Source organism: Pinus tabuliformis, chromosome 8, assembly GCF_031772625.1.
Source record: "Pinus tabuliformis cultivar Carrire ecotype Pingquan chromosome 8, CPIR1, whole genome shotgun sequence".
Lineage (NCBI taxonomy): Eukaryota > Viridiplantae > Streptophyta > Pinopsida > Pinales > Pinaceae > Pinus > Pinus tabuliformis.
This window is the reverse complement of record NC_142294.1, coordinates 1,903,839,256-1,903,983,434: the sequence shown is the minus strand read 5'-3', so window position 1 is coordinate 1,903,983,434 and position 144,179 is coordinate 1,903,839,256. Positions and strand designations below refer to the sequence as shown.

The following is a 144,179-nucleotide window of genomic DNA, read 5'->3' as shown; positions in this document are numbered from 1 at the left end:
GGGGGATTATTTGTGCTGGGACATTGGGAAAGATGAGTCAAATGAACCCCCTCACATTGTCACTCACAAAGATGGAAAATTTACCCAATGACTTCAACAATATGTCAAAATTGAGAAGATTGATATTATTAGAATGATATCACTTGGTTAAAATAGATTATAATTTTATGACTTTTAGTATTTGAACTATCTTAAGTTTGTTGGTTGTCATTTAGTTTGGTGGTTGTCATTTTTTGTTGTTATTTTTTTGGAAGAACTTTCACATTTAAATAAATTTTGTCATTTTTTTGGAAGAACTTTCACATTTAAATAAATTCAAGGGTTTGAGGTAATTAGAAATCATTGACTACCCTAGAGTTAGTAAGTTTCTAACAGAATTTGGTCACAAAGGAGCATTTCCTCTCCTAGAAACTTTTTTTCTTGCTTGGCTACCTATATTAGAGGAGTTGCCTATAATAGAGGAAGGTGCGATGGGTTCACTTAAGATATTTACTATAATGCCATGTATAACATTAAATATATTACCAGACAGTTATATGGATTTTACTACACTTCAAAAAGTAAGAGTTTATGGTTGTCCAATAACAAATATAGGAACTAGAGAGAATAACAATGTAGAAGTGGTGGCAATGTCTATGGTAGACATGGAAGAAATTACAAAGAGATATTCCCAACTATAAGATAAAAATGAAAGTTGGCTCTATGGTGAATTTTGGTGTAATGAGCTCTTTCTTTTCTATGATTTATGTTTTGGTCTTTACCATTATTTATTATTCAAATTTTGACTCAAAAAATTTGACATTTATGATATTGATAAATAACCCTTAATTCTTAAGATGATTACAATTTCAATTTACAAAAAAACTTTTAATAAAAAGAAAATTGATTATTTGAATTTATTTTTATAAAGTGTGTGAATAGTAAATTGTTATAATTATCTTGATTGTACATTCAAGACCCAGGATGATATATATTAAGTGCTCTTAAACAAATAAACAATTACATAAATTTAATTGTTTGAATCACATAATTTAATAAATATTACTATAAATTTTGGTGAAAAAAAGTTTATTTTTATTTTTTTAATTTACATATAATTTAATGTTTTATCATTAACATTATATACTATAAAATTTATAATAACCATTATTTATATTTCATAAGAAATACTAAAATTTTATTAATTAAGTTATAGTTTTTAAGATTTTATAGTAATTTTTCTTTTTGGAAAAATCGTAATTTTATTCACAAGACAAAATTACATGTTGTAGATACTAATATAGAATATGCAAAATGAGTTGATTTCGTTAACACAGAATGCATAAAAAATTAGAAATTATAGCAACCTATTCTTTTCTACTTTTCTTCTTTTCCACTTTTCTTCAACCTCCAGTGTTGGAAGTGGAAGTTACAATGGACATTTGATTTTCATTTGTGTGTATAGGATATTCTTTGTCAGAATCAGAGCCCTCTGCTCCATGAGTTTGTTCTCTGTTGTGTACTTCCATTCCTGTAATTGGGGTTCCTGATGCGACTTGTTGGACCTCAAAATACAGGCAGTGGTATTGTCTGTCTCCTCCTTTTGTGTGTTGTTCTAGTCCTTCTGTAAATCATTTTCTGCATTATTTTCTCTTGCTTCTACTTGTCCTGCTTCTTCTCCCAAAATGTCTGTGCATTGCCAGCCCTTTGGTTTTTTGGGTTGCTTTTTGTTCCTTTCAGGATCTTTTTTAGCTTGTGGGTAGGCACTGTGAAGGTGGCCTGTCTGCAAACATCCATGGCACTGAAAAGCTGTATTTTCGTAATCCAGAGGTTGTGTCCAGTGTGTGTCATTGAAGATCAATGTAATACTATCGGGTAGTCCTTGACTGAGGTCTACTTCGACCCATATCTTGGAAAAAGTAAATATGCCCCTTGTGAATCTGTCTTTATCAATGTTTAGGAACTTTACCAGGGAGTTCCCTATACCTTCTAACACTTATGGTGCCAAAAATGTAATGGGAGGTTGTGTAATCTAATCCACACTGGCATTGTTGATACCACCATTGTGTTGGCGTCAAATTCTTGGAACCAAGGGGTCATGAAGAGCCCTCGGTTGCCCCAAAACCATGGTCCTTTATTAAATATATATACATTTTCTTGAATTGTGGTGAATCTTACTATAAAAAACCCTTCGGAACATAAAAGGATTTCACAGGTTGGTGACCAAGCAAAAAAAATCCATTGGTGTAAAAGATGGCCAGAACCCATTAAATCTGCATATGACGGCTTTGATAAGAAAAACAGAGTACAATCCATTTACCTCAGGTATTACGACTGTGTAGACAGAATTTTGAGATTTTTACTTCACTATCTAGGGCCTTGATAAATCAAGGGATACCGCTGGATTGGTTTGGGCTTTTTCTTTTCCTGTGACTGCGTTTTTAAATGTGCCTGTGCCCTTGAACTGGTACGGAAGCATCCTGCTGGCATCCGCAGATTGACTATGATATTTGAGTCTGCGTCAATACCATAATCCTGTAATATGTGGTTATCTTGTAGGTTGTGTCCTGAGTAAATCAGGTTTTGTATGTTTGCTGGTATGCCTAAATGTGTATGAATTTCGCGTCTTAAATCTTGGATCCATGAGTTTTCTTACAGATACTCTTTCCTTTTGGTGATTTTATGAAGATCAGATCTAAGTCGGGATTGACTAGATCTTCCTGATGTAGGGCTCGATGTAGGGCTCAATCTAGGGCTCGATTTAGCATTTTCTCTGTAGGCCCATGAGCACCACAGAGCTTCATAATCTCCAAGGATTTGGCGTTATTGACGGGATCTGCATCAACATCGATCCTCGACTTCCACTCATTGGCGATGACCCTCACCTGCTCCTTAGTTCTCGGAGACACGACGGGCAGCTTGGCTCCCATTGTAGAGTCTGCCAGGAGGGGAAGAATCAATTTCAGCGACAAAGAACAGGTTCGTCTCTGGTGCCCGAGACCCGAGTCCTTCTCCGTTTTCCCGATACCCTGGTCAGCCAAACCCTCGAGAGCTTGTGATACCAGCCGCGCGGGATCAATGGTATTCTGGAACGCTGACAGCAGCTCGACCCTGAGTGTTGAAGCGGCTTTTCTGCGCTCCTCGATGATTCTCCAGAGACCCTCAGCGTCTATTGTCTCACAGAGGAGCATGTCGGCTGGATCAAAACCTTTGGGAGAAGTGGCGCATTTGCTAGTTAGGGCATCCCCGCAAGCGTCGATTTTGCCTGCCGTTTCTGCCTCTGGCGCTAGATAATATTCGTTGGCATTCTCCGGGATTTCTCCCACGGGCAGGGGCTCTCCATTGGCATACTCCGGAACTCTCCATTGGCATCCGGCCTGCAAATCTGCAGCCGTATGGATAGCGCTCACTCAGACAGTGAGTTTCAATACAGTGAAAAGACGTCTAGGAGTCATCGATTGCCGATTCCTCAAAGTTTTTCGAATTTCAACAGCACGTCTTTCCGTCAACGCAAACGGAGCCATAAACGGAAATAGAGGGACCCGCAGACCACGTCAACCAGTCTAAGTAATCTGCAATCGAGATGAGCTCGGCCCTCCCAACAATCAATGCTTTTAAACGTGTCGTCCAAATTTTAACGAAAATTTAGAGATTGCCAACCTCAGTTTATATTGAATTTTAGCAATAGCCAGGCTCTTCCGAACAATCAATCGGCCACAAGGGCTGCGACCCTATTCCTCTCTTTACCGTGGCAGTTTAAACTGAAAAACTGATGGCTCGACTCCTGGTTACGGCTGATGTTGTTGTGCTTCTTTCTACGATCCCTTTTCCAGGGAGGCTAGTGGTCATTCACGCACGCGATGGCGGAAACAACTTTGGAATCTTATTAGTCACACTGTGGTTCTGGATGTTCCAGTTGCAGATTTTCACTTTCTCTTAAATCTTAAATCTTGTTCTGATACTAATTGGTTGGTTGGAAATGGGAAGAAAAATATAATAATTAACTCCCTCAAACCATACGAACTGGAAAATGGTGGCAATTTTGATCAAATTTCGCAGAAATTTTAAGAAATCTGAATTACAGCAGTTAAGCTTTAAGATTTTGAATTTCTCAAGATTTTTGATAGTACTAAATCTTTTAAATGCGTTAAATTTTTTTATATTTTTTCAATTTCCACCTAAAAATAATTCAGACTCTTTAATTGTGAATCATTAACCCAGTAAATAAATAAATAAATAATACTAAAAATAATAACACATACGTGGTATTTACTCAAGTGGAATATATAATTGGAGGAGCTAACCTGAAGCGGTTTACACACCCGAAACGGTTTACGCATTGGCAGCACGGGACAGTCTTGGTTGGCAACGTGTCTGGCCAATTACCTAAGTACATCGTGCATTACAAGTTTATAGCCCCGATACTGCTCGCAGATATCATTGTAACCAATCATTTGAAAAAATAAAATAAGTAGTTGTGGTACAGGTATTGTACTTTTTCTTAATGGCGGTGTAGATGAATGATCCAACGCTCCCCGTGTGTTTCGTGGCATGTGCTTAAATCTAGTGATGTGTCCGTTTACTAACACCTGCAGGTTTTGGTGTAATGGTAATCGTGACTCCAACAAGTGGTATCAGAGCCAAAGGTAACACACGTAGCTCACGTTGGGGGAAAAAATTGTTGTGCTCCCTACTTACTGGATCCTCTGATTTTCTACATTCAATTTCATAATCAGAGTGAACTTCATCATGAATGTCCACAAGGCATTTTTGATGGAGCCTTTCAAGGGAGTGCACAATATTGCTGCCATATAATCCGTTCAAGACTCTAATCGTTAATTCTGGCTCTTCTCCCACTGAGAAGCAACGTTGAGAGCATCATAGCTAACCAATAACATTCGTATTAATTCTTTATCCAATGCTGTAGAGAAACTTCTCAGCTGCCACTTCCACTAATATTTTTCAAACATGCCAATAAAGTGTTCTCCCAAAACTTCTAATGCCAAAGGGAACCCCTTACAAATTTCCAATAACTCATCCACTAAATATTCGAATTCTTTGTATGGTTTAGATTCACGAAAAGCATATTGGCAGAGGAGATCTCGGGCATGTTATCTATTTAATGGATTTACATCATAAAAGATAATTTTTGGTGAAGAGCATCTCAGCAAACCTTTATCATGAGTTGTGATCAATATGAGACTCCCATGCCCCACCGAATCAATGTCAATAAAACCATCTCTTTGATCTATATGATCAACATCATCCACAAAAAGGGAGAATGTGACAATGTCGTAAAATATGCGTTCTTCATTGATACTATCAATATGCTGCAAATTCTAATTATAAACAAGCAGATCACAAAGTAGTTTTTCTTGCAACTTAGCCAAATCTTTCATTTTGACATTGCAAAGAAAACATGACTTTCCATTAAAACTTGGTGTGTCAGTGATCTGAATTGAATCCATAAAGAATGATAAACAGAGCCATGGTTGTACCAGGTCGGGACAGACTTCAAAGAATTTACAACAATGATCAAAAACACCTCTAAACAAGTGGCAATGGTAGCTAGCGTGGAACAACGAGGACCTCGGTCAAAGCGCGTTGACCGAGGCCCATGGAGACTGCGCGGGAGGCGAATTTAGCCCTTAGGTGGCCCAGATTGCGAAACAGAGGAGGTTTTTGATGCGCAGCTAATCGCGTATCGCTAGGCGAAAACCCTCAAAATGGGTAAGCCCCGAGCACTCGGTCGTGTGGGAGCCAGGAAAACTGTGGGATAAAAGACTAAGCACTAAAGGCGGGTTTTGCTCCAAAACCGGCAATATTAATTAGGGGCATCCATGGGCGGTAAGCAGTTTTGATGGAAAATGAGCGATTCCACTCAGCGCCCGACGCATGGCAAGCGGAGGAGAGAGAAAGTCGTCACTCATCGCGCACTAATGGTCGAGCTAGTCAATCGCGTGGGACAAACGAATGACGTCAGATCTGGAGGCTCCAGATCTAATGGCAGAGATCACGCCTGATGGAGAAGGCGGAATTGATGGGGGATTAAGCTGTGATATGAAAGAATTTGAAGTCCGGATTGACCGCCACGGTGGCAAAAGACTCATTCCACAATGTAACCGAAGAAATGAACCGACGACGCAAGCTGGCGCAGTTCGTAGGAGGACAAGTGGCCACTCCCTGTGAGCCTGATGATGACACCGAGAACAGGGAACTCCAAGGGCCGCTGCAAGCAGGCAATCCGACGAAGGTGGAAGAGGAACCGAATCGCCATGAGCCCGAATGGCTTTAAAGCCATGAACAGAGAACATAAAAGACAGAGGACGAAGAGTTGGGAACCCAGAGAGGAATACCAAAGACAAAAGATAGAGAAGAGAAAGAATCAGTAAAACAAAAAGCAGAAAGAAGACAGAGGGTTGAGCTGACCAAAGGTAGCGTCAAGCAGCAGAGAGCTTGATGGCTTCAAGCCATCCCTGAGAGGATCTATCAGACCAAAGAGGTCAAAGAGCTGGTAAGGAAGAGAGTCTGTGTACTCCAGTGGCTTGGGGAATCCAAGAACCACCCTGCCGAGCTAATCTATTTCAAGAAACTCATATTGAGCTCCTTCATTGTCATTCTCTGCTTCAAGACACAATAAAAAGAAGGCCACCACTGAGAGCTGGACCGGAGATGTAGCCTTGGAGGATAAGGTGAACTCCTTATTAATTTCTTATGTTCTTGTCTTTTCTTACTGTATTTCTCTGTTGTTTTCCATATCAAGTGTCTGTGTATTTGCAATCTGATCGATCCGTTGCTTAAATAACATAGACACACACACCAACATATGAGTCTGTAATACCTTCATTTTAATAATTCTTAACTGAGGTCACTCATAAGGTGATTATCAGATCAAGTGGTATCAGAGCACTAGGCTGTAAGGTTAGACAAGCTTATGTTGGTTTAGCTGTTGAATGCTCACTAGATCAAAGCTCAAATTAGGAGAAGGAGAGTTGGTCGAAACTAATCCTGAAATTGGGAGAGTCTATCCTCGGAAGACAATGTCAGAGGAAGTTTCTGTAGGGCCAGACCCTCAATTCATAGAGAGTTTCCTAGCTATAAAGTCTATGGTAAAAGAAATGTATAGGGACTTTAGAAAGCATAAGGATGAAGATTCATCGGGTTCTAAACAAGATAAAGAAGAAAATGAGTCTCATTCCCATAACCACTCAAAAGGAAAAGGGAAAGGGGAAAACTTTCTAACACCTCCTAATAGCCCTGTGCATAATAAGAAAGCATCTTTGATTAAGCTAGATGTTAAATTTGACTTGCCTATATATGATGGAGAGCTAAATGTTGAAAAGTTAGACAATTGGATTAGACAAATTGATGTTTATTGTAGAGTGCAGAACATCAACTCAGACAAGAGAAAAATTCAGCTGGCAAGCCTACGCCTAGGAGGCACTGCCTTGGTTTGGTGGGAAGGCAGAACCCAAGCTGACATGAAAAGACATGGTAAGACCATCTCTGTCTGGAGTGACTTTGTTTCTGCAATTAAGAAGCAGTTCTATCCATTGGCCTACATGCAACAAGCCATGATGAGTTGGCAAACTCTTCGGTAGTTGAAAGGGCAAAGTGTGCAAGGGTACACTCAAGAATTTAGAAAGAGAGCATTGATTCTAGGGATCTCATTAGACTCACCAAAGACTCTTTTGAAGTACATTGGTGGTCTACATAGCTACATGAGGCATACCATCCTCATGTTTAATCCCACTAGTATAGATGAGGTGTCTGCACAAGCTACTCATCTAGAGTTTAGAGGAAAGAATGGAAATCCAGAATTTGGGGGACCATCCCAACCCACTGCAAGCAAGAGCAAGGAGAAAAGAAAGCAGAAGTGGAAAACAAGCAAGGCTAACACTGCATAAATATGCAAAGCTTCATGCACTCACTGTAAAAAGGATGGGCATGATGATGATCACTGTTGGATTCTTCATCCAGAGCTAAGACCTAAGAAGTCTGAGAGCAAGAAGAAGAAGACTACTGCAGCCATTCAGAAAGATTTGGGGTCAAACTCAGGAGATGAAACAATCATTGTAGCCACAGGTATAAAAGGTAAGAATTCTAAAGCATCTACTAGTAATTCTGCTCAATCTGTTATTGATGAAGAACATGAGAGAAAAAGACGTGAGCTTTTCCATATTCGAGTTATTTCCAAACACTAAAAGATTGATACTTTGTTTGATAGTGGCTCACAAGTAAATTTGATTTCTGAAGCAATTGTAAAGAAATTGGGATTAGCAACTACAACTCACAAGAAACCATACCCATTAGGATGGTTGAATGATAAAGCACAACTACAAGTGACTAGACAGTGCAAACTCAAGTTTTCTTTTGGGTCAGCATTTGTAGATGAGGTTGAGTTAGACATAATTCCTTTGGATATATGTGGAATTGTTTTAGGAAGTCCTTACTTGTATGATAGAACAGCTATTTTCTACAGAGTTGAAAACAAGTATCTACTTGTTAAAGATGGAATCAAATACTTTGTAAGAGCTCATAAGCTCAAGAATAATTATACTCTCATAAATTCAACACAGATGAAAAGAATGATAAATTCATGCAAACAATTCCTACTAATGGTTGTAAAGGAAAGGAAACCTAATAAAACCAATGTATTTGATGGCTTTAATGCTAAGCAGCAAGCTGATATAGAAAAGATTGTTTTAGAGTATGATGTTCTGTTTCAAGAACCTAAAGGTCTGCCACCCAAAAAGGAAATAGTACATGATATTATTTTGCAGCAAGATGTTCCATTGCCTAACATTGGAATGTACAGGTTGTCTGCTTTAGAGAATGCTGAAATCAAGAAGTAGGTGCGGGAGTTGCTCGAGAAGGGGTTCATTAGGCCTAGCATATCACCATGTGGGTCACCAATCGTTTTGGTGAGAAAGAAAGATGGCTCGTGGAGAATGTGCATTGACTACTGAGCACTGAATAAGATAACAATAAAAAATCGTTATCCCCTTCCTTACATAGATGATCTTTTACATCAATTAAAGGAAGTTGTTTATTTCACCAAGCTGGTTTTGCACAGTGGATACCATCAGGTTAGAGTTGCAGAGCAAGATGCATGGAAGAATTCTTTCAAAACAAAGCAGGGATTGTATGAGTGGCTGGTTATGCCTTTTGGCTTGACCAATGCCCCTACTACTTTCATGAAACTAATGAATGATGTACTCAAACCTTTTCTTGATGATTTCATTATTGTGTATCTGGATGACATTTTGATTATTAGTAAAACGTGGTAAGAACACTTAAAGCATGTTAAGCAGACATTAGATGTTTTGAAAAGAGAAAAACTTTATGTTAAACTCTCAAAATGTGAATTTCGCAAAACATCTCTAAATTATTTGGGTCATATAGTAGGGGGTGGTGAATTGAAAATAGATCCCTCTAAAGTCGCAGTTATTGTAAACTGGCCTAAACCCAATTCTGCTACAGAAGTGAGAAGCTTCTTAGGAGCAGCACAATATTGGAGGAAGTTCATCTCTAACTTTTCCTCAATTGCAGCTCCCTTACATGCTTTGACAGGATTGAACAAGGTGTTTCAGTGGGGAGGCAAATATCAGAAAGCCTTCGACACCTTGAAAGAAAAGATTAGTACAACACCTGTACTAGCACTGTCTGATTTACAAAGACCATTTGAGATCCAAACAGATGCCAGTGACTATGCCATGGGAGCAGTGTTGACACAACACGTAAACCCATATGTTATCATTCTGAGACTTTAATCCTACAGTAGTTAAGTATCCTACATATGATAAAAAATTGTATGCATTAGTTCAGAGTGTGAAAAAGTGGAAACATTATTTAATAGGAAAAGAGACAGCAATACATACTGATCATCAACCACTTCAATATCTACACTCCCAAACTAAGTTGCAGCAATCAAGACATTACAGGTGGATGGGTTTTCTGCAACAGTTTCATTTAGTCATTAGATATAAAAAGGGCATACACAACAAAGTTGCAGACATGTTATCTAGAACTATTATATATGCATCTACTATACTTAAGCATAATTTTGTACTACATGAAAGCTACGTTGAACAATATGCTCAAGATATAGACTTTAAAGATGTATATGCAACTTTGAGTCAAGAAAAAAAGGTAGAAGAATTGGATTATCATGTGAAGGACCGACTCTTGTATCATTGTGGGAAACTTTGCATTCCACAAACAGAGAGAGTAAAGATAATTAGAGAGGCGCACACTTCTCTAATATCAGGTCACTTTGGGGTAAGTAAAACAGTTGCATAGCTGCAAAGATTTTGTTATTGGCCGAAAATGAATGAGACAGTTTCTAGATATGTAAGAGGGTGTACTATGAGTGCTAAAATCAAGCCCAGCAATAGAAAACTACGCTTGTACACTCCATTACCAATTCCTTCTCACCCTTGGGAAAGTGTTTCCATGGATTTTGTTGGAGGACTGCCTAAATCTAGGAAAAGTCATGATTATCTGTATGTGGTTGTGGATAGGTTCAACAAAATATGTATTTTGATACCTTGTAACAAACATATTACAGTTGAACAAATTGCAAAACTATTCTTTGAACATGTATGGGTTCATTTTGGATTACCCACTTCTATTGTATCTAATCGAGACACCCGATTTGTGGGGAAGTTTTGGTCAAGTCTGTGGGAAGGCCGTGAACTGAATTGGATCCATAAAGAATGATAAATAGAGCCATAACTGTACCAGGTCGGGACAGAGTTCAAAGAATTTACAACAACAATAAAAAACACCTCTAAACAAGTGGCAATGGCAGCCAGCATGGAATGGCGAGGACCTCGGTCAAAGCGTGCTAACTGAGGCCCATGGACACTGTGCGGGAGGTGAATTTAGCACCTAGGAGGCCCGCATCGGGAATAGCGCTAATCGCGCATCGCTGGGAGAAAACCCTCAAAATGGGGAAGCCCCAAGCACTTGGTCGCGTGGGATCTGGGAAAATCGTGGGATAAAAGACTAAGCGCTAAAGGCGGGACCTGATCCAAAACCGGCGGTATTGATCAGGGGCATCCATGGGCGGTAAGAAGTTTTGATGGAAAAGGAGTGATTCAACTCAGCGCCCAACGCATGGCAAGCAGAGGAGAGAGAAAACCGCCACTCATCGCGCGCTAACGGTCGAGGTAGTCAACCGCGCGGGACGAGCGAACAATGTCGGATCTGGGGGCTCCAGATCTAACGACAGAGCTCACGCCCGATGGAGAAGATGGAATTGATGGGGGATTAAGATGTGATATGAAAGAATTTGAAGTCTGGATTGACCGCCACGATGGCAAAAGACTCATTCCACGATGTAACCAAAGAAATGAACCGATGATGCAGGCTAGCACAGTTCGCAGGAGGACAAGTGGCCACTCCCTGTGAGCCTGATGATGACGCCGAGAACAGGGAACTCCAAGCGTAGCTGCAAGCAGGCGATCCGACGAAGGTGGAAGAGGAACTGAATCGCCATGAGCCCGAATGGCTTTAAAGCCATGAACAGAGAACAGAAAAGATAGAGGACGAAGAGTCGGGAACCCAGAGAGGAATACCAAAGACAGAAGACAGAGAAGAGAAAGAATCAGTGAAGCAAAAAGCAGAAAGAAGACAGAGGGCCGAGCTGACCAAAGGCAGCATCGAGCACCAGAGAGCTTGAGGGATTCAAGCCATCCTTGAGAGGATTAGTCAGACCATAGAGGTCAAAGAGCTAGTAAGGAATAGAGTTTGTGTACTGCAGTGGCTTGGGGAATCCAAGAACCACCCTGCCAAGCTAATCTATTTCAGGAGACTCATATTGAGCTCCTTCATTATAATTCTCTGCTTCAAGACACAGTAAAAAGAAGGCCACCACTGAGCGCTGGACCGGAGATGTAGCCCTGGAGGATACGGTGAACTACTTATTAATTTCTTGTGTTCTTGTCTTTGCTTACTGTATTTCTCTACTGTTTTCCATATCAAATGTCTGTGTATTTGCAATTTGATCGATCCGTTGCTTAAATAACATAGACACACACACCAACATATGAGTCTGTAATACCTTCATTTTAATAATTCTTAACTGAGGTCACTCATAGGGTGATTATCAGATCAATCGGGTTGTATATATATTTACCAAGAGTTGTTTTTCTTATTTCCGTGCTCATTCCCGCAATCCCCACGATCATTGTGACATTGATATCACTTTGCCTGAGAATTTCATTGATCAAGGATCCTCTGCACTGTGTCTTTGGTAACATATAATGATCCCCATTTAAACACCTTTTTTAACACACTTTCTCCAATGTCCTCTAAAATTTCCATATAGTCTAAAATTGAATTAACAAAAGGCCATGAAGTGATCCCCATAAGTATTTTTATCATTAAGGCCTTTATTTTCTTCAATTTCCTCTTCACATGCAACCTATTACCTTTCACCTTCATTGTCTCCTAATTTCCGTTATTTCATAAATAAAACACTAATTAATGTCACCTTTTCTTTTCCAGTTTCCATAACCATTTATTAATCACGAGCGATATCATCGCTATGTTTGTTCCCAACATTCAACTTGGAATATGTGTCCAATGACCTTGCTCTTATTTTTACCTTTAATAACTTTATTAGATATATTTTTAACTGATGTTGTTACGAGTGCCTTGGCTTCAATGGTGCATAATCATATTCAACAAAAAAAATTGAAAGTGAGGATGGCTTCCAAATCCTTGATCATAATATCTAAGTAGATTTTTCTGAATTCAAGCTTCTATGATCCATATTTGATAATTGAGAAAAAATAAATCAGCAATAATCACATAAGAGAAGTTTTATAAACAAGTTTCGAACCATCCAGTGTGGTTCATCGTTAGGACAAGATAAAAAATCAGATCATGGCACTAGATTAAATAGAGAGAGAAATGTAGAGACCTTTATTATTCTTAACAATTATAATAAACAACTAGTTTTGAAAAATAATATTTTAATATATAACATCAATTATCTAAATCAAATTATATTAAAATTAAATCAAATATTAAGTTATGGTTAAAGTCAAACATGGAGTTAAGACCATAAAATTAATCAAAATTAATATAATCATTTTTTCCTCAAAGTCAAACTCAAAACATAGAGTTAAGACCCAACAAGTTTTCTTCAAGGAAATAATTAAAGAGAATTAAAATTAATCAAAATTAATAAAATTCCTTGAATGATCAATATAAAAATATAATTAAAACAAATTAAGAATAATCACAAATAATGTGTTTCCTCCTAAGAGATCACAGGTTCAAAACCAAAGGGGGTAGAGTATGTCTGCCTTCGTAGGCTTATGAGTCAAATAACTGCGCGTAGGTGGGTCCCTTGTCCCACAAACACAGGGTCTCATACATCTATGTGGCTACGACCTTAAAATTGGATAATAATAATAATAATAACAGAAAATAAAGTAGTTTAAAAATAAATAAATAAACTACTTAAATAAAATTGAATAAATAACATAATAGAATAAAGATCTCAAATAAAACTAGATTCAATATAACATACATATAAAAAAACCTAAAATTAAAAATAAAATAAAATGAAGTGAAAAATAAATTCAATTAAGTTAAATTAAAAATTATAAAAATAAATTAAATTAGAAAGACAGGGCAGGGACCCAACATCTGCTAATTTTCCAACCATCATCTTTATTTAAATTATTAGGCCTTCTTTCATTTCTTAAGGCTTCCTTGAATTTTCGATGATGGAAATTATTAATTCTAGCAATGAACTAAACCTTTTTAATGCAGATGTGATGTTTGGGCTTTTTTGCATGTTCTGCCAAAGCTAAGGAATGAGTCCTACCATGCTTGATGTCAGCTGCGTGTTCATGAATCATTTCATTAATTGAGTGACCAGTCTCACCTCTGTAGGGAGTCCCACAAGAACATTGGATGACATAAACATCTTTCATATTCTTAGGGTCCATCGGGTCCTTTACATATCTTAGGGAGCTCTGAATGGTATTAAGAGGCATAAACCTTGAGGAAACCTTATCCCTTCTTAGTATCCTCACAATCTTGTCAGTGGTCGCTTGGATAAATGAGATATTCACCCTAAAATCGATCCTTGGGTTCTTTTTAATCTTAGGACCTTTGTCAACTTTAAGGAAAGCCTTTAGGTATTGGTGCCTATTACACCCATTATTATTGAAAACATTAAGAAGATGATTTTTCTCATCATTAAGATGGTTTTCATCAGAAAATATTAAGCCTAAATGCATGGCTCTGGTTAGTTTTGATATTGTTAGGATTAGGAAAGCTCTTGATTTTATTTATCGTAATTTGTTCTCGTTGCATTTGGAAATTTTGCGTGAGATATATGCAACCATTTGGTCAAGGATCAACACTTGCTCAACATTAAAATCGCTTTGCATGGAAGAGATTTGGAAAGTGCTGATGGTGCTAGACCTACCAACATGTAAGGGGGTCTCCCTGGTAAGAAGTCCCAATTAGACTTTAGACTGTTTGCTATAGGAGTCCCAACATTGGGTCGTATGGTAACGCCTTGACCGCGATTTCGCACAGAGGCAGGTAAGATGACTCTGTTGGTAGCAAGGGTGTGACAGTTGTAGTGCATCAAGCAAGGTGCATGAGAGATGGTGTGACAGTTGTAGTGCATCAAGCAAGGTGCATGAGAGATTCTAACACATGGGGAGATGAGTGCGCCCCTTGGCAATGCAATGCGTAATAGTACTCGGATTGAAAGGGAACACACGAGCGAAGATACATCACAATTTGGAAAGCCAATTAGCTAACAATCCAAAGTGATGGTTAAACTAGTCAACATATTTCAGTCAGATTCATACATACTTATATAGAATAGTCCATGAATGCATGCATAAGCAAATAGATACATATACCATTTAGAGTAAACAAGATAGCTGTAATTGAATATGATATATGCATGGAACGTGTTGGCTCTTATTATATAAATAAGTGTAAGTTCCAGTCATACAATACATCCATGTCCAACCACTAGTCCCAATAGTGGAACGTTACAGCCAGATCGGCCTGCTCCTCCAAAGAGATGTACTAGCTCCGTGCCGTGGAGAAGCCAAGGCGCATTACAATACTGTCTAAGCTCTCTCCAAGATAGTCTTATCGGAAGCTTGGCTAACCAAAAGCCTTTAAAATGATTTATGAGGTTCTATTTATAGCAAAGGGTGGGGTGGCCCTTGACATTTCCCTTTGTGACAGTTCATCTACCCTCATGCCTCTTCATCTACTCTATGATGGTTACATCCAACTATCGACACTTGACTTACACTTGACATGATGTTACATTACAATTCACATGTACTCATGTGAGACAACATGTTTTGAGCAACAAATCTTTGACATGCTTGCGATGGAGAAGGTGGTGAGCTGATGCCAATATTGGTCGTCCATGATGGTGTGCCACCCCATGGTGACATCTTGTTGAAGCAAACTCTTGCCTCTGTTGCATCTAGTGCATTGGTATGGCTCCTTCATCAAACTCGTTTGCTAACATGCACATGGTCTTCTTGGGTGCGCTGAACCGACAACACACTGATGCATAGTGTCCGTGATGATCTTCAAGTGTGTGCTAGTGGTCATGCACATCAACTTACCGGAGTACATGTTCAACACCAGTTGGACTTGCTTCTTATCTTTGCTAAGGTGAGTGTTCTGAATGGGTTGAATCGCATGTGTGCACACAATGACATGCATGTTGTTGAATCCCTTGCATGCGATCAAAAACATTGCTCACCAAGTCTGCTCCATGTCAGCTGCTAGGATAGATCTATAACTTGTATGGGCACAATTTCATTCGTGAGTGCATGTTGTGCCCACTCCTGTTCCTGTTCTTGTTGCAGCTCATTCATCTGTATGTGCAACTTCATGTTCTTCCTTGAGTTGCTGCTTCAGCACATGAAAATCCTTCTTTGTTCCATTCCTTGTCTTCATGCAAGTCAGTTTTTCTCAGTCCTGGAGGGAATCGGTCAACTCAGCTACACATGTAAGAGATTGCTCCACTGCAGGGAGAAAATGCACATTTCTAGTTGGGAGTTGGGTCAGCTGCCCAAGAGATTTGCGCAATTTCTAGGCATAGAAGCTGACTATTGCCCAGATTTGCGCAAATTCTGGGCTGAGTAGCCCTGTTGGGGAAAATTGTGCAATTGTCACTATGAGTGTTGCTTCTAGAATTGCGCAATTCTAGAGCCCAGCAGGATGCTAGTCAAGATTGTGAAATTTCTAGAGGGAAGGTTGGTTGCCCTCAAGAATTGCACGATTTCTTAGGGAGCTGCTCAGTCTACTGTTGGACCAAGTTCGGGTGATCAACCTGTGAGGGGAATGCATTGAGCTGTGATCGGCATACTGCCTTTGTGCAAGAAAAACATTGAAGCTTGTGTACTTGACGAAGCAAGACATGTTGCTGTGAAGTTTGGAAGGGAGGCTCCAAAATGAAGCTAAGGAAAAATTTTGGAGGGTGGTTGTAGCCGCTACAACACTTGGCGACACACTGGTAGAACTCTATCTCTCTGAATGGACCTTGTTCGTGAAAATCAAGTCAAACACCTCCGGAAGTTTTGTTCAGTTCTGAGCTCCTCTCGGTTTCCACACTAGCTTGATTGTAAGATGTAGCATCTGCTAAGCTCTTGGTCGATTGACACACATTCCAAGCCAAGGAAACACAATTTTTTCGATTGGGGTTGAGGGGTATATTGGTGCACAATCAGTATAGTTGTCAGAGTCTTAGTTTCATCTCTCGTATTTCTTCGCTGCTAGCAAGCCTGGACAATACCCCATCATAGTCACATAAGAACACAAGCATGGTTGTGCTACTAGCGAGCTTGGTTAGTACCCCGATAGAGTTACTTGCATCACCTCTCTGCATAGGAAGCCTTTCTCTTCTTTTGCCTTATTCATTTTCATTTTCATTTTTCATCTTCGCAACTGTGCATAACACTTATTCATTTCAAAGGCGAGAGAGGGATCTTGACTTATTGAGAGAAGAAGAGGTTGTTCCAGTAATTTATTATACCTCTGACGTGCTTGTTAAGGTTTTCCCCCTCACCTTACTGTACTTGACTCAGCTGACAAGGGTTAACCCAAAAGTAACCGACTAGAGTAGGTGATACTAGTTAGCATGCAAGCATTGTGTTTTCATGAAGGTTCACTTCAAATAATACGTATTTTTCCTTCAACGTATCATGGACTAAAAGTAAAAATTTCTTCATATAGAGGCAAGATGACAGATAACCAAGTAGTGATAGTTGTACAAGGCCTCTTGTAATTTACCCAACCTGTTTCAAGAGTCATACATGGTTTTGTGCAATACTAACCTATGAACAATACAAGCAAACAAAGAATAAAGCAAAGCAAAAGCAAAAGAAAAGTGAGTAAGCGAGCAAGCAAGCAGACAAACAAACCAAAAAAACATGTAAGAAAACAAGCATGCAAGCAAACAGACTGAAAGTAAACACTACTCCTACTCCTAAGCTAACGATGCATGGGCCATCTCACGTGAAGTGATACTACCAATGCATCCACCAGCACATTGGTTGACCCATGTTGGTGAAGGCATGGTTCGCGAATAAAACAGTTGTGCGAACCAACAAACAAAAATTATGTAATAGTGAAGACAAACACACTCCGAGCTTACAAGAAACCATAGAATAAAGATGAGTGAAAGCGCATGACGTGAATTTTTTGGAGCTGCCATGGTACTGTGCTACACTGCATGTAGATGTTGAGTGCATGAATTCTCTTGACTGTGACATGCAAGCAAACGTGAAAGGGGTAGACCACTTGTGTTGTGCATGTGTTCTTGTTGTGTAAGATTCCTCCAATGCATGAATGATGGATCGTGTATTTCGGGTGGAGGAAGTGAAATCTAGGTGTTTGGTTGATATTCAATGCAAACCAGAGAGTGATGAGGAGCCTTGAGTGTTTCAAAAATTTCATGTCCAGAAGTGAAACCAACCCCATGATAGTGAGCGCCTGACATAACCATCATCTCTCGCTAAAGTGCCTCGAGAGTCTGGGGGTTTCGACTTCATTGATAGATAGATCATCGTAGACCAGTGTCTTAGACAGATTAAAAATGATTGAATCAACATCCTGATCATATGTGGAAGTGAATAGATCACGACAAACAAGATCAAAAAATTTGGGATGTTGGTCGACAACCTCATGATTTGATGAGTCAGATAGAGGGGTAGATGGGAAGCAAAGATGTCAACCCTCTATGTTTTGAGGAAAGATAGATGACAAATTGGACATATTTTTTGAGGAATATGTGTCCTCTCCACACTGTAATGACAGACTGAAATTCGACATATCCTGTGAATGATTGGAAGTAAAAACATCCGGAAATGGGTTTCACGAGGGAAATCAGCAATGGAAAAATCACACGGGATCTCAGGATAAATCAGATGAGGCGCGGCTAGAAGGGAGTAATCCTTCACCACGGGTTCTTCTTTAGATTCCCGCACACACTCATCATGAATGATGGCACAAGTTGGCTGCATAACACCAACTCCGTCGACAACTTGATCCTCGTTCACAACGGGTGAGGAGTCTGGAATGGAAGAACAAAAGACAGTACAATCTAGAGGATCAACAGAACGCTAGGATGGAGATTGAGGAATCGAATCCATGCGACAACCAATAGTCTTGCAAGCCAAATCTACGCAAATCTTAAGAGCAGGTGGGGTGGGAGGATGTGACAGTTCAACATAGGTGTGTACATGATCTCCCATCTCACTCCGCGGTGGTGGAGCTGCTTAATGAGGTGAAGGAGGAAAATCACTTGTGATAGCAACTGTGCCTACCTGTGATTGTGTAGTTCCATCACTAGAGTATGAGCGGGATTCAAGTGATTTCAAGAATTTTGGATTTTCAAATATGTGAAGAAGATACTCAAATCTCCCATCGAGAAATTCCTAATCAATATCATCTTCAACGAATTGGTATGCACGATTACAAAAGTGTGTGTACAACCGTTCAACAGATTCATCAGGTGAATTTCGTAATTCCAGAATTTCTTTTTTGAGTGCTTTATAGTTAAAGTGATTGAAAGCACGATCTATCTTTGTGACTAGATGAGCAAGAGAATGAATAAATTTTTCGGGAAATGTGGCACACCAGTGCATTGGGTGCCCTTGAAGTGTGTAGACGAACAACATGCAACTCATGTATTCTTCAAAGAATCCATGTCTTTCGCATCAAACTACAATTATGAAAGCATGCCTAACCAAGGCTACGTAGCCTCCACCATCAAATGTTTTATGAGACAAGTTATCTGAGAGATTTTTCAAGATGATGAAATCGTTTCCATAAGACATACATTCCAAAAGAGAAACTCTCTAGTTAGTCATGATAGACATGTAGAGATTCAAAACAGATGTGAGGACATAGGTTGTCATCTAGCCCTCCTTCTAGTGACAAACTGTTGACAGTGCTGGACCCACCAACATGTAAGGGGATCTCCCTGATAAGTAGTCCCAATTAGACCTCAGACTGTTTGGTGTAGGAGTCCCAACAGTGGGTCATATGGTAATGCCTTGACCGTGATTTCGCACAGCGGCAAGTAAGATGACTCTGCTAGTAGCAAGGATTTGACAGCTGTAGTGAGTCAAGGAAGGTGCATGAGAGGTTCTAACACATGGGGGTTAAGATGAGTGCATCCCTTGGCAACCTGTAATAGTACTCGGATGGGAAGGGAACACATGAGCAAAGATACATCACAAGCTAGAAAACCAGTTAGTAAGATTCATACATACTTATACAGAATAGTCCATACATGCATGCGTAAGCAAACATATACATATACCATTTAGAGTAAACAAGATAGCTAGAATACGATATGACATATCCATGAAACATGTTGGCTCTTATTATATAAAGAACTGTAAGTTCCAGTCATACAATGCATCAATGTCCAACCACTAATCCCAATAGTGGAACATTACAACCACATCTGCCTGCTCCTCCAAAGAGATGTACTAGCTCCGTGCAGTGGAGAAGCCAAGGTGCATTACAATATTGTCCAAGCTCTCTCCAAGGTAGTCTTATCGAAAGATTGGATGACCAAAGCCTTTACAATGAGTTATGAGGTTCTATTTATAACAAAGGGTGGGGTGACCTTTGACATTCCCCTTTGTGACAGTTCATCTATCCTCATGACTCTTCATCTACTCTATGACTGTTACATCCAACTATCGACACTTGACTTACACTTGACATGACATTACATTACAATGCACATGTACTCATGTGAGACAACATGACTTGAGCAAGCCATGCAAGACATCACCGACACTCAGTCTGTTGTGATGAGACCAACTCTTCGACATGCTTGTGATGGTGAAGGTGGTGAGATGATGCCAAGCTTGGTCATCCGTGATGGTTTGCATGCACCCCATGGTGACATCTTGTTGAAGCAAACTCTTGCCTCTGTTGCATCTGGTACATTGGTATGGCTCCTTCATCCAACTCATCTACTAACATGCACATGTTCTTCTTGGCTGCTGCTGAACCCACAACACACTTATGCATAGTGTCCACTCTGATCTTCAAGTGTGTGCTGGTGGTCATGCGCATCAACTTGCCGAAGTACATGTTCAACTCCAGTTTAACTTGCTTCTTGTCTTCGCCTTGATGAGTGTGCTGAATGGGTTGGATCGCATGCATGCGCATAATGACATGCATGCTGTTGAATCCCTTGCATGCGATCAACAACACTGCTTACCATGTCTACTCCATGTCAGCTATTGGGATAGATATATAACTTGTAGGTGTGTAGTTTCATCTGTGAGTGCATGTTGCACCCACTCCTGTTCCTGTTGCAGCTCATTCGTCTATCTGTGCAGCTTCATGTTCTTCCTTGAGTTGTTGCTTCAGCACATGCAACTCCTTCTTTGCTCCCTTCTTTGTCTTCGCGCGATCTTCATGTCACTCCGTCACCTCATAGCCTGAGTCTCAAAAGTTTCTTTCATCATCAGTGGATTTGCTTGAGCTTGCAACTTTGTTCTGCCTCTATCTTGTCAACAATCTTCCTCTTGCATTTGTTGTATTTGTTGCATTCAATATGCTACCTTGAGCTGTTACTCGTGATGTTTCTCGATGTGATGCTGCTACTGTCATATCTTGATGTCCTTGTCTACGAACAACTTGATATCTTCGTGAGTAGGCGAGCTCGTAGACATTTTATTGATTGCATCTCCAGGTGTGCTCTGAACGATGTCTTCGACTCTGCTCTCTTGGAAACCATTGTACCTGCACTATTGAGAGGCAGATGAACACCTGCAATACCTGGAGACATGGCAACACTCATGGCAAGAAATTTGTTAGTCGAAAACCAAAATGAACTTGAGAACTGACTTGCAACATACTTGTGCAACTCATGAAGGTTGCGCAATTTCGACCGGGAGGTCAGGAGACTGACTACCAAGACTGAACAAGGCACATTCTAGGCTGCTGGGAGATTGACTGACTGCTGGAACTGTGCAATGCATAATCCAATCTCACTCCTGGAATTGCGCAATATGCAATCTCAACTGGAAATGGTTGCAGGCTCAATGACTGCATTGCGTAATTTTTTGGGCCAACAATCACTGTCCCTCATATATGCGCAAAACAAACCTGGAGGATAGTTCCTGGGCATAAATGTGCATTCCTGGAGAGGAAGATAAATCCTTCCTGCCTTGGATTGTGCACTGTTGTCTCAGTGAAGGCAGAGCCTAGGGCAAGGTTGCCAAAACTCGCCAATGGGAAACTGAACGCGAATGTGAATGCTAATGCATGGTGATACTGAGTGTAAGCATAATTGAATGATCATGCATGCAAATGGTGAATGAAAAATTTAGAAAATGGAACAACACAAATGTGGGTGAGGCGAGTTGCCGAATCGGCGACCGTTCATGAAAAACAGTTTCATGCATGTGACAATAGTGATATGTTGAAGAAAAATGAAATGGTGCTAGAAAAAGCTAGAATGTATCAATGTGATAGCAAGCACTCATTAAAATCAAGCAGACAACATTCATACGAAGCGAAATACAAGAAGCGTAAAAAAATGCAACACACGTCATGGAAAGACGGCTTACCCCAAAACAGCTGAGCTGAGTGTGCCAACAACTCCTAGATGTGGTATGGGATGTTAGAGCCGTAAGGTTGATGTGAGGAATGAGATCTGTGGTGTCCGGTTTATGAGTTTCAATAACATCAAGTTTGTGACTTTCATGCCAAAAATCTAAGGAAAGCGACACTTGCTGGGAGGTTTCTGAAATGATCCTTGCATGTAACCTCCAACTGCTAAAAATAGATCCCTAAAACAAGGGATTCCTTTGCATGCTGCCTTGGGAGAAGCAACCCATGCATGCAAGTCAGTTTTCCTCGGTGCTGGAGGGTACCGGTCAACTCAGCTGCACATGCAAGAGACTTCTCGACTACTGGGAGGAAATGCACATTTCTGGCTGGGAGCTGTGTTGGCTTCCCATGATATTTGTGAAATTTCTAGGCAGAGCAGCTGACTGCTAGCCAGATTCGCGCAAATTTTGGGTTGAGTAGCCCTGTTGAGGAAAATTTTGCAATTTTCACTGTGAGTGTTGACTGCTAGAATTGCACAATTTTGGAGCCCAACAGGCTGTCAGTTAGGATTGCACAATTTCTGGAGGGAAGGCTGGCTACACTCCAGAATTGCACAATCTCTTGGGGGAGCTGCTCAGCCTGCAGCTGGACCAAATCTGGGTGATCAGCCAGTGAGGGGAATGCATTGGGATGTGATCGACAGGCTGCCTTTGTGCAAGAAAAACACTGAATCTTGTGTATTTGATGAAGCAAGACATGCTGCTATAAAGTTTAGAAGGGAGGCTCCAAAACGAAGCTAAGGAAAAATTTTGGAGGGTGCATGTAGCCACTACAACAGAAAGAGAAACATTCTAAGAAGTTCCTCAAGCTATCGGAAAAATCCCTTTTCCATGACAATTTTTCTGATTTATTTGGTGGTTCTTCTAATAGAAAAATTAAAAATAGTCAAGTCTCTGCTCTTCAGTCTTAGGTTGACAATGTTTCTCAACCAAATATTTTCTGATGAAAACCATCTTAATTATGAGAAAACTCATCTCCTTAATGTTTACAATAATAATGGGTACAGTAGGCACCAATGTCTGAAGGCTTTCCTTAAAGATGACAAAGGCCCTAAGATTAAAATTGAACCCAAGGATTAGTTTTTAGGGGTGCATCTCCCATTTATCCAAGGGACCACGGACAAGATTGTGAGGATCCTAAAGAAACATAAGGTTTCCTCAACCTTTAGGTCTCTTAATACCATTCAGATCTCCCTAATATCTTTAAAGGACTTCATAGACCCTAAGAATATGAAAGGTTTTTATGTCATACCATGTTCTAATGGGACTCGCTACATAGGTGAGAGTAGTCGCTTAATTAATCAAGGATTCATGAACATGCAGTTGGCATCAAGCATGGTAGGACTCATTCCTCGGGTTTGGCAAAACATGCAAAAAAGAGCAAACACCACATTTGCATTGAGGAGGTCGAGGTCATTGCTAGAAATAGTCATTTCCATCATCAAAAATTCAAGGAAGCCTTATAAATTGAAACAAGGCCTAGTAATTTGAATAGAAATGATGGTTGGAAACTTAGCAGATGTTGGTTCCCTCCCCTGTCTTCCTAATTTAATTTAATTTTTTAATTTTTAATTTAACTTAATTGAGTTTATTTTTCATTTTATTTTCATTTTAGATTTTTATATGCATGTTATATTGAATCTTCTTTTATTTAAGATCTTTATTATATTATTTATTTATTTAATTTTATTTATTTAATTAATTAATATATTTACTCATTTATTTTTAAACTACATTATTATTATTTTTTATTGATTACTCATAGATTTTTATTATTTATGATTATTATTAATTCATTTTAAATATATTATTATTATTTTTATATTTATTATTCAAGGAATTTTATTAATTTTGATTAATTTTAATTCTTTTTAATTATTTCCTTGATTATTCAAGAAAACATTTGGGGTCTTAACTCAATGTTTTGAGTTTGACTTTGAAGAAAAAATAATTATTTATTAATTTTGGTTAATTTTACTTAACTCCATGTTTGACTTTAACCATAACTTAATATTTGATTTAATTTAATATAATTTGATTTAAATAATTGATGTTATATATTAAAATAATATTATTCAAAAGTAGTTGTTTATTATAACCGTTAAGAATAATAAAGGTCTCTACATTGCTCTCTATTTAATCTGGTGCCATGATATAATTCTCCATCTTGTCATGGCGATGAACCACACCGGATGGTTTGAAACGCGTCGACAAAACTTCTCTTACGTGTTTATTGTCGAAACTTTTTTCTCAATTATCAAAGTATATGTAAACCATGTTTGTGCATTTCAACGTTACAAATATGTGGATGCAATCAATCAACATCACCTATGGGGTATAAAGTGGGTAATGCCATGTTTAGCAACCCTTCAGTATTATATTCATTAATGGGAGATGTACTAATATCTGGCCAATCCAATGGTTCATCGGGTGTAGAATCTGCATTTTCAATGAATCTTCTTATTTGATCCACTTCCATCCATTCATTAGAAAAGTGAGAAAGAAATATAATGGATGAGAGTGCAAAGAATTAGGCCCCTACCTTTCAATCTCATCATCAACTCTCCCTATTTCATCGAGATCACTATTGACATATTGTAGCCTACTAGACACATTGGTAGGTCTTTCTGGGAGAGTGATAATTGAATCCATATCAATTTCAACATATTTGTAATATTTATCCATCCAGATTTTGTAATTCAATGCATCCATCACATGATGTCTCTTCACATAACATTCATAATATTTGGAGTGAACACCACGTCTTCTCATAATCACAAAATCAAGTTGTTCAACATGTCATGGAATCTTCTTTGCAATTAAAGATATATCTTGTGGAAAAGTTTTTGTGTTCCCTCTATATTTATATTGACCACCACAAGCATGTGTTACTTGCAATATTAGATTTACATGTGCTATTAACATCTCTTCGACTTGTGTTAAAACTCTTAGAACATCGTGTTGCTCACCTTGATCCATGTTATTAAAACAAGAAAAATGGTGAGAGTCTCTCTCACTCATACATATTTACAAATGGACCCTTGATGGCATCTTACAACTTATATACTGGGATAACATTAATTGCACTCTTTGCACATTTCCACAACAGACAAATTATCAATCCTTGACCGATTTTTTTTACGAAATTCAATAATTTCTCTGCTAAAATGATGGTGAGCACTTTCAATTTCTCTACCAAATGCAAATCTAGGTTGAGGATGATGTGAAATAACTTATCCATTTGGAGAATTGATTGGATCATTTGTTTCCATAAAATGATGGTAACCCATTCTTCTAAAATGGTTGCAACTGAGTATGTTCTGTTTGCAAAAAATATAAATCATAGTATGAAAATCAATGATATAAAAAACGACAAGTTAAATTTTTGAAGCGAACAGTAAATTAAAGAGACAAAACATATACATTTTCTTGGTTTTTGCATCGTCCAAGTAGATGTTGAAGAAGAAATATAGGTTTCCTTGGTTGTGAATTTATTTTTCAACCATTATTCACTTAAATAGTGTTCTTCCAAAAAACATAAAATAACAGATGCACAAAACAAAAAAATATATGTTCTAATGTACAAACCCTTTGAAAATAAATTCACATCAAGAACATGTTTTGTGCCAACAAAACAAGTAAGCAAACATTCTCTAGCACCAATTATATTGTCTAGAGAGTTACGTCGAGAAACGCTAGTTCCCACATTCGCAACGGATTGTCACAAATTGTCAACCATCTTAGCAAGCATAATACTATCGAAAAAACGTTATATGCAACTACTTGTTGAATGATATCATTGTACCTATCTTCCATTATTGCATCTCTTCTATCATTTCCAGAGCATTCATGATTTTCACTTCTATGAAGCCTCTCTATGTAAATATAATGTTTTCAAAAAGGATTAATGTTAGGAATGTTTAAAAAAGTGGAGAAATTTGGAAATATACAACATCTATGGGAAAAAACATTTGAACGAAATGTTCTTCCCATGAAACACCCAATTTTTCATACTTACAGTTAAGGAGATCATCATTCTATATATTTCCTAAACCTTAGTAGTTAAATGGTTGAGGTTGAACTTGGGAACGAATAAAGGATGTATTGGTTATGAATCTATTTATCAGCGAATATTTGTAACTACATTTATGTAAAAACAATACAAAAATAAATATTTTTTATCAGGAAGTAAAAATCTTATGAAATAAAAATACTTGAAGTACCTATGTTGTTCCAATAGAGAGAGTATTCACAAAATTAGCATGGCTAACAATATTGCATATATAGTTGCTACGAGGAATGCCCCACCCGATAGTGCCAACAGAGTGTTTGAAATTGTCAACCATGCTAAGAACCATATCACTATCAACAAATAAACTATATGCCACAAATTATTCATTAATATCATTATGCACATCTTCCAATATCACATTTCTTCCCTTGTTTGAAGATGACTCACGGTTCTTTCTTGAATGAGCGCTCTCTTTCCAAACACGATGTTCCCAAAGAAGACTATTGCTAGAAAATTTTGTAAAAGTAGAAATATTTCGACACCTTCAACATCCAGGGAAACAAACATTTAAAGAAAATGTTGTTCCCATGATACTCCTCATGTTTTCATACTTACGATTAACGACTTCATCATCTTGATGATTTATTGAAGCTCTTTTCTTTTGTTAGTATGTCGCTCTTCTACATACTTTTATTGCATCCTTATTCTACTGATACGATTTTCGTTGATATTCATCTTCTCTCTCATGTGAACGAAGAGAGAGAAGTCTTTTCATACCACGCTTGCGTCTTCCTTCACTTAACATTTCTACAGAAAATTTAAATTGTATTGAAATTTCGATTTTCAATTCCCAAATAGGTTAAAATCTAATCTTACATCTTGAAAAACTTAAAATCTTAATCTTCTCTAACTTTATACATCAACTAAATTTCGATACTAAATAAGTTTAAATGCTAACAAGCAACCTTTCATATATATATAAGCAATGTTTGAAATATTTCATTACAAAAATAATTATCAATTGCATTATTTCATATATCAAATAACAAAAGAGTGTAAGCAATCCATAGAAACACAACTAAAATTGACATGACTATCGTTTTTAGTGCAGACTTAAAATTCATATGACAACTATCCTCAATACACAATCAAAGATATGGTACAAAGAAATCGTATATGAAAATATATAAAATGAAATATTTTGAAGCCTGTAAGTTCAAACTATGACATCCACAAACAATTGCGGTATGTTTTTAACAAACTCTTTCTTTGGAATAACAGGGAAACCATTTCCATGTGTTTGCGGTATGTTTTTAACAAACTCTTTCTTTGGAATAACAGGGAAACCATTTCCATTTTGACACATCACAATAGAATAAGAAATATGAAGTTCATTGTTGAATCTTCCAAATAGCAAAAGAACGCAACGAATCTCTAAAAAACATATCGAAAATTGACATAGCTATGTTTTCAGTATAACGTCCAAATTGGAATTACAATGATCTTCAAATGGTGTTTGAAAAGATTAAGAAAACATAAGTTTGTAACAATGTGCAACAACAAGCATGTTCAAGAAGCCTCAAAGGCTAAATTATGATTCGACAGGTAGTGGTGGAATATTAACATTAGAATCTGTATTTGGAGAAAGTGAGAAAACATTTCCATTTTCAATCAAATCACTGAAATATTCACTCGATTTCACATGGAACCAAGATCTTTGGATGATGGAGATACTATTAGCATTTTTTGTTGTGCATAATCCAATCAACAAATCATATATCTTTAATTGCACTCATGTGTAACCCATTTAATGTACTTTTCTTTCAGTTGTATGAAAAGGAAGGTACCCTACGCATTTACTATTAATATCCATAGAGATAGTATCAACAAAACTCCATATGAACCCTCGATCATCTTCAAAATATTCTAAGATTTGTTCATTGCAAGCTTGACCAAATTCAAAGTTGTTTATTTCTTCAAGTGACCAAATAGAGGTAGAACCATTATTTATAAGACAAATAAGTTGGTTCTTGTATAATCATAATGACATACATCATATGTCAGTAATAGGAACAAATGAAAAAACCCAGTGGCTCCTTTTAAGATCCAACCAATAGATAGTGTAACCATATGTAGCGTAATGATCATAATCATGGTCAAAATATATCAAGAAAATTTATCCTTTATAGAAGATAGCCTTCTTTAGGGGCATTACACCACCATAAGGAATTTTTGTCCTCTTCCAAACCATATCAACACTGCTGCAAATAAAAAAATGTGAATCCATGTTTTTGTACACATGTTTCACCAAAACCCATTCATATTTTCATGGACTAAATTTCTCCAACAAAGAGAATAATCCCCACTCCCGAAGAGTAGAAAATCCAATATTTGTAAAGGGTTCACTTCAAAATAATTCTTTGAAACCAAATAACTTCTAGGCGCACTGAACATAATCATTGATCCAACTGTACATTGATTTTTTAATCTAGAATAAAGAAAAAGAAAAGCATGGGAGATATGTTTCCTTTATCATTAAGGTAGCATCCAACAAAGCAACCATGGTCCATCTAAATTGGAAAAGCAATAAATCCAATTTTTTTGTCGGCACATCGATTGCAAATAGCGAGAAAAATTGGGTTTTTGCAATAAAACACTCCATTGTTTAAAAACCAACCTAAATCTCATCAACACCGATAAAGGAAGCCAATGAAATATAAGCTCAATAATCTCAAATAGTAAAAACTTCCAAATAGTCAGATCCATGGAAAAAGCAACAACTTTCTTGAAAACAAAGTACATATTGTATATTATATTGCAAAAAAATGTTGCATTTATTACCAAATATTTATTAATATTCTCACAAAAATTATATATATAGTAAGTCAATTATTGTTTCTCCAAGGTAAATATTGTCAAAAATATAACATTATGCAACAATTGAATAATTGGACAAGAAGGAAATAATGTTCAATAAAAAAAAGTGAAAACAAAACAACGCTATCATTAACTCGTTGTAAGGAAATCAATATTTACCTTTTAAAAACACTACACTACTAAACATATCTAAGCAATAAATATTTCCATTTCAATTTAAGCACAAAATTTATGAGACTATATGTTTTTTTAGTTAACTTAAATGGTATATAAAAAAAATTCAACATCCATTATCAAACCTTTGATCTAATATCCTTTAGCAAAGTTATAAGGAATATAAAAAAATAGAATGAAAATCACACTCCAATATAATACCAATGAAAAATAACATTATAATTTCATAATGTAATATTATATAAATTCATTGTAGAAGGTCAATGTAATAAAAAACTACATTGCAATAAAAGAATAGAATAAAAATCACATTTCAGTAGTTCTAGTGGTTTTTCTTTGTTTATAAATTCATTGTAGAACGTCAATGTAATAAAAAAATACATTGCAATAAAAATCACATTTCAATAGTTCTAGTGGTTTTTCTTTATTTATGATTTGGTTTGTCTATAATAATTATAGAAAACATTTAACCAAATTAATTAAAATAAAATAAATAACATATCACAACAATATCAAATAAATTTATATATTAAATTATAACACTACAAACTCATAATACTTGTGCTTAAAAAACAACCATATTCAAACAAGCTCGCAATAATTTTTAAATTTATTTAAAATTATGAAATGTTCAACAAACATAAAACTAAACATAACCATAAATGTGTTCTATGATGGCATAACCATAAATATGGATCTCAAGGCATATGTCATGAGGGCTTAAATTGAGTCATGAAAGTAAACTCTATGAGTATCTCAAACAAATGCTAGTCGACAACCATCCAAATGATTATAATAATACCTATTTAGATGTAAAGTTAAAATACATAGAGAAATATATATATATATATATATATATATATATAAATATATATATAAATATAAATATAAATATAAATATAAAAGGTTAAATATAATGTGGGATTTAAAAAATAGTTAGTAATGGTTTATTTCAAATCACTATTTCAAGAGAATGTTATTCAATTTTTATTACTTTAATAACAACGATAATTATTTTAATTTCAATAAAAATTACAATAATAATAATAACAATAACTTTATTTAATAACAATAAAATTATAATAATAATAATTTCAAAAAAGTAATAAAAATTTTGGTAAAAATCATATCATTAGGGTTTCGTCAACACTTTTGAACTATTTAGTGTAATTCATTCTCATAACAAAATAAAAAAATAGATCTTGGTATCAAATTAAATAGTTAGAAATTATTTTTTTATTAAAATTGAATACCAGTAATATTTTATAATAAAGACCATTAAAATTAATAATAATAATAAAAACAACAAAGTAGAATTTTTCTTGTTCGGTAGAGTGGTGCAACAAAGGGTTCTTCCTACAATGCAACAAAGGGTGCACGGGACAAGAGAGACTACCCGCACCAGTTCCTCTCTGTCACATCACCTCTCCTCTGCTATGGAGGGTTTCCCCTTACAGCTCCGCCACCCAAGGATTTCGAGGCTTATTCTCTATTTCGTTCTCAAAGCTTCGGATCCAAGTCTTCCAAGTGACAGGTTGTTATTGCCTCCTTTTTTTCTTACCCTACATGTCTCTCGTCGAAAACCAATACCTGGAACCATGGTTGGTCCAGGGTTTTGTTTTTGTGTCTGTTATTAAGTTCAGCATTCAAGGGTGCAGTCATTCCTTATTTTTCTGCATAGTTTAAGGCTCCGCTAGGGTTATCGCTCTTCCGCTTATAGATGTAATATTTTCTTAGGCATAAACAAATGAGAAATTTTGTTTTTTATTTTACAGATCACTTTATATTACAAATCTGGCTAGGCCACTGTGCGTGGTTGTTGGGTTTCTTGGCCGAACACCTATGGCCCTAACCGTAGCAGGTCTACACCTTCTCAATTTATTGAAGAATTATCTATTTATCAATCTATGGGTAACTAATTAATTCATTAATCAATCAATTAAATTTTTTATATTTTCAATTAAAAACTACCAATTATTATTTTTATTTAAAAGAAAAAATAACTATAAAAATAACAATAATTACACATATAATTATTAACTAAAACAAACCAACAAAAAATCCTTTATTTTATTTAATTATTAAATTAATAATATTTGTGGATTTTTTTTTAATTATTATTGTAATAAAATTATTATTTAACATTTTTTTTAAATAATAATTTTATATAATTTAAATTTTTTTTTTTTTTTTTGTAAGTTTGGCAGAATCTTTCCATTACTTTTAAAAAATATGCAAGTGGTGGTACAAGATTAGCATCCAGCACCACATGGTCTCAACCTGCCCATAAAGAAACCAAGTTTGTTGACCATCTCGTTGCATTATAAGCCATCCAAAATAGGCCATCCAAAATCTAAATAGTTTGAGACAAAACAAGAAAAATTTGACAGTCTTTATGACCCCTAAAACAAAAAATTACACCATATATACCAAGAGTCCTTTCTAATCATCTATTCAAAACTAGTCTCAAACAAACAAAAACCATTCTCATCTAAAGAACAAGCTAATCGTCTGAAGATTCAACTAGTTTTGGGTCTTTTGCACTAGAGCCCGACAACTCAGTCTGAGGAAACCAAGGCATATGCTTCTCTATGCAAGCAAGGAAAGCATTTTGTTGTTGTATTTGGTGTTGGATTAGTTGGAATTCCTCAAGAATAGCCTGAATTTCCACTACATGACCTGAAATGCTCGTAGTCCTTATCATCAAAGCCTTCACTAGAAGGGTCTTCACCACCCAATATGTGAATAGAGACTGCACATACTGAGATCAACAACCACGGGTGTGGCCTCGGTCTAGAACCATGTACCCCAACTCCTCTAAGATTTCCCGGTCAATGATATTGACCTGATTAACAATCTATGCCTCCCATTCATCAACTGTCTCGCGAGCCCATGGGTGGGTGTTATTTCTATATGCTCTGGTAATAGCTAGGGAAGATTGAGTTTTGGTATCAGGTACTTGTCCTCTAGAAGCATGGGTTTGCCCACATTAGAGGAATTTTGAGGTCTAAAATGGGCCTCCTAAGGATTTTATAAAATAACACTGGAATTAATAAAATAATATTAGATTACATCATCAAATTTTAGAGGGAAAAAAGGAAAAACAAATTTTTCAACTCGTATTTTCAACCTATCTTTGTAGGGTTTTGCTTAAATTTCGAGTCGAAGAACTTTTTGAATGCATAATTTAATTCCTCACCCAAGGAGTACTCATGTTGCACAATTTTGATGGACACTGCTACATGAAAAATGAGAAGTACATGAAAACATGTGATTGCAATCACATTTTTTCATGTATTTCTCATTTTTCGTGTAATATGATCCATCAAAACTAAGCAATAAGGGTACTCCTTGGATGAGGAATTAAATTATGCATCCAATGAGTTCTCTTATTCGAATTTTGAGTAAAATCGCAGAGACATAACATGAAAATATGAGTTGAAAAAATAGTTTTTTTTTATTTTTTTATTTTTAATCTTTTTACTTTTTTAATCCAAAAATGGTGAAGCATCCTCCATGGTTTACATCATCATCTTGGATCCTATTGGTTCCTATAAAATTTATTTTGGTTGTACATTTTTGTTTTGAGGCCCATTTTAGACCTCAAAATTTCTCTAATGCTCCCACGATCACAACATCGACCTCGACCCCAACTTGCAATAGGTGTGCGACCTCGACGCGTAGCTAGGCAAGCCATGAGCTTAGATTTTCTATTGTTGTATACAAAATTAAGATGCACCAAGAGAGAAGGTGTTCAGTTTACAAGTCTCATATTGCCAATAGCAGAAAAATGATCGTGAAGATGCCCAGGATGGGTGAGCTCGCAAGTCGGTATAATTAAGGAACCTGCAAGGGCTACATCTACATAAAAATGACTCAGAAAACCATCAAACTACATTATAAGAAAAATATCCTCATTATCATATTGGATTTGAATTAAAAACCCATCCCAATTCTCCTGAAGGTTATTTTCAATCTGATACTTGAATTCCTTATGAGAATAAGACACAACATCCAATAATGAGCCACGTGGTGTCTCTCTTAGAAATTGCATGGAATTAGAATTAAAAACATGAGGCGCAATCCTTCAATCTATAAAAAATCAGAAAATATCCATGTCACAAGGTTTCCAAACTTCTGGGTGGTCAGGATTACTAAAATTTGCTAGGGGTTTCCTATTGATAAGTCTCTTGACCTTCGATATGTAGGTAAGAGGGTGGACCTCATCTCAACCAGTCACCGGAGAGCTACACTCAGAATTATTCCATAATGTCGTGTATGGGCCTACCGTCCCCAACCATATATAGAATATATATATCACAAAAAGCATTGGACTCATAGGGTTACCAATTTGAACATACCAGGAGTGACCGAGAGGGAGAGGAGGTGACGTGCCTTCAACATCCTGAGCCTGAGCGCAACATCTGCTTCCGAAACTTCCAAAGAGAGATGCATATGCCACCGAGATCTTGCAGAGTAAACAAGTTTTCCAGCTACAACAAGTCTGATCAAATTCAAATCTAAATTCACCGTTTACCCTCGCTCATGGTGAGTTAATTGCCTGTACATCTCACACATGCTAAGGCTTGTGTTGATGCGGCCACACCACAACCCTTGTTGTATTGTCATTAACTTCTTAGAAGTGTTTCAGATCCTACTGTGCTACTCCTCTTGGATCTCATCCCAATCGGCGTATTTATTTTAATAACAATATTTTTTTTTTAAATAATTGTTGTTTTTATTTTACTATTTTAATAACAATCAATTTTTTTTATTGATATATGTCTGAACCAAGGATTGCATTTTATTTCATATTTACTTAGTAATACTTATTTTTTGTTTAATTAATAATTAATTATTATTAATCAATTATTAACTTATTAATTGTTTGCAATTAATTATTTTAATAAATGACACCATGGCAAGGTCTCTGAACTCTTGCAAACAAGTCTCCTTTCATGCCACCTAATGGTTTTGCACGATCTGGAACCTACCATGACTCTAACAAATTTTAATCGTTTATTGACAGATTAAATACGACCTCATCCAGTCGTACACTTGCGCAAGGCCCAATTTGGTAGTCGATACAACATAGGGTTACGTTGTAAAATCATTTACGAGGGAGAAGGGTCTAAAACAATTTCATTCCTCATCATTCGCATAATGGGAGGAGGTTTGTCCCTACTACAATGGTGAGCCTTCTTACATTGTTAAGGGAGTAACTCAGCAAAATACAAACCTCTTTGTTCCTCGACCACGGATTCTCATTCCTAGGCCATCCTCATTACCCCTTCACTATTGTTGCAGGTCGTCTAAATTTTAGAGTAACCTTTTTTTTGTCTTATTGCTTACTCCCTTATGTTCGGAAAAGGATAGTTTTTGTTCTTCGACAAAGTGGTCTATATCTTAGGTTCTTTCTACAGGGAAAAAAAGGGTGCACAAGACAGGAGAGACTCCTGTTGGAAATAATAATCCCAACCACCACAATAAACAGCCCGACAACAACCATACATGTCAGACACTTTTGCAGGTTGTGTCTGTGCTTGAAGACATTTTTGCAGGTTGTGTCTCAGCGTGAAGATAGAAGGTCTGAAGTCAAATGTGAACCATTCAGAAACCTAGCAAAGGCATTTAAAGAATTTATGTACTTAGGTAAACAGATATGGGCAAGCATTAATTCAACAACCTTGCCCACACTCCAGAAACACCTACGCGACTCTAATCACACTCAACAACAACATCAAAATTAATTTCGCTCTATCATGAATTAAATGTAAAATTGTATGTTGAGTTATATATGAATGTAAAAGTCATTTTGAAAAGTCGAGACTGTGTAGAGAGGTTAGAGAGTAAGAAGTAAGAAAAGAGCGCAAGTCTCTGTGGAGAAAATGGTGGAGCAATTTTTGGTGGGTGTGTGAAAACAACAGTTACTCTGTTTTACTGTGTGTTATTCCGCGTAAGTTTAAATCACTGTAAAACTCTTATTTTACTTTGTAAATGAGCCGCAGTCTCATGTAGATGTATTTTCATGTTTAACAAATGAATATTAAGCTTTAGTGTGCGGCTCCAAACCTATCTTGTTATTTTTGCTATGAGTATTCATTAAGTCTCTCGAATAGTTCTGAGGTGCGCGAAATCCAAGTCTAGGAAATTAGCCTCGTGGTGTGTGAAGGTAGCTCTGCGAAATCTGCTTCGCGGTGTGCAAACCTAGTTTCACGAAAGTAGCTTCGCGAAAGTCATAACTCTCTGCCTCTCCCCTCCGCGAAAATGAAAATTAAATTCGCCAAATATTTCTAACATGGTATCGGAGCGGGTTAAACTCTGTTAGTGTAAAAACAAGTGTTTTTACTAACAGTGAAAATTGTTTTGAGTGCAGATTGTGTTTAGCATATTTACCAGCAGGTAGAAAGTTTGTTTTTACGCTTAGAAATGGCAACATCAAGCACAAGTTTGACTAATCCTAAAATACCTCAGTTTAATGGCAAAAATTATGATTATTGGGCTATTACAATGAAGGCCCTATTTTCTTCTCAAGATATTTGGGATTTGGTGGAGAATGGTTTTCAAGAACCAACAGATGCAACAGCATACAATGCCTTATCTCAACAAGAAAGAGATGTGCTAAGGGACAATAGGAAGAAGGATTTAAAAGCCCTGTTTTATATCTTTCAAGAAGTTCATGAAAGTATTTTCCCAAGGGTTGCAGCAACAACGAAGTCCAAGCAAGCATGGGACATCTTTTAGATAGCCTACCAAGGCATGGCAAAAGTCAAGACAGCCAAGCTAAAAATGTTGAGGAGAGATGTTGAAACACTTTGTATGAAAGAGTTTGATAATATAAACTCATTTTTTACACATGTAAGTGGGTTGGTTACTCAGATCAGGTCCCAAGGTGAGACACTTGAGGAAATAAGAATAGTTGAGAAAGTTTTGAGAAATCTGCCAGCAAGGTTTGAGGCCATTGTTGTGGCCATAAAAGAAACAAAAGATCTTTCACAATTCACATTGGATGAGCTTAATGCATCACTAATTTCTCATGAACATAGACTGAATAGAGCAGCAAGCTCCTCATTGGAGCATGCCTTCAAGACACAAGTATCATTTGGTCAAGGTCGAGGCAGAGGAAGATCATATGCTAGAGGAAGAGGAAGAAGCCCACACATAGGTGGAAGAAGCAACCCTTCAAGCTCAAGTGGAAGAGGCAACAATCAAAATCCAAATCAAGGCCCAAGCCAAAATCAAGCACAAGGTCAGAGGTATGATAAATCTCAAGTTCAATGTCATCACTATAAGAAGTATGGTCATTATGCAAATGAATGTAGAAAGAAGCAATATGATATTAGTAACAAACCAAGTGTAAATTTCACAAGAGAAAATCAAAACCATGATAGCATGTTTCTAGCTTGTAATGTAGCACAAGAAAAACAAAGTGATATATGGTATCTAGATTCAGGGTGTAGCAACCACATGTCAGGAAACATAGAAATGTTTTCTGATCTAGATGAAAGTGTGAAATATGAAGTGACATTAGGGACTGATAGCAAAGTCTTTGTCATGGGAAAAGGAAGAGTTAATATCCTAACAAAGAAGGGGGAGAAGAAATACATCTCTGATGTTTACTTTGTCCCCGGTCTGAAACATAATCTCATGAGCATTGGACAGCTCATGCAAAAAGGCTACAATGTCTTCTTCAAAAATGATGTGTGCACAATTTTGGATAGGCCTCCAAGTAGACAGTTGATTGCAAAGGTTCAGATGACAGACAATAGAATGTTTCCCCTAAAAATAATATCAGATTTGCAGAAAGAAGGTGCACAAGCACAACTATCTATGAACTCACAAGAAAATGGAAGAAAAGGGGCAGCTATCACACAAGTAAACTTTCAAGCAGAGGTAAAAGATGAAAATTGGTTATGGCACTTGAGATTTGGACATCTCAACTTTGGAGGTTTGAATTTGCTGCATAGGAAAGGCATGGTGAACATAGAAAAACCAGACAGTATATGTGAAGAATGTATCTTGGGCAAGAAACATAGAGAGACATTTCCAACAGGAAATTCATTGAGGGCAAAGGCACCTTTGAAGATTTTCCACTCAGATTTATGTGGACCAATGCAGACACCATCAATTGGTGGTAGTCACTATGTACTGACCTTCATAGATGACTACACAAGGAAGACATGGGTCTTTCTCCTAAAACAGAAAAGTGAAGTGTTTGAGCACTTTTGCCAATACAAGGCTCTTGTTGAAAAGCAAAGCGGACATTTCATCAAAGTCCTTAGGACAGATAGAGGTGGAGAATACATCTCAAATGACTTCCTTCGATTTTGCAAGGAACATGGAATTCATAAGCAATTTACAACAAGATATACACCGCAGCAAAATGGTGTGGCAGAAAGGAAGAATATGACCATTATGGAGATGGCAAGGAGTATGTTGAAGGCAAAGCATTTGCCAAATGACTATTGGGCTGAAGTTGTCGCTTGTGCAGCATATATCTTGAATAGATGTCCAACCAAAAGCATCCAGAACATTGTTCCTAAAGAGGCATGGAGTGGAAGAAAGCATAGTGTCACTCACATGAGAACTTTTGGATGTGTCGCTTATGCACATGTCCCGGATGAGTTGAGAAAGAAGTTGGACAACAAGGGGGAGAAATGCATATTTGTTGGATACAATGATGAATCCAAGGCATACAAACTCTACAATCCATTAACCAAGAAAGTCATAATCAGCAGAGATGTGCAGTTCATAGAAGAGGAAGCATGGGATGGAAGTTTAGAGAAGACAATCAATGTCAAAGCATGCATACCACATGAGGACAGAGAGGAATTAACAACAACAAGTAATTCCTCAACAATGATTCCCTCTACTCCTATTCAAGCATGGCAAAGCAGGCAGCAAACAATGCCATCAACAAATAATAGGACAGTTTCACGCAGCCAAGCAAGTGCTTCTCCAAGCACATCACGAAGCATGACACCAAGTGACATATCAAGCCCATCTTCAGCAAGCACAAGAAGGCCAAAATTTAGAAATTTAAGTGAAATTTATGAGCAAGATGAAATTGATAGTGGCGCAGGTCTGAATTCCTTATTTGCATATTTTGCCATGTCGATGACCCAATCTACTTTGAAAATGCAGTCAAAGAAGAAAATGGGTTGTGGCAATGGAGGAAGAAATAGAAGCAATAGAAAGGAATGGCACATGGGAGTTAGTGAGCCTTCCGAAAGGAAAACATGTCATTGGAGTGAAGTGGGTCTATAAGACCAAAAGCAACATTGAGGGAAAGATTGAAAGGCACAAAGCAAGGCTAGTTGTCAAAGGATACAAGCAACAACATGGAAGAGATTATGCAGAGACGTTCGCGCCAGTCGCATGGATGGAGACAGTGCGCGCAGTTGTGGTGATTGTCGCGCAGCATAAATGGACAGTGTATCAGATGGATGTAAAGTCAGCGTTCTTGAATGGAGTGTTGAAAGAGGAAGTGTATGTCGTGCAACCACCTAGTTATGAGATTGAAGGCCAAGAAGACAAAGTATATCAGTTAAAGAAAGCTCTTTATGGGTTGAAGCAAGCACCGCGCGCATGGTACAGCAGGATAGATGCTTACTTGTTGGACAATGGTTTCGACAAATGTGACAGTGAGCCTACTCTCTACATCAAAGAGAGCGAATGTAAGATTCTCATTGTTGTCTTATATGTAGATGATTTGATCTTTACAGGTAATGATGATTTCCTCATCAATGATTTTAAACAAGTAATGAAGAGTGAGTTTGAAATGACTAACTTGGGATTGCTAAGATATTTTTTGGGCATAGAAGTGAAGCAAACAGAAAATGGCATTTTTATCTCTCAAGCAAAGTATGTGGCAAAAATTTTGGAGAGGTTTAAAATGCAGAACAACAAGTTCGCACCAACTCCAACTATCATAGGGTTGAAGTTGAGCAAAGAAGATTGCAACAGCAATGTCAATCCGACATTATACAAAATCATGATAGGCAGCCTAATGTATTTGACTGCCACTAGGCCAGATATAATGTATGCAGTAAGTTTGGTGTCAAGGTTCATGGAGACACCCAAGGAGACACATTGGCAAGTAGCAAAAAGGATTTTGAGGTATGTCAATGGGACAAAATAGTATGGCGTTTTGTACACAGCAATCAGTGATTTCAGGCTAGTTGGTTACACTGACAGTGATTGGGCAGGTAGTGTCGATGACAGAAAGAGCACGTTAGGATATGTTTTTCATTTGGGTTCCAGAGCCATTTCATGGGCCTCCAAGAAGCAGCCAATAGTGTCATTGTCAACAGCAGAAGCTGAATATGTCATAGCAACAGCAGCAACGTGTCAGGCAGTTTGGATGAGAAGGATGTTGAGGGATCTTCGTCATGACCAAGAGGGCGCGACAACTATTTTCTACGACAACACCTTAGCAATTGCATTGTCAAAGAATTTTGTCTTCCACAAAAGGACCAAGCATATTGATGCTAAATATAATTTTATTAGAGAGTTGATTAACAATGATGAAATTGTGTTGCAGCACTACAGGTCACAGGAACAGCTTGCTAATATTTTCACAAAGCCATTGGTAGGAGAAAAATTTGTTTATCTCAGAAACTGTTTGGGAATTGTCAATGGCAGTGGTTGTGATTAAGGGGGGGTGTTGGAAATAATAATCCCCAACCACCGCAATAAACAGCCGACAACAGCCATACATGTCAGACACTTTTGCAGGCTGCGTCTGTGCTTGAAGACATTTTTGCAGGTTGCGTCTTAGTGTGAAGATAGAAGGTCTGAAGTTAGATGCGAACCATTCAGAAACCCAACAAAGGCATTTAAAGAATTTATGTACTTAGGTAAATAGATATGGGCAAGCATTAATTCAACAACCTTGCCCACACTCCAGAAACACCTACGCGACTCTGATCACACTCAACAACAACATCAAAATTAATTTTGCTCTATCATGAATTAAATGTAAAATTGTATGTTGAGTTATATATGAATGTAAAAGTCATTTTGTAAAGGCGAGACTGTGTAGATAGGTTAGAGAGTAAGAAGTAAGAAAAGAGCGCAAGTCTCTGTGGAGAAAATGGTGGAGCAAGTTTTGGTGGGCGCGTGAAAACAACAGTTACTCTGTTTTATTTTGAGTTATTCTGTGTAAGTTTAAATCACTGTAAAACTCTTACTTTACTTTGTGAATGAGCCGCAATCTCATGTAGATGTATTTTCATGTTTAAGAAATGAATACTAAGTTTTAGTGTGTGGCTCCAAACATATCTTGTTATTTTTGCTGTGAGTATTCATAAAGTCTCTGGAATAGTTCCGAGGTGCACGAAATCAAAGTCTGGAAAATTAGCCTCGCGGTGCCCGAAGGTAGCTCCGTGAAATCTGCTTCGTGGTGTGCGAACCTAGTTTCACGAAAGTAGCTTCGTGAAAGCCATAACTCTCTACCTCTCCCCTCCGCGAAAATGAAAATTAAATTCGCCAAATATTTCTAACAACTCCCTGCACCAACACCTTTTTGTCACGTCACCTGTGCTCCGATATGCAAGGATTTTGAAGCATATTTTCTATTTCGTTCCCAAAGCTTCGGATCCAAGTCTTCCAAGTTACAAATTTTTTATTACCTCCTTATTTTTTTTACCCTTGAGGTCTCTCGTTGAACACCAATAGCTGGAGCCATGGCCAGTCCAGGGTTTTGTTTTTCTTTTTGTGATTAAGTTCAATATTCCAGGAGCAACGCGTTCTTTTTTCTCCGTTTTTTATTTTACACATCACTATATATTAAAAAGCTAGCTACAGGATCGTGTGTGGCTGTTGGGTTTCTTATCGATAGACCTATGGCCCTAACCCTATCAAGTCAATGCCATCTTAATAAATTAAAAACTTATCTATTTATCAATATGTAATTAAGTAATTAAAAATCAATCAATTAATTTTTTAATATTTTTAATTAAAAACTATTATTTAGTTCTTTTTATTTAAAATAAAAATTTTAACTATAAAAATAACAATAATTACACAAATAATTATTAACTAAAACAAACAAACAAAAAAATTAATTTTTCTATTATTTAATTATTATTTTAATAACGATGATTTTGTTTATTGCTAGATGTCTTAACCAAGGACTCTAGTTGTTAGACTAAACAAAGCGCAGCTGAAATAAATATAAACATACATAGCACATACAAAAAACCTCACAAAACCATAACACAGAGATTTAACGTGGTTCACCCAACCAATCTGGGCTACATCCACCAGAACAGAGGCATCAGCAATCTTATTATTCAAAGGAGATTACAACAAATCTAATTCTTCACACATACTCTCAGCTCTCCCTATTTTCTCTACTTTCTCTACACACACTCTCACAATCCTCTACGGGATTACATTTCTATATAGCTGGAGCATAAAACTGAATCATAAATTCCCTCACAACAAATATAGGATGCATTAACTCCTCCTCAAAAAATACTGGAGCTAATATAGCAACTAATCCTATTGTTGTCACATACATGAGATTTTTCCCAAATTTAATAAAACAGAAAATCTCAACAATCTCCACCTTGACAACAATTAGCCTGATGCCCTATTCATTTATTATTTTTATCTTTTCTACAAGCCAAGAGAAGCCAGACACCAACGCAGCTTCTCTAACAAAACTGGTTTCATGAACATGTCTGCACAGTTTTCCTTTGTATGCACCTTTTCAAGAGAAACACCCCTTTCAGTGATAACCTGTCTTACAAAATGGTACTTGATAGGTATATGCTTTGATTTACTATGATAGGCTGGATTCTTAGCCAAATGAATTGCACTTTGACTATCACAAAATAGCTTGATGTTGTCATGTAACCTACCAAACTCACCAATCAAACCTTTCAACCAAACCGCTTCTTTGCAAGCATGCGAAGCAGCTATGTATTCTGCTTCAGTAGTGGATAAAGCAACAATATTCTGTAGCTTTTACATCCAGCTAATAGCTCCACCTGCAAGAGCAAAGACATATCCTGAAGTTGACCTTCTCTTATCCAAATCACCTGCAAAATTGGAATCAACATATCCGCAAACAAATTCACTACTTCTGTTATAAGTGATACAATAATCACTTGTGCCTCTCAAATACCGAAGCACCCATTTCACTGCTGACCAGTGTTCTTTTCCTGGATTTTCCATATGCCTACTGCATGTGAAATATCTGGTCGAGTACAAACCATCGCATACATTAAACAACCTACTACATTGGCATATGGAATTCGAGACATATATTCCTTTTCTTCATTTGTACTAGGACATAAACTTGAAGAAATCTTAAAATGGGAAGCTAAAGGGACTGAAACAGGCTTCACATTGTTCATACCAAACCTCAAGAGTATTTTCTCAATATACTTCTGTTGTGATAGCCACAGCTTACCATTGCTCCTGTCTCTGAAAATCTCCATGCCCAAAATTTGTCTTGCTGCTCCTAGATCTTTCATATCAAATGTCCTAGCCATCTGAGCCTTTAACCTGTTGATCTCTGTTATGCTTTTGCTTGCTAAAAGCATATCGTCAACATACAACACTAAGATAATGAACATGCCATTACTTAATTTCTTAAAGTAAACACAATGATCATATTCACTTCTTATATAATTTTGACTCAACATGAAAGAATCAAACTTCTTGTACCATTGTCGAGGCGACTGCTTCAGACCATACAATGATTTCTTGAGCCTGCAGAAAAATTTCTTGTTGCAATTTTGAACAAACCCTTCCGGTTGTTCCATGTAAATTTCCTCATCTAAATCTCCATGTAAAAATGCAGTTTTAACATCTAGTTGTTGTAATTCTAAATCAAGTAAAGCAACTAATGCTAATACAAGTCTAATTGAAACAATTTTTACAACTGGTGAAAATATCTCATGAAAATCAATGCCTGCTTTCTGAGAAAAACCTTTCGCGACCAGCCTTGCTTTGTACCTGTCCTTTGAACCATCAACACCCCTTTTCAATTTGTACACCCATTTACATCCCACAGTTTTTCTGTCTTTAGGAAGTTCTACCAGATCGCATGTGTCATTCTTGTGTAATGCCATCTTCTCGTCCTTCATAGCTTCTTTCCACTTCTCACTTTTAGAACCTTCTACAGCTTCCTGGTAACACAAAGGTTCATCATCGTTAGCGGTTAAAGCAACTGAAGTAACATAATCATCATACCTTCTAGGAGGACGTTTAATTCTCGTGGACCTCTTTAAAGATGTTTCTGGTACTTCCACAATTTGTTGATTATTGTCTGTAGGAACTTCTTCATGATCAGCATCTGAATCATGTTCATGATCTACATCTGAAACTTATTCATGACTTACATCTGAAACTTGTTCATCTTGACCATCATCAATATTTGGATTGGTTTCAAATTGAATGTTGTGAAGCTTAGATACATTATCCTGTTTCACTTTATCATCTACATTGGAACTTTCAAGTGAGGATTCATTAAATTTAACATATCTGTTAATGATGATCTTGTGAGTAGTAGGATCCCACAATCTGTATCCCTTAGTCCCATCACCATATCCAACAAAGATATATCGTTTTGATTTAGGATCTAATTTAGAACGCTGATGTTTTGGAACTAGAGCATATGCATCACAACCAAAAACTTTCAGTTTAGAATAATCACAAGGATGACCTTTCCATACCTCTTGTGGAATTTTTCATCCTATTGCAGTTGATGGTGATCGATTTATCAGATAGCAAGCTGTAGCAACCGCTTCTGTCCACAATTCCTTCTGCAAATTGGCATTACTCAGCATACTTCTTGCTCTCTCTAAAAGAATCATGTTCATGCGTTCAACAACTCCATTTTGTTGTGGAGTATACACAGTGGTTTTATGTCTTTCGATCCCAGCTTCCTTGCAATAATTATCAAATTCCTTTGAAGTAAACTCACCACCATTTTCAGTTCTTAAACAATTAATAGTTCTTCCAGTGATGTTTTCAACTAATTCTCTAAACTGTTTGAAAACTGTAAACACATCAGACTTCTTCTTTAACATGTAGACCCACACTTTCCTAGAGAAATCATCAATAAAAGATACAAAATATGATGAACCTCCATATGAGGTTGTAGGAGACGGACCCCAAACATCAGAATGAATATAATCAAGGATTCCCTTACTAGTATGTTGTCCTGTTTGAAACTTCTGCTTGCTTTGTTTCCCAAACAGACAATGTTTGCAGAAATCTAACTTAACAGACTTTAGACTAGGAAGTAACTTACGATCAGATAAAATCTTTAATCCTCTTTCGCTCATATGGCCCAACCTTTGATGCCATAAACAAATAGAATTACTGTCATTTTCAGACACTAAAAAAACATAATCTGACTCTGTTCTTCCTTCTAACTGGAAAAGATTTCCAACCTTCTTTGCTTTCATTACTAGTAAAATTCCTTTATAAATTTTCATTACTCCACCTTGAATAAAGGTTTTATATTCATTTGTGTCCAGTACTCCTAATGAAATGAGATTTTTCCTTAGTTCAGGTACATGTCTTACATCAGTTAAAATTTTATTTGTCCCATCAAACATTTTAAGCTGAACAGTTCCAATTCCCACAATGTTGCATGTGACATCATTTCCCATGTAAACTACTCCATCATTGATTGGTTTATAAGTTTTAAACCATTTCCTATGAATACACATGTGATTTGATGCACCAGAATCTAACAGCCAATGTTGATCATGACTAGACAAATCAACTGATAACACTTCATCACTCATACCTGTCTTGGATGCAGAACCTGTATTTGTCGTGTTTGCTTCTTGCTTCGCTGTTGACGAGTCTTCTTTGGATGCTTGCTGTCTCTTCCAACAATCCTTCTTCAAATGTCCTGATTTGCCACAAAACCAGCACTTTACCTTACTCTTCTTCCCTTTCGATTTTGATCGTGAGTCGCTGTGCTTACCAGAGTGTCTTTCTCTAGAACGACCTCTAGCCATCATTGCTTCTGATGTAGAGGTTTCAGAATTTGACCTCTTCTTTGTCTCTTCGGACAACAAAGCTCCAACAATATCATCAAATTCAAGGGTTTCTGATATACTTAAACTTATAGAAGTAACAAAATGATCCCATGACTCGGGCAATGAGCACAATAAAGTTATAGCTTTATCTTCTGATTCAAATTTTACTTCTATACTTTCTAATTGCACCATGAGAGTATTAAAGACATTCAAATGATTAGTAATAGATGTACCTTCCTTCATGCGCAGACTATACAATTGTCGCTTCAGAAGAATCCTATTGGTCAAGGATTTAGTCTTGTACAGCTTCTCCAGCTTTGTCCACAAACCAGCAGCAGTTTTCTCTGACACGATGTTAAACAAAACATCATCCGCCAAACACAATCGAATACCGCTCAGAGCTCTTCCATCCAATTCATTCCATTCATTATCTGTCATGGGGTAAGGCTGTTTGGATTTTCCCAACAGCGCCTTCACCACGCCTTGTTGCACAAGCAGATCATGCATCTTCACTTTCCAGATCTCGAAGTTATTTTTGCCATTGAACTTCTCGATCTCAAAACGAGCACTTTGAGTTTTTGCCATGTTGTATCAAACAAACAATCTCCAATTCCAAATTTAAAAAATGCCTCTGTCATACCGTGTAATCACAATTTTAAAAGAAAAAACAAAAAATTGCAGGTTTACCAGAGGGAAAAACTGTCGGGCGCTCCTTGACAGCGGAAAACCCGCGCCTAAAACACAATCCACTGCCTGGCGCTCCTTTGACAGCAGATGCTCCGCGCCAGAGCAAAATCCGTATAAGTGACGAAAAATTGGCGCTCTTAATCCCGTCGATTCCGCGCCAATCGGGATATTGGAGCTCTGGCGCGAGTATCAGACTCGGATCCGCGCCAATTGGCACTTCTGTTCAAAAATAAAACGCGCCAATTCGTTCACTGCCAGAAATTGGCGCGACTGTCTCTGCTAAAACCGCGCCAATTGCCAAAACTCCACCTTCAGCCGATCTATCACACGCACCAGCTCCACAACCAGAGACTTGTAGGTTATGGGCCCTCCACGCTTCGCTGCGCCGCTTTGATACCACTTGTTAGACTAAACAAAGCGCAGCTGAAATAAATATAAACATACACAACACATACAAAAAACCTCACAAAACCATAACACAGAGATTTAACGTGGTTCACCCAACCAATTTGGGCTACATCTACCAGAACAGAGGCATCGGCAATCTTATTATTCAAAGGAGATTACAACAAATCTAATTCTTCACACATACTCTCAGCTCTCCCTATTTTCTCTACTTTCTCTACACACACTCTCACAATCCTCTACGGGATTACATTTCTATATCACTGGAGCATATAACTGAATCATAAATTCCCTCACAACAAATATAGGATGCATTAACTCCTCCTCAAAAAATACTGGAGCTAATATAGCAACTAATCCTATTGTTGTTACATACATGAGATTTTTCCCAAATTTAATAAAACAGAGAATCTCAACACTGGTTGCCAAGTGACAACCTTTACCCGTTGGTAACTGTCGCAGAGCCTCTGGCTTATACAACCACCCCTGTTTTTTTGTTATTTCTTTTTTTCTATTAATTAATATTTTTCATTAATTGTTCTCTCATTTATTAGCATTTTCTTCATTAATTATTTTTCTCATTACTCTATAATATCTATTTTCTTTGTATAAAATTTTAAAATTAAATATTAATATTTTTTATTAAATAATTTTCTAATTAACAATTTATAATTAAATAAATAAATATTTATTTAATTTAGTTTTATTAATTTTTACTTTTAAAATATTTTCACTAAATTAATAATTAATAATTTATTATCTCTTTTAATTATAATTTTTTTAAGTATGTTTTTCAATTATAATATTTTTTTTTAATTTTAATAATTATTATTGTTTTCTTCACTAATTATATTTTCATTATTTTATAATATCCGTTATTTAAAAATAGTTTTTAAATTTTACTATTAATAACTATTTTTTATATATAATAATTTTTTTTATTAACCATTTATAATTAATTAAATTAAATTAATTTATATTTTTTATTAAATAAATTTCTTAAATTTACAATTAATAATTTATTATCTTTTTAATAATTTATTATTAAAATAATAAAAATTAAAGTGATAAAATAAATATCTTTAAATTAATAATTATTTTTATTCCATTGTTTATATTATGCCCACATTACTCAATTATGTTAACCCCATGTGACGGCCGCCAATACTTGGTAAGCGATCTTTAAAGTAATTTTTCCCTTACACCACAATCGTTGATCGACCACTCAGATGAAGCACATCTCACGAATATTCACTGGAGATTCAATCCCACCCGCCAATTAAGAAAAAAGGTCAATAAGCCTATATCCACCTGCGAGTCGACATCTATACACCTATTGGTGAACTCCTCTTAGCCAGACACGTTTTTTACTATAAAATATTCAACAGAAAACTTCTCATTCAACATTTTTTATTTAAAAAATGCTTTTGTTGAAAACATTAATCCAATCATGAATATTTGGAAACAAATATTTTTTTTTGAATTTTGACTTAAAATTAACCTAATTAATTAGTAAATGTGGTATATATACGAGGATAGCCATATATCAACCATATTAATAACTAGTAAGTGTATATTAATAATTATTAAATGTGTAGTAGAGGCTTAATGTTAATATTAATTAATCTATAATTATATCTGAGATCCCCTCTCTGAGCTATTACCTAACCTCATATCTCTATGAATTAATTAATAAAGCATCATTACAAAATCCTTGAAGTTGTAAGGATCTACGACAAAGAACTTGCAAAGTAATTTCTGAATCGTAAGGATATATGACAAAGGCAAGTGATTTGCGGACTAGTTTTTGAGGTATCAAGCTTTGCCGTAGATCTTATTCAGCATATGGCTTATTCATATAAGTTTGAGAAGGCGTCTATACCATCATAATCAATTCAAAGTGATTCAACTCGATGCACATTGAAGTCTGATTGTAGAAGAGGTCTCAGTGCCATACAATGATCATTGTGTTCGATCCTTGATAAAACCGCAGTGTGGATCTCTCCAGTGATTGATTCAGGCAAACTCAGTGGTCTCTACGGTGAGAGTCCTTGCGGCTCGGTTGACTTATGTAATTGATTCGGTGATCTGAATGATACGACACATATCCTGAACTTGAAGCTTCTGCGATTCGGTGCAAATAATCTGTACAGTGCACTCTACATATCTTTGTGGGCTACCTCAATTACTTGGACTCTGACAAGTGCATACGTTCTCTCTCTTCCTCTTTTGTTAATTTTTCTTGCTTACATTATGAGTACCCTCTCAAATATCTAAGCCCTATTCTAGCAAAGGGAGACCAAGTAAAATTAATCTAGACAATCTTTATGAGTACATTGAATGTTTAGACAAATGAAGAGAAGAAAGAGAAAACCAATTTAAAATAGAATTAATGACATTGCTTAAAATCATTCACAAATCGCTAGAAAATAGAATAATCTCACTTGAGAATGAACTCCAAGGAATTAAAGGTAGGATTCAAGAAATAAAACATAGTAAACAATCAATGATTGAAGAAAATGATGCCCTGAAAAGCGAGATTAAAAATCTAAAAGAACAAATACATAATAACTCAGCCCTAAATAATGCAAAGAGTAAATTAGATATTAAACCCATAAAAGAGGAAATTAACAAATTGATTGAACTTGACCATGAGTGCCATAGAAAATCCTTGCACCTCATAATTTCTGGTATAGAAGAACAAAACAATGAGGGCACATTAGAAATAGTAGAAGAACAATTAAAAACAAAATCTCAAATTCAAACAACTTATATCATGGAAGAAATATCGGTAGGAAAGTTACTTGAGAATAAACATAAACTAATCCATATTAAGGTAAGTTGCAATGACCACAAATTAGATATACTCAAGAAATCCCCGAGCCTAAAGGGAACCAGAATATTTATAAATGAAGTTATAACTCCAGAATACCAAGTTGAATGAAGGAAACAAGTTCAAAAGGTCAAGGAGGAAAGAAAAGAAGGGAAGTTGGCTATCATTAGGGATAGGAAATCTATTATTCAAGATAGAGTCCAAAATGCGAGCGATAAATAGGGATTAGGATCACTAAGGATCCTCTTTTTGAACTGTCATGGTTTCCATGGCATAAAGGCCCTACTTTAAGCTAGATCTTGAGTGATATTGACCTTATTTTTCTAGTTGAAACTTGGGAGCATGACGAAACTAGGGTTCCATTCTTTGGTCTACCTATAACAAGAAATCCTCTCAAAGGGGTCTTGGTGGTATAGCCTGTTATATTAAGAACATTGTTTCTTCTCAGATCCAACTTCATACTATCAACCCTTTCAATCAGTACACTTCGATCAAGATCTTTGATTCTTCCTCCAATAGGATTTGTCTTTCAATCTTCTATTTTGCTCCTATCAACTCTACCTCTTATATGAAAAAGAACTGATATAAGAATTTTCCTTTCACTACCTTAGAAAAATACATTCACAACCTGAGGAATGAAGGTAATATCCTTTTTCTTGGGGATTTCAATGCTAGAACTGCTACCAACCAATTTATTATGTTAAGTAACCACTCTAACCCTGACCCCTTGTGGATTGATGAAGATGATGACTTAGCTAATAGATTAAAGAGATCCTCTGAAGATAGAAACGAGAACTTATTTGGCACCAAAGCCCTCAAGCTTTGTAGTTCCCAAGACTCAGTTCTCTGTAATGGTATTAGAATGTTGTCTTTCTCTGGCCAAATGACCTGTTTACATGGTTTGGGCAATAGTGTTGTGGACTATGTGATTTCAAACAACCATGTCCTTAACCGTATTACCAACTTTGAGCTTCTAAAAGATTTCGAGCCTGACTCTGACCATAGGCCTTTGTCTTTAACCCTCAATCTTGTTATGTATACTAGCCACATGTAGGATACTAGTGAATGCCAAAGATACACTCATTTCAATTAGAATAAGATAGACATTTTCTTAAAGGACTTAAAAAGGGATTAGAGTTCCCTAACTTATAATAACAATATTGATCAAATTTATCACAATTTTACTACTACCCTTTCCACTACCATTAACAAGTTCTCTACTGAGGTTTCATATAAGAAGATTAATAAAACTTCCAACCCTTGGTATGAAAATGACTATAAAAGTTCCAGGAAAAATATTTGAGACGCTCCTAATGATACTGTAAAGCTCTAAAATATTAGTATATACAAAGCCCTCATTAAAGAGAAGAAGAAACCATATATTAATAAGAGACAAGAGCATCTTCTTTACATTTCTAAAGTGGCGCCCAATTTTTTTTTGGCGTAATGTGCTTTTCTATAAATCTAAATATAATCATCCGTTCCCCTTACAAAAGTGGGACATCTATCTTAAGAAGTTGTATGACTCCTCGGACACCATGAATAACATCATTAGCACTCTTATTAAGGAAGATATCTTTTCTCATGAGGACGTTGAGTCTAGGATCAATAACCTCGCTAATGGGAACGCTAAAGATATTGAAGGATATCAAGTTGAAATCTTAAAGCTAGGAAGATATATCCTCATTCATCATCTCTACAAGCCTATCAATTTGGTTGTAAAGCATGGCTTCCCTAAGCCTTGGACGCAAAGCCTTATTGTGCCTATCTTTAAAAATGGGGACAAAATTGTTCCCTCTAACTACATGACCATTATGGTTAGCCACATCTTAGCCAAGCTTTATGGACTCATTTTGGAAAAGAAGATTAGCCATTGGCTTGAAATTGATGGTAAAAGAGCTAAAGGGAAAGTTGGTTTTAGGAGATACCACTCAACTATCGACCATCTTGTCACTCCCAAGATCATTTCTGAGGAATGTCGCAATAGTAAAGTTGATCTCTTTTGTTTCTTTGTGGACTTTAGAAAATCCTTTGACACTGTTCCTCAAGATAAGATTTGGAAAAGATTTGATGAGATAATGATTCCTCTTGAGTTGAAGATTGCTGTGATTCGCCTCTACAAGATGGTTGTTGCCAAGCTTAAGACCAATGAAGAGTGGTCTAAAGATATTAAATGCACTATCAAGGTTAAGCAAGGGTTTCCCCTTTCCCCTACCCTTTTTGGTATTTACATCGATAAGATAGAGGAGTGTTTGGAAACCATAGGGTGCAAGGGGACCAAGCTTGCTGGTATTATCATTACTCTTCTCCTCTACGCCGATGATACTATTCTTCTTGCTAGAAGCCATGAGGACCTGGACAAACACCTTAAGACTCTTCATGACTATTGCTCCAAGATGTGTATGACAGTTAATACCGACAAGACCAAAATCATGATAATTAAATCTAAAAAGATAACCGATGGAAATTTCATCTATGATAATAATTTCTTGGAACAGGTATCTTCTTATAAATATTTGGTTATTAACATTCCTTACCAACTCAACTGGAATTACAACATTGAGAAAAGGATTATTAGAGGTTGGAAAGCTTATTATGAGCTTGAAAACAATTGTAAGGATGTCAATCTTCATATTTGGAGTACAAAAATGTTACTCTTTGAGACCCTTGTCACCCCTGTTGTCCTATATGGTTTTGAAGTATGGGGTTGCTGTATATCTAGAGAGTCGTGGAGAAATATTGAGATGATTCAAAAAAATTCATAACGTACAATCTCAAGATCAAGGGAAATACCCCCTATCCTATCCTCCTTATCGAAGCTGGCCTCTCCCCTATTGAAAGCAAAGCTATGTTTAAGTATCTAATGTATAAGAAGAAGTTTTACAACATGGAACCCAAGAGGCTTCGTAAAATTGTTCTAACTTTAGTCAAAGTCCCCATCTTCGCCTCAAGCGTGAGTGGCATAAGGATGCTCAATCTTAGCTCAACCATTGGGGGATAAATGAGGAGATTATCCTAGGAAGCAAGGATAGTGTCAAAGATACTATCACCTCCAAATTTAAGGATAAGATATGGGTTAATAAGGATATGGAGGGTAAAAGTAAGATAAGATATTATAAGGAGGTGATTAACCACACCCTTGAGAACTGGAATTATCTTTCCGTTTTGACCAGCTCGAAGAAAAAGATGAACATCGTTAAGATTAGAACTTATTCTCATGAGCTTCGAAGTGAAACCGGGCGGTGGTCTACTCCCAAGACTCCCTGGGACAATAGAATTTGTCATCTTTGTGATACTAAGAGGGTGGAGGAATACAAACACTTTCTTTTACACTGTCCGACCCTTACTCACATCCACTCTCATTTCCCTAACATCTGTCACACTTCCAATTTTCTTGACTTGTTAATTCAACCCAACTATAGTGTTCTTGGGGCGTTTCTTTCCCTTCTTTAACATAGAAATAAGATTCTAAAGAATTACAATTAGATTATTCTTCTTCTTAAGGTGATAAACCACATTGGTCTTAGTAGACATTAATAATTATTATCATCATCATAATAATCAAGTTTTAATATTATTATATTATAATCATAAAATTATTTGTAATATATTATAAATATGCTTAGTTTAATTTATAGTTTTTAAAAACTTGAGTTTATGTTTTCTAATCCATAGAATTTGAGTGCGTGGTTGTTGAATGTATTTGTGCATTCAAAGATAGATTTAAAAAAAAAAACACATTCTTTCCAATAAAAACTATTTTATCTATAAAATAAACAATGTCTTATAAATATAATAATAATTAATTTCCACATACACAATTGTATTGGTGTATTAATAATTATTAAGTGTATAATATTAATTAATATATAATAATAATTAAATTTTAGTATTATTATATAATATTAATTATAATATATTATAAATATAATAATAATGATTAATATATTTAGTGTGTAACAAGTGTTTTTTGATTTAAAATATAAAATAAATGCTTTTGAAAAACAGCTTTCAGCCAAAAGCATGTGGTTATTAAATTTTACTTTGGACAACATGATTTTTAAAAAATGAATACCACAATGCTTTTGCCAGAAATTTTCATGAAATTTGTGAACAAACTCAGCACTCATTTTCATGGATTTCTCTCTATTTATTATAGAGTTCTTCGATTGAGGAGATTTTCTTACGACGTGTTCGGGGATAATTCGAGCCACTTAATGCCAAAGCAATTTGATTTTAATGATATGTAATTATAAATGAATAAATAACCTATTTAAGATGTGAATTTTGAATTTGAATCTGTCACTGCCTAATAAACCAAATCCTTTAAAATGTAAAACTTTCTGTGAATTGAAAATGCTTGTGCGTTAAACAATAAAATAAAAATGACAAACGTTTTATAACAATAAAACATGGTTGTGAATTTTAAAAAATACATAAATTATAATTTAACAATGCCTTCGTCATAAAGAAACATTATTATTACACTGCATGAAATTACTTTCAGATTACAATCAAACAATGTTTTGAACTAATCTCTAATATTTATGTTTTAATGTATACAAATTTTCTATTAAATTTCATAGGTTTTAATATATTGAAAAATATCTTCAAATTTTTATATATTTTTGAAATTCTGAATCTTAAAAATAAATTCAAATTATATAATATTATTTAATTATTAAATTTTTATAAATAAAATTAATTAAAATATATTAATTATTAATAAATATTTAAATAAATTAAATAAAAAATAATCTGATTCTTTACCAATATTTGTTATTATAACATAAAATTTCAAATATATTGAAAAATAATAAAAGCTACAATTTCCATCTCATAATCGAACCTATGTGTGATCATATAATGGTTTATCTCGACTTATTAACGACCCTTTTATCCGCCCGACCAAGAGCTTTTGGGTGCAAATTTTGCAATGATTTTCTTACAGGCTTCTAAGGCGGCCGATATAGAGTCGAGCGTCAGCAACGATACCCTTTCCACGAGAACTTTGCCCAATTCACTTGCACTTGCATCGCCGTGTAAACTCACCGTTAATTTACAGCGATTTCGCGGACGTCGAGCCAATTTCATATATTCCATAAAGCATTTTGAATATGGAGTCCACATAAATACATGAAGCCTTCTTCCACCGCTCTCGCTGCTCTCGCTACCCTTCGATATCCACAAGGGGGAGTCACTCTTATAGTCAAATGTCACGCGGAATGAATATCCACCGACATCGTTGGTGATAAACCACAATACCCAACACTGCGAATTATAGTCAAAGTCTATCGGATGTGAGAATTGGTAATCACGCGCAAAATTCACAACATTCAAGCTTTGAAAGTGAAAAATAGATTGAAGTTGAAACATATTCCGCCGAATTCGTCCTTCGTCCTGCACAAGCATTTCAGTTGACCCATTCAAAATCCAATTTATCTATGCTTCAAAACATTTTTCTTCTTTTAAAAAAATTGAACACCCACCATCTCATCATCCACTTTTCCAGTCAACATGAAATCTGGTAAAAGGACGCCAGGGGCCGAGTTCTGCACAACAAAATCTATAAATTGTAATATTGTTTGAAGTTAGAATAAGTTAAGGCACTCATCGATGGACCACCACACATTGATTGAACACCACTAGAATACTCAAGGTTTCTTAATTAGCAGAGAATATTACAGAAATTTAAAATAAATAAATCGTATGTATTAATATTTGGTGTAATGAGCAGAGATATTCACCAAAAAACTGCAAACATCTTCCCAGAAAATTTTATTGTCTGTTGAAATCTTCAGAGAATGCAAACATTTTAGGCTATTGATTCCTTTTATTCGCTTCAGCTTCCAACACCTCTCTGCTTCAATCTCTTCCACAGATATCAGACCTCGTACACCAAGCGTTTCCAGCGCGATACAACCATTTATGTTGAGAAATTTAAGGTTCACGAGAGTTGAAAGGTTCAGTGTCTCCAACTGCGAGCAGTCTTGCAGGTTCACTCTTACTAATGTTGATGGCAAGCGGATAATCTGCTTTAACTGAATATTTTCTGAAATATCTATAGTTTGGAGCCATGGGCAAACACCTTCAACCATAAATATCTTGGATATGGATGTTCTCTTCAAAGTGAGATCCCTTAGAACGCCCATGGTCTGCAGATCCTTTTGACAACTAAAGTTTGCTATTGGACAACAATCTATCGTCAAAACTTTGATATTGGGCGCTGCAATTCTTTCTGGCCAGAAGCCCTCTAGACGGCAGCATTGGATCACAATCAACTCTGTCAAACCCCTCAAATTGGCCACAGAACGTGGTAACCTCGTCAACTCCGGGCTCCCTATTCTCAGTTGGTTTAAGTTGCCGAGTTGTTCCACCTCCTCGGGTAAATGTGACAAACAGGTCGATAGTAAATTCAGATATCTCAGATGCCTTTGATATGGGATTCCCTCTGGCAAGGTTACCAATTGAACACATCCTTTGAAGTCAACATACTCTAATGTGGAAATTCGTCCCAAAATATCAGGCGGGATGGACAGTTTCCAGCATCCTCGTAATGACATATACTGCAGATGCAATAACTTGGAGAATGATTTTGGCAATTCTGTCAGATTAGTGCAACCAGATAGATCTAAATGTCTTAACCTTGCAAGTTCCCCAAAATTGACTGGGAGTGATTGTAGAGATGATAGATTTGTTAAAACCATCTTACACAAGTATTCCAATCCAGTCCATTTTAGAAAACTGATTAGATGTGGCATGACACCTTCTTGCTGGACGGCAGACGGGCTATAATTTTCTGAAACTTTCATCGAATGTCCAGCATGGAGCGTCGAGCTGCTGCTGGAGGTACTTGGAACGTTGTCGGCCACTCCGCTAATATTCAACTCATTTAAGCGCGAGCATGGCTGCTTGCAAACGATAACTATTTTAAAAACGGGTAACATAATGAAATCTTGGATCTGTCAAAGTAGAGAGAAATATGAAATTGGAATATTTTTAACTATATCTATGCTTAATAGATCGATCCGGATTTCAGATTATACGATTTTTGAAATTTATATGACTATGGAATCTTGGATCTGTTAATATGGAAAGAAATTTGAACATGGGATTAATGTAAGTGTCACAATACTTGTATATTGGTTTGCGGCACTGCCGTCAACACTGAGGTCGTTAGTTTCATTTTTTCATAATAAAATACTGTGCACTAATTGAATCAGTCAAGACGTGTTACCTTATTTAAATTGCGATCCATGTAAGCTAGATCAAATTTTCGGAAAAACTGATCGATATTGTGTATATGGCCCTCAAGTTCCAAAACTCTCAACTTTGGAAGAAGAATGTAAGAATGAAAAGGTATGGACCCAAACCGGAAATTGCGCAAACGAAGCCAAACCAATTCACCTGATAGCTTCCACGATCCCACCAGTGACGAAAATTCTATGGGAACTTCCAGCACTAATAGGTGGACACATTCGCCTTTGAAACTAGCGAAATCCGGCGGACTCTCATCTCTCGAGGTGCGAATTCCCCGTATTGGTAAATGTGATGCGCCCTGACAATCATATAAAGTTAATTAAAATGGTGCAACTTGGGGGATTAACCTAGTTACCTAAGGTCGGCCAATCTCAACGACCATAAACAATAAATAAATGAATAATGCTAAAATTAATCATGCATACGTGGGATTCCCTCAATTTGATTATATCCTCGGAGCAGCTAACCCGAAGCGGTTTACACGTTGGCAACACGGGAAAATCTCTTCGGGCAATATATCTGGCCAGTTGCCTAAGTTGATCGTGCATGGCCAGTTTATAACCCCGATACTTTAAGGAGGGATCATCGTCGCCAATCATCTGAAGAAACAAATTAAATTAAATAGTTACGGCAAAGGTAAGATGAGAAGGTTTGTAAAGCTAAATGAGACACATATATAATGCTTACTGGATCCTCCGGTTTTCTGCATTCAATTTCATCATCCGACTGAACGTCATAATGGAAGTCCACAAGGCATTTTTGATGGAGCCTTTCAAGGGAGTGCACGATATTGCTGCCGTATAATCCCTCCAACACTCTAATTGCTAATTCTGTCTCTTCTCCCACCAAGAAGCAGCCGATGTCCAGAAATGCTTCCCTGTCCTCATCATTGAGAGCATCGTAACTAACTTTTAGTGTTTGTAGTATATCCTCATGCAGTGTTGTAGAGAACCTTTTCAACTGCCGCTTCCAGTAATCTTTGTCAGACTTGCCAACAAAGTGTGCCCCCAAAACTTTTAATGCCAAAGGAAAACCCTTACAAATTTTCAAGAACTTCTCCACTAAATCTTCGAATTCTTCGGATGCTTTCGATTCACGAAAAGCATGTTTGCAGAAGAGCTCTTGGGCATGCTGTTCATTTAATGGCTTTACATCATACAAGACAGTTTCTGGAGAAGAGCGTCTCAGTAAATCTTTATCACGAGCTGTGATCAATATGAGACTCCCACGCCCCACTGAATCAATGTCTAAAAGATCATTTATTTGATCAATATGATCTACATCATCCAAAACAAGGAGAATGCGATGATGTCGTAAAAGATGCATCCCAATACTGTCAATATCCTGCAAATCCTGAGTATAGCCAAGCAGATCAGAGAGGAGCTTCTGTTGCAACTTAGCCAAATCTTGTGTTCTGACATTAGAAAGAAAACATGACTTGCCATTAAAACTTAGATATCTCAGGTTGTATAGATATTTAGCTAGAGTTGTTTTTCCTATTCCGCTCATTCCCGCAATCCCCACAATCATCGTGCCGCTGACATCGCTTTGTTTCAGAATTGATTTGATCAGGGGATCCTCCGCCACATGGTCGAGGCCGACTGGGTATTTGGCGACATATAATGATCCCCATTTAGATACCTCTTTTAACACTTTTTGCACAATATCCTCCAAAATTTCCCCATAGTCACTGAAAATGGCATACAGAACAGATATATTGACTCATTATGTCTAGAATTGAGCAAAGTAGATCGGAATTATATATATCAGTTAGATTCTGTAAGAAAGGGAAAAAAAAGGATGTATTCACCTTTCGTTCGGTTGGAAGAATATGCCAGAAATATCCGCGGCCTCGCTGAGGGTCTTCTTCCATTTTTCGATCTCATCCGTGGAGACTCTCCTTTTGATTTGGTGTTGATCAAAGGCATTTTTATAACATCCGCTCTCAATGTGACGAAGGTCTGCAGGCTGAACACCAAAGAACACCGGAATAACCTTCCTGTTGTGCTTATGATATGATCTTAAAATCCAGTACAGTTCCTCCATGCACCACCATGATTCAGCATAGCGCTCAGAAAAAATGGTAATGTGAACATAGGCACTCTGAATGGCGTTGTGGATTGCATCTGAGATAGTCTCTCCCGTGCGAATCTCATCCTTATCGAGAAAGACACGCAGCCCGTAACAGTTTGTGAGGCGCTTGTAGATCAGGCTGGCCAGGTTTTTCTTCACATCCGGTCCCCTGTGACTTATGAAAACGTGGTATGCACCTGGCTGTTGCTCCATTAGAAAAATGACGTTCTACAGAAGCAGATATGGTGTTCCTGATCGAAGTTGGGGAACGCTATGCCTGGAAAAGATATCGATGACAGCAATAAGGAAACATGGACAAAAACGAGCATTGCCATTAATGAATAGAATCAAGCGTTTGCCACGATTAATTGTAAAAGAGAGCGAACTTTAACTTTTATTGTAAAAGAGAGCGATTAATTGTTGAATTTCGCGTGATATCCAGGGGCATGATTAATAGAAGCTACTATTGAACAATTCCACATGTACATCCGCTATGTAATCTTTTTTCTTTTGAAACTTACCGCGATAGGCTGAGCAGGTGGATTGAGGAGAGAGAGCTTTTAAAATTTCCAAACGTTTAACTATATTAGATCAAAAATACTCTTTTAATATCAAATCTGGTACATTTTATTAAAAAATCAAAATCCTTCAAACTTAATTTCAATCTAAACCACCTTATAAGATTCAGCGACGTTTTACAATTTTAAAATAACTCTATCAAAAATTTACTTTACATTTATTTATCAAAAAATTACTTTACATTTATTTTACATTTATTTATCAAAAATTTACTTTACATTTATTTAAAATTAATTAGAGAAAAAGAATATAATCATTATTATTAAATTACTTTACATTTATTTAAAATTAATTAGAGAATAAGAATATAATCATTATTATTTTCTTTTAGTTTTGATTCAAATTTATCTTAATTTAGTTTCTTATTTTAATTTGAGTTATCTTCATTTAAATTTACATTAAAATTTATGGTCTAACTCAATAATTTAGAAACCTAAATTTAAAAATATAAAAAATATTTCCATACAATATTTAAACTTTACTTAAAGTATCCAAATTTAAAATTATTAACTAAAATAATTAAATTTTTACTAAATTTATATATATATATATAACACATAAATTAAACATCAAACTTAAAATAAACTTATGCTTAATGTAATAATCTATATAATAAAATTAAATTTAAAAAATTAATTTAAATAAAAACTACTCCATATTAACAATAATTTTAAATATAATTTCGACAAATTATGTAAAACAACTTAATTTAATGAAAAATACTCCAGAAATAAAACCATTAATAATATTGTTTAATTACAATTTTTGTTATATAAAAAATTTATTAACTTTGATACATCTATATATATATATATATAATTTTAAAACAAAAAAAATATAAATAACATAACTAATAAATCAACAAACTAATATGAACACTCAAAATTGAAAATCTATGCATCTAACTTTGTTTATGAAAAGCCATACCTATGCATCTAACTTTGTTTATGAAAAGCTATACATGTAAACATTCAACAAATGAAAGAGATATCTGAAAAGCTATGCATCTAACTTTGTTTATGAAAAACTATACCTGTAAACATAACACATAAAAGAGATATTGTTCTTTTGACAATTTTAAGAGATATCACAGTCAAAATTAAACAACATATTTATTAAAATATAATATCTCTCCTATTTACTGACTTGGGTCACCCAAAGGGCATCAATACCTCTCGGATCAATACCTCTCGGCCTATTCACTGACCTGACCCCAAGAGCTTTCGAGATTTGACCCTGTAACCTCCCATTGACAAAGCACTTGATTTGACCGATTGAGCTAACTCCTAAAGCTTTAAAAAATATATAATTTATTGTAAAAAAAATTAATAACAAAAAGCGAAAACAATACCCATGAATTTGCAATTGAATTTACTCCATGTCTCTGCGTATAGTTTTGACATTATATTTATTATTAATTTGAAAGCTTAATTTACTCAATGTGTATGCGAGAAATAGCCAAAGAAAGGTGGCCATAGCTGCCGGCTATGGATAATAGCAATTGTAGCCATTGTTGCCTTGATCTACCGATAACCTTTCGGCCACTATTGAACCAAAGATGCCGTCATTGAGAAATTTAGAATTAAAATTCGGATATTTAAATTTTAATTAAAGTTTGGCGGTAAATTAAATGAAAGGTTTTATGTTTGGAGTTTAGGATTTAAGGATTATATTTTTTTTATTAATATTTATTTCATTCCTCGACATGTGCATAGTATTTTTCCTCCAGAATATTTTCATATTTAAAATGTGATTGATATTTTCGTAATAATTTCTTAAAAGCTCTGGTATTTACATGTGAAAGTAAAACATAAAAAGTAAATCATTGATTATTAAAAAAATGTGTGATTAAAAAGTAAATCATTGATTATTAAAAAATGTGTGATTATGAGAATATTACAGAGAAATTTTGATATTATAAATTATTTAATGGTTATAAGTTAAGAAGGATTAATCATTTTTAGTCTCTAAAAATGAATATTTTATTGTAGATGCAAGAATGTTAGGAAGTAATGTACAATGACTTTGTAGAGATAGATTAAGAAGTAATGGACAATGACTTTGTAGAGATAGATCAAAGAATTTTCTAGACCATGATTAATTCTTAAACAATCAACTTGCAGAAATGGGACGCCAAATTTTGGATCTAGAGTTTAATAGATGGCTCAATTTTTCTAGAGTTAACATATCAAGATAATGACAAAGTGAGGGCTATTAAGTTTCAAAAGCTTAGGAGAGAGTTTGAAACACTTAAGATGAAGAAAGTAAAAATCATTGACTAGTTCATGAATCGAGTGATTAGAGTTGTAAATCAGCTCAAAACTCATAAATAGACAATTGAAGATTAGCAAAATAGTGGAAAAAGGTTCTTAGAATCCTACATATGAAGTTTGAGATGGATATCACTACCGTAAAAGAGTCGAAAGATATGTCCAAACAAACAGTGGAAGAATTGATGGAGTCTCTTTTATTGCATGAGTCAAGAATCAACATGGAAAATGAGTCTTTAGAACATGCATTTAAGACATAGGCACTCGTTGGTAGAGGCATAGGTAGAGAGAGATAGAGGTCAAAGAGGCAAAGATAATTATCAAGCAAAAAAATAATTAAACCAAAACAATAAGATGATCAGTTAGCCAAGACTCTCATAATCAAAGGGGGGGAGGTAAAAGATGAAAAGACAAGTCCAGGGTACCATGTCAATACCACAAAAAGTATGGGCATTATGAAAGTGAATGAAAAAAGAAATACTTAGATCTAAACAAGGATAGGGCTAATGTCTTCAGCATCGAAAAAAAAAACATCTGGGTCAATGTTCATTTGATGTCAAATCATTGAAGAAGATCAAAACAAAGTTCTTTGATTGTGTGGAGAGTGGCTATAGTAATCCACAATAAATAACAAGACGTTGTTTCTTAGCATTGATAGATCCATCCAATTTGAAATTACTTTAGAAGATGATTCTAGTGTTAAGGCCATAGGCAAAGGTGTTGTGTTCACTCTCACTAAGAAAAATGAAAAGAAAGATATCCTTGATGTCTTTTATGTACCAAATCTTATAAATAGTATGTTAAATATTGGATAGTTAATCAACATGGTTATGATATGATATTAAAGGATTCCACATGCACAATCTTAGATAATTCGCCTAATAAAAGCCCTGTTGCAAAGGTTCAAATGTGCAAAAAAAAAATACTCCCACTAAATATGAGAAGTGTACATCTATCATAGTCATATGTACAAAATGTCTCAACTATAGACGAGACTTTATTTCAACATTTTAGGTATGGTCGCATACATCTTATGACATCTAGTCTCTTGAAAAAAAATCAATGGCTAAGGGACCGTCCATATTAAATGAGCAAACTAACACTTGTGAAAGTTGAATTGTTGGAAAACATCAAAGAGACAGTTTTCCATAAGCCTCCTATTGAGCCAAAGAGCATCTAGACTCATCCACAAAAATATATGTGGACCATTCAAATTCATTCCATTAGTGGAAGCCTTTATGTTCTAACATTTATTGATGATTTCAATGGAAAATTTTGGGTGTATTTTTTCAAAATCAAACTAGAGACATTCAGAAAGTTCAAATAATTTAACTTTGTAGGAGAAAAGAAAAAAGGATAATATGTCAAAATGCTCATATCAAATGGAGGAGAGAATGACTCAAAGGAGCTCACAAAGTTTTGAAGAGATCGGGGAATTAAAATGTAGTTCACTACCCTATTTACCCCACAAGAGGATGAGTGTATAAATGGAAGAATATGACCATTGTGAATATGCCAAGTAATATGTTCAAAGCTAGAAATCTACTGAATGATTTTTGGGTTGAGGGTTTTTCTTGTTCAATCTACATATTGAACATATCTCCAAAACATAGTGTGAAAGGTAAAGTGTCTCCAAAAGCATGGAGTGGCACAAAGTGAAGTGTTTCTCATTAATTTTTTTGGCTATATTTCCTATTAACATGTCCCAAAATAGCTATGGATGAGCTTCACAACAATATTAAAAAAAAAATGCATTTTCATCTAGGGTACAATGAACATTTCAAATCCTACAATTTGTATAATTTAATCACTACAAAGTTTTTGGTGAGAAGAGATGTGAAATTCTTGGAGTGATCAAATGAATAAAGCAATGGATAGTATACATCCATCTATCCCACTAGATGAATAAGTGTAAAGTTCAAGATAGCTATTCCATCCACCAAGATGGCCAAGGTTACAGGGGCAAACAGAAGAAGATAGTTTTTATTTGAGAAAAGAGTAAGCCAATTGAATGAAAAATTAGAGTATTAGTCCTCCTTCCAACAATGAGCCAAAAACTTAAACAAGGAATCAAAAAAATAAGAGCTGAAGGGAAACATATGAACAATGTGATGACATATATCAACAAACTTATTTTTCCTTATTATCCTATCAACCTACTTATTTTCAAGATGAGGTGAATGGAGAGCATTAGGTATAGGCTATGAATGAAGAAACTGAACCCATTGAAAGGAATAAGACATGGGATCCTGTTTATCTCCTAACAAATAAAATGAGCATTGGTGTTAATTAGGTGTACATGACAAAACTAGATAAGAAAGGCAAATTAGAGAAATATAAGTCAAGGCTAGTTTGCTAAATGACTTTCTCAGCAACCGATTATTGACTATGGTGAAACCTTTGCTCCAATAGCAGGGTTGGATACTATTAGATTTGTGTTAACCATTATAGCCAAAAACAAATGGCCAGGTAACCAAATGGACATGAAGTCAATTTTCTTGAATGGAAAACTCTAGAGGACGAGATGTATGTAGATCGACGACTAGGATTTAAAGTAAAAGGACAAGAGTACAAACCATACAAGTGGATTAAAGCCTTGTATGGATTAAAGAAAGATTCAAGAGATTAGTATGATGAAATTAACTCATATTTACTCAACTATGGGTTTAGTGATAACAATAATGATCCCACTCTCTATACCAAATCAGATAAGAAAAAAGGATTATAGTTTGTATTTGTGACACGATATATACTATGAATATGATGTTAGATGATTTCAAAGTTGTTATGAAAAAGAGAATTTGATATGACAAACTTCCACCTCAAGAAGTACTTTTTAGAAATTTAAAGTTAATTAATCTACTTAAGGGATTTTAACATGTTAACAAAATTATGTTATAGATATTTTAAATAGATTCAAGATGAACAACTACAAACTAGAGGAACAAATTTGAGCAAGTAGGAAGATGGACCAACAATTGATTCCACATTGTATAAGAGGTTTGTATGTAATCTTTTGTACCTTTCTGTGAATGGATCTAATGCTATGTGTGCAATTAGCTCCATTTCTTGATTTATGTAGTCTCCCAAGGGATCTTAATGAAATATTGGAAAAATAATTTTGAGGTATATTGCGGGTACACCTAATTATGGATTATTTTACACAAGTTCTAAAGACAACACACTTATGGAATACAGAGGCAATGATTTTTCTAGCAATTTTGATGATAGAAAATGCACTTCCGTATATGATTTTCATTTGGGTACAAATTTGATCTCATGGACTTTTAAGAAATAGCCCATTGTCTCCATATCTTCTATAGAAGCAAAATATGTAGAAGTTACTACAATAGCATGTCATACATAATGACTAGCAAGACTTTTGAAGAATTTTGCACATGTGGGAAAGCAATCAACCTTTATTTCTTGTGACAACAACTCAACAATTGCATTATCAAAGGCCCATGTGTTCTCCAAGAAAACAAAGCACATTAACACTCTCTATCATTTTATTCGCAAGCTTGTCGACAATGGTGACATATCTCTTTAATTTTGTGGGTGTGGCGATTAGCTAGTAAATATATTCATTAAACCATTACAAAGAATATTTTTTAGATTCACAGACAAAACTTAGATAGTGTCCATGCCAATGAATGTAACAGTTGAGATTGAGGAATGTTAAAATATAATCTCTCTTGTTAACTGAATTAGTTGAATAGTTAGTTGTTAGTCTAATGTTTTTATTTTAAGAATGATATCTCTCTACGTTGTTAATCTTCAATAATTCTATAATATTCTTATTAGTCATAGATATCTCTAGAAGTCGTTAGTCCTATATAATTCTAGAAAGTTCGTAGTTTATTGTAAAAACTATTTAATAGTGAAAAGGGTGAGCAATGCTTTATGAGTTTTTAAATGGTTTTCATTCCTATCTCTATTTGTAGACTTTAACAATAGTAACAATTAAAAATATTTTGATTCCATATGACAAACTTCATTTACCATTAACTTACATAAAATACGACATAATCTCTTTTCTACACATTATTTGTGACATAAAAGACCCATAAATACAAGACCTAATAAATACTACTATAAAAATATTTTCAACACACATAAACCTCCAAAATCCATATGCCATGAGAAGCATGCATACTCCCACTCTAAAACATAAAAATATTTTCAAAACACATAAACCTCCAAAATCTACATACCATAAGAAACATGCATACTCCCACTCTAAAATATAATATAAAAAGCTAAAGCAAAAAATAACCATAAACCTCTTTGGATAGATATTTAAATTATTATTTTTAAATTCAAAACTACTTATGAATTATATTAAGATTGGATGATTATGAAATAATTATCCCGATAGGTTTATATTGACTTGAAATCAAACTCATTAATTTTAATTCTGTTATCAAATATTAATATTAATAAAATTCAATAACTAGAAAATATTAATAAAATTCAAAAATATAACTATAAATATGTTAATTTGGAGTATTTTTAATTAAGATATTTTTTTAATAAATAAAATTTAAGGATATATAGGTTCGAGGTTCCTTGGGCTATTAGTAACTTTCCAATCCAATGATAAGCTACAATTTTTTAGGTAAGTTAACGATAAAGAATGCATCACGTAAAGGATCCATAAACTTACGAAGTGTATGGAAACTGTGACTAAGATGTAAACTAAACTTACGATGTGTATGGAAAACTGTGACTAAGATGTAAACTAAACTTACGAAGTGTATGGGAAACTAGAGTGGGGAATAAGAAAATAATCTTACAAAGGGCATGGAAAATTCTGACTGGATGTACATTAGAGTGGGCAATAAGAAAATAGTAATAGTGGGGTGTTTTGTGACACGTAAGAAAGAGAAATTTTAAGAAGAAATCCGACGTGGAATGAGAGTTTTTTTATCATAGTGTGAAAAAAAACTGATATTAATAATAGTTTGAAAAAAATCATATTAAAATAAAACTAGATAATTTAAAATGAATTTACAATTATAACATTTATATGAAAATTATGAAATATTAGAATTTACAGTTATAATATTTAATTATTAAATTTTTTTATTCATCAGATTTATTGATTAATAAAGGTCTTTATTAATAAAATCATTAAAATATTTATCAAAAAGCGAATAAAATATTTGATGAATTTTTATTTTTTTAATATTTTGCAAATTTATATTAGTATAAATTATTCTATTTTATAAGAGAAGACAATCAAGATTGAAGCTTTTAGCATATTTTAATATTCAAGTGTTAGTTCAACATTGTTAGTTAATCCAACATCTTTGGGAAAATCAAACCTGGGTAGGACTCGGTAGGCTAGTTACCCAAACACCCGCCAACTTATTTTGCATTGCCCATTTGTAAGGATATCATCATTGTCATTAAAAATAAACATTTGTCTAGGGTTTCACCAGGCTAGTGGGGACCCAAGCCACTAAGCGGATTAGCACATGAAACCTTGTCTAAGTGGCGGCCATGACAGATGATGCCATGCCATTTCCCATAGAAAAATACAATGTATAAAGTCTATTGCCGAGATAATTTAACACATGAATGTATCATATCAACCTGAGGCCTTCCATAAACATTAATCAACCAAATGTATATGTAAGTGGTGCATAAATCCATAAGGAAAAGGTTTGAATCATGCTAATTCACCACGAAGGCCAAAGGGTGATCTCTTGTAATAATACAAGATGTAATAGGTTCTAAGGATTAATGCATATGGAGATGAATATGGGATTATATATGTGTGGAAGGAATTGAGGGTAAGTGAATCAACATGAAAGAAAAGAACTAAAGAAGTTAAAGGACAAATTGTGGGATCACGATAATGCTCAAGAACTTCACCATGGTCTAGTCTAAACTACAATGCTCAGACCCTGGAGTTTGTGTGTGTGTGTGTGTGTGTGTTTTCTTTGTTACAAAAAAAACACAATTGTACAAGCAAACTAGTAGGAATTCAAGTATCTTATATAGTGAACATAGGTACACAAGTAAGCCAAGCAGGAGTTAGGAAAAGGTTAAATTGGAAATTATAAGAAGACTAACTTTGTTGTCGTGGTTTTTTTTTAGACCAAAAAATAAAATTAAAAAATAATGTGCCAATCTAGGTAAATTACAACTATTTTCACGTTAGAAAGAGGGAGATGTTACAATTATGTTTACAACTTTGAAGTTAATAATGAATTCTAAATTCTGAATTATATATATATATATATATTACCCCCTAAAAAATTGTGTGTGCGTTGTAGCCATCTCAAGAATGCATCCCCCTGTCCCAAAAACCAATGCAACATAGATAAAAAAATATCTTGATAGTTTGAAGGGATCACAATGTCAAAATAAAATGACATATATGTTGAAACATAATATCTCCTAGAGTCAGTGGTTAGTCCAAGATATGTTTTGAAAGATATATCTAGAAGTTGTTAGTCCTAGATAATTCTAGAAAATTCTTGGTATATTATAAAACCTATTTAACAGTGCAAAAGGAAAGCACCACCCCATGAGCTTCCAATTGTTTTTTCATTCTAGTATATTCTTGTGAGTGTTAACATAATATTAAAGTAGGCTTAAGTCTCTTCATTGAGTGGAGAGGAGATCATAAAGGATGAAATCCAAGGGTGTGAGCGTGAGGTGTATGTGAAAGAGCCAAAGAAAGGTCACTATAGCACTATCCAACAAAGTTGTGTCATTGAATAAAGACGAGCGAGAACCCCAATGTCGAGGTTCCAATTGGTCTTCATTCTCGTCTTTGCTTGCGAGTTTTAACATGGTATCAAAGTAGGCTTAAGTCTCTTGATAGAGTGGAGAATAGTTCATGGAGGAGATCCAAGGGTGTGAGCATGAGGTTTGTGTGAAAGATCCAAGGAAAGGTCACGATAGGACTGCCCACAAAGTTGTTGTTCCATTGAATAATGAAAAGGTGATCCAATCTGAAATTCGAGTTGCCACTATTCACTACCTTGAGCTACCATCAACTCATCTGCATTCACATTGCATTTGAGTAGCTTTCGATTTTGGAATAGAACTTGACTAAGGAAAATACTAATGGTAGTCATCATTTCCTTGAGTCACCCACAACCCTGCCACACTCAGCTCCATTGACCCAAAGGGGGAGCCATGGATAAATTCAAAATTAAAGTTTGAGTATTTTATTTTAATTAAAGTTTGGTTGTAAATTAAATTAAAGGTTATAGTATATATGAAGTTAGGGTTTAGTGATTATACTTTATTTAATTCCTTGATGCGAGGATAATATTTTGATATGTAAAAGTGAGTTTGATATCTTGTTGGGAAAAAACAATAGTATATATATAATTGAGTATTAAAAAGGGTGTGATTGCAAGATATTAGAGAGAACAATTTTGGCATAACAAGATTTTAATGGCTTCTACAAGTAATACAAGGAAATAGGTACCAATTCTTGTTCACAATAACTATGAATTCTAGTTTGTGAAAATTAAAAACTTCTTGCAATTACATGAATATTGGGAAGTAATAGAGAATAGATTTGCAAAGCTAGATCAAGAAACACTACATGTCATGGCTCAATTTAGTAAAAGAAAAATACCAAATTGTGGATCTAGATTTTAGTAAATGACTCCTTTTTTCTTAACATAATGGAAACATTTAGCGCAAAGAAATTCTAGGATATGTTATAGTTAGCATATCAAGGTAATGAAAAAGTGAGAACTAACTTCAAGAGAGAGTTTGAAACATTGAAGATGACGGAAACAAAAAACATTGACCAATTCATGGTGAGAGTGATTAAAGTTTTAAATCAACCCAAGACTCATAGATAGATGATTAAATTTTCTTTAAATCCTACTTAAGAAGATTGAGATGGTTGTCATTAAGGAGTCAAAAGATCTATCCAAACTAACAATAGAATAATTTATTAGATCCCTTTTATCACATGAATAAAAAAATCAGCATGGAAGAGGATTCGTTAGAACATGTCTTAAAAGCTCAAGAATCCACTGGTAGAGGTAGAGGAAGCAAATACGAGGTCAAATAGGTAGAGATAATCATAAAGAAAAAGAAAGAACTATAGTAGAATAATTATAACGCTAAAATCTGAAGCCTAGCCACTCTCAAAATCAAAGGGGGAGAGGGAAAAGATGAACAAATAGGTCTAATATACAATGTTACTACTGCAAAAAGTATGGACACCATGAAAGTGAATGCAACAATAAATAGTTAAATATAGATAAGGACAAAGAAAATGTCTCCAACATTGACGAACAAACATCTATGTCAATGTTCATGTCATGGAAAATCATTGAAGAAGATCACAACAAGGATATTTGGTTGCTTAGAAAATAGTTGCATCAATCACAAGTAGGTAACAAGAAGTGGTTTTCTAACATTGATAACTCTACTCGACTTGAAAGTACTTTAAGAGATGATTCTCATGTCAAGGCCTTAGGAAAAGGTATCATGTCTACCCTAACTAAGAAAAATGAAAAGAAAGATATTCATTGTTCATTTTATGTACCAAATCGTAGACATAATTTGCTAAGTATCAGACGATTGAGTCAACATGGTTATCGTGTCATATTTAAAGACTCCACATGCACAAAATTAGATAAGACACATAGTAGAAGACCTATTGAAAATGTTTAAATGACCAAGAATAGATTGTTCTCGTTGAATTTGAGAACTGTAAATATGTTGGAGTCATATGCACAAAATGTCTCAAGCATAGATGAGACTTGGTTGTGGAATTTTAGGTATGGTCGCATACATTTTAGGATTCTTAGTCTCTTCCAAAAGTAATCACTGGTTAAGAGACGATCCATATTGAATAAGGAAACCAACACTTACAATAGTTGCAATATTGGAAAGCATCAGAGAGATAGTTTACCAAAAGCCTCGTACAAAGCCAAGGAGTATCTAGAACTTATCCACATAAATGTATGTGGACCTATGCAAACTTAGTCCATTGGTGGAAAATTTTATTTTCTAACATTTATTGCTAATGTCAGCAAAAAAAAATTGTGCATCTCCTCAAAAACAAACAAGAGACACTCACAAAGTTCAAATAATTTAACACTAAAAGAGAAAAGTAAAGTGACAAATATATCAAAGTGCTCAGATCAAATGGAGGAGTGTATAACTCAAAGGAGTTCACAATTTTTTGTAGACAATAAGGAATTAAATGATAATTCACCACCAAATATGCACCATAATAGAATGGAGTGGCTTAAAAAAAGAATTATGTCATTATGTACATGGAAAGGAGTATGCTTAATGCTAGAAAGCTATCTAATGATTTTTGGATTTAGGTTATTTCTTATTCAATCTACATATCAAACAGGTCTCCAGCAAATGGTATGAAAGGTAAAGTACCTCGAGAAGCATGGAGTGGCACAAAATCAAGTGCTTCTCATTTCAGATTTTTTTTTGTATTTCCTATGCACATGTCACATAAGAGCTAAGGAAACTTGATAAAAGCACTGGAAAATCCATTTTCATTAGGTACAATGAATAATCAAAAGCCTACAAACTATATATCCCAATCACTAAGAATTTTGTGGTGGGAAGAGATGTAAAATTCTTGCAGTGATCAAGAGAATGAAGGAATGTATAGTAGAAATCCATCTCTCTTAATAAATGAATAGGTGGAAATTTAAATATATCAAGTCACTCCACCAAGAGTTTAGAGGTTACAGAAGCAAATACAAGAAGATAGTTCTTCCAACAGAGAGCCAACAAATAAATTAAGAAATCAAAGAATTAGTCCTTCCAATTGTGAAACAAAAACTTAAATTAGTAGGAAATCAACAAAATATGAGCTTAAGGAAAATATATGACCAATGTGATGACATGGATAGACAAGCTCATTTTTCCTTATTATCTTGTCATCGTACATACTTTGAAGAGGTAGTGAATGATGTAGAAAACCTGATGTAGGTTAACTCAATAATGCAATATAAATCAAAGCAGAATACTATAACCTACTTCTATTATCAATTTGTGGAAGCTTAAATATCGAGCTGAACAATATAACCAGAAGAAGAAGAATCAATCGCACAATACACATGAAAATACTTTGGGGAATACCTTAGCTAAAAACCCCACACTATTGTATTATCATGCATGGTGGAAATACATAGGAATTATATAAAGCCTTAGCTCTCACAACTAGCCAGCTCTCAGTACAATCCTCACAAATGCTCACAGGTAATCTTGGCTTCTCTCCAGCATTCCTCTCTGCCCTCCAAGCTCCTATTTCCTTGCGATGTTCCTGGTGGATGATCTCCTGTTACCAAGTGGATGATCTCCTTCAAAACTGCGCAATCCTCAAGGATCAATCCCTTGATTGCATGCATGAGTTTTATCCATGAGAAATCACATGCAACTGATATTACATTGTCCTTGACATTAATCTCAACTTGGTCTTTCTCATAATAGACATGCATGAGTTTCTAATGAGGGAATCTTCAGTTAACTGGAGTAGCACTAGTTGAGTGCATGCATGCATCAACTGATTGTTAACTCACTATTAGTTCCTCAAACAGTTTGGAACTAATTTAACTGGACTTAACTCAGTAAATTAAGTTAACTAATTACAACTCAAATATAACTCAGTCTTATCTCCTTAATTTAAGGGATAACTTTTGCATGACTTCAGAAAGACTTCTAACTTAAATTTCTCCGACTAATTAATTTAAAATAAATTAATTTATTATTTCCAAGTAGCTATTAAGACTAAATTCGATTTTATGTCACAATTTAATTCAAGGAAAAATTAAATTGGAATATTCTTGTTGCCATATTTCAACACTCCCTCTCAACAAGAAAGGGATTATCTGCCACCCCGATCCTGTCTCTATGGAACTCGACTTTACACTTTGACAATGCCTTTTTCAAAATGTCAGCAAGATAGTCAACATCTTTCTCCTCTATCGAAATATATTGCAGCAGCATGATCCTCCTTGCTACACAATCTCTAAGATGATGATACCAGATGTCGATGTGCTTGGACCTATCATGAAATATTGGATTCTCAGAGAGTTTGATACAACTCTGATTATCACAATAGATCACAGTTGGATCCATCCTCTGATCAAACAAACCAACTAGGATTTTCCACATCTAGATGGCCTCACATGCTTCCTGACTTGCAACCATGTATTCTGCCTCTGCCGAGTTGAGTGCAACCAACCTCTGTTTCCTGCTATACCAAGAAACTGCTGCTGACCCAAGGTTGAAAATCCCTACTGATGTGCTCTTATGATCTGATGGACTCCCTGCCCAATCTGCATCAATGAAGCCTTGTAGCTTCACTCCCTCTGTCCATATGTATCATAATCCATACTGAGATATGCCTCTAAGGTATCTAAATACATGCTTTGTCACCTTCCAAAACATCTTGATAGGCTGAACCATCGCTTGACTCAGCTGGTTCACTGCATAGCACAAATCTGGTCGTGCGTTCACTAAGTACATCAGTGAACCCACAAGCTTCCTGTGCACAGTACCTCTACCACTTCACTTGAAGAAGCATCCTCCTTCCTCCAGTTACCTGCTAGAGGAGTCTGCATGGGCTTGCACTTCTCCATGTTGAATTTCTCGAGTATCTTGTTGGCATACTTGCCCTGAGACACAAACAACTCCCCATCCTTCTGCCACACTTCCATGCCAAGGAGGTAATGCATGAAACCCATGTCTTTCATCTCGAATTCTCTTGCAAGGTCCTCCTTGCAAGACACGATCAACTGATCATCACCATTCAATATGGGATCATCAACATAAAGTACGATGATAATCAGCGTACCTTTCACCATGATGTGGTATAGGTTCGCATCTGCTTCACTCTTTGTGAAGCGCAACCCGATAAAGTAGTTATCTATCCTGGTGCACCAAGCACGAGGTGCTTGCTTCAGCCCGTACAACACTCTCTTGAGTTGGCACACATGCGACTCACGATCGAAGGTCTCAAAACCTTCCGGTTGCTCTATGTACACCTCTTCCTCAATCTGGCCATTAAGGAATGCAGTCTTCACATCCATCTGATGGATCTTCCAACCCATATGTGTTGATAGTGCCAACATAGATCTGATAAATGAGTGCCTTGCCACAGGAGCAAAATTCTCATCATAGTCAATCCCCTCGACCTGTGAAAAGCCACTGGCAACAAATCTTGCCTTATGCTTCTCCACACTACCATCAGCAGCTTGCTTTACCTTGTAAATTCAACGGGAACTCACAACTGACTTGTTCTCCGGTCTCGGAACCACATCCCAAACACTGTTACGAACTATGGAGTCATACTCCTCCACCACAGCATCAACCTAAATCGGCTGTTGCACTGCTTCCTCAAAGGAAGATGGCTCGATCTCAACACATTCCCCAGCAAGGGCAATGTATCTAATGTACCTCTCAGGTGACCTCCTCTGTCTGCGCTGAGAAGATGGTGCCTCCACATTCTCTCTTGCATCCTCCAACAATTTTCCAGCGTCTCTTGTGCGCTTCCGTCCATCTCTAGAAGACTCTGCTTGAGTGGATGTCTCCACTCCTGGAACCTCTGCATGCGACTACTCTGCATCAATCTGAGGCTCCTCCTCCTTAGGAACCAACGATTCCTCCACAGCTTGTAGTTGGAGCTCCCTCTTAAGGGAAACACGCATGGCCTTCTGCTCATCAAACTTGAGATCTCTGCGAACCACTATCCTCCGACTAGTAGGCAAGTACACCCGATAGTTGTGAGGTGTATCAGTGTAACCCACAAATATCCCCAACTTTGTTGTCGACTCAAGCTTCTTCCGTGCATCCTTTGTCACATGGAAATATGCCGATGAGCCAAAGATCCTGAAGTGACCCACATTTGGTCCCTTACTGGAGAAAGCTTCCTCTGATGTTTTCATCCCAAGTATGCAATGTGAGCTTCTATTTTGCAAATAGACCGTTGTGTTGCATGCCTCAGCCCACAAGTGAAGTGGTAGGCCTTGGTCATGCAACATTGCCCGTGTTGCCCCTATAATAGTTCTATTCTTCCTCTCAGCCACCCCATTCTGCTGTGGGTTATGAGGTTCCGTCAACACTCGTTTAATTCATTCCCCTACACAAAAGTCCTTAAACTCTTGAGAGACATATTCTCCACCATTGTTGCTTCTCAAGGCCTTGATCTTCTTCCCTAACTTTTTCTCGACCAAAGCTTTGAACTCACAAAACTTTGTGAAAGTTTGGTCCTTCTTCTACATGAAATAAATCCAACATTTACGAGAATAGTCATCAATGAAAATCACATAATACCTTTGCTTCATTGTGGATGTCGTCGAGAATGGTCCACACACATCAGTATGAACTCGCTCTAAGATAGCCTCTGCTCAACTGTCTCGATCATGAAAGGAAGACTTGGTGTACTTTCCCAAGGTACAACCTTTGCATGTGTCAACTTGCTCAAGTTTACCTTTGGGAAGTCCTGTAGATATTTGATGCATTATCTTCAAAGCCCCATGATGCAAATGGCCCAACCGCCTGAGCCACAACTAGCCAATGTCTTGGCTTTGCACCAATTCTACTTTCGTACTCAATGCTGCATAATCATCTACCTCTATTTTATAGAGATTCTTCACCCGAATCCTTATCCTCTTGGTCTGACCCGTGGCTATGTGTCTTAGGAACACCTTTCCTTTACTGAAGGCAACATTGTAGCCTTTGTCCTCCAACATTGCGACCAATACCAAGTTCTTCTTCAGTCCAAGCACATACATCACATTTGTCAAGGTGAGAGGAGCTCCATGCTCCCTCTAAAAAGCAACCGTGCCCACTTCTGAAACACTATACCTTCTGTCGTCACCCATCTCTATGCGCATATTGCTGTCTTTCTCCTCCAAGGCACTGAATAACTTTTTATCACCAGTCATGTGGAATGAGGCTCCACTGTCAAGATACCAGACACGACCCATCATCGATGACACCATGCATGTGATGAGGATAAAGTCCATTTCGAACTGAGAGGCTAATGCCTCACCTTCCGATCCTTCCGAGGATCCCTTCTTGGACTTCTTCGATGGGCAATTAGTCGCACAATGTCCCATCTTGTGACAATTAAAGCATCTTACTTTAGACATGTCACCCTTCTTCCCTTTATGAGAAGAATTCGATTTGAAATGGGAAGCCTTCCCCTTCCCTTTCCTTGCCTTACTTTCTAAGGCCAGATTTTCTTCATCATCATTCTTGGATGAAGAACAATCTTGTGTGCTCCTCCTGATCTCCTCTTGCATAAGATCCGACCACAGTCGTTCCCAATCTGGCAGTTTCTCCCTTCCATTCACAAAGTCCTGGTAGGTATTCCAACTCTTTGGAAGGCCAAGGAGAGCAAGGCTCACCATATCATCATCGGTAGTAGTTATTCCCACACTGCCAAGCTCATCTCTGCAGGTGGTGAGCTTGCTCAGATATGTGGAAATAGTATCGCCCTTCTCCATCTTGATTCCTCGAAGCTTATCCTTGAGCGTCAATTTCCTTTGGTCGCTACTGTTCTGGTAGAGGTCCTTCAATGTCTTCCACATTGAAAATGGAGTATCCTTCCCATGGAGACTCGAGACAATATGGTCTCGAACTCCCTCAAGGATGATCTGTCTCGCCTTCGCCATACACTTCTTCCACTCAGCCAACTCTTGTGCATTAGTTGAAGTTGGCTTTGGGATTTATTGATCAATGAATTCCTTCAAGCCATTGTCTTCTAATATAGCCTCCATTCTATATTTCCAACCTTCTAAGGCATACTTGAGTCTCAAGCCATAGAACGCCATTGGCCAACCTTGAAGTATGATATGAATTCGATTTGCACCTGCAACCCCGAACTTCAAACTTCGAATTCTCTTCTCAATATACTGTTCACAACTCTGATACCATGTAGAAACCCTAATGTAGGTTAACCCAATAACGTAATATAAATCAAAGCAAAATACTATAACCTAATTCTACTATCAATTTGCGGAAGCTTAAAGAGCTGAACAATATAACCAGAAGAAGAAGAACCAATCGCACAATACACATGAAAATACTTTGGGGAAAGCCTCAGCTAAAAACCCCACACTATTGTATTACCATACATGGTGGAAATACATAGGAATTATACAAAGCCTTGGCTCTCACAGCTAGTCAGCGCTCAGTACAATCCTCACAGATGCTCACAAGAAATCTTGGCTTCTCTCCAACATTCCTCTCTACCCTCCAAGCTCATATTTCCTTGCGTTGTTCCTTGTGGATGATCTCCTTCAAAACTGCGCAATCCTCAAAGATCAATCCCTTGACTGCATGCATGAGTTTTATCCATGAGAAAACACATGCAACTGATAGTACATTGTCCTTGACATTAATCTCAACCAAGTCTTTCTCATAATAGACATGCATGAGTTTCTGATGAGGGAATTTTCAGTTAACTGGAGTAGCGCTAGTTGAATGGATGCATGCATCAACTAACTGTTAACTCACTATTAGTTCCTCAAACAGTTTGGAACTAATTTAACTGGACTTAACTTAGTAAACTGAGTTAACTAATTACAACTCAAATATAACTCGATCTTATCTCCTTAATTTAAGGGATAACTCTTGCATGACTTCAGAAAGATTTCTAACTTGAATTTCTCCAACTAATTAATTTAAAATAAATTAATTAATTATTTCCAAGTAGCTTTTAAGACTAAATTCAATTTTAATTCACAATTTAATTCAAGGGCAAATTAAATTGGAATATTCTTTTTGCCATATTTCAACAAATGAAGAGCTTTGGGTTCAAGCCATGAATGAAGGTACTATAGCTATTGAAAGGAATGAGACATGGAATCTTATTGCTCTCCCAATAGATAAAACCAACATTGGTGTTAAATGGGTTTACAAGAAAACACTGGATGATAAAGACAAGGTGGAGAAATATAAGGCAATTCTAGTTTCTAAAGGATTTGCTTAGAAACTAGGTATTGACTATGGTTAAATATTTTCTCTAGTAACTAGGTTTGATACTATTAGAGTTGTGTTAGCCATTGTATCCTAGATCAAACAACCAGTTTGCAATATGGACATGAAGTCAACTTTCTTAAATGGTTAACTAGAAGAGGAGGTTTACATAGATCAACCAACAGGGTTTGAAGTAAGAGGCCAATAGTACAAAGCTTACATGTTGAATAAATCCTTCTATGGTTTGATGCAAGCTCTAAGAGCTTGGTACAATTAGATTGGTTCATATTTACTCAAAGACGTATTCAACAAAAGCAATAATGAGCCCACTCTGTATACCAAATTAGATCAACGTAAAATGGTTGTAATGTATTTATATTGATGGCATTGATATATGCCAAGAATATAATGATAGATCATTTCAAAGTTGTTATGAAAACAAAATTTGAGATTGAAAACCTTGATCTCATGGAGTACTTTTTGGGAATTCAAGTCAAGTAATATGCTTAAGGGATTTTCATATGTCAATGAAATTACGCTACACAAAGCTTAAAGAGATTCACTATGGACAAATGCAAACTAGTAGAGACACCTATTGCAACAAGAACAAAACTGAACAAGTTAGATGATGGACCAATAGTTGATTTAACATTATATACGAGGCTTGTAATCAATCTCATGTACCTTACTACAACTAAACTTGATGTTATGTATGGAATTGGTTAGATATCTATATTTATGGAGTCTCCCAAGGAATCTCCCATGAAAGTTGAAAAAATTATTTTGATATATATTGCAAGTACGATTGATTATGGATTGTGGTACAAAAGTTCTAGAGATAACACACTTAAAATATTCTCAAACAATGATTTTGCTAGTAGTATTGAACCTCAAAATATGCTTTTCATATGGGCACAAATTTGATCCTATCGACTTCGAAGAAACAACCCATTGTCTCGATGTATTATGCGAAAGAAAAATATGTACCAACTACTATAGTAGCATGCCATGCAGTATGGCTAAGAATAATTTTAAATGATATTACACATGTAGAAAAGGAGCCAACTTCCTTTTTTGTGACAACAAATCAACAATTGCATCATCAAATAATCATATGTTTCACAAGAAAAGCAAGTGCATTGACATTTGTTGTCACTTTATTCACGAGCTTGTCAACAATGGTCACATATTTCCTCAAATTCGAAGATATAGAGATCAACTAGAAGATATTTTCACCAAACCTGTGGAAAGAATTGTTTCGGAATTACATAGACAAAACTAAGGAATTGCAAATGCTAATAAAAGTAGTAGTCGAGATTAAGCGAGGGTGTTAAAGTGTAATCTCTCCTGTTAATTAAGTTAGTCAATGTGATAATTGCTAGTTTGAGATATTTTTAGAAAGATATCTTTATTTGTTTTTAGTCTTAGATAATTCTAGAAAGTCCTTGTTAGTCCTACATATATTTAGAAATTGTGAATGCTAGATAATTCTAAAAATTCTTACTTTATTGTAAAATAAAAAGGTAAACAATGCCCATGCGTTTTCAATTAGTTTTTCGTTCCTATATCAAATTATAAATTTTAACAATATCAATAATTAAAAATATTCTAAATATTCCAACTCTATGTGACAAACTTTGCTTACCATTAACCATATGAAATAGGACACAATCTCCTTTCTAAACATTATTCATAAGGCGCAGAACCCAATAAATATCACCATAGAAGGGTTTTCAAGATTTTCAAGCCTCCGAAATCTGTATACCATGAGCACAAGAATATCTTGAAACATATGTACTTCATCGGAATATACATACACCTTAACATATAAGATAAAATGGTAAAGCAAAAAATAATCATAAGACTTCTCCCATGGATATTTGAATTATTATTTTAAAATCGAAACTAATGATGATGGAATAATTAAATAACTAGGATTATATTGATTGTAAATTAAACCCTCCCAGAGTAATATGATATAGATATATGGATGTGAAAATTCAAAAATATGGCCAAGAATATGTTGCTTTGAATTTTATTATAAGAACAAATTTTTTTACGATGAAATTCAAGGATAGACCCCTTTCAGATCTATGATATGCTATCCTAACTTTTTAGGTAAGTTAATAGCTAAGAATAAATCATGTAAATGATGAACAAAAAATGTAAACTAGAGCTGGGAAAATTAAAATCATAATAATATGGTATTTTTTATTGGAAAAAAATGTATTTTTAAAAGAAAAGTTAAGATTTTACTTTTATTAAGAAGAAACATTTAATGTTATCAATTAATTAATTATATATATATATAATAAAATTTACTTCAAAATTATAAATTAGTAATTTGAAAGAAATTTATAATTACAAATTTTTTTTATTAAATTTAAATAATATTAAATAATGTACCTTGATAATTTGAAAAAAAAAATATAATTTTTTCTATTTTTTCTAAAAAATAATATTGGGAGAAAACATAAATAATATGTAACAATTTTGGTGAAAATTTCATGCAATAAAAGTTAATAAATGAAAAATAATAACCACTGTTGATGGGACACTTATTACAAGCTAAATGTTAGGCAAGACATCCTAGTGCGAGAGTTCATTGGTTTATTATGGCTAAGGAAATTGGAAAAAGAAATGGCTAAAGCTTTGGAAGGGCAAAATGACATTTTTGGTACAATTATTTATGAAAATAATGGAAATTAGGAGAAAAGTAAGGTGAAAGGTCATAGGTTGCACGCTAGGAGGAAAATGAAGGAAAATAATGGAAAATGAAGAAAATAGAGGCCTCATTAATAAAGAAGCTTCTAAGGATCAGTGGGTACCCTTTTATCAATGCATATTTGGAGCTCGCTCATTATTCTCTCTCTCTCTCTCACTCTTGGACAACTAGAGTTTTCTTAGAGCATTTTGGCATTGGAATAAGAAAGACAAAGAAGACAAGAGAAAGCAATGATCAAGCAGGGAAAGGCATGATCAAGCAGCTACAACAGGATTCTTTGTAGGTATCAATTTTCATATCTATTATCCTTTCTATGTTTGGTATGCATGGTTTGAATGTGGTTCTTTTGTTGTTATGACATGGGTTTTGCCAAGTGTGATAATGTTTTCAGCCTAGCCTTTCCATTTTTGGATAGCCATGGTGTGATGTGGTTCTCATGTTTAGGTTGAGCTGGATTGTTGGATGGATTCAAAGCTGAGTGAGGTGGATCTATGAAATTATAGAACATATGGCCTAGTAACCCTTGAACCAGATTATGGGTTGCGGTAAAGCCGGATTTTGTGTTGCCTCAGATGGCCTAGGAATCCTTATCGGTGAATGGCAGAATATATGGTAAAGCCTAGAGGTGGTTTTCTCTCAGTTGGGCCTAGTAATCTTAGGTTTGGGATATGCGGTAAAGTTTGGAGAGTGGGTCTTGGTTTAAGGCCTCGTGATCTGAGTTTGGATTGTGGTAAAGCCCAAGAGACTAAGAGATAGGAAAATTCCTCGCGGTGTAGGTGGAGAAATATGGTGGGCATCCATGCTTGTTTGGGCAAGTGATCGAGGATCGATTATGGTAAAGCCTAGTTTCTATTGACCAGGGTGAGGTGGTTTAGCCTTAGTATGCCCTGGTTGGTTCTTTTAGTTTGAGTCTCATTCATGCTTGGAATATGTCACGAGGGTGAATTGCTGAAGAGAGATTTGGCTAAGCCATTCTATGGTCAGGTGGAACATAGAAGTCTCATTTTAAGTTTGGATTTTACGTCATTAATGAAAGGTTATTTCTACTTTTATTTTTATAAGGATTGTACTGGTTTATATGTGAATCATATGGATGTGATTTCATTGGTATTTCTACTGTTATTGTGCTGGTTATATATGTGTTTTATGATAGACACTGTATGGTTCGCATCATGTTTTTACTTGTAATTGGAAGAACAATGTATCTATATCCTAATGGATGATAATGCATCAAATGATATGAAGGAACAATGGTCCTTAGCGATTCTCAGATAAGTATGAGATCCCTATGCTTAATTCTATTGTTTACCCCTGTAGATTAAATATTTGTGATATGTTTGACGAAATTCTCGTCATCGCTAGTAGGGGTCTAGTTAAGGGCTTGTTCAAGTATTTACAATTTCATCATTGTTTCCTTGTTCTATTGTTGATCTAAAGGTGACACTGAATTTTGGACAATGACCTGGGCTCTAGGCCTCAAAAAGTGGCTCAAATCTCAAGGGTGCTGGCACATAACTGGACAAATTGGTCCCTTGATGCTAGCTGACAGGCCTATGAGAGCACCCAGAGGTCCTTGGATGCGAGGATGCCTATAACATGAGAGCGACCAGGAGACAAGTGATCAAAAACTTTAATGGGACCCAGGGGCAAGCCGCCTGATGTGTTGGCATGGTTCTTAGGGTCTTGTAGCTGATGTGGAATGTTTGTGTGTTAGGTTTTTGTAGATTCTATTTCCTTAAGGTCACATAGGAGGTTAAATCCAATCATAGTAGCCTCTTGTTGCATGTTTACCCCAATTGGCCGATTACTTGGGTAGATGTGGGAGGAGAGTGTTACAGAGTGGTATCAGAGCATGGTTCGCCCTTCAAACTAGAGGGGCTATGTGTTGGTAATGCATGCATGTCAGTGACGTATGTGTCTCTTAAACTTGTATTCCATGTGCTTGTTGAATTTCCATAGTGTTGATCATGGTTGTAGTGATGTTGTCATGTAAAACTTGATGTTGTTATTGTGGAATGCATCGTTGTGAATGTATGATTGGTTACATGTTGTTATATGTCGCTTACATGTATCATGTTGCATGTTTGGTTACATTCTCCTATGTTTGGTTACATTCTTTTATGCTTGGTTACAGGTATTATTATTGTAGGTTTACATGTATTGTTTGCTTATGCTCAATTACATGCATCCATACGTGTGTGTGGTTTCTTATGCATTGCTTATGCATGTTGATTTTTTCATTTGGTCATGTGTACAATGGCATAATGGTTGTAGTTTTCATGCATGAGGTCAGGGTATGTGTAATTGATATGGTCATACATTGATGGATGGACTCTAGCTAAAATGATGGTTGCATGATTATATGATTATGTTTCTATATGTTTTATGATTATTTTATATATATATCACGTTGATTTGATGATCTTGCAGACAAGGTATCATCCACGAATTATGCTAAGGTACGTTGGTTTATTATGATTTGGTTTAGGTGACATAGTATGTCTTGCAAGAAAGATATCAAATGACTAGCAAGATGGTAGACTACAAAAACTCTCTCTATGAGTCAAATGAGCAACGTGGTGTTGCGCACTCTTCTGAGTTGGCAGAAACATTGAGAAGCCTAAAAGAAGAAATAAGGAGTTGTAAGGTAGATAATGACAGAATCATACATGCACAAGAGAAACAAGCAGAGGTAAATGTAATACTTATTTAGAGTTTGTCATAATTGCAACGACAAGGGCCACTTTGGATCAGCGATGGACAAGATGACGAAACTAATGGGGCGTATGGAAGTAGGTCTCATGGTGGTCACAGATCGGGTAGAGATGACACAAAGATGCCAGATTGTTGTTTACTGCGGATAGGAGAGGTGATAGATACAAATATTATTATAGTTTTGGTTATGATAGACATCATGATCGTCATCGTTATCATCCTTACAGGAGGAGTGATAGGGGATATTTTCCAGATGATTTTAAGAAAGTGAAGTCACCTACTTTTTACAGAGATCTAAAGAAGACGAAAGATGCAGAAGCTTGGATCCTTGGAATGAAGAAATTATTCGAGTTGCACAATTACACAGATAATATGAAGGCCAGAGTAGATATCTTCAGCCTGGGAGGTAAAGAAGATATCTGGTGGGAAAATGTGAAGTGGGTTAGAGACACCAGGACAGACGATTTGAGTTGGCATGAATTCAAGAGGCTTTTCAGGAAGAAATACTTGTCAGAAAGGTACTACGACAATAAGGCTAAACAATTCTATGAGCTAAAGATAGGATCAATGACAAATGAAGAGTACATGACCAAATTTTTGGAGCTATTGAGGTATGTACCATATCTTAAAGATGAGAAAGCTAAAGTTTAGCAATTTTTCAATGGTTTTCAATTAGAATTTAGAGATCAGATTAAGTATGAGAAGCATCGATCACTTGAGGAAGTTATTGGGAAATTGAAGCATTTCTATGAACAGTCAAAGCGTAAGAACGAATCTCAGCAAGGATGGAAGAGAAAAAACAAAGGTAAAGGTAAATGGTAGCCTAAAAGAACAAGGCCTCTGAATGAAGATGAGAAAGAAAATGTGGCAACACAAAAGAGGTTAAACGCAACTAGATAGGGACATGGGTCACAACAACAACACAAAGGCAATGGTACTAGTCGATTAGAGTGTTGGACATGCAACAAGGAGCATATTAAGATAGATTGTCCACAGAATCAGGGTTGTAGACCTCAAATATATAGTGCACAGGAGGCACATACTGTTAGGTATGTTGGTCAGAGCGTTCCTCGTATTTATGCAGCATTGGATAGGAAATAGGCAGACCATCATGCATCTATCATTGAGATGGATAGTCAACCTTGTGTTAAAGTTATTCTATTTTGATTGACCCTGGATCTAATTATAGCTATGTTAGTCCTGACTTGGTGGATAAGTGTGGTTTGAATGAGGAATTGCATGCAAAATCTTGGTTAGTGCAGTTGGCTACAGGTACAAAGAAACGAGTTCATCATTGGGTAAGAGCTTGTGCATTTCATTTGAATGGTATGCCTATTGCATCATATTTGAATGTATTACTGTTGGGATTGTACAGTAAGTTGTTGGTATGGATTGGTTATATCTTCATAGAACCAAGGTGGATTGTTATGATAAATATATTGAGTGTGTTGATGAAAATGGGGAACCAAGAGTCTTGCAGGGTAAGAAGAAAGCCAAATCAGTTTGGATGGTGAAATCTATGCAAGCAAAATATAGTTGCAGGAAAGGGTGTAAGTTATTTATAATGCACATTTCTAGTGATAAGGGTAAGGAAGTTGAGCATGCAGATGTTTTGAGAAGGTACCTAATTCTACCACAGTTCAAGGATGTATTTCCTGAGGACATTTTAGAGTTGCCACCTCACAGGGAGGTAAACTTTTCTATTGAGTAAGTGTCAAGGGAAGCTCCAGCGTCAAAAGAACCTTACAATATTAGCACACCTGAGTTGGTAGATTTGAAGTTACAATGGAAGGAAATGTTGGACAAGGGATACATTAGGCCAAGTATATCACCATGGAGTGCACTTGTATTGTTTGTGAAGAAGAAAGATGTTACTCTTAAATTATGAATTGACTACAGGAAGTTGAACAAAGTTACCGAGGATTGATGACTTGTTCAATCAGTTGAAGGGAGAAACAATGTTCTCAAAGATTGACCTGAGATCTAGATGTCATCAGGTACGCATCAAAGAGGATAATATTTACAAGAAATCTTTCCAGATCAAGTATGGGCATTATGAGTTTGTTGTAGTTCCATTCAATTTGACTAATACTCCAACTACATTTATGTGCTTGATGAATAGTGTGTTGCGTCCATTTTTAGATAAGTTTGTTATTGTGTTCATTGATGACATATTGGTATATTCTAAAAATTAGGAAGAGCATGCCAAGCATTTAACAATAGTGTTGAGTTTGTTGAGAGAGCATCAGTTGTATGCTAAGCTCAGCAAGTGTAGTTTCCTTTAGACTAAGGTACATTACTCGGTGCATGTTGTTTCCAAGGAGGAAATTGTAGTAGATCCAAAGAAGATAAGGGCCATCATGGAGTGAGAAGCTCCTAAAAATGTGGATGAGGTGATATCTTTCATGGGTTTAGCATGTTATTACAGGAGGTTCATCAAGAACTTCTCACATATTTCTTATCCTATCACATCATTGCAAAGGAAAGGTAAGAATTTTGAATGGACAGAGGAATGTGAGACTAGTTTTGAGTAGTTTAAATGGTTGTTAACAAATGCACTGTGTTACAGATTGCAGATATGGATAAACAATTTGTAGTGTGAACAAATGCTTATGCAAGATCTTGAGTGGAGTCCTTGTGCAAGATGGACAAGTGGTATGCTATGAGTCATGAAAACCAAACAAGCACGAGAGGAACTACCCTACACATGATCTTGAGTTAGCAATGATCATACATACATTGAATATGTGGAGGCAATATCTTCTTGGCAAGAAGTTTGTACTGATGAGTGATCATATATGGTTGAGTTATTTGTTTGACCAACCGAATCTAAACGCCCGACAGGCTAGATGGTTGGCCACGATCAGTGAGTTTGATTTCGAGATCAAGTACATCAAAGGAAAGGAGAACAAGGTGGGAGATGATCTTAGAAGATGGATATTGGTTAATCACTTAGCAACTATGAGCTCCTATGGGACAAACTTATAGGTTAAGATCTTGTAGTCAAGTCAGCATGATGTCAGATATATTGATATTGTGCACAAGTTACAATGGAGTACAGGCACATGTATAGGTAGTAGCACAGGTACAAGTACAGGTACAAGTGGTGGTACAAGCGTAGGTGCACAAGATGTGGACTATTTCCTTACACTAGATGGATTGGTTCGATTTAGAGACAAGGTATATGTGCGGGATAACCATGATCTTAAGAAGGTGGTCTTGAGAGAGTTTCATGTGAAACCTTATTCAGGTCACTGAAGTTATCAGAATACACTGAAAGCAATGAAGAGATTTTATTATTGACCGAACTTGAAGAGGGATGTAGCAGAGTTTATGGCTAGGTGTTTTTATTTCCAGCATGTGAAGGAAAAGTGTAAGCACCTAGGTGGACTTCTATAGCCAATTGTGATTCCAGAGTGGAAATGGGAAGTCATTTCCATGGACTTCATCACATGTTTGTTCAGCACAGCAAGACAACATGATTCCATCATGGTTATTATGGATAGGTTGACAAAGGTTAGACATTTTATTCGAGTGAAGTCTACATTCTCACTAACAATGTAGCACAGGTATTCATTGGAGATGTCGTCAGGTTGCATGGTGTTCCGAAGAATATTGTGTAAGAGAGGGAAGCAAAGTTCACTTCCAAGTTTTGGAAGGAGTTATTTGCAGGTTTGGACATAGAGTTGTCCTTCAGTACAACTTATCATCCACATATAGATGGAAAGACATGTTGAGAATGTATGTGATGCATCAACAATGAAAGTTGATTTCGCATACAACATTGGTTATCAAGAGTCATTGAGGATGAGTCCTTTCGAGGTATTGTATGGATAGAGTTGTAACACTCCCATCAACTGGATTGATCCAGTTAACAAGGTACTTATTGGACCAGATATGTTGGTAGACATGGAATAGGAAATGCCAGTGATCAAGAAAAATCTAAAGGTAGCACAGAATAGGCAAAATAGATATGCAAATAAGAACATCTTATTCAAGGAGTTCCAAGTTGGGGAACATGTGTACTTGCGCATCAAACTGAAAAAGAGCTCCTTACAGATTTGATCATGTGCCAAGATGACACCACGGTTTTGTGGACCCTTCAGTGTTGTTGAGAGGATTAGCCCAATTTCCTATTGACTTTCATTGCCTCCTATAGTGAAAGTCCATGATTTTTTCCATGTGTCATTGCTTAAGAAGTATGTTAAAAATGTTGATCATGTGATTGACTGGTTTGTATGGCAGGTGGAACCAAATGGAGAATTCCAGCCGAAGCCTTAGTGTATATTGCAAAAATAGGTGTTCATGCTCCGTAACCAAGCAATCGAGCAATTTTAAGTGCAGTGGAAGAACATTGGGCTCGATGAAGCTACATGGCAGATGGATGATTAGATGCGGGCTATGTATCATTACTTGTTTGTCAGTCGAGGCTAAGTAGTTTTGGCATGGTGTTTTAGTATTATATGTTTGGTGATTTTAGTATATGTACATATGTGTATGGATGTAAATACCGCCATGAGCTATGTTATAAAGCTCCAATAAGCGGTATGAGTTTCATGTCATTATGTTGGCATGTTGGTTTGCTTTTCAGTAGGGTGGTCATTGTAAATATTGCATCGAGCTATGTTATAAAGCTCCATGGGCAATATGTTTTCTTTTCAGCAGTTTTGGTGAGGTATAGGTGTGGTTTAACACTAAAGACGGTGTCCCCCAAGGGGGAGGGTTCTGTAACAACCTTGGTAAAAATTCCAAGTAATAAAATTTAATAAAGGAAAAATAACCATGGTTGATGGGACACTTATTCCAAGTTGAATGTTGGGCAAGACATCCTAGTGTGGGTGTTCATTGGTTTATTACGGCTAAGGAAATGGCTAAGGCTTTGGAAAGACAAAATGGCATTTTTGGTACAATTATTTATGAAAATAATGGAAATTAAGAGAAAAGTAAGGTGAAAGGTCACAGGTTGCATGTCAAGACAAAAATGAAGGAAAATAAAGAAAATAGAGGCCTCATTAATAAAAAGGCTTCTAAAGATCCATTGGTAACCTTTTGTTAGTTTAGTTTTGGATTTTTCTCTCTCTCACACTCTTGGACACTTACAGTTTTCTTGGAGCATTTTGGCATTGGATCAAGAAACACAAAGAAGGCAAGAGGAAGTAAGGATCGAGCAGGGAAAGGAAGGTACAAAAAGCTACAACAAGATTATTTTAAGTATCTATTTGCATGTGTATTTTCCTTGCTATATTTTTCATGCATGGTATTGCATGTGGTTCTTTTGTTGTTACGGCGTAGGTTTTGCCAGGTGTGAGAGTATTTTCATCCTATCCTTGCCATTTCCAGATAGCCATGGTGTGATGGGGTTCTCATGTTTTCGTTGAGCTAGAGTGCCGGATGGATTCGAAGTTGAGTGCTCCGAAATGATAGAACACATGGCCTAGTAACTTCTGAACGAGAATGTGGGTTGCGGTAAAGACATATTTTGTGTTGCCTTAGATGGCCTAGGAATCCTTATCGGTGAATGGCGGGATATATTGTAAATGCTAGAGGTGGGTTTCTCTCCGTTGGCCCTAGTAATTATGGTTTTGGGATATGCATAAATCCTAGAGAGTGGCTCTCATTTTAAGGCCTAGTGATCTAGGTTTGGATTGCGGTGAAGCCTGAGAGACTAAGAGATAGGAAAATTCCTCAGGGTGTAGGTGGAGAAATCTGGTGGCATTCATGATTTTTTGGCCTAGTGATCAGGTGGAGATCATGGTAAAGCTATTATTGTTGGGAATTTTTCTGGTAAAATTCCAAAAACAAATAAACTGAACAGAGAGCAATGCTCTGTTTTGCTCCAAGATCTTAACACAGGGAAGCTATCACTGATTTCTGAGCAGACATAGTATTTCAGATCCACAATAAACTTGTATTCATTAATAAAAAGCCTGTTACATATTTCTTCCTCTCTCTCAGAGGGATTCACAAAGAACTTCCACAAAAATACTCTGTTTCTTCTTGCACAAAATTACACTGCTGTGTACGTAAAATTTTACATTTACATTCAATGCTGTAAAAGATTTCTTACATTCACTGCTACTGCGTTTCACATTTCATATTCAACAACAAAAACCTTCTCTGCACTGTTGTTCATTACAAAAGGAAATTACATTTACACTGCTGTATAATTTTTCATTTGCATGCTGCTGCATTCTTCGTGCTACACTTAAAAAAAACATAACAATACATTTTAACTATATCATACTCTCGTGAATAAAAAACAATAAAATTAAAATCTTCACCAAAACTTACCAACCCACAGTAAATTCCATTTATTGTTTTACTGCCATTTACTGTTTTACTGACAAAACTGGCAGTAAATGAAACTTTTACTCCACGTTAATTTCATGTTGCAGGCCTGTACTTCAACCATTGAATTTTGCGATTTGTGATTCGCGATTTCATCGCATCACGAAATCGCATTCGGCAGAAAAAGAAAAATGGAGCTCAATCATATGGGTGCGATTTGCGATTTGCGATCGGATCGCATCGCAATCGCAGAAAACACAGGTCATAATGAAGGCGGCGGGGCATAAACGCGATTTGCGATATGCGATAAGATCGCATCGCAAAGGAAAAATAATGCTGCAGTTGAAATTATCATTTCAACATTCCCCTTTAATTTCAACTGCTGGGTTATCAGTCATACCCAGACATTTTCTTAAAAACTCAAAATTTTTCTGGTCCAATGGCTTTGTTAGTATGTCTACAACCTACGCCTGAGTCCTGCAATGTTGTAAAACAATTTCTCCATTGCTTACCAATTCCCTGATGTAATGGAACCTTATATCAATGTGTTTCGTTCGTTTGTGAAACACAGAATTCTTGGATAGGGCAATAGCTGAGCTATTGTCACAAAAAATAACCGTTGCTTTTGCTTGCTCTTGGCATAGGCTCCTTAGCATTCTTCTCATCCAAACTGCTTGACATGCTGCTGCTATAGCTGCCACGTATTCTGCCTCTGCTGTAGACAACGCCACAATGGGCTGTTTCTTAAAAGCCCATGAAATGGCTCTTGAACCCATGTGAAAGAGATAACCGGATGTGCTTTTCCAATCATCTACACTTCCAGCCCAATCGCTATCGGTGTAGCCAACTAAATCTGAACATTCTGAGACAATATATAAAATGCCAAATCTTTTTGTACCTTTGACATACCTCAGTATTCTTTTTGCTGCCTGCCAATGTGCTTCTTTTGGCCTCTCCATGAATCTGGAAATTAAGCTAACAGCAAACATTATGTCCGGCCTAGTTGCAGTTAAATACATAAGGCTGCCAACTATGCTCTTGTACATGCTAGGATCAAAATCCTTGCTGTTGTCCTCTTTGTTGAGTTTTAATCCCATTACTGTGGGAGTGATTGCTGCCTTGCTGTCCTGCATGTTAAATCTGCCCAACACTTCATTTACATATTTTGCCTGTGAGATAAAAATTCCATTTTCATTTTGATCTACTTCTATTCCTAAGAAGTATCTCAGCAAACCCATGTCAGTCATTTCAAATTCCTCTTTCATGACTGCTTTGAAATTTTCAATGAGATATTCATCATTACCTGTGAAAATAACATCATCAACAACACTTCTCAAATCCATTTTCCAGTAGATAGGAATCTATCCTACTGTACCATGCTCTTGGTGCTTGCTTCAGCCCATAAAGAGCTTTCTTCAATCTGCACACTTTGTGCTCATGGCCTTTCTTTTCATAGCCTAGAAGTTGTTCAATATAAACCTCTTCCATTAACACTCCATTTAGGAATGTTGACTTCACGTCCATTTGGTAAACTTTCCATTTGTTTTGTGTTGCTATGGACAGCACTGCTCTCACGGTTTCCATTCTTGCAACCGGTGCGAAAGCCTCCTCATAATCTTTCCCATACTGCTGTTAGGATATTCCGACACATAGGATATAGTTAAGTTCAACTTGGTCTAGTTTAGAGTTAGGTATAGAGTTAGGTAAAGTGTGTTTCTTTACCGTTGTACATATTTTAACTTACAATCCGACGGTCACGATATGTAGTGATCCGACGGTTCACTCTCACCTCGGTATTATCGACACTTGATCCGTGGCTTGACACCCGATTGGTCCATGAGTTCTATTTAAAGCGCATGGAGGGTCATTGTTCGGGTAATCCGTGCATGAGAGAAGCTTATGTAAATTTTCATTCTTTGATTAATAAATTGCCTGTAGTACCCACGTTGGGACAGGCCGTGGACTGTTTCCCTCCTTGCACTCTGAGGGTTTTAACCACGTCAAAAATACTGGTGTATTGATTTGAGATCTGGTTGTGAGCGGTGTCCTTTTGATATTCTTTCTGTGGAACTTACCCTGTAAATTCTTACATGGTATCCGAGCTATTTGAGGGCCGCGTCCGTTGGTGATCCAAATCTGAAGCCGGTAGAACTGCATGCGGCTGTCGTTTCCTAGATCTGCTGTTTCTGACTGCTTTCGGGCCGAGGGGACTGCTCTGTTGCGTTCGGAGCATCTGTTCCAGTGAGAAACCCTTTTCGTTTCACGCGAAAAGGTTTCCAGTAGCCCTAGCTGCGTCATTTTTAAAGATCGGGAGGTATACAGTGTTTTTTTTTTTGCAGTTTACTGTTATTTTCTCTCTGCTTATTTCGGTCTTAGTTTATTTAGCCTTTTTTTTTAACCGGATCTATACCTTTCATTTCTGCGTATGCTCTTTGCCCTGCGACTCTGTGCGATCTGGGCAAATCAGAAACAGAAAGGAAGGATTTTTCTCATGCGTATGCTCTTTTCCCTGCACCTTAGTGTGATCTCGGAAAATCAGAAACATTGAAAAAACTATTTAGTTTTTTGGCTAAAGCTAACTTTGAGAATTTTTTTTTAAAATTTCTAGTTTTTTGGCTAAAGCTAACTTCGAGCCGTAAGGTTCGTTTTTCTTTGCATATTCGTGTTGGGTTTTGTGTTTTGTGTTTTGTAGGGAAAAAGAGCTTTCTCAAGGCAAGCACGCAAACCAAGGCCCCCCCCCCCTCTCTCTCTCTCTCTCTCTCTCTCTCAAATTTTTTGTATAGATCAATTGGTTCAAAGCTATTTTAAGAGAGTAGAGGTCTTGGGTTCAAGTCTCCATTTTGTGGGGGCGGATTTTTTCATTCCCGCACATTCGCGCACTTTGTCGGCAACGTCAACAATTTTTTTTTCAAAAAGCCATAACTTCTTCATCCGGAAGCCTTTTTCAGAGCCGTTTTTTTAAAACCGCCTATTTTTTCGAGATCTATCCATTGGAACACTTACTTTCAGCATCTTCAGCTTCAGTTTTAAAAAAAAAAAAAAAATGGAAAGTCCATGCCAAGTCATTCTTGACAGCACTAACTACTTCCAATGGGTAGCCTACATGGGAGATTTACTTAGAAGTAAAGGTCTCTACAGAATAGCCACAGACCAAGAGAAGAAACCAAAAGATGAAGACAAGGCGGCAAAATGGGAAAATAGACAAGATCAAGCACGTGGTTTGATAGGGATGTCTGTTTCTCCTGATCTTAGATTCCACATTGCAGAACTTGAGACTCCTCATGAAGCATTAGAAAAACTTGCTAAAGTTTTTGGAATTAAAAATGAAATTAGAGCCCATCAACTTGAAAATGAGCTGCTTACTTTGGATCCTAATAATTTTTCTTGCATTGAAGATTTCTTGTCCAAATTCAAGACCCTTAGATATCTCTTGGAAGGTGTTAAAGTTAAGAAGGAAGATGGTAACCTTATTTATTCCATCCTTACTAAGTTGGGACCAGCCTACTCTGTATTTGTTTCCACTTTCCATTCTACAAGGGAAGCTTTCATTTGTCAAGGACAAGAATACAAGGCCCCTTCCTTTGACTCCTTTTGTGATTCCTTAATAAGAGAACAAGAAAAACTCTTACACCTTGGTCTTCTTAATCTTGGAAACTCTTCCACGAAAGCGTTAGCCGCCCAGCAGCAACCAAATTCAAAGAATCCTAAGAAGTCATATCCTCAAAAGAATGGTCCTAAACCATCTCAGCCTCAAAATGAAAGATCATTTCAGCAAAATGATAAGACCAATAAAAACAAATGGAAGAAGTCTGATAGACATTGTAACTTTTGTAATCGAGATGGCCACTTAGAATCTAAATGCTTTAAGAAGATGGAAGCCTTGGAAGCCGCAATGAAGAAACATAACATCCATGTGGTGCCGTGGAAGCTAATAAGGAAGCCTTGTGGCTTCGTCAGATCCTATCAGAGTTTGGCTTTGAGCAGCAGCATCCAACCACACTTTGGTGTGATAATCAAAGTGCCATTCAGCTATGCAAAGATCCAGTTCAGCATCAGCGCAGCAAACACATCGAACTACACATGCACTTCATCAGAAAGCTCATTCATGACCATGTTCTTGAAGTGCAATATTGTCCAACAGATGATCAGGTTGCAGACATCTTCACAAAGGCTCTCACAGAGGCGAAGTTCACTAAACTTCGATATATGCTTGGAGTTCAGGAAGTTGTCACTAAGGGGGGATAGGCTCTAGTGCCTCCTTCCTTCTCCTATTGTGTTATATTTGTAAATCCTTCAATCCTATCCCAAGTTGTTCTTAAGGGGGGATGTTAGGATATTCCGACACATAGGATATAGTTAAGTTCAACTTGGTCTAGTTTAGAGTTAGGTATAGAGTTAGGTAAAGTGTGTTTCTTTACCGTTGTACATATTGTAACTTACAATCCGACGGTCACGATATGTAGTGATCCGACGGTTCACTCTCACCTCGGTATTATCGACACTTGATCCGTGGCTTGACACCCGATTGGTCCATGAGTTCTATTTAAAGCGCATGGAGGGTCATTGTTCGGGTAATCCGTGCATGAGAGAAGCTTATGTAAATTTTCATTCTTTGATTAATAAATTGTCTGTAGTACCCACGTTGGGACAGGCCGTGGACTGTTTCCCTCCTTGCACTCTGAGGGTTTTAACCACGTCAAAAATACTGGTGTATTGATTTGAGATCTGGTTGTGAGCGGTGTCCTTTTGGTATTCTTTCTGTGGAACTTACCCTGTAAATTCTTACAACTGCTGCTTGTATCCTTTGACAACCAGCCTTGCTTTGTGTCTTTCTATTTTTCCTTCAGCATTGCTCTTGGTTTTGTAGACCCATTTAACTCCAATGACTTCTTTACCTTTTGGTAGTTCAACCAAATCCCATGTCTTGTTTCTTTCTATGGCATTGATCTCCTCATCCATAGCTTCTATCCATTTCTTATCTTTAATTGCATCTTCGAAATGAATAGAGTCATCAACATGACAATACAAAACAAACAAGGAATTCATTCCTTCATCATAAATGTCACTTAAATTTCTGAATTTCTTACCTCTTTCATTCGGTGTGCAAGTGCTTGAAGAATCACTTGAATTTCCTCCTTGTGGTGTGCTTGGAGAAGCACTTTCAATTCTCCTTAAAGGTGTCTCTTGCTGTCATTGTGTTGGTGCTGCTGTTTGGGGATGTATTTCAGCCATCTCCTCATCATCTCCATCATGAGACAAACAGTTTTTAACATTCACTGTTTTCTCTATGCTTCCATCCCAAGCTTCCTCCTCAATGAACTGAACATCTCTGCTGACAAAAAACTTCTTGGTGGATGGGATATACAACCTGTAAGCTTTGGATTCCTCACTGTATCCAATGAAAATACATTTCTCCCCTTTGTTGTCCAACTTCTTCCTTAGCTGATTTGGAATGTGTGCATAAGCAACACATCCAAAAACTTTCATGTGGGTGACTCCTTGCTTTCTCCCACTCCATGCTTCTTCCGGCACTTTGTTCATGACTACTTTTGTCGGGCATCTATTCAGTATATATATTGCACAGTATACAACTTCAGCCCAATAATCATTTGGCAAATGCTTTGCCTTTAACATGCTCCTCGCCATATCCATGATGGTCCTGTTCTTCCTTTTAGCAACTCCATTTTGCTGCGGAGTGTACCGTATGGTAAACTGTTTGTGTATTCCATTTTCTCTACAAAACCGTAGGAATTCCTTGGAGATATACTCACCTCCTCTATCAGTTCTTAAAACTTTGATATGCAGCCCACTTTGATTTTTTACAAGTGCTTTGAAATTTCAAAATTTTTCAAACACTTCACTTTTGTTTTTAAGGAAATATACCCAAGTTTTTCTAGTGAAATCATCAATGAATGTTAGAAAATATTGGCTACCTGCAAGTGATGGAGCTTGCATCGGTCCACATAAATCTGAGTGGACAATTTCTAAGGGTGTTTTTTCCCTTATGCTTTTCCCTGATGAAAAACTTTCTCTATGTTGTTTTCTCAATATACAACCTTCACAAACGCTGTTCGGTTTCTCTATCAATGGTAATCCTCTTACCATTCATTTTCTGCTCAACAATTTAAGACCTCCAAAGTTGAGATGTCCAAATCTCAAATGCCACATCCAATTTTCATCCTTTGGTACTCTTTGGAAAGCCTCTTGGGTAACTGCTGCAATTACTTCTTTGTTTTTCAAATCTGCCCTTATTCTAAGAGGGAACATCCTATTCCTCGTCATCTTTACTTCAGCAATGCAACGTTTGCTGGGTGCTCTATCCATGATGGTGCATACATCATTTACAAAGAAAACATTGTACCCCTTTTAAACAAGCTATCCAATACTTAAGAGGTTACACTTCATTCCAGGAACATAATAGACATCTACTATGGTTTTCTTTTCACCTTTCTTTGTAAATATTTTTACTTCTCCTTTTCCCATAACAGAAATTTTACTATCAGTCCCAAGTGTAACTTGTGACTGCACACTTTGATCTAAATTGGAAAACAAGGCTAGGTTTCCTGTCATATGGTTACTGCAACCGAAGTCTAGAAACCATATATCTTCACTGTTTGTTTCAGCCATGTTACAAGCTAACAGCACATCATTTTGGCTGATACTTTCTCTAGTGATATTTGCACTAGATCTATTGTTCATATCATGCTGCTTCCTTTTACATTCACTGGCATAATGCCCATATTTTTTACAATAATAACATTGGACATTGGATTTTTCATACCTTTGTCCATGAGCATGATGTTGTCCACTTTGTTGGCTGCTGCCTTGCCCTTGGTTCTGATTTAGATCGCTACCTCTTCCTTGAGCATTTGCTGGACAATTTCTTCCACCTCTGTTCTGGCTTCTGCCTCTTCCTTTCTTGTTTCCTCTGTCTTGACCTCTTCCTCTTCCAAAGGACATCTGGGTCTTGAAGGCTTGCTCTAAAGATGAGTTTTCATTTCTACTCAACCTCTGCTCATGTGTTATCAGTGATGCATGAAGTTCATCAACTGAAAAGTTTGTGAGATCCTTTCTCTTCTATTGTGGTGACAATCACATCAAACTTTGAGGGCAAGACCCTCAACAGTTTCTCCACAATCCTCTTTTCTTCAAGAATCTCTCCATGAGATCTTATTTGTGTGACCAGACCAATCACATGTGTGAAGAATGAATCAATATTGTCTAACTCCTTCATACACAGATTCTCAAAATCTCTCCTCAGCAACTGTAGTTTTGTTGTCTTCACTTTCTCCATGCCTTGATAGATTGTTTTGAGAGTTTGCCACGCTTCTTTGGATGTCTTGGCTGCTGCTATCCTTGGAAACACACTCTCATGCATTGCTTGATACAAAAATACAAGGGCTTTTGAATCCTTCTTCCTATTACTCTTCAACAGATCTTTCTCTTCCTGAGTTAATCCATTAAACTCATTTTCATCTATTGGTTCTTCAAATCCATCATCAACAAGTTCCCATAAATCTTGTGAGGCAAACAAGGCTCTCATAGTTATTGCCCAATAGTCATAGTTTTTCCCATTAAATTGTGGGAACTGAGTATTAAAAATACCCATGCTAGTGCTTGTGCTGGTGCTGGTGCTGGAGCCAGCCATTCTTGCACTTTAAATTATGCTTCAAATACTTGATTGTGTATTTAAAAATACTGATAGTTTCTTCAACAGTAACACAAAAACGAACTTGAGAAAATACCTTGATTCTTTTGCTGAGTCTTCATGCTGCTGGAGAAGCTACTACAGCAAGAAAACTTCCTTCATCTTCTTTGACACCTTCAAAGAGCCTGGATCTGCTCTGATACCACTGTTGGGAATTTTTCTGGTAAAATTCCAAAAACAAATAAACTGAATAGAGAGACAATGCTCTGTTTTGCTCCAGGATCTTAACACAGGGAAGCTATCACTGATTTCTGAGCAGACATAGTATTTCAGATCCACAATAAACTTGTATTCATTAATAAAAAGCCTGTTACATATTTCTTCCTCTCTCTCAGAGGGATTCACAAAGAACTTCCACAAAAATACTCTGTTTCTTCTTGCACAAAATTACACTGTTGTGTATGTAAAATTTTACATTTACATTCAATGTTGTAAAAGATTTCTTACATTCACTGCTGCTGCGTTTCACATTTCATATTCAACAACAAAAACCTTCTCTGCACTGTTGTGCATTACAAAAAGAAATTACATTTACACTGCTGTATAATTTTTCATCTGCATGTTGTTGCATTCTTCGCGCTACACTTAAAAAAAACATAACAATACATTTTAACTATATCATACTCTCGTGAATAAAAAACAATAAAATTAAAATCTTCACCAAAACTTACCAACCCACAGTAAATTCCATTTACTGTTTTACTGACAAAACTGGCGGTAAATGAAACTTTTACTCCACGTCAATTTCATGTTGCAGGCATGTACTTCAACCATTGAATTTTGCAATTTGCGATTTGCAATTTCATCGCATCGCGAAATCGCATTCGGCGGAAAAAGAAAAATGGAGCTCAATCATATGGGTGTGATCTGCGATTTGCGATCGGATCGCATCGCAACAACGCAATCGCAGAAAACACAAGTCGTAATGAAGGCAGGGGGGCATAAACGCGATTTGCGATATGCGGTAAGATCGCATCGGAAAGGAAAAACAATGCTGCAATTGAAATTATCATTTCAACAATTATGACATGTTTATTATGTTGGCCTAGTGATCCGGGATGGATTACAATAAAGCATGATTTCTATTGATGAGAGTGAGGTGGTTTAGCATCGGTATGCCCTCGTTGGTTATTTTTGTTTGAGTCCCACATTCATGCTTAGAATATGGCATGGGGGTGAATGACCATGCTATGGTCGAGTGGAACGTGGAAGTCCCATCTCGGGTTTGGATTTTACATCATTAACGGAAGGTTATTTCTACTTGTATTTCTATGAGTATTCTTCTGGTTTATATGTGGATCATATGATTGTCATTTCATTGGTATTTTACTTGTAATTGGAAGAACAATGTATATATGTCCTAATGGATGATAATGCAACAAATGATATGAGGGAACAATGGTCCTTAACGATTCTCAGATAAGTATGAGATCCCTATGCTTAATTATGTTGTTTACACCTGTAGATTACATATCAATGTTACTTGGGAGCAGGAGCGAAAGCGCGGAGCGGGAGCGACATCTTCAGAAGCTCCCGGTTTGGGAGCGAATCCCAGAGCGTTTTTTATATAATATATATATTTTTTATATTTTGATACATATATGTCAACAAAAACATGTAGAATAATGAATTAGATAAAAAAAAAAAAAAAAAAAAAACAAAAAAAAAACAAAAACAAAAACAAAAACATAGGTTAAACCATACAACAACAATCATCTAGAAGTCATAATCTTCATCAACCACATCCACTAGAAGTTATAATTTTCATCAACCACATCCACAAGTTAGTTACATAGTAACATACAACATATTGAGTATCATGATTCATCAATCATAAAATTTCAAGCTTTCAAAATTCAATATATAGCATTTATCATCATTGATCACCAAAGTTGTACTTGTAAGCTAAGTGTAACCATTACAACAAATAATATCTAACATGAAATGAAATGTTATAAAATGAAATGAAATGAAACAACTTTCAACTTTCATGAAGCATCATATTCATAATTCATTACTAATGAATTATAATTTCCAACTTCAAACTTAAATTGTCATATATTGTTTAAAAAAATATCATAATATATATGAAAGAGTCAATAGTTATAAAAGTTACTAGAAACTAAAAAAGAGAAGTAAATCTATTATCTATTTCTTATGCTTGGGCCTCTTGCCACCACGAGAAATGTCTAATTTTTTAGTCTTGTTGGAAAATCAGGGTCTTTGTCATTAATATCACCCTCTAAGCATTAATATGCAGAGGTATCTTTGTCATTACCTCTGTATCTGTATAGGGATCTTTGTCATTAATATCACCCTCTAAGCATTAACATAAGATAGAACAAGCATAGCATGTCAAGTCAAGATTTTGTTTGAGTGATGCGTACATTTTTAGGAGGGTTATGATAGAGGAGTTCAACAACCAATGTCACTAACATCAAGGGACATAGAGGGATTGGTGCTCTTGATTAAATACGAATTCCATACCCTAATACATGACAAAATTCAATGGAAACATTGCAATCCCTCAATCCTGAAAAACTGATAAGTCTGCTAGATTTTGAATGAAATCTAAAATTCTACTTTCTCCATATGAAATCCAATGAGGCTGGAACCACTCTCAAACATCCTGAGTCATTTCATGGTAATGCTAAAAATTTAAGTAAAATGATGAAAATGAATACTAAGGAGAATGTCACTTTTACTTTAAGAATTTAACATTACCATGAATAGCATATCAATACTAGGGCCTAGACTTGATCATTAAGCTGCCCCACTCAAAAATTATTTGTTTCTTTAAAAAAAATTGCATTTCAAAGTTCAAACATTACTACAAAAAAAAAATTGCAAAAAAGGCAAATCGCTCCCGAAAAGGCAAGGGGCGAATTTTTTTTTAGGGAGCGCGCTCCCGAGTCGCTCCCGTCCAGAGCGCAAATTAAGAGCGGGAGCGAGGGGGGGAGCGCTCCCCTGCAACATAGTTACATATTTTTGATGTGTTTGATGAAATTTCTGTCAATGCTAGTAGTGGTCTAGTTAAGGGATTATTCAAGTATTTACATTTGCATCATTGTTTCCTTGTTATATTATTGATCTAAACTTAACACTGAATTCTAGGCAAGCACACAACTGGACAAATTGGTCTCTAGATGTTGGCTAGCAGGCATGTGAGAGCATGGAGAGGTCCTTGGACGTTGGCATGCCTATAGCATGAGAGCGACCAGGAGACAACTGATCAAAAATTTCAGTGGGACCCAAGGGCAAGCCGCCTTAAGTGTTGGCATGGTTCTTAAGGGTCCTGTAACGGATGTTGAAGGTCTATGTTTTAGGTTTCCGTCGATTCCATTTCCTTGAGGTCACATAGGAAGTCAAATCCAACCATAGGAGCCTCTCGTCGCATGTTTACCCCGGTTAGTCAATGACTTGAGTAGATGTGGGCGGAGTGCATTACATAATATATCTTAATAGTTTGAAAAAAACATTACAATTGTAATATTTGTATAACTTTTATAAATACAAAAAAAATTATGAAACAATAATAAAACAAAAACCATATATTAAAATTATGTAATTGTTTTATGATCCAATTTTTTTATAAATTTTATTAATAAAAATATTTTCAATTATATATATATGAATTTACTCTCATCTATTTATTTATAACCAAAACTTGTTTTACAAACTCTATCCATCAAATAGCAATTAATAAAATATTTATCTAAAAATAAATAAAATACTTAGATAAAGTCACCCTTATGAATAATAAAATATTTATGAAAAAATAAATAAAATATATTTCATTCTATTCTGTAGGATAAAATAAAATATAATTATTCCTAAGAGACTTGATGTACAAATTATTCTATTCTGTAGGATAAAGGCAATCAGGAGCGAAACTTTTAGCATATTTCACAGTTAAAGTGTTTGAAAAAAAAACATTAAATTTTCAATTTGCAACCTCACATGTAATTTTTAATCAAATTCCAAAGGTTATAATGACCATGATCAATATTGCTACACAACTTTTATTTGTCTCAATAACTTGATTCGTTGAGAACTTGCTCGCCCTCAACGAATCAGCGCCTAATTTACCTCTACGCATTACAATATGTCATTCCTTCAGAGGAATATGGCTTTAAAGGACCCTATCTGACAACACAAGTGGACGTATCCTTTTTACATGTACAATGTGTCATTAGTACAGAGGCATATATAAAATGGTTTTAAAGGATTCTATTTGAGAACACCAGTGTTCCTTAATATTCATTGGCTTAACAGGATTTGCTTCATATTAATATATGTCGAATAAAAATGGGCAGGATGCGACACGAGAAGGCAGACTCTGTAAATTAATTTGTTCTACGCGCCCACATTCATATATCTGTTGAGACGATATGTTTCAATGATGAAATATGTTATTGGTTCAACCTTTATAGTTTGTTTGGCATGCTCAGATTCGGATATATGTCAGAGGATATGCTCCAATAATCAGATCTGTTATGGGTTCAACTTATGTTTTGAATTACAGTTACCCTAATATTTCTATTATTTTTGCAGCTTAATTTTAAATTGATCCTAAGCTTTGTACCATCACCCATGACCGAACTGCACAAATGGATATCTGCGTGTTATATTAAAAAAATGACCACTCTTTTGAATGAAAAACAGCTAACCGGTCCATTGTCAATTGATAATTACTTCCATGTCTACAAACCCTACATATGTCTGACTGTTTGCTAATCAAACCTACAAATATCTGACTTTTAGCTTCACAGAGTATGTGGTTATAAGCACATGTCCCATCTTTCTTATGAGTAATGATATTGGAGAACGACCACAACAACAAAAACAAAATGGGAAAAACATAAAAGACAGTACCTGATATTGTAAGTAGAACTGAGAAAACCCAATATAAATAAATACTCCATGGCATCATTAAAAATGTCTGAAATTAATTGGAATGAAGCAAAAGAATCAAGATAATTGTGTGCCAAAAGACACAGATCCCACATGCAAGGCTCTTTGGTATGACCCACAACCAGTTAATACAAAGGATATGCGAGAAAACGAGATGTTCTATCACACGCAAATTTTGAACTTACAGATCGTCGCTGTTTCAAGTCCTGCCGACGGCTCTGTTTCCGGGGAATCGCAGGAAATTGCACGGATTCCAACCAACGTATTCCGAATATGCAATCGACTGAAAACTTGCAGAACCGTCCGACCAGGAGTTTGCAGGTGCGCTGGAGGCCACGCTACTGAAATCAAAAGAGAGGGTTGCCGAATGGAAACAAAGGTCAAAAATCGAATCACCTAAAACAGGGAACCATCCATACCTGTGACGCCTTCAAGGCGGAATTGTAAGACAAAACAGAGGAATCTGACTGGTAAAAACGAAGGTTACAATCTGATCTCTATGGGCAGAAATAAAACTTACAATCAGCAAAACAAGAAACCCATGGAGATCCAGAGACGGCAAACAATAACATGTTCCAAAAAAAGGAAATATGAGTTTCTGATTTAGAAAAGGGCATACCTTGTTTACAGAACGAAAGCTCTAGACGCAGAAAAGAGGGTCCACACAGTGCTAAGAAGGTAAACCACGACAGAAGATGTGTCTATGGGTTCACAGTTTTCAGCAAACCCACAAAATGCACAAATAAGTATATATATATATTAAATCAATATGCTTGGAAGGGCCTGGAATTATAAACCACAGTAAATGAGAGCAGGTGGAGGACGAAAGAGGGACGAAGAATACAAGCTCAGCTCGTGGGGTTTGTAAAGCTCTTGCAGCACCTATTTGATGGAAGCTACAATGAATATAAAGCAAAGCACAGCTGCACAAACGAAGGAGGAAAGTGGCTGGTAGTAGGGTTGGAAACATTCAGGAAAGTGGTGGCTGGTAGTAGGGGTGGAAACATTCAGGAAAGTGGTGGCTGGAGGGTTGGAAACATTCAGGAAAGCGGTAACTGGTAGTAGGGCGGGAAACTGAAGACCAAATATTACATCAAATTTGACGGTTCTTTTGACAATTTTATTAATTATTTTGTACAGATTATAATGAAAATAAAGCCAATCACAGATGAGGAAGGTGGATGGTAATATAATTATTTTGTACAGATTATAATGATTGTAAAGCCGATCACAGATGAGGGAGGTGGATGGTAATAGGGCTAGAAATTTGAAAACTAAATAATATATCAAATTTGACGATGATGAAAATTTTATCGATTATGTTAAAGAAAGAAAGATTAGTTTTTTGAATGGATTAAAAAGAAAGAAAGAGTATGATGATTATTTGAATGAAATTTTGGTTATATTTAATAAAGAATTATTTAATTTAAATTTAAATTTTGATGGTTAAATGGAATTTTTATTATATTTAATAAAAATTATATGATTTAAATTTAAAATTTGATTTCTTATATATTTGAAAAGTGAATAAAATAATTACAATTATGGAAAATTTAAAACCACATAAACATGATAACCAAACATTTAAGTTATTGGTCGTAGATTTTAATAGCTTCAAGTGAGGTTTATAAACATTCATTAGTATTATTTTTATTTAAATATATAGTTTAATAGTGAGCTAGTTGTCACTATCCTAGATTTAAGAATGTGTAGTGTCTTTGTCCGATTTTGTTTTATAATTCTGTGTTTCCTTATTTAATTAAGGATTAAAACATTTTCTTTTTAAATTTGAGAAAAAAGCACTAGGTGGTAATATGGACAAGATAATGGAAAACATTATATTTTTGGTAAAATTGAATGCTATAAAAGTTTTAGCAGAGGAATCAAGGGAACTAGGTTACAACATCCATTTTTACAGTAGAAAAGACTTTAGATTTATAAGAAAACTAAATAATTATTACATTAGTAGAAAAAAAAGATTATTGGCTGAAAAATGATATAAAAAAATTTAATGATAAAAAACTACCCATCAAATTCCCCATACCGCAAGTCACCCATCAAATTCCAGTCGCAAATGAAATTCCACTACGGCAAAAGCCCTGCGAAGGAGTACGACGCTTGGTCCGCAACGTCTTGCGTGCTCTTTACGCCATTGAATATATAAAGAAAAAATACAAAACATTGTACGTTTCATTTCGCCAGCATTGAATGGCCAAATAGTGTTTCTTTATATTTCTGTACATAGTCTTTCTTTATATTTTAGAATTGTAGTTTCCTTCCATCCATCATGGTTGAGAATACAACCAAATTCATTTGTACCTTTCCTTTCCTTTCCTGTTCATCAATGGCCGGGTGGCGGGCCCAATCATTTTACCTATTATTTTTGATGAAGGGCTAAACGGATAGGAATAATTTGATTTGTAAATTAAAAATAAAAAATAAAAAATAAAAATTAAAGATTTAATATTATAATTTAATAAATAATAATAAGATATTTTAAACAAAAGAAAATATATATTTTTTATATTTAATTGGATGGGAAGGTCTATTTTTTTTCTTGTCATGTCAGTGAATTATATTTGATGGTTTCAAAAAGGTCTACTAAAATTTTTATGTGATTTTTACTTAAAGATCTCTCAACATTCATAATATAGATCACAGAAGCGTGAATTTAGATAAGATAATTATTTTTTATTATTGAATTAATTAAAAAATTGAAACCATTATTTCTTTAATGTTGTAAAAAGAATTCAAAATAAATGAAATATGATGTGCATTTTATCTGTTTATTTTGGAATAGGGTTTTTACAATTTTAATTTGATTATCAATGATAATTAACTGGATGGTAGAAATTTAAACTCTATAGGATACTTTAGAATATTTTTAGTAGTACATACAAATGAAAGGTTAAAATTTATCCCCAAAGTAATTATATCATTTTTGGTAGTTTAATTAAATTGATTAATTTTTAAAAATGAAATATAAAGTGAGTTATAGAATATTCTTAATAGTATACACAAATCAAAGTTTGAGATTTATTCCAAAGTAATTATGTACAAGTTTTCTCCATTTAATTAAAATAATTAATTAAAACAAAAATTTCATTGCGAGTTATAATTTTATGGGCACGAGGTATTGGCACAAAGTCTATTTAGAGATACATATTAAGATTCTTCATAATAAAATGGAGATGAATTTTCAGAATATTTAGTTTTTATAAATAGCCATAATAAAATGAGAGTGAATTTCCACATAAAATATATCATAAAATAAATATTTTCATAAATATTATAAATTTGTGTTTATCAATATTTATCAATAATTATACTAATTTTAATAAATTTTTAACTAACCAAAATTATACTTAAAAATAGTCATCAAATTCAATAATACCTAATGTCGAATTCAGTATATTTTGATTAATCGATTGACAAAACTGGAAGATCTAGGTGTTCCAAGTGTGTTTCATTCCAACAAAAGTGTATGATCGTATATTATCTTGCGTTCTTAGGCAAGGTCCATAACACATAAGGCTTGCTAGAGGTGGATGTAGATGATCTAGGATTCAGAGCAAACTTAAGCTTTCCAACTTCGCAAAGGCCCGAATTACGCTTCGGCTAGGTTACTCCACAAGTTTTTAGATGTAGTGCCAACACAGGATATAACCTTACAAAACCCGAGATTAGGATTAGGCTAGATTTCTACACAAGGTCCTGAATGTGGAGCCTACACTAGATGTCCTTCAAACAAAGGATATTTCAGATAAAGTGTGCACATTGGTCCAACCGAATGATGGAGGACTGAGTCTCATCTCTTGACATAATTCTTCAACAAAAAAATTCTCTACTCTAGTTATTGATAGACTTGCCTTAAAACTTTGGATCTAGCTCATAGCTATATTTAAAACTCGTTTGTCTGTTTAAATGAAGTCGATTAGAACCAAATGTGAAGGATTTCGGGGTGATCCTACGACTGGTTGCAGAGTTCTAGAGCTTCAATCTAAGGTCAAATTATTAACACAAAATCACTCTCGCTCTCCTCTCCTCACAGAGTATTAACGCAAAACCATAGGGATCAAGTACACAATGAATAGGGAATATAATTCAACCACATTAGATGGTTCAAAATGCATAAGAAATTAACTTTTTTATGTGATGGGTTTGGAAGACAATTGTGTAAAATATAATTCAAGTTGTGATTAAATTGCAAAAAATCAACTAATCACACATATTTATAATTTCATTACACATGCCTAATAACTATTCAAGGGATAATAATTTTTTTCTTCTTTCCCCTCTTCTTCTTGTCCTTTCTGGCCTAAAGAAAATATCTCTACTGAAAAATGGAGGTTGTAACTAATAATTGTCTCATATTCCTACATTTTTCCTTCTTCTAGAAGCTAATGCGAGTCCACCTAATATAATTTTTACATTTTTCCCTTAAGGAAACTTCAACATAACCATGAAACTAACACAAATTATCCTAGGATAAATATCACAATTTATAGAAAATATGAAAAAGGGAATTATTCACTCGGGTGAAATAATTTTCTACTAAGATGCTCTTGCATCAGACTCCCGGGAATGAAAGAATTTCTCCATCAAGTCTTCAACATCCATGCCAAATTTGGAAATATATGATGTTATCATCCAACTAACATCTTCTATTGGCTATTTTTTCCATTTGACTAAATACTTAAAATAATTTTTTCCTCTAGTCCTCTTGGTCACTGCCTTTTCCAATAATGCTTCAAACTCTTTAAGAATTTCTTCTGGCAGTTGGTCATGCCATCTATAGGTCCAACTTTCATCACTTGCAGATGCATTTGTTGTATATTTAAAGGGGTATAGGTCAAGCCCCAAAGTGTCATAACAATCCTCCACAATGTTTCTCATTTATCAAATTATCTCTCATGGAACATTTTGGTATGCAAAGTGGAATATCTTTGAACAAAAAAACATCCTAGATCATGTAGCTTGACCATTGTGTTATATTCATGTCAGATGGGGTTTCACAGGTTGCATATGCTTCCTCAAAATATCAATCATCCTTGTACATTTCTCTTAGTTCATCAATTCCCAAAACATTAACTTGGATTTCTCGCAACACCAATTTGATTATGTTTAAAGCATCAACTACCTGATTTGATAAACCACTCGTATGCCTAATCACAAAAGTACAATTCTGTAGAAATTCAAACCATTTTACATGCCTCTGGTTTAGCTTTGCTTAGACGTTAATGAATTATAGAGCATGGTTATCAGTGTACAAAACAAATTCCTTTGGCACAAGGTAGTGTCTCCATTCCTTCAAAGCTTGAACTATGGCACAAAATTCTTTATTAATGAAGGCGAATAAACCTCGTCCCAAATAAAATCTCATTTTTTGAAGCTTCCAAGAGGGAAATTGGCATCCAGAGATAGAGGACACAATTTCCTCTAATTTTATGTAATTTTAATTAATTAGAATCATCTAGATGGCATGTACTGGTAGAGGAAGAGATTCCTTGTTCTTTATCATTGGACCTGCAAGATTTCATAAGGGGGCCAATCCAAATGAGAACCAAGCCTAGAGGCTCTCGGGACATGAGCAACCATATATGTAATTCATTTTTGTTTCAAATATATATAGTCCATGTTCTTTTACCCATGCAACCCTGTTGTCATTTTGATATCATGATTGAGCACAGTGTGTTTGGAGAGGAGATCCACAAGAGCTATGTTTGATTGCAGGTGGCTATAAGTCAATTACATCGAATAGGAGATGAGAACTCTTGGTGAGGGACGAAGATAGCCTGATTCAAGCCCTTATGGTTGGGTGGTTGAAATGTGTTAATAAGAAATGGAGAAAAGGAATGCTAGCATGAAGTTTGTCAACTAATCAAGTCGAGGCCTTTGGGCACATCGTGAGATAACGTCAGGAACGGAGTCCCGATGATCTCAACCTCCGACTCGAGGTGGGACACAGTCGGCTTAGTCCAACCGATTGTTGAAAATAAGGAAAGATAAGTCGATCCTGACCTCAACCTTGAGGCAAGACCCACATAGTCGGGCCTTCAGACTTTAAACAATGTTGTCAAGTGGGAATAGGGCTCAAAACCTAATCATGACTGAACAACTTGAATTGTTGGTGGGATCGAACTCATGCTCACTATGGTTCTGTAGTTTTAATCGCCTCTATTAGTTTGGATAAGCCATCACAACACAAGCCCTTGATCGTTGGATGGTTGTGAGTGTAAACTTCAGCCTCTTTGGGTTAACATTGAATGATGTCATATTTCGAGTGAAGGAATGATGGTTGATCATTGTTGAATCCCTATAAATTATATTTTGGAGAATTTGGGGTTTTGTGAGATCAAGTTGTTGCAAAATGGGAGAGAGAGCTCGTTTTGTGGACCCATAACCCACATGCTTCCAAAATGAATCCATCTGGCGATCAAAATTGATAGACCCCATATTCAGTATTCATCAAATGGTATCTAAGCATAGAAAGAAGGGAATATTTCATTCAAAATAGCAACTTCCAACCACAATTGGGTAGAAGTTGTTGCAGTAATTCCACAACTGTGGTTATGGGTAGAATTATTGCTTAAAGTTGAGCAAGCATGCAACATCCTAGCGAGAAGACGAAACTTGAGAGGTTCCAGTGGAAGTGGACCTATGGTGCCAAAAGTCTGACCCAGAGGAAAGGGCGAGTGAAATGTCCATGGATACTTGGTTGCAACTCACTCATAGATACATGTGGATACTGAAGACCACTATGTTAATGGAGGAGATGTAGTAATGAAGCACATGATCAAGAGATCATGAAGAATCTCAAGTGAGAGAGTATGATGCATGGGCATAGAACCCACCCCAAATCAGATCTGATGTTCTGAAGCTTCCAGAAGGAAAATGTGGCAGCCAAAGACAAAGGACACAATTTCCTCTAATTTTATGTAATTTTTAATTAATTAGAAGCCTCTGGAAGGCATGCGTTGGTAGAGGAATATATTCCTTTTTCTTTATGGTTGTCTTATTTTATGTATAATCCGCCTTCAAGATGTCAGAGCGGGGCCAATCCAAATGTAGAACCAGGCCTAGAGGCTCTGAGGCTATGAGTGGCCATATATGTCTGTGATTTATTCCATGAAACATTGTTTTTGTTTTGATATCATGAATACGAATTGTTTGTTTGGAGAGGAGAGCCACGAGAGCTATTTTTTATTATGGGTGGCCATAAATCAATTAAATCCAAGAGGAGACCATAACTCCTATTAAGGGACAAAGATAGCGTGAGTCAGACCCTTAGAGTTGGACAATCGAAGTACATTAATAAGTGACGAATAAAATGAATGCTAACATGAAGTCTGTCAATTGACTGATTCCAAGCCTTTAGGCACACCATGAGATGATGCCGGGAAAGGAGTCTTGACTAGGATGACCTCTAACTCAGGGTGGGATACAGTTTCTTTGGTTCGGTCGATCATTGAAAAGAAGGAAAGGGAAACCAGTCTTGACCCCGACCTAGAGGTAGGACCCACATAGTCGAGCCTTCACACTTTAAACGAGGTTGTCAAGTGGAAAGAGGGCTCGAAACTCAATCATGACCGAAAAAATCGAATCCTTGGTGGGCTTGAAATCATCTTCATTGTGGGTTTGCAGTTTTAATCACCACCATTAATTTTGATATGACATCATGACATAAGTCCTTGATCGTTAGATAGTTGTGGGTGAAGGTTCGAGCCCCTTTGGGCTAGCGTTGAGTGACCTCAGATTTCGAGTGAAGGAACGATGATCTATCGTTGTCGAAGCCTTCTACATTGTCTTTTGGGGGATTTAAGGTTCCATGAGTTCTAGTTGCTACAAAATGGGCGAGAGAGCCAGTTTCATGGGCCCATTGTTAGGATATTCTGACACATAGGATATAGTTAAGTTCAACTTGGTCTAGTGTAGAGTTAGGTATAGAGTTAGGTAAAGTGTGTTTCTTTACCGTTGTACATTTTGTAACTTACAATCCGACGATCACGATATGTAGTGATCCGACGGTTCACTCTCTCCTCGGTATTACCGACACTTGATCCGTGGCTTGACACCCGATTGGTCCATCAGTTCTATTTAAAGCGCATGGAGGGTCATTGTTCGGGTAATCCGTGCATGAGAGAAGCTTATGTAAATTTTCATTCTTTGATTAATAAATTGCCTGTAGTAGCCACATTGGCACAGGCCGTGGACTGTTTCCCTCTTTGAGGGTTTTAACCACGTCAAAAATACTGGTGTATTGATCTGTGATCTGGTTGTGAGCGGTGTCCTTTTGGTGTTCTTTCTGAGGAACTTACCCTGTAAATTCCTACATGGTATCGGAACTATTTGAGGGCCGCGTTCGTTGGTGATCCAAATCTGAAGCCGGTAGAACTGCATCCGACTGCTGTTTCCTAGATCTGCTGTTTCTGACTGCTTTCGGGCCGAGAGGACTACTCTGTTGTGTTCGGAGCATCTGTTCTAGTGAGGAACCCCTTTCGTTTCACGCGAAAAGGTTTCCGGTAGCCCTAGCTGCGTCTTTTTTAAGATCTGGAGGTATACAGTGTTTATTTGCAGTTTACTGTTATTTTCTCTCTGCTTATTTCGGTTTCGGTTTATTTAGCTTTTTTTTTAACCGGATCTATACCTTTCATTTCTGCGTATGCTCTTTGCCCTGCGACTCTGTGTGATCTGGGCAAATCAGAAACAGAAAGGAAGGATTTTTCTCATGCGTATGCTCTTTTCCCTGCAACTTAGTGTGATCTCGGAAAATCAGAAACATTGAGAAAAATATTTAGTTTTTCGGCTAAAGCTAACTTTGAGCCGCAAGGTTCTTTTTTTAAAATATCTAGTTTTTTGGCTAAAGCTAACTTCGAGCCATAAGGTTCGTTTTCTTTGCATGTCCATGTTGGGTTTTGTGTTTTGTGTTTTGTAGGGAAAAAGAGCTTTCTCAAGGCAAGCACGCAAACCAAGGCCCCCCCCCCCTCTCTCTCTCTCTCTCAAATTTTTTGTATAGATCAATTGGTTCAAAGCTATTTTAAGAGAGTAGAGGTCTTGGGTTCAAGTCTCCATTTTGTGGGGGCGGATTTTTTCATTTCCGCACATTCGCGCACTTTGCCGGCAACTTCAACAATTGTTTTTTTTTCAAAAAGCCATAACTTCTTCATCCGGAAGCCTTTTTCAGAGCCGTTTTTTTTTAAACCGCCTAATTTTTCGAGATCTATCCATTGGAAAACTTACTTTCAGCATCTTCAGCTTCAGTGTTTTTAAAAAAAAATGGAAAGTCCATGCCAAGTCATTCTTGACAGCACTAACTACTTCCAATGGATATCCTACATGGAAGATTTACTTAGAAGTAAAGGTCTCTACAGAATAGCCACAGACCAAGAGAAGAAACCAAAAGATGAAGACAAGGCTGCAAAATGGGAAAATAGACAAGATCAAGCACGTGGTTTGATAGGGATGTCTATTTCTCCTGATCTTAGATTCCATATTGCAGAACTTGAGACTCCTCATGAAGCATTGGAACAAATCACTAAAGTTTTTGGGATTAAAAATGAAATTAGAGCCCATCAACTTGAAAATGAGTTGCTTACATTGGATCCTAATAATTTTTCTTGCATTGAAGATTTCTTGTCCAAATTCAAGACCCTTAGATATCTCTTGGAAGGTGTTAAGGTTAAGAAAGAAGATAGTAACCTTATTTGTTCCATCCTTACTAAGTTGGGACCAGCCTACTCTGTATTTGTTTCCACCTTCCATTCTACAAGGGAAGCTTTCATTTGTCAGGGAAAAGACTACAAGGCCCCTTCCTTTGACTCTTTTTGTGATTCTTTAATAAGAGAACAAGAAAAACTCTTACACCTTGGTCTTCTTAATCTTGGAAACTCTTCCAAGAAAGCGTTAGCCGCCCAGCAGCAACCAAATTCAAAGAATCCTAAGAAGTCATATCCTAAAAAGAATGGTCCTAAACCAAACAAGGGTCCTAAGCAAACTCAGCCTCAAAATGAAAGATCATTTCAGCAAAATGATAGGACCAATAAAAACAAATGGAAGAAGACTGATAGACATTGTAGCTTTTGTAATCGAGATGGCCACTTAGAATCTAAATGCTTTAAGAAGATGGAACCCTTTGAAGCCGCAATGAAGAAACATAACATCCATGTGGAGCATTCTTCAACTTCAACTTCAACTTCATCTTCAGGAATGGCACTTTCTGCATGTCGTTGTCAATCATCTCAGTCTGGTTATGCATTAAATGTATCTTCTTCTTCTCATTCTCATGAGTGGCTCATTGATTCTGGAGCCTCTTATCACATGGCCAAAAACAAAGCCATGTTTTCTTCTTTAAATGATTGTAACACCAAAAATATATATGTTGGTGATGATAGATCTCTTAATGTTGTAGGGACTGGAACTGTTCATCTAGACAATGGTCAGTTTAATGATGTATTATGTGTTCAGCCCTTATCCTGCAACCTTCTATCTGTATATCAGATAACTCATTCAGGTGAAGGTAAAATTGTTGAATTTTCACCTCATGATGTTGTAATCAAGGATCTAAGAGATCCTAAACAGATTCTAGCTACTGGTATTGCTGATGATTCCACAAGGTTGTATAAGTTTCACAACTTTGGGTCATCAAATCTTCCCTCAGTATTTGTTGCTCATAATGATGAAGTGAGCAAACTTTGGCATGAGCGATTTGGTCACTTAAACTATCGCTCCCTTCAGCATCTATGTAAAGAAAATATGGTGATAGGTCTTCCTATGGTATCTTGCAGAGATGGTGTTTGTTCCGTGTTATCACTTAGAACTAAAATTGATATATGTAACTTTTCATCCTAGCCCGATGACAAAGGTCAGTGCTAGTTTATTTTTGTTTTAATTTTCTTCCCTTAGAATCTGAAGTTTTGAAGAGTTTTTGAGTCAAGTTGTTCTCAGCTCCCATTGGTTCCCCTCCATCTACCATTGTTTTATAGCCACCTGTTATCTTATGTCAGCCACCGTGTCTTTTTGTAATTTCGCAGTGCAATCATGATTAGGCAGTTTCGCAGCGCATCATTCAAATTTAAAACTGACAGCGCTGTGAAATCATGGATTCGTACATTTCGCAGCGAATCTTTCCCGAAATGTCAAATCCGTTAGATGAGTCATAGGTCGTGTCTTCTCATGTCAGCTCATGTACCCCTCTTATCACATTTCACCACTCATTGCCACTATCACCACCACTAGATCTGTTGATACGCATGAATCATCATTTCCAAGAAAGACCACCGTGCATAAAACTTAATGATGGTCGTAAGTCTTGCATGAAATGACAAATCTGCAAGATTACAACTTGAAAGATTTTAAACGGCAAAATTTAAAATTCAACTGCAAAGATAATCATGCGAGGCTGATAATCAAGCGAGGCTGAATTCAAATAGAAGTTGAATCACAATTCCAACCGGAGCTGGTAGTTATTGTTTGCGAAGATTTGGAAGAATCAATGGAGAAAAAGGAGCACAGATCCGGCAAATGTCTAAGGAATGAGCCTGAAGGCTTAGATATAACGTTGAGAAATAAAGAGGTGGAGAAAGCATTTAAAAAGGCCGGGTGCTGGAATTTTTGCAAAAAGTTACAAGGAGGGCACGCACAGGTAACTAAAGAATTTGCACTTAACTTCACAGGCTTGAATTCAAAAGTAGCCATGATAGAATTGCAGGTTTCGCCAGAAGTGATATCTACTGTGACAGAGATACCACGAGGACAAGAGCAATGGTTTAAAAATTTCAAGTTTGACATGAATCCTTGCAAGGAGTTTTTGAAGGATGAATTTGTAAATGAAGATTTAAGTAAGGCAATGCCCAGGAGTTATGTCAAAGAATATTATGCTCATTTACTCACCTGCATACAGAAATATCTGACTTGTGAAGGAAGGTACAACAAGGTTTACTCTTACCATTTTAAACTCCTTTTGCATTTCATCGGGAAGGTCTCCATAGACTTACCTTTTTATCTTTTCCGTAGTTTGAGTAAGATGTGTGATAAGGTACAGCTGAGGAAAGAGGATTGTGAAACCTCTTTGTTTCATCATGGTTTGATCAAACTACTGGTTTTAGATGGGCTCCAAAAGGTAGACAGAGATTGAAATTCATTCATTTTTATGGCTGGCTTCAAAAGCCAGACTGGCCTCACTCCTCTACCTGCTAGAGATTCTACAATAGCTGAGCTCCAAACAGAAGCAAGAGCTAAAAGGGTTCCAAATTCACAAGTAAGAAAACAAGTGAAGCCACTCATCATCCAAGATCAACCTTAGCAATCAACTAAGGAAAAAGCTCATGGTAAAAAGACTGTACCTGAAACAAGCACATCTGAAGTAGCCTCAAGGATAAGAACAAGAAGCCAGATGAATAAGGAAAAAGGTAAAGCTGTAGCAGTCGAAGAAAGTCCAGTGTCCAAGGGAAGTTTAAATACCCTATTACAGGCTATTGACTTTGAGCAGTCTCTACCAGTTCAAATTGAGTTGATACAGTCAGAACAAGAAAGCACCAAGAAAGCCAAGGCCTCAAAAAGGCTTAAATTTGATGAGCCAGCTAAAGAGTTTGTTTTTAAACCTAGAAGACCTATGACAAGGAGATTCCAGCAAGTACAGGAAGCACTGTCAAGAACAGAGGAAACAGGGGAAGGGACACAACGTTGGCAAAAGAAAAACACAGGCAAAACAGTCATCACATCTAAAGAAGATAATATAGCAGCCATGAAGAGCCAATTGGAATCAGCTAAGCATGAGATCGCCAAATTGAAGAAAGTTGTTAGAAGACATGCAGTCATACACGCAAACTATTATAAAACTCTATGGAAAGGGAATGAAACTGTAGAAGCCCAGTTGAATTCAGTGGTTGATGGCCATTCACAATTTCACACCTGGACAATACCAGCAATCAAAGAAGCCAAGTACATCGGAAGGATCAATATGCAACTGAGAGCTGGGAATAAGGTTATGAAGAAACAAATTGAAGATCTGAAGGCACAACTAAGCCAGCTTAAAGGACCTGCTAAATGAGTTTTCATTTCAAGTAAGATTATGTTTCAAGAATTTTGATAAGTTTGCTTGATCTTATCTTTCTGAAGAAATCTAAATCCCTATTCAGCCTTTGGAAAGTCTAAAGAAGTTTTTGGCAATCAAGCACTCGGTTAATAAAGGTCTCAGGTTAAAAACAAGCTGTTTTAAATAACTCAGCAGTTTCGTAGCGCGCTACGAAACTGCTGAAAGTGATGATTTCAACATAAATCAAGCAGTTTTGAAGTTGAAGCGGGAATTTTGAAAAGGAAATATATATAAGGCATATAAGGCATCATTTGAAACTATTAACATTAAACCAGGACAAGACAGGTGGAGAAGATATGTATTCGAATCCAATTTTAAATTTTTTGTCATAAAGTGAACATATTTACCACAATTCAAGATATTTCATAACAGCTTGGTGCCTTCACACATGAAAAGGGTGGCCAGCACATCATGGACGTGGCAATCTGTTATATTTGGGTAATCAAAGATAAAAGGCATGCTTCTTTGGATTCGAACATTTTGAGGCAAACCAAGGACCGACAAACAGGGGTAGTTTCCTATGTTTCAGGGCAATGGAAATGATGTGTCATTGAAGATCAAACATGGAGCCTTGAACATCCATTACAACCAAACTAAAGGGGAGCAGATGTCAAAGAACGAGAACCGTTGTAATCAAGGCTATTATTAGCATAACACGGTGTTAGAATCCTACTTGATTTAGATCTCTAAAAACTCCAGTCAACACTTTGTTGCATTTATTAAGTAGTTAGAGTTTAAGAGTTGTCAGTAATAGAAGTAGTTTTCGAATTCCCCTCATGCTGGAGGAGGAATCTCGATCAGTTAGAATAAGAGCTCTATATATAGCTGAAACAACAATGTAATCAGGGTTGGAAATTTTATGAAAAGCTTGTATTTGGCCTATGTAAAGACTCATTTTCAGTAATACATGCTTGACTTTACTTCTCAAGATTCATGAAGGATTTGTTATGTTCAGAATATGTGATGTTGTCCTTTTCTTAATTCTTACAGTGGTATGGATGTATAATCACTCAGAATTCACTGAATGTGCTCTGACTTCCTGTATACATTTATAAACTATGTGGTCCCATATGAGTTTATGTTCTGAATGTTTAAATGCTGAATGCCCTGACTTCCATGTAAGGTTGAGTTCATTGTTATTTTGAGGTGTTTTTGACTCCATAAGCCCAATGGATAGTTTTGTTTAATGTGTTTCCACCATTCATATTTTTCATAGTTGTTCTATAAGAGTTAGCCATCTTATCTTTAATCAAAATCATTAATCCATCAAGAGAGAGCCCTCTCAGGTTGAGGAGGCTAAGCCTCAGCCTAAAGTAGGTTGAAATAGTTACTTAGAGTCAACCTGACCAGCAGCCTATCAGGATCTGATTTTGAGATAACATTCCAGATGTGTACTCGAAAAACATCATCGGGACAGTTTTGAAAAACGTGCCTCTTGGCACGCCTCAGCCCCTTTACAGCTTGTGCACAGTGATTTATGTGGTCCACTTCCTATTGCTTCATTCTCTAGCTGCAAGTATTTCTTAACTTTCATTGATGATTTCTCCAGACGCACTTGGGTATACTTCTTAAAACTCAAGAGCGAAGTATTTAACACATTTTTGGCCTTCAAAGCCTTTGTTGAAAAACAATCTGGACATCAAATTCTTAAGCTAAGAACTGATAATGGTGGAGAATATGTTAAAAACACATTCATCAACTTTTGCACCGAAAATGGAATTCAAATGCAACATACTGTTCCATACACTCCACAACAAAATGGTGTAGCTGAAAGGAAAAATCGCACCTTAAAGGAAATGGCTAATTGTATGCTGCAATCTAAAGGACTCAGTCTTAGTTTTTGGGCCGAAGCAATTAATTGTGCAAATTATATAATAAATCGCACTCCTACTAAGGTTCTAAAGAATCTCACTCCAGAAGAAGCTTGGAGTTCCATTAAACCAGATGTAATTCACTTTCGTGTTTTTGGAAGTGAAGCATGGGTCCATATTCCAGATGAAAAGCATAAAGCTTTAGAACCTAAGAGTGAGAAATGTAATGTTGTTGGATATTCTGAAGATGTAAAAGGTTATAGACTTATTTCATTTAAGTCCAAAAATGTTATCATTAGAAGAGATGTAAAATTTGATGAAAATAAATCGGCCTGCGAGCCTAGTCCGGCGGATGTGCCACCTCTTCCTATCTCTTCTACTTTTGAAAACATTTCTTCTTCAGATGATGAAAGTGAGGATGACAATCCTCCCCCACCTTCTCAGGATCCTCAACTTCCAAGATGGGTCCGTGCTACTCGGGATGCAGCAAGTGATCTTGTCGGTGATCCTACAGATCAGCGACGTACACGTTCTCAGTTTGAAAGAACCTCTTCTTTACTGGCTCAAACTCCAGTAAATCATGATCCTGACACTTTTGCAGAAGCTTCAGGCCATCCACATTGGCAAGCAGCTATGAATGAATAATATCATTCATTATTGGCAAATGATACATGGGATCTCGTTCCACTACCAAAGGGACGCAAACTTGTTAGATGTAAATGGGTTTACAGAACCAAGTATGGACCAGATGGGAAAATTGATAAACATAAAGCTCGTCTTGTTGCTAAGGGCTTTTCACAGGTTGAAGGCATTGACTACACTGAAACCTTCTCCCCTGTTGCCAAAATGAACTCTATCCGCCTTGTTCTTTCCCTTGCTACCTCTTTAAAATGGGAAGTCCATCAGATGGATGTTAAATCTGCCTTCTTGCATGGGGACTTGCATGAAGAAATCTATATGGAACAACCCATTGGCTTCATCCAAACAGACTCCAGCCTTGTATGTCGACTTAAGAAATCTCTTTATGGTCTCAAGCAAGCTCCTCGAGCTTGGTATGCCAAAATGGATAGCTTTCTTTTAGAATCTGGCTTTTCTAGGTGTTATTCTGACAATATTGTCTACACCAAGAAAGTTGGCAACTCTCTTATCATCCTTGTTCTTTATGTTGATGATCTTATTCTTACTGGTAGTGATCCCAACCTTATAAACCATGTGAATTCAAGCCTTAAAAATAAATTTGAAATGACAGACTTAGGACACTTACACTATTTTCTCGGTCTTCAAGTCTTGCAATCCAAGGAGGGCATTTCCCTTTCCCAGTCCAAGTATGCTTGTGATATTCTTCGTCATTTTCACATGGAAGACTGTAAGCCAGCCCCTTCTCCCTTTCAGTCTAGAGTCAAACTTTCAGTCTCTTGTACTTCTCCTGAAGTTGATGCTACCTTATACCGTCAACTTGTAGGAAAACTCTTGTATTTAACCCATACTCGTCCTGACCTTTCCTTTGTTGTTGGCCTTGTTGCTCGTTTTATGCAAAACCCTCGTGAAAGTCATTGGAAAGCAGCTAAAAGAATACTTCGTTATGTTCGAGGTACAATACAGTTTGGGATTCATTACAGTGCCAAAGCAGCTCCTCTATTAGTTGGTTTCACTGATTCTGATTGGGCTGCTGACCCTGATGATCGGAAGTCTACTGCCGGTTATGTCTTCACTCTTGGTTCAGGACCTATTACATGGGCTTGTAAGAAACAGGCTGCCATTTCTCTTTCGTCAGCAGAAGCAGAGTATCGTGGTGCCGTGGAAGCTAGTAAGGAAGCCTTGTGGCTTTGTCAGATCCTATCAGAGTTTGGCTTTGAGCAGCAGCATCCAACCACACTTTGGTGTGATAATCAAAGTGCCATTCAGCTATGCAAAGATCCAGTCCAGCATCAGCCCAGCAAACACATTGAACTACACATGCACTTCATCAGAAAGCTCATTCATGACCATGTTCTTGAAGTGCAATATTGTTCAACAGATGATCAGGTTGCAGACATCTTCACAAAGGCTCTCACAGAGGCGAAGTTCACTAAACTTCGATATATGCTTGGAGTTAAGGAAGTTGTCACTAAGGGGGGAGAGGCTCTAGTGCCTCCTTCCTTCTCCTATTGTGTCATATTTGTAAATCATTCAATCCTATCCCAAGTTGTTCTTAAGGGGGGATGTTAGGATATTCCGACACATAGGATATAGTTAAGTTCAACTTGGTCTAGTGTAGAGTTAGGTATAGAGTTAGGTAAAGTGTGTTTCTTTACCGTTGTACATTTTGCAACTTACAATCTGACGGTCACGATATGTAGTGATCCGACGGTTCACTCTCTCCTCGGTATTACCGACACTTGATCCGTGGCTTGACACCCGATTGGTCCATGAGTTCTATTTAAAGCGCATGGAGGGTCATTGTTCGGGTAATCCGTGCATGAGAGAAGCTTATGTAAATTTTCATTCTTTGATTAATAAATTGCCTGTAGTAGCCACGTTGGCACAGGCCGTGGACTGTTTCCCTCTTTGAGGGTTTTAACCACGTCAAAAATACTGGTGTATTGATTTGTGATCTGGTTGTGAGCGGTGTCCTTTTGGTGTTCTTTTTGAGAAACTTACCCTGTAAATACCTACACCCATAACCCATAAGCTTCTGAAATGAAGTCATCTTGGGATAGAAATTAATAGACCCCAGAGTCGGTATTCATCATTTATCATAAGAAGAGTACTTATGATTTTATTCATTTAGTTTTTCATTGAAATGAGCAATTGGTCTTCCTTGTTGACACAAAAAAGCTCAAAAAACAATCCCAGATGCATCTATTTCAAACTGAAAAAACTTATTGAAGTATAACAAGGCTAAAATAGACTTCTATATGACCTTTTTCTTCTACAACTTAAAGTTTCTATCTTCTTCTATAGTCCACTTGAATGGTTGATTTTTTTCTTTGACAATTTCTAAAATAAGCACATAAAGCCTCCTAGAATTTTCAATGAATTTTCTATAAAAACTTGCAAGACCATGAAACTTTCTGACCTCAAACAAATTTCATGGGACAGGTCAATTGATGATGGACCTAACCTTTTCAATGTCGATCTTCAAACCATCTTTAGCAATCATGAAGCCCAAATATATCAATTCCTACTCATAAAGGTACATTTCTTCAAACTAATCAACAAATTTTCTTGTTGCAAGGTCTCCAAAACTAGTTTAATGTCTTAGATTCTCTTCTTTAGTTTGGTTGTACACTAAAATATCATCCAAATAAATAGTGGCAAACTTACTTATAAACTCCTTCAAGACTTCATTCATTAGTCTCATAAAAGTGTTGGGTGTGTTAGTAAGACCAAAAGGCATCACTAACCACTCATACAATCCATCATTGGTCTTAAAGGTTGTTTTCCACTTGTCCCCTTCTCTTATTTAAATTTGTTGGTAACCACTCTTTAAATAAATCTTAGAAAAATAGCGAGAACCACTCATACAATCAATCAAGTCATCAATGTGTGGAAGAGGAAATCTATACTTGATTGTGATTTTGTTGATGGCCCTCTAATTAGTGCGCATCCTCAATCCGCCATCCTTATATGGTTTCGATTGCATTCACATTCTACTCTTTGGTTTCTACCACATGTATACCCCTCTATCCAAATACAGTGTTCTTTAGGTATCTCCATGATAAACGACCTAGTTGTCCACAATTTTAGCATCTAGGATGATAGTCTCTACCACTGCTGAAGGAAGATCTTCTTCCTCTGAAATCACCTCCTCTTGGTGGTTTCTTACTTGAACTCCCAAATTTTTATTTTAGAGTAAGAAATATTTCTCTACTACTTGATTGCCCTTTCCCTCTAGCATTACCTTTTCCTTTTCTCTTTTGAATCTATTTTCTAGAAATATTTTCTTGAGCTTTTAGCACTTCTTGTTAAGAATCCCCAAATTTGTTTAGATTCAAGATACCATTCTCATCTTGAAACTCACACCTCAATCCATTAAGATAACTAGAAACCTTTTCAACATCCTCTTTAATGTGTCCAACTCTAATATTTAATTTATAAAATTCTTCATTATATTTTTTCATTGTCATGGATCTCTCTTTGAGGTTATGCTATTGCTTAAAAATCTTTAACCGGTAATCCTTGGCTTGTGTTGGAAATAATATTGAGAGGGGGGGTGAATCCATATTTACAAATAAATAGCTTTTTATTTCCATAATCAGATTTATATACGCTACTTCAGTGAAGGGAACTCCCGTGTGCACTCAACTGTTCTTAAGGCAACCAGCGTATATCTAATGAACTTGTGATTAAGTTAATTCATCATATGTTGATCTTTAATCAGTGCATCAGTACTTTATTAAACATTAAACAATAACCATGTGCAATAGTAATAACAGAGTAAACCATCACACATAAGAAACACACATGAACACCAAGATTTAAGGTAGAAACCTAATGCGGGAGAAAAATCACTTGATATTGTTGTCTCTGTCTTCTTTTAAATATAAAGAATAATATGTTTACAATCTTCTACGCGTGCAGACTCATACTAGTACATAGGCTCCCACCTGTAGAAGGCTACAACCTTCTCTCATTCTCCAGCTTCTATTGGAAGGGAGTTATAACCCCCTAGCTCTTGTACTAGCCGATATGTTTACTAGTACATAGGCACCGACCTACAGAAGGCTCCAACCTTCACTCGTTCTCCTACTATTATTGAAAGAGAGCTCCAACCTTCACTCGTTCTCCTACTATTATTGAAAGAGAGCTCCAACCCCCTGATGTAATTAGCAGCCACTACTAGCATGAAGCTTCAACTTCCTCACTGAAAGCTTCAACCCTCAGTATCCTTCAAGGACCACGTTTCATAAATTTTCAGACTGGATACTCCTAGTACAAAACAACACAATATGAAGGACATGTTTCATCAAATTTTCACACTGGACCCATCAGTAACATTGAAGCTAAAAATCAATCACCACTCCAATACATCCATCAAACACCTCTGCGTCAATCAATCGCTGAAACCCAATCATCATTCTCTGATATAACTGAAACCAAATCATCAATTTTTGAATCAATCGTAACTGAATCAATCAATCACTGAAACCTCAGACATAACCGAATCACCTAATCATCAATTTCTGAATCAACCACAACTAAATCAAACAATTACTGAACCTCTGACACAACTAAATCAACCATTCATTCAGAACCCAATCAATCGATACTTAATCAAATACAACCAATCAACTGGAACAATCAGATCACTGTAACGAGAACATAGATCTAAACCCAGAACACTACAGCAACCACCAGAACCAACTGTAGCCTCAAAAATCATGTGTCATAATGTATACGCTACATCAATCAAGCCATCCTACGTGTATATGCTACTTCCTTTAACCCAACCTTCGTATACCTCCAAAATTACTGAATCATTAAATCTCTGAATCAAAACTATACCAACCTGTGACATTCTGAAGATCTACTGTCAAATTACAGAGTTCTAAACAGATAGAAACAAAGATCACCCTTCTTACTCAATCAATCAATCAACCAGGTCCAACCTCCGTATACAATCAATTTTACTTTCAGATCTAAGAAGACATCATTGACAAACAACATTAAAAAAACAACACTGATCAAATAGATCAGTCATCTCTGAACAAAATACTTTTCTTTTTCATACGCTACTTGGAAGATCCGAACCAGTGTGTATATGCACCTTCACCAAAGCGAACCAGCGTATAGATCTGCAAATACTTACTTATAACTTCGCAACTATTCCAGACTTCAGCCATACCAAGATCATAACATATAAAGGATAAAACATTTTTTAGCACTCAGATCTAGCTTATCCATTATCAGATCACATAAAGATAAGTCATTATGATCTTGATGCATCATTAGATCTCATCTATCATCAAACATTCAGGTGCATACTTAGTCTAGATCAAGCAAACCATCAGAAACCCATAACATGCATATTTTCCTTTGATCTAATACTTCATAGGATATTCATTACTTGTGCACTGAGCCCTTTGATCTTCTCCTCCTTATATAGTTTTAGCCTTTCTCAATACCTCAGACCAAAACAGCACTTAGAACCTGTGGTATTCTTGGATGGGATCAAATAACCATTACTTTGCTCAATATTGTGGGCTAATAACATGGTATTGACCCTTGGTATTCTTTACTCTTGGATTTCCTTGATTTTCCAACCCATACGCAATTTTCCTCTTAAGAAAGTGCATGCATATGCATACGCTCTTTTTGTACAGTGAACCTATGTATACAACTTAACATATATGAAAATGTCCTTTTTCTTCAACTTCTTGATTCTGATCTGTAGTCCTTTGTTCCTTCATCCTATTCTTTTGTACCATTACTTTGCTCCCTCCGAATAGACCTGTTATAATGTGATTTTCCAATGTACATTACTTCTGAACTAATTCCTTTGAACTGCCCTGCATTTGGTCACATCTGTAAACACAACTTCCATGCATTCTTTCATATTTGATATCTCTCCTATAGATTCATCTAGTTATGTAGATTCATCTAGTTACCATATACAAGTGAGTTGTTTTATGCTACAAGTGGGTTTCCATCAAATACAACACATGCATCATAATGCCAACAATCTCCCCCTTTGGAATTGATGGCAACCATATTGGTGTTGATTGCTTCAAGTTGTAGAACCTGTCAGATGTATCAAGAAACACCAAGATACTCTCCCCCTTTGACATCAAGGGCAAAGGGCAAACTAAGATATTCTCTCCTTTTGAGATCAAGGGAAAAGAGCTAACCAAAATGAAGACTTCCATATCTGAACAACTGAATATGAACATTGATCATGCTCCCCCTAAGCACATGCTGAATTCTCTAATTAAACTCCCCCTTTTTACATGCTGACATGCACTAAACCGTCTATGCTCCCCCTGAGCACATGCAGAGTCTACAAAAATATTTTCCAAAAGAATAATATGACTCTATAACTTAACTATGTGAGTATGACCTTCCTATCACCAATGACTCATACATACATCAATCTCCCAACCAAGTGGGGATATACCAAATTTGACTCATCTACCCAACCAAGTGGGGATATACCAATTCTTTATACATGACTAAAATGTAGCAATTATTACAGCATCCTTCCCATGCATAGTGGAGGTACAGATTACATCATATGACTAGAAAGGACTCATTAAAAGACTATGACAGACAAAGACATATTATTAAATCATGGGCCTTTATATGACCTTTACATCAAATTATATACATGAGATTTATAAAAAAGACCAAATATATAAACAAGACCATGACAGTCATCATCAACTATCATACACCATATATGATCTGCACCATAAGCATCTGTCAGCAACATCCAGACCAACAACCTGTATATGTCCATCATCAGTTCCCAAGATATGACAATGTAAATATCATCAACCTGTGACAAAGTATGTCGCATATAGATATCAACTCATCCTCTTGATCTCATCAAGATCAACTTGCTTTGTTTCCTTAGTAGAAAGAGCCTTATCATAACCTTCCATGAATCAACTAAGCATATGTCATATCTCCAAGCAGTAACACAAAATCATTCACATCATATCATATGTATGTGAAAACACCATAGTCATCATCTATGATCATAACATCATCATCAAGAACTACATGCTTTTTTGACAAGAACCCTCAATATATCAACCATGTATCATCACCAAGAAACATCCCACATCTGATAATCATCAACCATGATAATAAACATATGTGAGTATCAAACCTATCATCATAAAGTAAGAAGTCATCATCATTATGTGACTAATTAATCCATGCCTCCAAATGGATATGTCTTCATGAAACCTGTAATATCACCATTCTCTTGGCCAACCAACATTATTTGCCAATATGCAACTTAAGTAATCATCCATGTATCCAGCATAATATGTATCCATCATAGAGATAGAAATATGTATCTAGCTTCTCATCAATGTGAAAGGAAAACCATGAGCTCACAATCATTTGTCAAACATTCTTGATACCATCAAGAGCGACAATCCTCAACCAATATATCATGTGAGAGCCAAGAACTATCGAAATACTGCAACATAACTACACCATATGAACTTTATGCGTCTTTGAAGGCATGAAGACATGACACTTATCAAATAACGAAGTTGTGTACCCAATCTTTGTTCTTCTCCTTGTCCATATGAATATCACCATGTAAACAATGTACCATATGTACTGTATGCATCATCAAAAGGGTCATCCACAATCATCCATAAATTTGATCTGAATAAAAACTATGTGGCTCAAGCAATATAAGTATCATCTGAGATTTCATCATAGGCAACTCATGACTGCAGCATAGCATGATGTATCATTTAAACACTTCAACAACATAAGTACCAAATACTTCTAAACATAATGCCAACAATGCATTATTAGAAGCATAGCATATTCTCCCCCTGAACCTGTGCCAACTGTTCACTGTCAGATCTGATCATTGCATATATTAGTAAGGATCATCAAGGCATCATCATCAACTAGTTATACATCAAATCATCAACAACTTATGAGGGTCAAAATAACTTCTACATATCATCAACAGACTGTAATCATCATCAATCAGAACAAAAAGGATAATTGATAATTGACTGAACCATATCATACCATTTTTCTTGGGTCTGCCTTGCTGTTTCTACATCAAACCAACATATACGCAATTGTGCAACTTCTAACTCGCGTACGTATGTGACTTGTATTCATGATAACCGCGTATGAGAATTAGAACACTGAAATTTCATACTTTATGTTCCTCCTTAGTTTATTTTGTCTGTATACTGAGTTATGCCACATTTTTCTAACTATAATTCTTTCTTCTTCCATACCTTGGAGTGTGATGATGTTTTCTCCCTTTGGTATGTTTGTCGGAATTTGTTCTTGCATTCTTTTGCTATATGCCCAAACTTGTTAGAAGAATAGCATCTTATATGTTTCATATTCCTTCTAAAGAAATCCATGGCTTTGTGACCAAACATATTGCAAGAAAAGCAATATCCCTTAAAGTACCCGGAATTTGATGATCTTTCTATGTGACGGTTATTAGCTTGAACCATTCTACTTTTGCATCTTGTTGCACAATGTCAAAAACTATGACACATAAAACATTCAACATTATTCATTAGAGAAAAGAATCGATTAACACTTCCATGGTTAGGAGTAAATGATTTTCTTTGAATACTTTCTTTCCTTGGTTGTTGATGGGGTTGACCTCTTATCTCCTTATTGAGCATTTCAGATTTTGCATTAAAGTTCCTTGCCTCATCTTGTGAGCTAGATTCACCTTTAACAATTTCATGAAAACCAAGACCAGATTTGATGATAGGAGACGTTTGACTACTAAGAATATTATCCAAAATCTTAGTACTATCTTGAAATCTCAAAAGTTTAACCTTTTCTTCTAATTTACCTTTTAGGATATTTACCTCAACCTGATAGTTCTCTTCCTTTTCCAAATACTTCTTCTTCATGATTTCTTCAGCTTTTCTTCCTTCTTCGACTTGTTGTTTTAATTTGAGAATATCATTTTCTTTTTCATCATCTCCTTGAGGTAGTTCTTCATTCTTCTTATTTGAATTTTCAAGATCTTCTTTTAGAGAGACTATCTCATCTTCAAGACTTTTATAATAATTGGATATTTCTATAAGTTTCATGATTGTTGTATCCTTCATTTACTTCATTTCTCAATGATGTTACTTCATCCTGCAGCATTTGAAATTGATCTTCCTTTTCTTTGTACTACTTCCTTACTTCATTTCCTTCCTCCAACTGAGCTTTTAATCTGGTAACTTCTTCTTTGTATGCATATTCCCTTTTATCAATTAGATATTTTGATCTCTAATTGTGTCTGCGAGCTTTTTAAATTCTGCCTATATTTGATTTCTTTCTCTTTCACCCATTAGAGAAAATTTAGTTGTTTTGATGTCACATTCATTACCTTCAAATGAACAGAGAAATGTATCACCAGAGGACAACAAATGCATACCTGATAATTATTTTGCTTGTTCATCTTCATTCTGAGGTGATTCTGAGTTTGAAGAGTTGCTTCCACATAATGGCCAATGGTCTCTCCCACTATCACAGTTCCTTTGAGATGTCTTCTTTTGCTTCTTTCCCATTATTACTACGAATCTCCTTCAATCGATCAAGCTTCCACCAAAGGACTTTCTCTGATACCAAATGTTGGAAATAATACTGAGAGGTGGGGGGTTGAATTGGTATTTTAAATCAATAACATTTTCATTTCCATAATTAGATTTATATATGATACTTCAGTGAAGGGAACTCGTGTGTGCACGCAACTATTCTTAAGGCAACCATCGTATATCGAGTGAACTTGTGATTCAGTTAATTCATCATTTGTTGATCTTTAATCAGTGCATTAGTACTTTATTAAACATTAAACAATAACCATGTGCAGTAATAACATAATAAGCCATCACACATAAGCAATACACATTAACACCGAGATTTAAGTTGGAAAATCAACGTGGGAGAAAAACCATCTACTGTTGTTGTCTCTGTCTTCTTTTAAATATAAAGAATAATATGTTTACAATCTTGTACTCGTGCAGACTCATACTGGTACGCATCCACCCACCCACAGAAGGCTACAACCTTCTCTTGTTCTCCAACTTCTACTGGAAGGGAGCTACAACCCCCTATCTCTTGTATTGGTCAATATGTTTACTAATACGTAGGCACTGACCTACATAAGGCTCCAACCTTCACTTGTTCTCCAACTGCTACTGGAAGGGAGCTCCAACCCCCTGATCTAATCACTAGCCACTATTGGCAGGAAGCTTCAACTTCCTCACTGAAAGCTCCAACCCTCAGTATCCTCCAGGGATCACGTTTCATAAATTTTCAGACTGGATACTCTTGGTACACAACAACACAATATGAAGGCCATGTTTCATAAAATTTTCACACTAGACCCATCAGTAACATTGAAGCTCAAAATCAATCACCACTGCAATACATCCATCAAATACATCTACATCAATCAATCACTGAAACCCAATCATCAATTTCTGATATAACTGAAACCCAATCATCAATTTCTGAATCAATCATAATGGAATCAATCAATCACTGAAACTTCAGACATAATTGAATCACATAATCATCAATTTCTGAATGACCTAATAAAACAACTACTGAGCCTCTGACACAACTGAATCAACCATTCATTCAGAACCCAATCAACCGATACTTATCAAAATACAACCAATCAACTGGAACAGTTAGATCATTGTAACTAGAACACATATCTGAACCTAGAACACTACATCAACAACCAGAACTAACTGTAACCTCAAAAATCATGTGGCAGAATGTATACGCTACTTCAATGAAGCCATCCTGCATGTATATGCTACTTCCTTTAACCCAACATGTATATACCTCCAAAATTACTGAATCATAAAATGTCTGAATCAAAACTATACCAACCAATGACATTCTGAAGATCTACTGTCAAATTATAGAGTTCTAAACAGATAGCAGCAAATATCACCCTTCTTACTCAATCAATCAATAAACTAGATTCAACCTCCTTATACAATCAATTTTACTTTCAGATCTAAGAAGACATCATTGACAAAGAATAGTAAGATAGAAACACTGACCAGATAGATCAATCATCTCTAAACAACAAACTTTTCTTTTGCATACGCTACTTGGAAGAGCCAAACTAGCATGTATACGTAGCTTCACCAAAGGGAAACAACGTATAGATCTGCAAATAGTTACTTATAACTTCGTAGCTATTCCAGACTTTAGTCATACCAAGATCATAACATATAAAGGATAAAATATTTTTTAGCACTTAGATCTCGCCTATCCATTATCAGATCGCATAAAGATAAGTCATTATGATCCTGATGCATCATTAGATCTCATCCATCATCAAACATTTAGGTGCATACTTAGTCTAGATTAAGAAAAGCATCAGAAACCCATAACATGCATATTTGTTTTTGATCTAATACTTCATATGATATTTGATACTTGTGCACTTAGCCCTTTGATCTTCTCCTCCTTTTATAGTTTTAGCCTTTCTCAATACCTCGGACCAAAACAACACTTATAACCTATGGTATTCTTGGAGGGGATCAAATAACTGTTACTCTGCTCAATATTATGGGCCAATACCATGGTATTGACCCTTGGTATTCTTTACTCTTAGATTTCCTTGATTTTCCAACCCATACGCGCTTTTCCTCTTGTGAAAGTGCGTGCATAAGTATATGCTCTTTTTGTACAGTGAACCCGTGTGTATACTCTCTTTTTGTACAATGAACCCACGTATACAACTTAACATACCTGAAAATGTCCTTTTTCTGCAACGTCTTGATTCTGATCTATAGTCCTTTGTTCCTTCATCCTATTCTTTTGTACCATTAATTTGTTCCCTTCGAATAGACTTATTATAATGCGATTTTCCATTATACATTACTTCTGAACTGATTCCTTTGAACTGACCTGCATTTTATCACATCTGTAAATAAAACTGCCATGCATTCTGTCATATCTGATATCTCTCCTGTATATTCATCTAGTTATGTATTTTCATCTAGTTACCATATACAAGTGAGTTGTTCTGCTACAAGTGGGTTGCCATCATGTACAACACATGCATCATAAGGCCAACATGTAGAAACTCGTTTTTGATTCTTCCCACCATTCTATCCTAGCTACTAATCTTCAAATTTCTTTTTCTGTTCTTATTGGCCTACACTTCATCCCACCATAATATTGTATGTCCTTTTAGTCTTGTGACTGCAAACTTCACTTACTTTTCCTCATATACTTCTTCATAATCAAAATATTTTTCGATGGAATTTTTGCAATCCATTAATTCATCAACATTCAAATTTCCCTCAAATGTAAATACTTCCATATTCGATTTGGCACCCAATTGGCTATCACCCTCCACATTTTTCTATGTTGATTCTACTCCTCCTTCTTCACTAGAAGGCTCTCCTTTGACTTCATTGGCATATCCAATGTCAACTCCTCACCTGCGGGTAGCTTTCAAGTTTTCCAACCTCTCTTGAATGTGCCTCATCTCCTCTCTAAGGTTGCATTCATTACACGCCTTCCTCTTCCCACACATTTCCTTCCACCTACTCCTTGTAGGTTGTAACCATGTACATAAATTACATGCAAAAGAATTGTTAAAAATTGAAAATATACTATGATGAGAAACACAAAACAAATACACAGATATTTTCCCATTGATCCAAAAACTGGGACTACCAGACTAATTTTTCATTATATTCATTTCAATGTTATAATACATATATATACATGTCGAAGCATTCATAAACTTGAATCCATTAACCCTGGATTAGAACATAATCATAGTTCCCTTGACCGGATCTACAAAATACCATGGGCTGAAAACCATCATGACCAAAACCATGTGCAAAACCCATGCACAAGACCATAGGTAGGTATGTGCACCTAATATAGGGTCCAAAAAAAAAATCCCGGTGCGCTACCCCATTACAAGGGGTCTACACCCGATGCAATGAACATGGGGGACTAGTTGTGAAAAGAATATAACACACACCCAACATTTTCCCACTTGTTGTTTTATTTTCCACACAGAAGGTCACTGGAAAGCTTAGTGACTGGTCCAGGCATGCAATGCCCATTGTTTCTCTACAACAAGAAAAATTCTCAATTCCTCTGCAACATTCTTCAAAGTGTCCACCTTTATCAATAACACCTTTTTGTCCTCAACCATATCCCTCAAAAAGTGATACTTAACATCAATGTGCTTGGTCTTTGAATGATAAGCAATATTCTTTAACGAGAAAATTGTGCGTTAGCTATCACAATCTATCCTTATAGCTTGCTATACTAACCCCATACTTGAAGACAATCTCTGCAACCAAATTGCTTCCTTGCTTGCATGAGTGGTTGCCATGTATTCTACCTCTATAGTTAAAAGTTTCACTATAGACTGTTGCTTTCTCATCCAATTGATTATACCTCCAAATAGGTTAAACACATACCCACTTGTAGATCTTCTTTCATCAAAATCTACAACCTAGTTTGCATTAACAAAGGCACGGATGTCCAAAAATTTGTCCAATCCTGGTCTTCCTTGGTAGCACAGACCATAATCACTAGTGCCACATAAATACCTAAAAACTCACTTCACTACTATCCAATGCTCCTTCCCTGTTTTTGACATAGACCTGCTCAATACTCCCACTGCATGTGCAATGTATGGTCTAGTATAGACCATTGCATACATCAAGCTTCTGACTGCACTTGCATATGGAACATGGGACATGTCGTCTTCCTCTTCTTATGTCTTGGGACACTATTCAGCAGATAAATTTACACCTATAGGAATAGGAACCTTCACCAGTTTATTATCCTGCGTATTAAACCTCTGTAGTTACATTCTCTCGACATACTTCCTCTGGTTTAACCAGAGCTTCCTCTTTGCCGGATCTCATTTTATTTCCATGCCCGAAATATAGTTTGCAGCACCAAGATCTCTCATGTCGAGTTTGGAGGACAATTGGGTCTTCAAATCTTGGATACTTTCTTTGTTATTTCCAATTAGCAACATATCATCCACATACAAGACTAAATAAATAACATGGTCACCAATTAATTTAAAATACACACAATGATCTTATTTTCTTCTGGTGAAACCAAGTCCCCGCATAAATGTATCAAATTTTTGATACCACATCCTTAGTGAATGTTTTAACCCATACAAGGACTTTTTTAACCTATATACTAGTTCTTTCTTACCCTTCACCACAAAGAATTCAAGTTGTTTCATGTAGATCTCTTCTTCTAGACCCCCATGAAGAAATGTTGTCTTCACATCCATCTATTCTACCTCAAAATCAAAAGCAACAACAATAGATTAAATTAATATAATAGAAGCTATCTTGGCCTCAGGAGAAAAAATATCACCAAAATCAATTCCCAACACCTGGAAATAGCCTTTTTCTACCAACCGAGCTTTGTATTTCTCCACCTTGCCTCGATATACTTCCTCTGGTTTAACTAGAGCTTCCCCTTTTCCCAATCTCATTTAATTTCCACGCCCAAAATAAAGTTTGTAGCACCAAAATCCTTCATGTCGAATTTGGAGGACAAATGGGTCTTTCCATCTTGGATAATTTCTTTGTCATTACAAATCAACAACATATCATCCACATATAAGGCCAAATAAATAACATGGTCACCAATTAATTTAAAATACACAGAATGATCTTCTTTGCTTTTGGTGAAGCCAAGTCCCCATATATATGTATCAAATTTTTGATACCACATCATTGGTGACTATTTTAACCCATAGAGAGACTTTTTAACTTGCATGCCAGTTCTTTCTTTCCCTTCACTGCAAAGCCTTCAGGTTACTTCATGTATATCTCTTCTTCTAGATCCCTGTGAAGAAATTTTGTCTTCACATCCATCTGTTCTACTACAAAATCAAAAGCAGTAGCAACAGAGAAAAGTATTCTAATAGAAGCTACGTTGGAAATAGGAGAACAAATATCACCAAAATCAATTCCCGACACCTAGGAATAATCTTTTTCTACGAATCGAGCTTTGTATTTCTCCACCTTTCCTCCTGCATCTATATTCTCCTTAAACACCCATTTGCTTCCAATGGGTTTCCTTCCATATGACAACTCTAGCAGATCCCAAGCCTCATTTTTGTCCAAATATGCCATTTCATCAACTATGGCTTCTTTCGAGAGTTTGTCATCCTCTGAATCTACTACCTCCCTGACAGTTCTGGGATCATCATCAGTAATAGATAAAGAAAAAACTGAATAGAAAACATATGGACTATACCTTTCTAATTGTCTTCTTTCTCAAACTGATCTTCTCACAACTGGAGTTTGTGGCTCTTCATATTATGATTCATTTTCTATTGTAGAGCCTTATTCTTCCTCGTTTAGATTAAACTCTATCTTCTCATGTTCCTTTGGTAGGACTTCATGTTTAATAACATCTTTCACCTCTCTAAACACCACATCTTCATTGTACACAACTTTCATTTTTTTTGGGTTCCAAAGCTTATAACATTTTAAACCATCCTTATATCCAATAAAGATGCACCTTTCATATTTATTATCCAGCTTGTTTCTTTTCTCCTTTGGAACATCTACATATGCATCACAGAGAAATACTCTCAGATGTGAAAGAGAAAGTTTTTTACCAGTCCATACCTCATGTGGAGTCTTATCCTCCAATGTTGATGAAGGTGATCTATTAACCAAGTAATATGCAGTCTCCGCCACCTATGCCTAGAATTCTTGTCCTAACCCGTCACCACTAAGCATGCTTCTTTCCTTTTCCATAAACGTCCTATTCATTCTATCTACAACACTATTTTGATAAGGTGTGTATGGAGTAGTCTTCTGTCGTGCTATACCACACTTCTTACAAAACTCTTCATATAACTTCTTGTAGAACTCTCCACCATTATCTATTGTTAGAACCTTTATCTTTTTCTCTATCTAGTTTTCCACCGGAGCCTTAAATTCTTTAAACCTGCCAAAGAATTCAGATTTCTTCATAAGGAAATATATCCATGTATTTCTTAAGAAGTCATCTATAAATAATACATAATACACCAACTTACCCAGTGATGGAACTGACACAGGTTCAAACACATCACTGTGCACAAGTTCTAATATCTCTTTCGCCCTCTTAACACGAGAGGGGAAACTCGCCCGATTTTTCTTCCCATAGACATAATGTTCATAGAAATGAAAATCTAGAGACAAATTAGACATACCTTCTACCATACCATTACCATGTAGTATTCGAAGACCCTTGTCTCCAATATGTCAAGGCCTTTGATTCCATAACATGGTATTTTCTCCAGAGACCACTAGATTTTCTACTCCACTTTCAGGAACCACATAATTATTGCACCCATCAATAACAGTTCTAACCAGAAGCTTGTACAAAGCTCCAATACGAACTCCCCACATCAATACCGGTGCTCTTTGGACCATCTTGCAGGTATCTTTCTCGAACACTTTTTTTACACCTGCATCATCCATCTTGCTTACAAAAATCATATTTCTGCCCAGTGCAGGAATATGCAAAACAGCCGGAAGTGTTCTAATCCTTCCATCTTGCAAATTTAGCTTGAATTTTCCACGTTCGATGATTTTAGCCCTCCTATCATCCCCTAAGAATACATCACCACCATTATATTTCTCATACTTGCATAACCACTCCCTATGGGGGGTGAAGTAAAAGGATGCCCCTGATTCAATCAACCATTCCTCATTATCTACATGTGTAATTGAAGAAAAACCCAAGTACACATCCCCACCTTTATTTGAGGTGGTTTTCACCTGTATAGAAGGAGCATCATCAAATCCATTTTCTTTCTCAGGAGCTTTAGATCTACAGTCCTTTATGTAGTGCCCTTCCTTTCTGCATTTCTAGCATACCTTTACATATTTTCCTGAAGATTTAGATCTCCCACTCGAGGAATTATTTTTGTTTTTTTTCTCTAGGATCGTCCTTGTACAAACAAGGCATCTCCATTCCGGCTCTCCATATTTTTCGATCTCATCTCCTTCGATAGTAAGGATGCGACTATTTCATCGAACTTCAAGGTAGTTGTATTGCTACCTATTTCAACAACCAGACTATCCAACAAATTTGGTAGAGAACACAACAAACTAATGCACTTATGTTCAGCTGAAATTTTAATATCAACAGATAACAACTGGCTTACAATATTATTAAAGGAATTCCGATGCTCTGTCACAGAGTCTCCATCCTTCATCCTTAGATTATACAAATTTTTCCGTAAGAACATTTTGTTCACCAGAGACTTAGATTGGTACAAAGTCCCTAACTTGTCCCACAAAGCCTTCATCGTACCTTCCCTTGATAAATTCAACAATATTGAATCTCAGATACACAACTGTATTGTGTTCTTTGCTTTCCAATCCAACTTCACTCAGTCTTTTGCCGACATTGTCATTGGTTTAGTACCTAGATCTACTACAATCCACTGATCTTTATCCACCAGCAAATCCTCCATCTTAAGCTTCCACAACTCAAAACTTTGACCATTAAATTTCTTGATCTCTATCTTTCTGTTGACACCTAATCATCAGGATTGGGTGAATAAATATAATCAATGTAAATAAATAATAAGAGATATGAACAGCCATCGGGAGATGAAGTGAACAGTCTCCCTCATGTATATAATAAAGACCAACCTAAAGGAATAATATGAATTGATTTTTTTTTAGGAGTTACTACCTGGTCTGACATGGTATTAGAGCCAACTCCTGAAATAGTTGTAACTCCCTTCTACCATTTTCTTGCAGTCTGTCCCCCTTATGGAGTCTATCTACTGCGCTCTCTGTCTGCCATAATTATTGTCTGCGCCATTCTGCACTCTGTGTTACCCACTGTGTGGCTTCTGCGCATACATTGTCTGCCATATTCCATATATTCTGACCTGCGCTAGTTCTGCCATGCCTCAGCTTTGAAAACCTTCTGAATCACTGCCATTCATTCATTCAATCCATCATTGATTCCAGAGGCGCTTGGCTGCCTCCTCTTCTTTCTTTCCATCGGGCAACTATCGCTATACAATTGGAAGTCCATCCTTGCATCTACCCTTTGTTATTTTTGTTCCTTAACCCATAATGGAACTCGTGTGCCACAATTGAAGGCGTTGAATGCCTTGAGGCCGACAGATTTGGTAACAGTGCTTTTACCTCTGTTGATCTCAGTGTTTTCATCCTGGAGGATGGAAAGTGGTTTCCTTTTGACCATATTTTCTGTTGAAGGACTCAAATATGTTGAATGACTATTGTAATAAGAATGTGCATTGAGAAATCGATGGGAAAGTTATGTTTCAGAGCAGATTGTTCGGTTGTGGTTCAAGTGTGAGTGAAAAACAAAACCTGTGACTGGTATGTATGATGCATATGGATTTTTTATGGTGTGATAGTGTGATTCCCCTCGCTGTCTTCATCCTTGTTTGCTCGGTGTGCTCCTAGGGTTTTGGATAACAATTGCAACAGATTCCCCGATGACCTGCTCTCTATAATTTATGTAGTTGATACATTCTTGCGGTGTTTAAAGGCTTCCCAGTTTTGAACGCTACCCGAGGTTACTGGATAGAATGATACGGTATATACGGTGAGCGTGGAGATGTGGTGACTTGCCACTCATGTTTTTTTTAACGCATTTTTTAATATATATAATCCGACCATACATGGAACATTGGTATATCACTAATATATGGTGGAGATGTGGGGTATCGCTCCATGATATATCGCTATTGCTGTAATGTTGTGTTCTGGCAGTGGTATTTTTTTGTGATTGTTCTCATTGTTGATGAGATTTTTTGGATGTATACACAGTGAATATATTTTTGCCACTTTTGTTGGCAATACTATGGTCTATAATAGGTGAAGATTGATATTTGCGTTGTACATTGAATGTACGCTCTCACATGTATCAATGGAGTGATCTTGTTTAACGTTGCCATATATGTGCTATTTAAACACTGCCATATTCTATACTTTAACGCTGTCCAGATGAATGCGAATTGACATTTGAATTTGTTGTCCCATCATATCAGATGTATATTTTTTCCCATTAGGAGTAAAATTTTGCAGCAGAAGTTTTTGTTACAGAATGCATTCAATCATATCCATTGTGGGAATAGTTCTCACTCGCAAGGAGAACTATCTTGAGTGGTCCCGAATGATAAAACACTCCCTCATTTTCAATGAGTTGTGGAAAGGAGTGTGTATTGGAGATGGAGACAAACAACCAGAACAACCTACCTCAGACAAAGAGCTTGCCATTTGGGAAAATAAGAACAAAAAAGCCTATGCATTAATCGCAGCATCTGTAAGTGAAGAGGTGAGTCGACGTATTACGCCATTTTCAACTTCTTTCGAAGCCTTAAAAAAGCTGAAAGAACTCTATGACTCACATTCTGCACTTGAAGTTGTTCAACTCATGATTAAACTATTCACTCTTGAATTGCAAAATAATGATCCTCTTGCTTTTGCATTCGAAGTAAAGTCTATAATGCATGATATCCAAGCCACTAAAATTGATTTGGATATTCCTCTTATTGCTTTTCTTAAGGTACTTTATTCTACTTACTCCAATTATCTTGAGTCATTGCAAGCAAATGGAAATCTTAAAGACATTACCTTTGACTCTCTTGTGAAAAAATTTGTTGAAAGAGAGAAAGCTTTTGGAAAGAAGACAACCCCTGAATCTTCTAAAGAGGTTGTGTACCTTGCTCATAAAGAAAAGAATCCCGCTCAAGATTCTTCAAGAGGAAGAGGTGGTTGAAGAGGAAGAGGAAGATATTTCAGAGGCAGGGGGAGCAGACACTCTCAAGGAGAAAAGGCAGATTTGCACTGCATACATTGCAAAAGAAATGGATCACATGATGCCTCTACATGCAAGTTACCATGGGACAAAATTGAGCAACAAAGAAACCAATAGAAAGGTAAAACTAATGACACAGGCAAAGGTAAAGCACCTGAATCTGCTCACTATGTTGTGGCACAATGTAATATTGGAGTAAATGAAGATTGATTTAATGCTTCCCTTGCTTCTTAGAAAAATGATTGGTTGCTTGATTTAGGAGCAACTTGCCACATGACTCATAGAGAAGATTTTTTTGAAGAATTTATTGACAATGTTGATGGAGCAGTATACTTTGCAGACCAATCAAAAATCAAGCCATCAAGGCTTGGCACAATTAGGCTTAAATTGCCTGGTCTTCCAGACTTTCTTCTGCATCATGTTCTCTATCTCCCATAGCTGAAGAGAAACTTGTTGTCCTTGGTCCACATCCGCCAGCAAGGTCACTCCATTCATATGTTTGATGGTAAGCTTGAGGTGAGAAAAGCATCTGACCACTCACTTGTCATGAGGGGAATAGAAGAAGAAAGGCTTCTCAAGCTGCAAGGTACCTCTGCTCGTGCACAACATTTCTCATACAATTCTCATTATGAAGAAGGTACACTTCCATCAAGTTTATTATGGCATGCTATATTTGGACATTTGAACTATGACAGCCTCCGCTTGTTGAAGAAAAATGGTGTTGCTGGTTTGCCTACAATTCCTAGGAAATTTAAGCAATGTGATGCTTGCATTCTAGGAAAGCATAGCAAATAGTCTTTTCATGATTCACATTCAAGAGCACATAGAAAAATTGAACTCATTCATTCAGATTTATGTGGTCTAATGCCCGTTCCTTCTGCAAATGGAAATAAATATATGATGACATTTATTGATGACTACTCCAGAATGTGTTGGGTTTATTTATTGAAGAACAAATTTGATGCTTTTAAAACATTCAAGAACTTTCGTAAATGGATTGAAAATGATGCACAATCTCATATTGGGTCTATTCACACTAATAATGGAAAAGAATACACATCAAATGAATTTGAAAACTATCTTCGCCAACATGGGATCAAACATCAAACAACTGTGCCTTATAATCCCCAACAGAATGGTGTAGCTGAAAGAATGAATAGGACAATCTTAAATATGGTACGATCCATGCTCTTCTTAAAAAATGCAAAGATAATTTTTTGGGCTGATGCTGTTCTATGTGCTGCATATATAAAGAATAGATGTCCATCTAATGCTATTAGAAACAAGACTCCATATGAAATGTGGTATGGACATGTTCCTTCGGTAAAGCATCTCAAGGTCTTTGGTTCCACCTATTATGCATTGATACCAAAGGTACATAGAAACAAACTTGGTGCAAGAAGTCGTAAGTGTATCTTCCTGGGGTATTCAAACACCTCCAAAGCATACCGTCTCTATGATGAAGTCAATAAAAAGTTTGTTGTATCTAGAGATGTAATTTTTCTTGAATCATCCAAAACTGACAATGTTGTTGACCGACAACTTGATCGCTAGGATAGATTCTCAAATGCAAAATCATTTCAAGAATTTGATAATCAGATTCCACATCTTGAAGGGGGGATTCCTATACTAGATCAACATTTGGAATCTTCTTATGAAGAACACTCTCCCCCACATGAAACTCCAACAACGGATGATGCTTTAAGTGATGTGATTGATAGAATTGGAAGACTCAATCTTAATTCAATCCCAACTCAATCAACGGAGCAGCCTAGACCATCTGAGAAAGGTCCCCCAAAGTGGCTGACAAAGACACTTGAAAGTGTTCATCCTGATGAGGTTGGAAAGACAAGAACTAGAAATTCAAATTGGAAAAATGGAGGTGATGTGGATGACTCTAATTCACCTGTTGATATGGACGTTTCTTATGATTGTGAATTGAACTTGTCTACAGATTTTGAACCAACTTACTTCAAAGAAGCTGCTTCCCATGATGAATGGAAAGAAGTGATGCAAAAGGAGTATGATGCCCTCATAAAGAAGGACACTTGGAAGCTGGTTGATCCTCCATTAGGAACCAAACCAATTGGCTACAAGTGGGTCTACAAGAACACGTATAAAGCTAATGGCTCATTTGACAAGCACAAAGCTAGGCTTGTGGCAAAAGTTTTTGCACAGAAGGAAGGGGTCGATTATGAGGAGACTTTTGCCCCCATAGCAAAATGGGCTACCATCCGGACACTCTTTGCCCTAGTAGCTCAGAACGGTTGGAAAGTCCATCAAATGGATGTACAAACTGCTTTCTTGAATGGACATCTAAAAGAGAATGTTTTTATGTCCCAGCCTGAAGAATTTGTTGTGAAAGGACATGAACATAAAGTATGCAAACTTGTGAAGTCCTTGTATGGCCTCAAACAAGCACTGCGAGCCTGGTATGAAAAACTAACTGAGCATCTTCTGAAACTCAATTTCAAACATTATCATCTCGATGATGCAAATTTATTTGTCAAGAAAGTTGGCAAAACAGTTTTATATCTTTTGGTATATGTAGATGATCTTTTGATGACAAGGAACAATGAAAGCTACATTGCATCCATAAAGAAGGAATTGGGGAAAAGTTTTGAAATCACTGATTTGGGCTATGTTCATTACTATCTTGGTATTGAAGTAACCCAACATCCAAAGTCCATATTTCTTTCTCAAAATAAATACATTGGAGATCTGTTGAACAGGTTTGGCATGACAGAATGCAATCCTCTTACTAATCCAATGGAACAAAACTTAAAGCTCACATCTATTGAAGGAAAAGAATTTGAGGATGCAACAAAGTATAGACAGCTTGTAGGAAGTCTCAACTACCTAACTACTACCAGAGCAGACATTTTGTTTGTTGTTGGAATCCTCTCCAAGTTTATGGAAAATCCTTGTGAGGGACATTGGTATGCTACAAAAAGAGTTCTAAGGTACTTGAAGGGAACTCAAGACTTTGGAATCAAGTATACACAGGTGGATGACTTCAGTTTGATTGGATACTCTGATTCAGACTTCGATGGAGACAAAGAAATTGTGGTATCTACTTTAGTTTATGCTATGAGTCTTGGATCAGGAGCTGTCTCCTGGAGATCATGCAAACAATCAGTTCCAACAGATTCCACAACAGAAGCAAAATATGTGGCAACAGCTGAAGCAACAAAAGAAATTGTGTGGCTCAGGAAAATTCTTGAAGATTTGCATGTAAAACAAGTACAATCAACTCCACTCATGATTTACAATACCTCTGCAATAAAGTTAGCCAAGAACCCAAAGTTCCATGATCGAACAAAGCACATCAATACCAAATATCATCTGATTCGACATCATGTTGAGGCCAAAACAATCCATCTCCGTCATTGTTCCACTAATGAGTAAATTTCCGACATCTTCACCAAAGCACTTGGAAGAGAAAATCTTGAACGATTCAGAATGATGCTTGGACTCACCAAAATCCCTTCAGATTAAGGGGGAAATGTTGACACCTAATCATCAGGATTGGGTGAATAAATATAATCAATGTAAATAAATAATAAGAGATATGAACAATCATCGGGAGATGAAGTGAACAGTCTCCCTCATGTATATAATAAAGACCAACCTAAAGGAATAATACGAATTGATTTGTTTTGAGGAGTTACTGCCTGGTCTGACACTTTCCACTGCTCGTCATCTTCTTTCACCGCAAGAATAAATCTCGTAGATCTCCCATTGAACAGGGTTTACCACATGCCCGAGAAAAAACCCTCAACAGAAAATGCGTCCCCTTGAAGCCAAAACAACTCTGATACCAAATGTAGGTTTTAACCCTATACTGAAATTACCTACAAACGAATTCCTAAAAATAGAAAATATACAATGGAGAGAAACACAAAACAAATACACAAAGATTTTCCCCTGAATCCAAAAATTGGGACTACTAGATTGATTTTTCATTATATTATTTTCAATGTTACAATACATATATATACATGTCGAAGCATTCATAAACCCTAATCCATTAAGCCTAGATTAGAACATAATTGTAGTTCCCTTGACCAGATCTACGAAATACCATGGGCAGAAAAACATCATGCCCAAAACCATGTGCAAAACCCATGCACAAAACCATAGGTAGGTCCGCCCATGTAATATAGGGTCCAAAAAAAAAATTCCTAGGGCACTGCACTAGACCTCGTATAGGGGGGCTACCACCTCCCTACTACACCCAATGGAACGAACAGAGGGGACTAGTCGTGGAAAGAGTATAACACGCTCCCAACACTCCTTGAATTGCTACTTGGTGCATTTTTCCATATGCATGAGAAACTTGACTCTTATACTCGCTGATGGGGTTTCCGCCTATATTTTATCCTTGCATCCCTAAACTTCTTTTTGGATTTTCATTCTAAACGTTGAGACGAAGTCAACAAAATCATGGTTTTAATTGATCTAGGGGTGTAATACTCTTTCTTGAGGCCAAATAGGTTTATGGCTAGATATGCTTCCCACTGGTGTTTGGTTTCTAGAATTCATAAGATCAAGGTGTTCCAAGTGCGTTAGGCTTCCAACAGGAGTGGATGACTGGATATTATATTGTGCTGCTAGGAAAGGTCCACACCAGATAAGTCTTGCTAGAGGAAGATTCAAATGATCAAAGGTTTAGAGAACACTCGAGGTTTTCAACTTCCTAATGGCCTAGATTGGGCTTGTGTTGGATTACTACACAAGGTCCTAGATGTGGGCCCTACATTGGATGTGACTTTGCAAAGGCCTGGATTAGACATTGGTCAGATTTCTACACAAGGTTCATATGTGGGGCCTACATTGGATGTCCTTCAAACAAAGGAAAAATTGCTTATACAGTGACGCAATTGTTGTCTTTATTGTGTGCACCTTGGTTAAGCTGGATAGTGGAGGACCAGATCTCATCCCTTGACATACTTCTTCAACAAAATATTTCTCTACTCTGGTTATTGACAAACTTTCCATAGAACTTTGGAATCATCTTAGATTTGTGGTTAAACCTATTTTATCTCTTTTAACGTAGCCGATTAGAACCAAATGTGAAGGATTTCAAGGTGATCCTGTGACTGGTTGCAGAGTTCTCGATCATCGATATGATGATAGATTATTAATGCAAGACTACTCTAGTTCTCACTCTCGCTCTCCTCTCCTCACTAAGTATTAACATGAAACTGAAAATATCAAGCACACAATGAATAACTAATATGATTCAAGTTAACATTAAATTGCACTAAATTACGAAATCACACATATTTGCGATTTCATTACACAGGCATGATAACTACTCAGGACACAATATATTTTCTCTCTTCTACCCCCTCATCTTCTTGTCCTTTCTTGCCGAAACAAAATATTTCTAATACAAAATGGAGGTTGTAACTAACAACCCTTTGGTATTCCTACACCTGTCTCTATTCTAGAAGCTAGTGTCATTCCACCTAATATAATTTTTACGTCTATTGTCTAAGGACACTTAAGCATAATCTCCAAACTAACACAAATTCTCCTATGCTAGATATCACAATTTATAGAAAATACAAAAAAGAGAATTATTCACTTGGGTGAAATAATTGATTCATCACTTAACATGTAAATAGTCTTGGATACAATACCCCATGGATCACTTAACATGTAAACTACCCCATGGATCACTTAACATGTAAACTAATCCATGGATCACTTAACATGTAAACTAACCCCATGGATTACTAATAACATATCCCCAAAAAACCATAACCCATGTTAATATGACAAAAATTTTAATTAATTAATTTAATTAAGAAAACAAAAAATGATATACCTACTTTTGAGATAAATCTCAACCTTTAATTTGTTACTACTACTAAAAGTATTTTAAAATAATCTTTGGAAGTTAAATCCCTACCATCCATTTAATAATGGTTGATATCTAAATTAAAATTTTGAAAACACTATTTCAAAATAAAAACACCTATCGATATAATAATAAAACAAAATAATCATTTAAAAACAAAAAACAATTTTAATTTTCTCTCCTTGATTACCGACAACAAACACAATCTCAATCTCTTTTCGAAATGTTATTTTAAAACATGTAGAAATTCATAAATATCAATATAGTGGAAGATCTTACTCCCAAATCCATAAACATACAAGATATGTATGAAATTCATACATAATAAGAAGGATGTCTTTCTGTATGTTCATATGTATTAATGTTGAAGAACCTCATATTCTAAGCATAGTCCATTTGTGAATCCACATAGACTCGTACAACAATATATTTTAATAGCTTTCAATAGCAAAACACTATATAAAAGCGAGCAGTAAAGCATCATAATATTTCTATCTCGAGAGACAACATTTTTAGAATATCAAGAGGCTGACTGCATTTTAGCTTTGCAACGCCGAAATACGAACAAATTAGGTAACATTTTCATCTGCAAAATTTATTTGAAGCTTGCATACTCCATGGGAAAATACTGGCACCATAAAATATAAGCTAAATGGTTGATGTAAAAAAGGACAATAAGACTCTATGGACAAATATTTGAATTATCACTTTAAATTTGAAGCGATTCGACAATAAAATTTAATTGAGATCTGATCATTATAATTATATTGATTTTTGAATTATTATTTTGACGGTCATGAAAGACTTAATAGATAGTTATATTGATTTAAATTAAACGCTGAACCAAATATATAAAGTAAATATGTTTGACTTTAGATATTTTTCTTTTAATAATAAAAAATGAAGAAGACATGACTTAAAGGAGATGATTTCGAGAGAAAACATCAGCTGTTACATGTTATTACCGTGACAAGTACTCTACAACTATAATACTTCTGGAAAAAAGATACCCAAAGAAAACATAAAGTGATATACCCAAAGAAAACTATACTTCAAGAGTATTTAGATAACTTGTATAAATATATAAGTAATTATACTTATATAACTTGTATAAATACACAAGTGCGCTTGTGAAAAGGAAAAAAATATATTTTTTTGCATATTAAAATTAAATTTTGTAATTATTTATATTAGCCAAATTTTTTTATATATTTTATTAGTAAAAATATTATTAATAAAATATTTATTAAAAATTAAATAAAATATTTAAATAAATAAAATAAATACTTTGTATTT

The 144,179-nt window shown here is 36.2% G+C and overlaps 2 protein-coding genes across 5 annotated transcripts; both read right to left on the bottom strand.

The window, feature by feature from the left end:
* Positions 1 to 2,723: 2,723 nt before the first annotated feature.
* On the bottom strand, positions 2,724 to 3,397 carry LOC149244037 (FRIGIDA-like protein 4a). The gene has a single exon (XM_089371383.1). It carries the CDS (start codon positions 3,168 to 3,170, stop codon positions 2,724 to 2,726), a length of 447 nt encoding a protein of 148 aa, XP_089227509.1. The 5' UTR covers positions 3,171 to 3,397.
* Positions 3,398 to 53,915: 50,518 nt separating this feature from the next.
* LOC149244036 (uncharacterized) lies at positions 53,916 to 102,687 on the bottom strand. Of its 4 annotated transcripts, none has more exons than XM_089374727.1 (10): positions 102,240 to 102,687; positions 102,040 to 102,117; positions 101,806 to 101,961; positions 58,211 to 58,750; positions 57,088 to 58,090; positions 56,826 to 56,999; positions 56,378 to 56,698; positions 54,888 to 56,048; positions 54,630 to 54,692; positions 53,916 to 54,540 (listed from the first exon to the last, which is right to left on the bottom strand). In XM_089374727.1, exons 4-10 carry the CDS (start codon positions 58,684 to 58,686, stop codon positions 54,037 to 54,039), a joined length of 3,702 nt encoding a protein of 1,233 aa, XP_089230853.1. In that variant the 5' UTR covers positions 58,687 to 58,750; positions 101,806 to 101,961; positions 102,040 to 102,117; positions 102,240 to 102,687; the 3' UTR covers positions 53,916 to 54,036. The 4 variants fall into 4 exon arrangements, with proteins under 4 accessions (XP_089230853.1, XP_089230856.1, XP_089230855.1 ...); XM_089374730.1 differs by having other exon boundaries at positions 101,806 to 101,946; XM_089374729.1 differs by lacking the exon at positions 102,040 to 102,117 and having other exon boundaries at positions 101,806 to 102,039.
* Positions 102,688 to 144,179: the final 41,492 nt, after the last annotated feature.

Coding starts and splice junctions, on each gene's coding strand:
- LOC149244036 (XM_089374727.1), bottom strand. CDS start 58,686: ATGGAGCAACAGCCAGGTGCATACCACGTTTTCATAAGTCACAGGGGA. Junction 56,049..56,377: donor TGGATCGCAATTTAAATAAG/GTAACACGTCTT, acceptor GTTTGCAAGCAG/CCATGCTCGCGCTTAAATGA. Junction 54,693..54,887: donor AAGATGTTTGCAGTTTTTTG/GTGAATATCTCT, acceptor TTTGTTGTGCAG/AACTCGGCCCCTGGCGTCCT.
- LOC149244037 (XM_089371383.1), bottom strand. CDS start 3,170: ATGCTCCTCTGTGAGACAATAGACGCTGAGGGTCTCTGGAGAATCATC.